The sequence below is a fragment of the Eucalyptus grandis genome, chromosome 3 (genome assembly GCF_016545825.1).
Source record: "Eucalyptus grandis isolate ANBG69807.140 chromosome 3, ASM1654582v1, whole genome shotgun sequence".
NCBI lineage: Eukaryota > Viridiplantae > Streptophyta > Magnoliopsida > Myrtales > Myrtaceae > Eucalyptus > Eucalyptus grandis.
In genome coordinates, this window is record NC_052614.1 from 68054711 (window position 1) to 68197023 (window position 142313).

Sequence of the window (142313 nt, forward strand, 5' to 3'; positions counted from 1 at the left end):
GGGAAAAGAATTTCCTAAATTTCACTCTTTATCGTATTTTATGATTTCCACAATAGTTGTGAGGGCCAGCAAGGCCTTGCCTCACCAACCAAAATGAAGAAAGAACAAAAATGAAATAAATATTTTTAAAAAAGCACAAAACAACAAAAAATTATTAAACTATTATTAAGAAACATTAATATTGCTTTGCACATATGTATCGCGTAAGACAACTAGCATCCACATCAGTAATTTTATATTTTTTTCTATTTAATGTTATATACTATTATATATAAAATATGTATGTGTCAAATATAAATATAGTTCTTTTTTGTTTTAAGATAATGTCTCAAACATATTCAATTTTAATAAATATTATATATTTTATAAAAAGTGTAATAGAATTTATTTAGGATTAGAGGTAAACCTATTCAAAACTAGTTCAATTACAAAATCTACCCTAGAACTAGCCTGGCAAGGTCCAAATTCTAAGTTCTTAGGTTAAGACTTGTTGAAGTAGGAATTGAAGTGGACTAATCCTCTTGTGAACTAACCCGGTTGCCTAACTTTTAGAGAAACCGCAAAAAATTACCCATTATATGAAGTTGATTGTTGTAAACTTGATAGAGGGTCGGCAATCAACCACATTTTTGCTAAAAGCTTGAGAGTAAGATGAACTCTCCTGATTATTTCAATTTAAGGAGCTTGGAGAAAATGGACTAAAACAATTATCTTGGTCGACATTTACATCCAAATAGATTGAATGTGGCTAGGCGATCCTATTGTTTAATGGTCACAAAAAAATTGTGCACATTAGACGAATTTTAGATATTGTGAGGCCATCAAATCATATGAGTCATCTCGTCTAATTTCATCCACATTCTAACAAAATAAAAAATAAAAATAAAAATAAAAAAATTCTAGACTCTACTAGTAAATTACCACGAATCGAATATGGTACATGCTGCTCTGATGGGTCACTTTCATTTCCAAAAGGGCCTCTAGCCCCTTCGGCCATTTTTCTTCATCAAGCCATCGATGGCATCATAAATAAAACATTGCCCAACACGCACATGCCCATATTCTTGGACGTCTACATGAGGACAAAATCCAAGACAAACAGACAACCTAAATAACATTGTTTTCTTCCACTAGACCGTCACCTTTTCTTCCGCCAACCTAAGTTTGGACCCGTCTGCAGTCTCAAATTCCAATTTTGCCACGACCTTATTGGCATAAACACAGCTTTAGCACAACACGGCCGGATTGACGTTTTCCATGTTCTTCTCGTGAAAGTATATACTTTTGCCAAAGCTTTCCCTTTTTTTTCTGCCATATTATTGCATCAACACAAAATTAGCACGAAAATAGTTTTTCTACACAATCGAGTATAAACAATTTCATATTTGGCGTACATATCCCTAATTTCGGGGTTTATCTCTTCCATTTAGGAATTAGGAAAGTTTTCTTTTAAAAAACTCGTTCCACATCTTACTATCTATTTAATGGTATGTAGCACGATTTCTTCATTGGGTGAGTTGGAGAAACGAACAATTAAAACGCTTTTTTCTTCTTTTGCTTGACGATTTCGAGACGGAAATAAATCGAGTAATTTCTTGATCATTTGATTTCGGCTTGAATTTTTTGATTTGAGTAACTCCAAAGTCCGATCCTAGCAAGCACAAACTTAATGACACTATTATCTAGATGGAGCTGCTCATAAGCATAATGAAATGAACGAATCTTTCGTAAGGATTCAATTACCAAGAGTTCTTTAGATACTTGGAAAATGATCAATCAAAATGTCACAATGTTTGTTACGTAGCAAATACTTCGAGACTTGACCATTTATATATCAATATGTTTGACAAGTAAGCTTAGGTCGCTTATTGTCATATTCTATTTCAAATGTACAGCATTTACTTAATTACACCTAACGTACCTTAGATTCTGTGTGGAGGTGTAACAGTCAAATTTCATGCGTCATGATGCATGAGAGAGAGACACAGCAAATCATAGGATGAAGCCATCGCCATCACCAATGCCGTACACGTGTCCGTGTTACCTTATCTTATGTCCAGTAGATTTCGGTAATCAAAGCATCTTTACAAGATGCCCTCTGCTGGAGCTGAGACTTGACGGAAGGATTCTGCGAATGACAGCATCGACAAGTGTGCGGTGTCGAGAGTTGTCTGGGGAGTGGCCATGATTGATTATCTTCCGAAGACACGAATCTCCGCGTGATCTCTCTCGGGTCACATGCCTGCTGCGCCTGTCGCATTATTAGATTAACGCTGCCAAAAGGCAATGAAGAAATGATGCCATCTACCCTTTCGAATAAATCACGTGTTAGCAGCCTCACCATTCGCTTTGTCTTTAGCTCTCATTCTCTAGCATCTTTTCCATAGTGACCCGGACCCAGAGACCAAACGATACTAAAATAAGTCAGTGTCATTGATATGCGTGGATGATCTTCATCTGCAATGATTTGTAGGCACTTGAGGGGATTTGATCGGTGATATTTGATTCTCGAACTAAAAATTGTCGACACTCTAATCAAATGCATCTTTGTTCTTGTACTCTACATATGTGATTTCATACGTCAACATGTAATGTGATGCTTATCTCTAGCTACTTTTGTTGACTGGATCATTGTAAAGGCATCGATGATTAATTTTGGTCAAATTTAATCCCAACACTTTCCTGGATAAAATGACCTCACACTTTTAAAGGAATTTCATACAAATTGAATCACAAATTCTAAAGCTCATAAAGCACAAATTCTCCATCATATCTCACATTTACGCTTCCAAACATCGTGGAGCCCCATCACTATTATTTGAGGTATCCTTTCCTACGGCCCCCACAAGGAAGAATTATGATCTTTAGCAAATACTAGACTCACCAAAAGAATGGGTTGGGTTGGATTATGTTAGTTCAAAAATGATTCGACCTAAATTGATCTAATTAAGTTGTTTGACCCATTTTATATTCGATGCAATTTAGTAACCTATACCCATCTCCATTCCTATCTAATGTAATTTGACCCAACTTGACCCAAAATTCATTTTTAGCAACATTTCTATTTAAATTATTACATTTGAAGAATAAGGTGCTTCGTGGACTGATTTGTCAAGTTAGTGAGGGAGCTTGGAGGTCAGGATATGGAAGGGGCATGAAGGTGGTGGTGAAAGGTTGGGTTTCCTGAGAAGTGCAATTTGTCACAATAGAGTGAAGTTGTGAGACCTAATGATGGTGGAAGCAAGGCATGAATCATGAAATCGAAGAGGGAGAGAGGAGACTGATGAAGAATGATCAAAGTAGGTTAAGCCTCAACTGTATTTTGGGCTTTTGACTTTAAAACCTATGATGACCTATACTTTAAGTTTGAGATGACCCATTTAAATAAACGTGGGCTAAATTATGGGTTTGTGACCCATTTTGACAACTTTGGTGGATATCATTGGTCATGCTACAAATACACAGCATGATACCGTGATGTAATATAACGTACCATGTGCTAAGAGCTCACCCACTTAGCAATATTTATGTATGCATCTCACTTTTGATTAGCTTATACCACGTGTCATTGTCATATGATATATTCATCACATAAAATACTATGTTCATGTTAAAAAGGTGTTCGATCTAAAGTATAATTGGCAAATAGCAATCAGGAAAACAAATGAAAGTTCGTTCATTGGTTCCAACTCCATAATGAAGTGATTAAACTATCACCAAGAAAAGAAAAAGAAGAAGAAAAAAAGACCGTTCTCTGAAAATGGATTGCATGTGAGTATGTGCAAAGGGCATGCCTGCTCTTCAAATCAAAATACGATGTAGAAAATGCTACGTCGAGCTAAATGATAAGGAATTAAAGTGCTTGAAAATTGAAGTTGCAAAGATTGAAATTAAAGGAAAGAATCGTAACTAGAGCAATGGACATTGAAATTAAAGTTCGAACACTGAAAATAAAATTACCTTAAAATAGTTTGAAAGTCACAAACGTGCCGATGCTCAAACAAGAACAATGAAATGAGCACTAAATTTTTATATGACAATGCACATGATCAACAAACTCGACTCTAAAATACTGAAATTGAAACATGTTGCTTCAGCAGGAAAATGCTACATAGGAAAGTTGGTAGAACTTTGGCATAACTCAAGCGTCTCTTCTCCCTCCATGTTTTTCATATTTATGCTCCTCAGGTTTTCTCTAACGGTAACCGGAATTTTCATGCATTTCCACGGTTTCCTCCATTACACCATTTTGGTAACTCAACTCCCATGGCCATCGTGTATTTCCCAACAATCGTTTCATCTACAGGAGCCCATTTGACTTCATAACCGTGCCGCCGCTCTTAGTTCAAACAGAACAAAGTTCATCTCTCCCTTCTTGAGCGAGATAGCTATTAATATGCTTCCCGTCAAAGCGAAGTGAAGGAAGCTTTAGATCGAAATTATACCGGATGATTTCCAGTTTAAAGTCGAACTCCACGTGACTCAACCTTTTATACGTCGCTCTACTTCCTGAAATAAACTCAGACCTGTTTGCATGATGTGGATATGATTGGATTCGTCTCTTTGGACAGTGAATACGCAACGTGTCTTTATTTTGTACTTTGTCCCTTGGGCTGACGATTTGCTATTATGAGTTGGAAGGGTTATCATGTCTAGTACTACCATGTCTGGCCCAAACAAATGTTTCGCGGGCGCAAACCTGGTGACGTATGCACGTATGACTCACCTACGCTTCTAATTTTTGTCAGTTAGCTCAATCTAATTACAGCATGAAGGATAAGAAACTAACAGCTGCTGGATGTGTTGGTCCTGCTGAAGGGGTGAAGTAATTGAAGTAAGGGCATCCGGAGATATTGACAGTTGGACCGGCTATTGAACTGGGAAAGGAGGAGGAAGATCTCTGAAAAGAAGAGTCCAAGAAAGAAGGCAAGAAAGAGGATAGATAACAAAAGAAGATGGAATATCAGATTGCAGAGCTAGTTAAGGTCTACAATGCGTGTAATCCTAGAAACTACATTTGGCCATGTGATAAGGAAGAGAACCCAGATGCATGGCGTTCTATGTTGATTGTCTGCTCGAAGATCTTGTTGAATCCAACTCAAGCTAGCCGATTCTCAAGCTTGCGAGCACAACTTGACGGGTTTAGGAGCTAATCGAGTTTCTGTGATATAAGTTAATAACTAGTTAAAAATAGACATTGATATCATCAATGCTGCATAATAAAAGTTTGTTATTCAGGGTTTTTCGAGCTCAAACTCATCCAGTTCAAATCAATCGTTATTGAGTCGAGTTGAGTTTTGGTCATCAAATATGTGATTCCAGTCGAGCTCGAGCTCAAGCTAGGACAATACGACTCGACTCGGTAATACCCCTAGTAACATTGTGAATTTTTGGCTCTCTCAATGTTGAAATCATTAAAGTAATCTTCACACGGTCAGTTAACATAGTACTAATCAATTTGCGTGTTGGCCTGATGCTATTTACTTCAAACGAAACAAATCGATCACGAGCCGAAGTTACAGGTTTGGTTTGGATCATGACTTGATTTGGGTTCAGATTTTTTCGAAATCTATAACAGTTCGATTTGGGCTTAAAACACCTTGAAAGCAATTCAAACAGAACCAAAACATCCCACAAATAGCTAAGAGCCTCAAAGGGTTTTAGGCGTGTTGGGGAATGGAAATGTAGATGTGGAAGTACAGGTTCTGGCATTGGACAGTGCTCGTAACAAGGCTAGTCCTCGTCCTTAACCCTGATAAGTCTTAAGCCGGTGTTTCGATGATTAGTGCATAGACGTGCTGGTAGACAAAAATGACAGAAGAAATGTATTCAGATTAACGTTACTTCAAGCTCCTATGCATTGCCCAAATCGTTTGCGTCCGTGGATCATTCTGGAGAACTTAAATGCACCTTCAAACCTAGCCCAGGCCATGGTGGGAGTTTTAAGGAAGGGTTATGTCATTGGGAGAAGGAAGGGAAGAGAGGTGTGCAACGTCCTCGCCCTGCCTCTTTCGGACAGTTCTTGGATCGTTGTCAGTTAATGGACCCAGAGAGTAAGGGATGCTGCTTCACGTGGTCGAATAATATGGATGAGATGGCAAAGGTTCGAGAGAGAATTGATCAGGCAGCAGCGAAAAAGAACCGGAACGCTTCCTTCCCAAACGCTGAAATCTGGGCTCTTTCTACAGAGGGCCATCTTAATTTGCTCTAATTGAACCACCCAGGAGGAAAGAGGAGTTTAAGTTTGACGAGTTTTGGCAGGAACATTACGAGCGTCCAGGTTTTAAAAGTAAAGCAATGCAATGAGACTACCGATTCTGCCTATAAAATTAATAGTCTCCTTAGCACTAACATCCGGGAGTAGAAAGAAGTTCCATAATGCCAGGATGGAAATTGAAAGATTAAAATAACAGCTTACTCGGTTGGTAAAAATCAGAGTAGACCAGCTTCATGGGGAGTGACAAATCTATTCAAGCAAGAATCGACCAGCTTCGGAGGCAAGAGGAGCAGTATTGTCATCTGAGTCTAGGGTTTGATAGATGAAATCGCATGATCGTGATACCAAACCCAACCTCAACCATCTAAAAGACGTCAGCTAAATAAGATTTCTCTATGACAAGACACTGAAAGGACTTGGCGTGCTGCGACTGAAAGACTGAAAGGAATGATGACCAAGTTCATGAGTGATTTGCACTTGACATGGCAGGTATAAAATTCTTGACGCGATTATAGATCAATGCCCTAAGGTGGTATCATTTGAGATGGGCACCTGAACTCACTAGACCTCGATTGATGGAAGATATCCGGTTGGCTGTTTGTGGGATGGGAGCGACTAAAGTACTGGACTGGACGAAATGAGTGGATTGTTTAACCAAAGAAACCGGGAGACTGTTAAAGCAGAACTATTCCATTAACACAAGTTATTTTCATATGTTGATAGGAGATCGAACCAAGCCTAGATTACATTAGTTCTCAAAGTGCCTTTGCAGAATGTACAGCTCAATGGCCTCTGCTATTTTGCTTGTAAAGTGATAGCCAAAGTATTAGCTCACCGAATAAAATCATTAATGCCTCTTTTAATTTCTCCAAATTTTAAGGCGCCTTTGTTCCAGGGCATAAACTTTAAGATAATTTTATGTCATGGATGAAGTGTTTTGTGAGGTTGTCCCACATCTGTTGTGAAATGAGTTGAGGATCAGTTTATAAGTGTGAGGGAAAATCTTACCCTTTAAGCTAACTTTTTAGGATGAGAGATGGTCAAGTTCATCTAACAGTTTTGCATCATTTACGAAGGAGGCGAAGAAAGAGGAATTTTGATGTTTTGCTCAGGCGTATTCTGGGTGGAGACACTTTTCATGGCTCGTTTGATGTTTCTTTTGGTGGTAAGTTAATTGGAGAACTAGTCCTGTATTTCGTACCTACGCAGGTTTACGACAATGTTATTCATTATCTCTTTATCTGTTTGTTGTAGTGGCATATTCCCTATCAATCTTAATGAGTACTGCAGTTCAAGAAGGAAGGCTTAAAAGGGATAAATTTGACAGCGTATTGCCCCGTTTTTTGCCATTTATTATTTGTTGATGACTCCATCTTCTTCCTTGAAAGGTACGTTAGAGAATGTCAGGAGCTATTGAACATTTTGAATCGATATTTTTTTGCATCTGCCAAGCAATTAATCTAAACAAATCTGGGGTTCTCTTAAGGAAATGTTGTCCAGAGAGTCATCAGACAAATGTTGCAGAAACTCTCAAGGTCCCGCTTTTACAAGATGTAGGAAGATATTTAGTAGTGTCATCTAGGCGGGGAAGATTCAGAAAAGAAGTTTGCTAATGGTTTATTTCCAGAAGCAACTTGAAGCTCAAAAGCTTGAACGAAAAGTTATTCTCGCAAGCAGGAAAGCCTTTTAGAAGCAAATGCTCATAAAAAGTAGCAATGCAAACCATTCCTAGTTATGGTATGTTAATTTCCATACTACCAATATCTATATGTGGAATGATTGAAAAGAATATTGCTAAGTATTGTTGGTCCTCCGCAGAAGGCAAAACCGGAGTCCCTTGGAGAAGCTGGAAAAGTTATAAGGAGGAAAAAATATGTTATCTTGCTTTAATCAATCCCTTCCAGCGAAACAAGCGTGGAGGATGATTAAGAAACCATAAGCATTGTGGAGCAGAGCGATAAGTGCTCTGTATTTTCCCTCAACATAAATGTGACATCCCGATTTTTCTCAATTTTATTTTCAGTCAATTGAGTCGGGCAATTCATTTGTGCGTGTAGTTCGTCTTTTAGAGTTGGCCACTCTCGAGAGAACTAGTCTATTGAGTGAAGTAATTAAGGAATTTTACCGCGTTAGACTTGGGGACTGATCACCCTCGGGTCGGATGTAAGAAAATTTCCCCAAAAGCTACTTAGTGGATTAGACGTGCCGAAATCGCACCAGATTGAATTCAACCGTAAAAATTGGGATTGAATTTAGAAGTTGGAAGCTTGGTTATGTCACAAATCATTTCAGGATCATTGACTCATCTTCAGAAGATTTTTCATGTAATCAGAATTTTTCAGCGATTAAATCAGAGAATGGCTAATTTGGCTTGAGAAATTAGTAGGCCCACCTTTGATCGCGCTTTTGGAACTTAAGTTGGTTTATGGACAAGTGAAGATGTGAATTAAAGTGTGGTGGCATTGAATTTATTTTATGACTTCATTTGATTCAATTGGATGAGAATTTATGAGAATTGAAGAAATTGGATGTCAAAAATGGACTCCGACGGAAAATGGAATTGAACCCATTGGAATAAGGTTGTGGGAGATAGTGGAGTGTGATGTTATCTTAGGTCATGGTGGACCATGTGTGTGGGGCCAAGGAGAGAGAGAAAAAGAGAGAGAGAGTGTGAGGGAAATGGGTCTTCTTCTTCCTCCCTTCCTCTCCCGTCGAGGCTCTCTCCCCCATCTTCTTCTTGGTCTTCTTCGAGCACCAGCAGCAAGGGAGAACGTCGAGCAGGCCGCCCGGAGCCACCCGTCACCACCCCACGCCGCCATTTGCACTGCCGAGTTGCTCGCCATCCGCCCGCGCCACCGTCGCCCTCTCTCCCTCCTGCTGCGTCGAAGTCCTCTTTCCTCCATTGTTGGTTGCTGCTTGACACCCAGCAGATCTGAGAAGACGTCAGAGTAGCCAGCAGCCCAGCCAGACCGTTGTCGCACACCCCTCGCGCGTCGTTCGCTGCCTCGCACGCCGCTGCTGTCGCGCGAACCCGCCTCCCTCACCGTTGTCCTTGCTCGTCTTCGCCTCCGGGAGGCCGTCCGGCCAGTTTAGGCCACGGCTCAACCACCTCCGGCCACCGTGCGCCCTCGCCTTAGCCCGCTGGAGCTTCGCCTTGCCTCCGCCGCCCTTGGCCGCCTCAACCGACGTTGGAACCGCCCCTTCCGACAGTGAACAGAGAAGACAGAAAAATGGGTATGGCAGCCCGGTTTTGGCCCGTTTTGGCTGCTTTCCCGAGCCCGGATGCTCGACCCGCCTTGAGGAAAGTCGATCCTCGCGTCGTCCCCATCGTTTTGGTCCGCTCGGCTCGCTAATCCGGTGAATTTACCTCACTAAACCTTGATTAGAGGGTTAATGACGCTTTAGGGGTGCTTAGTTTATGTTAAGTATTATTAGGTGATTAGTTTAATTTATTTAAGTGTAGATTATATTAAGGGTTTGATTAACTTAAATTGTGTTTAATTTAAGGTTAAGTGAGTGGTTATATTAATATAAGCTTTGATGTGACATAAAAGAATTTACTTTTGATTTATTTAAATATTCCGAAATTATTAAATAATTTAATAATATATTATTATTCGAAATTATTAAAATATCATTATTTAATTATTTTCGGAATAAATTTAATTATTTATTAAATTCCGAAAATTTTGTCAAGATCCTAAATTCTCAGAATTTCGTCTTAGAGTCCTTTCTTTGTGTGTTTAGAATGATGAGTAAATATTGCAAATTGAATGTTGATTGTGAAAAATAGGAATTTTATTCAAAATTTCCCACGTGTCGGGTTTGACACCGAAATCGAATTTGGAAGGGTTAATATTGAAATTGGAGTATGTGAGTGACATGTAAAGTGTACAGGGGTCGATTTCGAATTGTCGTGTGTCTTGGTTGAAAGGCTTGATCGCAGTAGTGGCGAGACCGACTGGACCTTTATTCTTCTAGAAATGCCGTCGATAGAATGACGTGGCTTGGTCGTAGTAGTGGCGAGACTGACTGGACCTTTATTCTTCTAGAAATGCCGTTGATAGAATGACGTGGCTTGGTCGTAGTAATGACGAGACTGACTGGACCTTTATTCTTCTAGAAATCTTTGTCGATAGAATGACGTGGCTTAGTCGCAGTAGTGGCGAGACCGATTGGACCTTTATTCTTCTAGAAATGCCGTTGACAAAATGACGTGGCTTGGTCACAGTAGTGGCGGGACAGACTGGACCTTTATTCTTCTAGAAATGCCATAATGTTAGTAGATAGCCAACCTGCGAGTAGGCTGTGCCCTTGTGTGGTAGTGGATAATGATGACATGGAACGCTTGCTGTGATTGTGAAATTAGGTGAAATTGATTGTGTTCCGATGGCTTACATTATTATCATTACTGGTGCTTGAGTGATATGAATTGTACTAACCTGCAGGAAGGCAAGAAGGCAAGGTAAATCTTCTGTGCTGTGTGGCTAGACCACTTTGGGGCATATTTTCTTTCTAATAGGTGTTTAGGGGGTTGAACTTGCTGAGACATTGTCTCATCCCGATTTGGGGATTAAAATTTCAAGTCCTTGGTTGACGGAGCAGCTAGATAGCTTTGGTTGGTCTTGAGGAGGAGTTGCAGAGGTGAAGTCAGGAGGATTGGAGAACGTGTCCGACTTGTAGGTCATAGGATAATTCCTTTTTAATAGCCGGTCTTTTGTAAACTGTTGGCCGTAGACCTGTTTGTAATTATGTTGAATTATGAAAGTGTTATGTGGTGATTTTGCTTCCTGCTTTTTTATCCCGTATTTTATTGTCAGAGGTTTTATAATATACTTTCGCACGTGCATTAAATATTTGAGTGGGTCGGCGACTTAACCTGGGACATCTCATTTGAATGACCATGGTGGGATGTTGACGTGCTCGAGGTTCGAGGCGTGACAATAAATCTGGGAAGCACATAAAGGAAATGGATCTTCATGGGTTTGACACATCTTCTTGGGCATGGAGAGATGATGTTAAGGGTATGCATGACAAAATTTTTATTTCTTTATTTCTTTATTTTTTTTGTTCCGGAACAAGTTTAAAACAAAAATTTGTTTGATAATATAATTTCATTTTTCTATTTTTGGAACAAACTTCTATTCTAAAAATAGATTTGGAGTAGAAATCAAAAGTTAAAATTTTTAATAAAATTTTTAATTTTTCTATTCTCAGAACAAAAATGATAAATAAAAACTCTTTTTGTTGTTCACTCTCTTCACTGTCGGTTGCCCACTCATTGAATGCCGGCCGCACTTGCTCTTGAATGTTGGCCACATGCTTTTGGACATCGGCCGCTCGCCACTCGCTGCCACTTGTCGTCGCCGCCCTTAGAAATAGAAATTTTTATTATATTATCAAATGGATTTCTATTTCAAAAATATAAATTTTAAGTTGTTATCAAGTGCATTTTTGGAAAAAAACTCGAGCAAGAAATAGAAATCAAGAAATCAATTTTTGATCGAAATTGATTTTGTTTAGAGAAATTTTGTCATGTACATCCTAATTCTGAGCATTTTCGTGAGTTTAAAGAATTGCCCAACGGATTTTGGCAATTCCATTAAGTTCAAATGCAGTCGAAGATAAGCTAAATATGGCTCTTTAATAGGAAAATACAGTGTAAAAAGTCGCATGAGTCAGCTACAGATGCATAGAGTAGTTTCAATGCAGACACTTATTATGCTACTCATTATGCCGCCCATACTCCCAAGAAACTATCTAAGACAACCAAAGACTAAATTTTTCCTATGAGCCTAGCGAAAAGGGAAATTATAATTGATCTTACATGCTATCTCTACGGGCAGACTATCGAAACTACAAAGCACCAAATATGTAATCAACTTCAGATCCCTCTTCAACCTGATAAACTCTTTGCGAACAAAGCCCTAGATGCTGAGAACATGAGAGATCACTAATCGAAACTCTGTAGTTCAACAGAGTGCGTCCTACTGCCTAATGGGAGAAGCAATCGAATTCAAAACCACCCTTCGACAGGGGTGGTCGCCTCTGGAGTTTGGCGTGGTTGAGGTGAACTTTGATGCAACTCATCAGGAGGAAGATAATAGGGAATCCATCGCAGTTATCCGTCAGGCATTGGAAGGGTGTTCTCTTGGATGGAATGGAACCAAACATCCACTGTTCATCTCCTTTTCCAGGTAGAGACCCATGCTTACTCTGAAGCGTTGAAATTTCTTCGTGGGCCTAGAGAAGAAAGAATTTTGATGGTGTCTGAATGTACGACGTCTCTCCGACAAGAACAGAACTCTTCCAAACATTAAAATAAAAAAAATTGGTGTTACTGTTACTGTCTCTTGTTTCCTATTTATCGTACATTCGTAGATGGTGTGAGATAAAGAGAATTATGATGCGTCGAATCCACCACGAGTATCATGACTGAAGAACGACGATTTCCTTGTCATGATCCATGAGGTGCTCACGTCTAGCACTACATGGTGGAGGCGATTGTTATGGCGCCAACATCGCAGGCTTCGGCGAGGGACAGGGACTGATGCCCCTGGCTAGTGCCTAGTTGGCAGCGATGGCACCATTGAGGCTGTGACGATAGCTTCCCCCAACGGGCTTGGCATATTCCTCTTGCTATTTTTTTTAATTACTTTTATCCTAATTCTCAACTCACTCTTAGACTCTTATTATTTTTTTTTTGTGAAATATGAAAGTTGAAATCCAAAACTAATAGTTTTCACCCCAAATTCTCCTTCCCCTTGAAGACATGTGCAAAACTTAACATTTAAATGAGGGCAAAAGTAAGTAAGTGTAGAATAGGAATAAAGTAGGATGAAAAAAAAAAAAAAAAAGTAAGTGCTTCCAACTTTTGTTGCAAAAGTATCCTTAGAAACAAAATTAAAATACCGAGTATATGAAGTTCAATATTTTTCTAGAAATAAGTTTATATCAAGAATAGAAGTACTGATGGTGACACTGGGGCAGGCCCCGGTGGTAATGTTCCCGACTGTTTCGCTTGGCATATTCCTTTCTCTCTTCCAGGTCCCCCTTCTTTAATTTTGAAAATTCATTGAGTAGTTCGTTCTATATTTTTTTTTTCAATATTTTATTTTCGCGTGAGATGCCACGTGATGTCAGCGTGGAGAATTGAGCGGCCCCGGGTCGACTTCAGCAATTGAACTAGACGTGGGTCCAAAGGGTTTTATTTTAAAAAAAGGAAACGATTTGAAGATCGACTGGAATTTCTCGAAATAATCTTTTGTTGGGAGTCGCCAAACGAGAGGCGATTAGGGCAAAAATTAGAGCGCTTGCCATCCTTCTCGATCTGATCCTGCAATGAAGAAGGGGAAGGAATCAGCAGATGCAGCAGCGATGGGTGGAGACGTCGCCTGGGGAAGTAGCGGCTCCTACGATGTGTTCCTGAGTTGGGGTCCCGATCCCTACTGCTTTGAGTTCGTCGACGGCGTGTACCGTGGCTTGGTTGAGGCTGGAATCCGCACCTTCCTAGAGGACAAAAGTAAAAGTGTTCAATCCGGTGATAGTATTAGCGAGGAGTGTCTGAGAATGGTCGACGAGACCAAAATCTACATTATCTTCCTCAATGCATACTACACTTCATGGTGTCTCCCGGAGCTTGTGGCAATAGTTGAGAGCAAGTGGAAATCGGGTGGTGGGAAAACGATCCTCCCCGTTTTCTTCCAGATCGAACCTCACGATTTTGAGCTCGAATCCTCTCTGTACAGCGTTCGCCTATTGGAGAGAATCGGGCCCGAAAAGCTAAAACTGTGGGCAGATGCTCTTAAAGAGGTTGTTTCATTACATGGATGGAAGGTGGGATCTTACAGGTAAAAGGCCCAGATTTTATTACAGGAGGGATTACAACTCATAAATCATTTTCTAGAATAGCAAAGTTAAACTGCAATAGAATAAACTGATTACTTTGTTTGTGATGCTGCGCTGCGCTTTAGGTAGAAATTAACTTCAAATAGTTGATTCGCAGTTCAATAGGAGTGGTTATTGCTTTATCAGATAGTATCTGCCCAAATGTTAAATTCGCTCCCTTTCTTTTCTAACTGAAACAAGTTCACATCTGTGGCAGCTTCGATCAGGTCACTGGAGAAATCGTTGAAAAAGTCATTCTCGAGCTGAAGGTAAACGGTGTGCATGTGAACATACTCATCCAATCATCGGTAGTTGATAATGTGAAATTGGATGAATATATTTCCTTGGAGGAGTGTTCACCTTAAGAATAAGATGTAAGACTATTCACACTAGTCCTATATATAGGAGTATGCATGGCATGGCAAACAACCTTACCTTAGAGGTCCAGTTATGGAAGTAATCAGTCGTGATTTTTGATGATTTTTGTATCTCTAGAGTGATTGGGATAATATTGCAAATGGAGTATAATCATCCGAAGGTTGATTACATTCCATTTAATGCTATATCCCAACTTGTTGAACGGTCGAAGTGTTGTATCGACATAGGTGGGATCATTTACTTGGATATGACTGGTGGCTTTTCTGTGTTGTTTCTGAAGTGCGGCAAGAAATAAAAGGAAAATTAAATCCAATTGTTACACCTTTTCATTTTCCACAGCAGCTTTCTTGTTTACAATTTATTTGCTCATGTAGGAAAAGGGAATTGACAAACAAGTGGAGGACATGATGGACTTACTTGATTTAGAAGTCAGTGATGTACGAATAGTCGGAATATGGGGGAAGGATGGGGTCGGCAAGACGACTCTTGCCAATGTCATTTATGAAAAAATTTCCTCTCAGTTCAACAGTTGTAGTTTCCTTGCAGATATTGGGGCAACAGCGAAACAACGTGGAGGTGTTCGGCTTTTGCAAAGCAAGTTGATGTTTGATATCCTAAACCGAGGATATGAGGTTGATCAAGTTGTGAAAGGAGTCGATTTTTTTAAAGGAATATTACGGAAAATGAAGGTCCTAATTGTTCTTGATGATGTGGAGGTACGGTCGCATCTCCACGAAATTGTTGGAGAGAAGCTTGATTGGTTTGGTTATGGATCTAGGATAATTGTCACCACTAGTATCAAATCTGTTCTTCCAGAGTTCATATCTCGAGGGTTGGCTCATGTTTATTGTATCAACTTGATGAATAATGATGAAGCTCTTGAGCTTTTCAGAAAGCATGCACTGCGAGAACTTCCTTTAATTCCAGATTTTGATGAAATTGCAAGAGGTATAATCAACTCTGTGAATGGGATCCCATTACTTATCAAAGTAATTGGTTCATACTTGTCCAGAAAAGTAGTAGAAGAATGGGCTGCGCTTGAGGAGCTAATTTTGCAACCTGGCCTGGATATTACAAAGCTTTTTATGCTTAGTTATGAAGAATTGAGCAAAGAGCAACGAGAGATATTTCTTGATATTGCATGCCTCCCTGCTGATGTAAATGGTCGAATTGCTTCTTTTATGTGGCATAATCGCCCCTCTGATGGAGTTGATGCACTTCATGTCATGTCCCTGGTAAAAATTGGAAAGAATAATGAACTAGGGATGCACAGGTTGTTAAGGGAGTTTGGCCAACAAATCATACGAATAGAGGATGATCTAGATCAAGGAACGCGAGGCAGGTTATGCAATTTGGAATTGGCCTCGAATACAGAGAAGATGGAGGTACAGTATCTTGTGTAATTCCATGGCGGAATGCATGTCTTACCCTGTTCTCAACCCTTGGAGTGTTGACAAATTGTCCTATCTCTTTAACGTTGACTTATGTGGCTCTTTCTCATTTTTTCTCTACTTAATACTTTTTCATTATAGGGGACAGACCACTTCAACTTTGACGCAAGACATTTTAAGAGCATGCCAAATATAAGGTTTCTTATCTTGGATCGTGCAAAAGTTGCTGGTGATTTTGCCAATGTTTTTCCAAATTTAAAGTGGCTCCAATGGCGAGGATGCACCAGAGATTTTGAAGCTACTAATTTTCATGTCGAGAAATTAGTCATTCTTGATCTTTCATGGAGCAAAGTCACTGAAGACTGGGGAGGTTGGAGAAAAATCAAGGTAGATTAAGCTTTGTTTATTTCATTAAACTGTTCCCCTGATGAATAAGTTTTCGCCAGAAAGCTTTTTATGAAGACTGATTTAAGACATGAAATTTTCCGGCATATGGCATGTACAGAACTGAATGTTACTCTTGAAATACTTGAGGAAATAATTGGTTGCCTGCCGACAGCAATTAGAAGTGTGTGGACGATAGTGGTGGTGGAATCTTAGGTTGAGTGAATTAAGGGGAATGATTTTCTGGTTGTCGTAAGGGCAAGTCATTCTTCAGAATCTAAATAGGCATCTTCTTTGACTATGAAAACATTTTCCATCAGGAATCTTCCTAAACTATGCCAGGATTGTAAGATTGGAAAACATATTTTCAAAATTTGTTTTCTTCAAAACAAACAGAGCCTTAGACTTTATTTCGTCTAAAAATTTGTTCAGTGTATGAATTAATGTTTCTGTGCTTTTCTTGCAGATGCCACAGTTGAAAGTCTTGAATCTTACTGGTTGTGCTGACCTATTGATGAGCCCCGACTTGTCCTCTTTCCCTGACTTGGAGATATTGATTCTTGAACGGTGTTCTCGATTAATGAAGTTAGATCCTTCTGTCCGTCATTTAAAATGCTTAACTACCTTAAATTTGAGGTTCTGTGATGAACTCAATATGTTGCCAATTGAACTGGGTCACATGAAAGCTCTTAAGGAGCTCCATATTGATGGGACTTCGGTACAAAAAATTCCCATGTCAATGGGTTACATGAAGAAACTTGAGATTTTTAGTGCCTCCAACTGTTTCCAATTAAGTCACCTGCCTGATTCAGTCTGTGGCTTGACAGCTCTTTCGAAACTCTCACTGGAAAATGCGAAAATTTCTCAAATCCCTGCCTCAGTTGAGAAGCTGGTGAAACTCCAGATCCTGTCTCTAAAGGATTGTCGTTGGATAGGAAAATTTCCGGATTCAATTTGCACTTTGGGAAACTCATTAGAGGAGTTGGATATAACAGGGACAGTCATATCTGAATTGCCCAATTCAATTACTAGCTTGCGGCGTTTAAAAGTGTTAAAAATGGATTCTTGCTTCATTAGAGAATTGCCGAGAGAAATTGGACATCTGTTCAACCTTGAAGAGTTACATGCTTCCCATTGTAGGAGTTTGAAGGGAGCCATTCCATCTGCTATTAAGGGTCTATATCATCTGAGGATACTGAGATTGGGACATTCCAGTATTTCTGGCTTTTCTTCGGAAATTGGAAGTCTTTCTTCTCTTCAGACTCTTGATTTACTTCGGTGCAATGAGATTCGAGAACTGCCAGAGCTTATTTCCAGTTTAACTTGTCTACGTGTGAGTTCTGAAAGGCTGGAGGCCTTGCCAGATCTAGAGGATTTATTGAAGTTGGAGGAGATATATCTGGGTGATAAAGATCCTAAGGAGCTCATACGTTCCTCAACACAGACGGAGCCAAAATTTAGATTGACAGATCTCTTAGTAGTGCTCATAGGACTTCCAAAACTGAAGATATTAGAGTTGTCTCATTCTCGAATCGGTGAACTGCAACTTCGGCATGGTTCCTCTCATGTAAACATCTTAAGAAGCTGGTTCTATCTGGTGTGAATCTTAATAAGGTGCCAGAACTTCCCTCATCATTGTGCATTTTATCTATTCGATGTTGTTTGTCTTTGAGACAATTGCCAGCAGTTCATCATTTGAGCAAACTATCAGAACTAAGTCTCATCCAATCCGCGGTAGAAGAGATTAAGGGGCTTCAAGGACTAATTGCTCTGGAAATCTTGAATATAACGCGCTGCGAAATACGTAATCTCAATGGGCTTAGCCAATTAACGGAGTTACGAAGTTTTATTTTGTCAGACTGTGATTCGCTCCGTGGATTGCCTGATATATCAAACTTGAAGATGCTGAATGTCCTAGTAGTCCAAAGATGCAGGATGATCCATGCTATTGAAGGCCTTATGGAGTTAACCTCCTTGGAGGAGCTGCGTGTTAGTGAATGCAAGGCAGAACGCACACGGCAAGTAAAGAATGCATTAAAGCTCGTGATGAGAAATGTTCAATAAAAAGTTGATGTCCTGCACTCCTGGAGTGGCATTCAGTTATTGACATGGCTGTCTGGACACAATCAAAACCATAGGGTGACACATCACTGAAGTCCCTTGCGAAATTGAGTTGGCAAACTGGTGACAAAATTGCTGGAGCTGCAGTTTGAAATTTGGCATCAAAAGTTTTTCGGGTCCTTCATCTATCAGAAGTGGAAGCAAGTGCCATATACAAGCCCCTTGCACGACCTCACGGGTCATCAGATCCTTCATGTTCCTCTCTCCCTCACCAATCCATTTCTGTCCAGTCTCTCTCATTTAACTGGCGACTTAGTCGTTTCCTATAAATTTGGAATGATCTATCTGCAAAGATATCTGGAAAATATGAAGGCACTGTAAGGAATTTTCTCGTCTCAAAGGCATCTCCAATTCTTAGACGTTATCCATAAGCACAATTTAGGGGCACAGTTGGTAGCTCTCACATGCAAACGAACCCCCCATATTGCTGGTTGTCTGGCATGTCATGCAGGAGATGTGGGTACAAATGTTGCATTTAGTGCAAGACATGCTCGGGTGAGGTAATAATACAAAACGATTTTCTCCTGAGATTTATCAACACAAACAGGTGTCTATAGTACCTGGATTTACAATTTATTTGACTATAAGAAGTGCACCTCTTTTGTTCAAGCTCAGTGGTTTGTTAAGAAATGCACCTATTTTCCAATGATCTTTTACTCATCACCCGTGGTGAAAGACTTATGAGGTTTCTATGTTTCATACAGACTCTTCTTAATGGAATGATGTTAATTCTTGGGTTAAGATTAATCTGAGAGGCAACATGATATAGATTTAGTCTTTAAACTAGCCCAGAATGCATGAGCTTATTGCAGTTGGAGAACTCGATTTTAGCAGTCCCATTGTCCTCGGACTCATTAGTATTTAGAACATTTCAATTGTTCTCTTGCTGATGTAATGTGACACACCCCGGATGACATGGATGCCCCTCTGCTCAAATGAAAGCATCCTCACAATAACTGCAAGAGTGACATCTATATCCAAATAGGTTGTAATTGGCAGAGGTCAAGCTGGTTAGAAAGGATCTAGTAATGATTGTAAGTGGTTATTGATTTTGGCATCTTACTTCATCTTGGTTTAAGACCACAAATAGGTTGTTTTAGGTAACTTCTGTTCAGCTTGAGCTTTTGGCATTGGTATGGGACATCAGTGCACAATTCTGTTGATCCTAGGTCAGCTTCTCACCTTTGACCTAATATGGCTTATCCCAATCCAATCGTTTCTGAGTGCCGCTGTTTTTAGTAGAATCATTTGTAATTCGACTTACTGAGTAAATGCGAATGGAGAGAGAATGGAGAGCAGGGAATTCTAGTATCCTAGGTTTTCTATGAAAGGAAGAGATTGCCAGGTTAAGTTTGGCTTGCGGCTACAGGGAACTTAGAACAGATGAAATCTGAATGAAAGTTGGTGACTGGAAGATCTCGTTGGTTTGTGCTGGAGGGAAAAGAACAAGAATGTCATCAGCAGCAGCTTCTCGTCTGTTATTAGGGAAGAAGCTTCAGCATTGTGTAGCACCCTAGGAGCACGTGGTGGAACTGCTGTTTTAGGTTAATGGTTTATGTAATACCGTATGGAGATGGAACTTTTGGGTAGGTTTTCACTGGCCAGTGGGCGGGTCACGTTGCGGTTATCTTTGGTCCTTGAAGTTCCTCCCAAGGTTTCAAATTATAGCAGAAATACACAAGTCTTGGATATCTTTGGCAAATGTCGTATCAGTTTGTTTACCATTGCAAAATCCATACCAATGCGGAGAGTTTATTATCATCATCAAGGGCTTGTTTGGTTATCGGGAGTAAAACCAGCTGAGTGAAATTAGGATCGTGGTTCTCTTTATCGCCTATGTTTGGTGAATTAGAATGAGACTGAATGGAAATGAAGCTTGAGAAAGAAAATTGTTGCATTGTTGCATTTTGATTATTATGGAGGAAGGTCGTGGAGGAAGGTGGGAATGAGTGAGAACAAGCGCAAGTCAGGAAAAAACGACTAGTAGATGATGGATCATTAGCCAAGTCATTGGTTCGGTAACTTATAAATGAACAAATGCGGCTTGGTAAGCACTGTAGCTCATTTGCTTATATCTTTAGAAATTTGAAACAATAAAATTCAAATCATATGAAGCTATATTCCAATTTCAATTTGTCACCCAATGCCAATTCAAATTAATATAAATTCTCATCCCATGTAATGCATTTCGATTTCCTTATAAATCTTATTTTGATTGTCTCCTTCCTTTTTCAAAAGAATCCAAAGTCATGTAAACCGTGGCCGGCACTATTTCCACAGCCTGAATGTCTAAACGTGCGGCATTTGATGGTGATCATACGAAAATACCCTTAAAACCCACCCCTTTTTGGGGTTGAGCACGATGTGGATGACCACACCGTAACGAGCAAAACTTAAATGTGCATCTTCCAGAACCACATTGCTCTGTTTATCTGCCGGCTCTCTTTCCATTGATCTGAAGAATGCTCCGCCTTCCATGCTCAGTCCAAGAATGTCGGCTTTGAACACATGTACGGACAAAGTCTCCTTCCAATCGACCAAACCTTGCGTGAACGACAACACCCCGGAATCTAAGGGAATCTGCTTGAAGACGAGGAAGTTTACTAGAACACATGTACGGTCAAAGTCTGGGTGAGGACTGTTGATTTTGGCTGGTGTATGCTTAGGTCTGCATCTTCGGTGCAAATTTTTCTTTGGACAGCAATAAAGGATTAACTAGAACATTTTTTGTTTGTCTTGATTTGTTCTTCAAATCGGCTGGATCTCATCTCCTTTTGAGGACACCATTAATGGAGAAAATTATCAAAAACTTCCCACGCCTATTGTAATTGTACTAATTCAATGCTAAATATATATTTTTTAATCTAAAGGTGTGATGGAGTATAAGTTCGAGCCTATTCACCACACTACATCGATATGTTTTTTCAACGCAAAAAGCCAACCTTCATCCCTAATTTCATTCTCTAGATCGAAGGACGCAGGTGTTGCTACATTAGCACACTTCAATACCTTTACCTAAAGAAATCATCAATCATCAAGAGAGAACCCAAGTTTAAACCCGTTAACATATTTAGTTGGATCTAACTTCACTCAAAAGTTCAAGCTAATAAGTTATGAGCTAATTAGAATATTTTAACTCCTCTATTCCACGTTAATTCCCTGATGTAAAACTTTTTTTTTACACATTTCACTATAGAGGAATTGAGGATTCTTGAAAGCACCTATTTTTTGCAATTCTTTTGTTGGGAAGGGAAATCCTTCAATGGCGACATTACAAACAATGTAATGTGTTGTGGCCCCACTATCAAGAACTGTTATTCTTGTGGTTGTAATTTGTTGTCGCAGAAGTCAAATAAGGGCAAGTTCTTTTGTTCAATGTAAAAGTTGTGGTCACAATGCGGAAATAGTCGTATAAATTTTAATTTTCTTTATAAAAAAATTGAAGAGGGTTACATATTTAACTTAAATTGTTGGGATAACCTCCATGAGCTATTTTGAAGATGCAAAATAATCTAATATTTACTAAGAAGGGCTTCAATGTTTGATAGATGCACATCATGTCAAGTGCCATGCTATTATTATCAAGGATGAATATGATATTGGGAGCCAAGGCGTATAAAAGTTAGATGTGCATCAGTAGAAGGTGAACAAGTCCGGTAGAACGAGGAATTCATGGGAACTTGACTGGAGCATGCAAAGATTAACAACTGACGAGAACTAAAATCGCCAATATACTTGAAATGACTAAAGGATAGTTGGTAAACAGTCGCATTTCAGCGTAAAGCACGAAAACCTTGGAAGAACCGTCGGCAGAGGCAGCTTCTACCGTCAATTCGAGTAGAAGACGTGTCAAGTGCTTCTACTACCTGAATAAGAAAACCTAGACCTCTTTTGAATTAATTTGAAATTTAAATTAGAGGCAAATGACTAGTTTCAGAGGCTGGAGGCTCATCGTAGAAAGCCTGGAGTTGAATCAGGGCGGTTTACTTTTTTTGTGCAAACAGCTAAAGGATCAAATGATGTACAGAGGTAGAAAAATCCATTTAGAGAAACCTCACATTTGTCAAAGAGAAGCATATTGTGGAGGCAAACTGCATGCCGGCCATTGTGTTTCCACATCCAACTACTCTTGGATGAACTTGAGGATTGTCCAATGGCAACTTTGAAGATCGGAAGTCTTTAAAAAAGGATTCAAAGCTTGCCGAAGGACTTGGAGGAATTTCTGAAAGTCAATCTTGCTCTGACGCGAATGATAGCTATTTTGACCAAAAATTGATTTTTAGAACAGAAATAGTTTTTTCAAATTCTATTTATGGATGAGTTTCTGAGTAAAAATACGTGTTTGATAACAACACAATTTTTATTTCTGAAAACAAAAAAATTCGTATGATAATAACATAAAATTTCTCCCTTTCCAATGGCAACAGATGACGGCGGTGGCAGCTACTAAAGTGGCAATTGGTGTTGGGCGGTAGCGGGTGGTAGCCACGATGGACGGCAGGTGGGCTAATAGCGTAAAGAGAAATTGTCACAAATGGTCCTTGAACTTTCATCTAATGTTCAATTTGATCCATGAGCTTTTTAATTTGCTCAATTTGGTCCATGAACTTTCATCTAATGTTCCATCTAGTCCCTAACTATTTGAAAATTGACCAATTTCCCTTCTTTTTTTATACCAAACTGTTTTTTTTATAAATAAAAAATATCAAACTAGGTTTTTTTGGTCGAAAAATACCACATTTATGCAAAGTAATAAATGTCAATATTTCTTTTCTTTCTCCATATTAAAAAAAATGGAAAAAAAGGGATAATAATAATAAACAAAGGTGAATCTTGCATTTTGATTTCTTTTTTGTATATGCAAATTACTTAAATAATGTACAAAAGCCCATCAATCGATTTTTCCCTTTTTGGTGAAGTCCATAAAAATCGATTGATGGGCTTTTGTACATTATTTAAGTAATTTGCATATACAAAAAGAAATCAAATACAAGATTCACCTTTATTTATTATTACTGCCCATTTTCGATTTGTTTTAATATGGAGAAAGGAAAGAAATATTGACCTTTATTACTTTGAATAAATGTGGTATTTTTCGACAAAAAAACCTTAGTTTGGCATTTTTTTATTTATAAAAAAACAGTTTGGTATTAAAAAAAAGGGAAATTTATCAATTTTCAAATAGTTAGGGACTAGATTGAACATTAGATGAAAGTTTAAAGATCAAATTGAGCAAATCGAAAGCTCAGGAATGAAATTGAACATTAGATGAAAGTTCATGGACCATTTGTGACATTTTCTCCAACGTAAATAAGTGATGAAAAAAAATTATTTTTCATTTTTGTTCCAAAAATAGAGAAGTGAAAAATTTTCACTTTTCATTTTTATTCCAAACCTATTTCTGGACTAAAAATTTATTCCAAAATAGAAAAATGAAATTATATTGCAAAACGGATTTTTGTTTTAGAAACAAGTCTGAAAATAGAAAAATAAAAAAATAGTTTTGGAACAGAAATATAATGGTTATCACGCGTGTCTTTATTATTTTGAATTCCTCTCGTGCTCAAAAAATGTATTTGTTTGTGTTTGTGATTTTCTCTAAAAGTGCTTTCTTGCTTATCGTAATGAGTGATCAAAAAGTGTTATAGTATGATAAAGGCACCTGCAATTTCATAAATTTATCTACTAGCTTTTGAGCTAAAGCAACACCTACTTCTATCTATAATATTCTGAAGATTACTGGCGGACACCGAAAGCCTTTTTTTTTTTTTTTTTTTTTTTTTGTCGATAACTTCATATAAGCTGATTTGTTTTGTAGAAGTACCTGCCATGCATAAATTGTTTATGCTTCTGCCAAAGTTTATTTGCTAAAAAAAATTGAATTTATTTAGGACAATCGATTCACCCTTTCAAAGTTGTCGTATGGGTCTTATACAAATCACGTATGTAGAAGGAAAAGAAAAAGCAAATGGAGAGAACGGGTGCAACCTTAAAGTTTGGGGCTGCATAACTGCAAGATCCGTGGAATTGTGCAATTTTCGCATCTTATTAGCAAGTGTCTTGAAAGACTAATTAAATATATTTAATGAAGATATATTCAATTTTTAAGATAATGATTGCGCATGTCCCAAAGATAATCAATGAATTGAGATTTCTTTTGCATTAATTATTGAAGAAATCAACAGGTGCCTTAATACTTTTTCACAAAAGCAATAATTGACAAGTGTTTTTGAATGATTGGGCGAGAGGGGTCAAATATTGGGTACGTGAGACGTTCCAGCCTGGCAAACAAGAAGGCGTTTGGAGGACGACACGTGTCCTCGTGTCAGGCGCCATTTTGAAAAAATTTCGGACGGGAGACTGAGCAGATCGTCTCTCTCCCCGTTCTCGTCTCTCTCCTCTCTGTCTCTCTCCCCTCCGCCTCCGCCTCCGCTGGTTGCTTCCATTGCCCCCACGCCGACGCCGACGCCGACGCCGACGCCGCCGACGCTCCTCCGCCTCCCTCTCGCGACGTCCGCTCTGCTCTCTCTCTCCCCCTCCACGAAGTCGTGCCTCTCTTCCAGCGAAACGCGACGCCGACGGCCCTCCACCTCTGCCTCCGCCTCCGCCGGTTGCCTCCGTCGCCCTCGACTCCGACGCCGCCTCCTCCCCTGAACCCGACTCTGACGCCGACGCCCCTCCACCGGTTGCCTCCGTCGGCGTCGGCGTCGGAGTCCGTCGCCCCGACTCGTCCGCCTCCGCCTACGCGCCCGACGCCAACGCGTCGAACCACGACGGCGAAAATGGAGGAGAGAGAAACGACGAGCTCGACGGCGCCGGCGACGGCGACGAAGCAGAAGACGGAGACGAAGAAGCAGAAGCACGCGCGCGCTCGGGGTTCTGGACATGGCTCGTCGCGTCGGTCGCGTTCCGGCTCGCCCTCGTCTACCTCCCCAGGAACCTCCGCCTGTCCACCCGCCCCGAGGTCGCCACCCCTCTCACCAGCATTCGCCGCCGTAACGCCGCCTCTCTTCGCTCCGTCGATCGATTCCTGATCCCCGATCCCCCGCCCCTCCTCCCTTGAAATGTTGGAGGTTCATTTTCTGATACGATTTCTGGTTTTTCTTGTTTGTGCCGCCTGCAGTTGGCAAAGGCTACTGGTTGAAGCAGTAGGCGATGTGTCTCCCTACGCAGGTTCGGCTCCCTTCGATCTCTGTAGGAAGGAAGCTGCTTGTTTGCTTACTGGTGTGTCGCTGTTCCATGCTTTGATCCCTTCCACAGGTTCCATGTATCACGAAATCTCGTTAACCTAAAGGAATTACTGTACTCACATGTATTTCTTTTTGTAAAGGATGCTGATTATCTTCCTAAAGGAAATTCTTCATTGAATTTTGTTAACCTTTGGCAGCCTAGATGGCTTGACTAGATCTCGCATATGCATATTTGGTTTTCCTTCTTCGTGTTTGTCGGGACATGATTAAGATTGATATCATATATTGATTATTACATTCCTCGATTCTGTCAATAGTTCTCTTATTGATCTTTAATCCTATGATAATGACCTAGATAACTGTATGTACTTTGCAACTTTTGAAATTTTCAGGTGAAAGGACCTTCTGGTGAACAGATTCAAGATTTTCACAACAAGATCAGTGAGAAATTTGAGTTTGTGGCTCACCATAAGGGTGTTCATCGGTTCTGCTTTACTAAAAAGTCTCCTTATCATGAAACCATCGACTTTGATGTACACGTTGGCCATTTTACATTCTATGATCAGCATGCAAAGGACGTAGGACTCTGCTTTTTTTTTTTTTCTGTTTTCTTGTCTCTTGAACTGACAAACTTTACAGAATATACTGCGTGTGTCTCTTTTTTATCTGCTGTGAATGTATCTGCAGAGCATTTCAACCCCTTGTTGGAACAGATAGGGAAGCTGGAGGAGGCTCTCTACAACATTCAGTTTGAGCAGCATTGGCTGGAGGCTGAGACTGAACGTCAAGCAATTGGTAAGATATTTTATGTCAAGTCCTCTTGCTAATTATCGCAGTGGATTCCAACCCTGTTTCATCTCTGATGGAAATAACTTTCCTATTTAATGCTGAGTGGACCACTATAGCTTGCTTTGACTCCTGTTATCTCCTAAATCTCAAAGGTTCTCACAACCTCTGCTCTTAAAAGACCTTCAGAAGTAGATGTCTCACAAGACAAGTTAAAAGCTATTTCTAGAGCCTTTGACAAGCTCCTTTTATCCATCTGATTGACGTAACTAATCGGTTATATTGTTTATGATCCTGAAAATAGTAAAATCTTCCTAACTTGGCAGCAGCTGAAAAGGAGGACTTAGAAAACAAAGCAGGCAACAAAAAAGAAGATGCGTGCTTGGTGTACTGGGTTTCAAATGGTCATGGGTTTTGTTTACTTGTGTTATCTGCTAGATGTTTTGAAGTGTGTCTGATCGCCACATGAAATGGAACGGGGATGACCTTGCTAATTAAATATTGTGTTCACTAACAGACGATACATAGATATTGGATATTGGGTTCAATGAATACTCATTCTATGATGATTTGTGATCGCAGTGAACGACGCAATGAGCAGAAGGGCAGTCCATAAGGCTTTCTTCGAGTCAGCCGCACTTATTGGGTCGAGTGTTCTCCAAGTTTACCTGCTCCGCCGCCTTTTTGAGAGGAAGCTTGGTTTCTCTCGAGTTTAACATTGATACTGTCAGATGACGCTAAAGTAATTAGAGATTTTTGTTACTAACGCCAGTCTTCGGTTCTTTCTTTAAATATCCATAGAGACATGTATAGACAAGGAAACTGTTTGCTTTGTGAAAAGGTGATATGATAGATGACCTTGAGGTGAAAAAACAGAATGCGTCAGGCCATGAAGAAAAATTGGGCATTCTACTAGGTTCCATCATTAAGTTCATGGCAATTACAACTTCTTCCTAACTAGAGTGAAGCTCAAATCAAATTGAAGCAAAGAGAAGGAAAAGATGTGAGGGCGAGAGCTCTGTTTTATTTTGTTGTTTGGTAAGTAGGACAGCCATAGCTCCACAGTTTTGGAATTGCATTTACTGGGATTGGAACCTTGGTCTCATTCTTGAGGTCTTTGGCGGTGATTGTGTAACAGAAGTAGCTTCCACACCATTTGTGGGGGGGATATTAGAGCCATGTCATTCACATCAGTCGCGGGAAAAAGGAAGAGAGGAAAAAGCGGAACGTCGATTGATCCCTACCAATTTGTGGAATTTTATGGACTACATCAATGATGTATGAATGTGTGGAGTTAATCGACTACATCAATGATGTATGGAAAAAGAGGCCATAGATAAAGCTGGTTCATGACCGCAATTGTCGTTTCACATGCATGAAATTTTGCAAACTCATGTTCTTTGAGGAACGCACGACATCAGACATTTTTGTTACTTCCATTGTCGATATAAGACTAACCTTTCCTAAAACAAAGAAGAAGGGCAAGATTGTGCCTTTCTCCTTATGAGATCAGGATTACCAATATTCGAAATTGCCATTTGAACAATCCCTACGCAGAAGATTCGTGGAGATGACCTTTCCCATGTCTAAGGGAGTTGACACCTTAATTCCTATAAAAGAGAAATGACAAACGCATATGGCTATGACTCACGCTGTTCCCCCAACCAGAAACATCCGTTAGCGTGATTGATGACAGAGGAAAGGGTCACAAGCTCGTATCTATAATGTCTTCAACAACGATGGATAACAATAAATTAAACCAGATTGAAAGTAGGCGTGAAATGTATCTATAATGTCTTCAACAACGATGGATAACAATAAATTAAACCAGATTGAAAGTAGGCGTAGACATTTTACAGACAGATCCAATTTTCAAAATGGCGCCTGACACGAGGACACGTGTCGTCCTCCGAGCGCCTTCTTGTTTGCCAGGCTGATCCGGAAATCGAGCAAAACATGACTACTGGACAAAATTTTCTTTATAATGCTTTTTCTCGTCGGCCGGTATATTCATCGCATGAAAGTCCTTCCCGTCAACGCGGCTAATAACCTGGAATCGCTTCGGCAGAGCAGGCCAGACCTTGCCGGTGAGTGAGCGAGAGAGGGAGGTGATGGCCCCCAACTCGTTCGTGCCTTGTTGCCTGCGTGTTACAGGCAGTAATAGAAGGCCGGTCAGTTCCGCTTCCCCGTGTTTGGGCGTTTCTTTTTTTACTTTGTTTTCTTGGGTTATGTCTGTGCGAGGACCGTCGATTTAGCTGGTATGTGCTTAGATCTGCATCATCATTGCACATTCTTTCTTTGGACTGCAATCGAGGATTGATTTAGCTGGTACATGCTTAGATCTGCATCATCTGTGCGTGGACTGTCGATCGAATGGAGTCAACTCTTTTTCTTTCCTTTTGCTTTCGTTTTTCTTCATTCTTTCCAAAGCAACTTTATTGTCTCGGATCAGAACATCCTTGTAAGCAAAAGGCCCTATGCCTCCACTTTTTGCTTTTGATACTCTGCGGAAATTATCCGACACGAAGTGGCAACTTGTGATAAAGTTCGCCTTTTTTCATTTTACAGGGGTTTTCTTCACGGCCTCTTCGGTCCGCGATTGAGGCAGAGGCGGTGGTGGCATCGTCGTCACGGCCGCTATCATCCATCTCTACCTTATCAAGAACCAATTACGAAGTGTTCTTGAGTTTTAGAGGTCCTGATACTCGCCAGGGATTTGCAGATTACCTCTTCCGTGACCTGATTCATGCAAGGATCATGGTCTTTAAAGACGATGAAGAACTTGATCCTGGAGAAAATGTCCCTGATGCATTGGTTCAATCCATTAAGCAATCCAAGATATCAATACCTATTCTCTCCCAGGATTATGCAAATAGTAAGAGTTGTCTCATGGAATTGGCCCAAATGGTCGAATGCCAAGAAGCAGGCACTCAAATGGTTGTCCCCATTTTCTATAATGTTAGCCCCGCTGATTTAAAATACCAACTAAACTGTGTTGGGGAGGCCTTCCGTAAGCACGAGGAGCGTGGAGTTGACCGCATGGTCATTGATAATTGGAAGCAGGCTCTCAAAAAGATTGCTGACATGGAGGGGTACGATTTGCTGAATACAAACATACGGTACTCGTCTTTTACTGTCCTTTTAATGCAATTAGGTTTAGCTTTATGAGAATTGTTCCAAGCACAATGTTGTTGAAATCATTAATATGATGGGACTATATCTGATACTGAGGTAAATGTACTTTCTGTGCCCTTCTTGTTGCCCACTGCATCGTCCGTGTTGGTCAATATTTGGTACGGTTTAACTGGATTATTTTCTTTGTAATTTTCATAGACTGTTAGTTATTCTGTAATCTCATCATGACACCTTATTTTCATCATCATATTTGGCAGTTATGGTGCACTCATAGACAAAGTTGTTACGGATATTCTAGAGTTGTTGAAAAAGAATGATTTAGTAGTGAAGAACGGTTTAGTGGGCATGGAACTCCACGTACAGGAGGTTATGAAAAAGCTTGGTGTCATCTATGTCAATGAGCAAGTAATCGGAGTACATGACAAAGATGTACGTGTGCTTGGGATAGTGGGCATGCCAGGGATTGGCAAGACTACCCTTGCAAAGGTTGTGTACAACAAAATCCATCATCTCTTTCAATGTTGTAGTTCTCTTTCCAATGTTCGAGAAAATGGCACGTCCGATAATCTCATCATGGGCCTGCAAAAACAGTTAATCTCACACCTCCGAAGGAAGGAGTATACAAATCTAAGAACTCTTGACCAAATGACTAATTTCATAAAAAGTGCATTTAGCGAAATGAAAGTTCTCATTCTCCTTGATGATGTGCATCATTTTGACCAAATCAGGCATTTAGTTGGGGATCTAAATTGGTTTGGCCCTGGAAGCAGGATTCTCATGACAGTTGGGAATATTGATGTTCTTGATGGTTATGGAGATGGAGTGGGTGATAAGTACGAAGTCGGACAAATGAGGACTGATCAAGCTTTTGAACTTTTCTGCATGCGTGCTTTTAGTGGGTATACTTGCGAAGAGGAGGATGAGTATGATCGTCTGGCCAGACGCATTGTTGAAACTATTGGAGGGATTCCTTTGGCAATTGAAGTAACAGCTTCATACTTGCGTAGCAAAAGGGGGAATATAGAAATATGGAAAGCTGTATTGCGGAGATTAACGACAAGGCCAGCAGATGAAGTCCATGAATTGATCAAAGGAAACTATGACTCTTTAAAGGGAGACACGAGAAAGATATTTCTCGATATCGCATGTTTTTTCATCGGAATGGATGCGAGAATTCCCTCATACATGTGGGATGCATGTGACTACTATTCTCCAATTGGAATCGAGTTACTTCGTAACATGAGTTTCATCAAAATAGGAGAAAATAATGAATTATGGATGCATAATGAGCTAACAAAATTTGGCAGGGAAATTGTTAGGAGGGAAAATGAAAATGAGCCTCGAGAGCGTAGTAGGTTATGGAATCACAGTGATGCACTTTCCACGCTTAAGGGAGCACAGGTATAACTTTTCAAGCATAAGATCTTTTAGTTTAAACACAGTTAACAGTCTTTGAAGATACAGCCTTTCCTTAATTTTTCTTTCCCAAAATGAAGTGTGAATGGCTAGATTTCATTTCCCTTTCTATTTATTCAGTTCCCTCAATTTGCAGAGTACTAGAAAGGTGGAAGCCCTTGGTCTCATATTTGATGAGGGACAAAGTGAATGTTTTACACGTGAAGAATTTAGCCATCTACAGAGCTTGAGGTTTTTGAGATTGGACAAGGCTACTGTTGGAGGGATTTCTGAGAATGTTCTTCCAAATTCACAGTGGCTTGGCTATATACGACACTGGTTGAGATTGGACCGGGCTACTGTTCGAGGGAGTTCTCAGAATGTTCTTCCAAATTTAAGGTGGCTTGATTGGCAAGGTTGCAGTGACATCTCTGAACTGCTGATTTTCTGTTTGGAGAAACTGGTCATTCTTGATCTGTCTCGCAGTTTGGTCACTGGAGATCCAAAAGTATGGGAACAAATCCTGAAGGTAAAGTGCATATTTGTCTATGTTTCCTGGGATTATTAGAATAGCTAGCACCAACTGAGCCTTTTCTGTCCACTTTTCTTGCAGATGGCAAAGGAACTGAAAGTTTTGAACCTAAGTGGCTGTTGTAACCTGAATATTTTTTTACGCTTCCCTGCTTCTGTGGATTTACAGAGTTTGGACTTACAGAGATTAGTTCTGGAACATTGTTCCGTACTATCCCAAATTGGTCCATTTATAGGTAATCTAAAGAACTTAGTCTCCTTAAATCTTAAGTTCTGCAAATTCATCAGCGACTTGCCGCAAGAACTGTGTCATATGATAGATTTGGAAGAACTTCTGATTGATGGAACTGCCATTAGGGAGATTGATTTCAAACCAGCCTCCATGAAGAAACTTGAGATTCTGAGCGCTTGCCAATGTGAAAGATTGACTCTTATATCAGACTCTATTGGTCACTTGGAATCTCTTGTGCATCTTCGACTGGAAGGTGCCGCTATTGAATGGCTACCAGATTCTATTGAGTCCTTAAAGAAACTTCGGAGCCTGCTTCTGGGAAATTGTCAGAATTTACTTGAGCTTCCTCTTTCCATTGGGAATCTCAAGTCACTTGAAGTCATGGATCTATCGAGCACCAGGGTTGTTAGTTTACCTACGTCCGTCAAGCATCTGAAAAATTTGAAAGTGCTGAAGATGGAGAAGACTCACTTACAAGAATTCCCCAATGAAATAACAGATCTAGAAAAGCTGGAAGAGATAGATCTTTCAGAATGCCGGACTCTGAAGGGGTTGATTTACTGTGATATGAGAGGCTTATCCTCTTTGAAAATCTTGAGATTATCATCTACCGGGATTTCTGGCCTACCCTTGACCCTTGGATTGCTCTCTGATCTCCGACAACTAGATTTAAGGGGATGTGACGAACTTCGGTATTTGCAAGAACTTCCATCTAGTTTAAGTATTCTTCGCTGGGGATCCAAAATCATGTGGACTGTGCCAGACCTTTCTTTCTTAAGAAACTTGAAAGAGCTGTACTTGGGTGATAACTTTAGTCCTACTGATCCAATGCAAAATTCTTCCCCTGAGCCACCACAGATTGGATGGTTAGCAAGACTAGCGAGTCTAGAAATCTTGAAGTTGTGCCACTCAAAGATTACCAAGCTACCTGAACATTTTAGTAAACTTAAACTTAGAAAACTTGTTTTGCACCACGCATGCTTGTATGACCTTGGGGAGCTACCCTCTAGCTTATCGGTATTGTGCCTTCATAGCTGCATGATTCAATGTTCACTATTTTCGATGGTGACAGATCTGTCTGAATTAAAACTCAAACGCTGTCACCTGGCAGAGACTGTCAATCTTAAAGATTTGAGGCGATTGGAATTTCTGAAAATATCCAACTGCTATGTGGAAAAACTTGATGGGCTGGAAAAATTGCCTCGTTTTAAAAGGCTCACTTTATTCAACAGCCCTTCATTGATTGGATTACCAGATCGAACAAATTGTAAGTTCGAAATTGATGTGTACAATTTCCCAGTAGAACAATAGTCAGCAGTTATGGTGCTCGCACCTGTGGTCAGAACACGGTGGAAATTGCTTCAAGAATGATTCCAACTTCAATAAAAGTTTGGAGGCCTTTCTGAAAGATAAATGATGCACCAGTTGGTCTCTTTCTGTTTCGGCTAAGACACTGCCTACGGTCGAGCTTCTGTGCAGCGTCCTCTCCACCTCGTGTGGGCTTGGAACTTCTCTGATTGGTAGGCCCGTCCTTGGGGGCTTGGACAGGCAAGTTGGTGCTTTGAAATCTTTTGCCAGCTTTCGATTCTAATTTCTCATTTCTTTCATTTATTTTCTATTCTTTTAGTGAAAAAAAATGCATAAACGGTAACTGGAGCACAGAATCCAATATAATACTAACAACAGAAAAGTTGATGTTGGATAATTTAATTTGCCAGTGCTTTGTGTGTGGAATCATGAAACATTCTTGGCATTTTTAATTTATCTATTGTTCGCTCATTTTTGTCATTCAGAACAAGTTGGGGACAGATCTACTAGCAATATACTGGGTGGGCTGGGATGGATGCTCAATATCAGAATGATGATTGGGCAAAGACTACTTGGTGGAGGAAGAGAGATGGCTGGCTCTTTTGTTTGGATGGGAAATTTGTAGCCTTGAAGTCCGGTGGATGCACGTTGAGAAGATAAGCTGATGGGACTCGAGTGCAGATGTGTGGAGTCGCATGCTGCTCCTTTTTTTTCGGGCTGAGGCTTGGAAGATCAACAGGGGAGTCGCAGCTGTAGTGTTGCAGAGTTTAACTCTCAATCTGGGTCAATGTTGGTATAAGAACAAAGCATGTCTCGTACCCGTCAGTGTTCCAACGAGCGTCAAATGGGTAATCATTGTCTCATATCGGTTCTAATCAATACATTGATCCCGAGTCCGTATTAAGCAACTTCCATCAGGCAGTGCATTTTTCCATCAAACATTGTTGTGCTTTATTATCTGCTGTGCTTGAGCTCTCTCGTATAAAGGTTCGTTATGCGACAGTCATTGATTTTAGCACTTTGACAAGCCAAAATAATTCGTTTGTGTTTTTCATAAAGGATTCCCCACCGTGAAAGCTTATTACGCTACTTATGGCCATGTGATAAGGAGAAGAACCCACATGCTTCTGTTCTATGATGATCGTTTTCATTCTCTTTCGTTTTTCTAATTTTCTTGTAAATTGCTATTGAGAATGGTGATTTGTGCGTGATTTTCCTGAGGAAGTCTCCAAGATGTAACTGAAAGTAGAATACTTCATAGGGTCAACTTGTCATCGTAAACTTACTGCTCTAATGAGGACAGTACATGTAGACTATATATAGAGAAGTGAAAAAACATGTAATCTTCCTGTCGGAGAGGAAATGCAGAGTGCTTTCAGGTATCCTTTAGAATATGTTGTTTGATACGGATTTCAAGTACGGATATTTATGGTGTCACGAGAATTATTGAAGCATCTTGAATATTACCATATGTTCGTCGTTAAGACTGGCCACGCAGGCGCCTTATATATTTTTCTTGTTCCCTTCAAGCAAACAGCCTTGGGCCGCCAAGAACACTGTCTGTCATGACAGCCTTTGGCTGTGCAAACTCCTCCAAATTTTCTGAGCGACTATAGTTTGGCTTTTGGCTCTGCTTAGAGTGACGAATTTGTGCGTAAAAGCTCCACATGGTCTAAATAAACTAAGCAAGTAAACCTTAATAGCAGTAGTAGATTCATTTAATTGTGAACGATTCATCGAGAAGAACTCTGACACTCGCATATAGCTGTGTCGATGAACGTACTGACTGTACCAATCTATATAGTTTATGCTGGAGTAACCTCGCTTTATCATGGACTGTTCCATCACAGTAGTATATGAAGATGAATCGCTTGCTCCTCTGTGCTGAATATGACTTGAAAAGGATGGAGACCCTGTAAGGCGAGTCTCTTGAATGAAATTGGAGTTTTGATAGATATAATGGAACGTGCGGTTCAACGATCAAGGGCCGAAGAACCTTATTAAACGAAGCAATAAGCAAAATTCATGAAGTTAACCTCGAAACCAAAGTCCCATCCCATCCCTCTGCTGTTGACCTCTGCCATATAAATAGAAGGTATGATCGTGCAAGAAGATGAGGAAGATCAAGAAACGATCAATCAAAGTCCAGGACTTGTAAATTACAAGGACTAAAAAAGAAAATGAGGGAACGCTCAACCGTGCCAAAACCCTCACTGACTTTTTGTCTTGTCTTTCGTTCGGATCTTTCGCGATGCCTCTCAAATTTAACCTTCGCGTGAGGATCCTTTCGTTTAAAAAGGAAACTGCTTTCGAAAAATTATTTTTATAATTTTTCCATATTTAATAGATGCCAAACTAATCGATTTCTAAAAACGTTATATAAAGTTTGAAAACGGCAAGTTTAGATCGAGAGAAAAACAATTTCGTCTTTTGGCAAGATGGAAACCATTTTCTCTGAATCACGGTAATTATTAAATAAATGAAAATTAATGGTTTTCCTTAAAAATCTTTATCATGAAATTTTCAGTTGTTGCGAATATGGATGTACTGTACTTGAAAAAAAAAAAAAAATATGGTTGTTCCGTTCGTGTCAATTTTTTTTTTTTTTTTTTTTTAACCTTTAGCGGTGAGATTTATTCCACAAGCAAATTTATACATTATTATTTATTATTTTTGAGATTACGTTGCCTTATAAAAAGATTATAGTCCTTCACAACGACCTCCACGATTTGGCTCAGTCGCATCGCAGCCGTCCACCTCCCCTGCGAAACCGTCGCCCTCCGGCGCTCGCTTCCGGAACGGCCGCAATCGCCGCCGCCGACGACGACAGGTCCGTTCTCTCTCTACACCGAATTCAGCATGTCGCAGTTCACGAGCTCCGATCAACTGAAAACCCGGGAGAAATCTCGTAGAGCCAGCGACGCGCGCGGGGTTGAGAAATGGAGCGGCGAGCTTGCTTTCGTTTCGGTTCCAGCTTCATCTTTGTTGGGGTTTTCGGGCGGTGTATCGACGGGGACTGTCAAGATTGCACTGCGGAAGAAGGTATGGCGAAGTGCCAATGTGTAGTGGAGAGGAGATGCTTTCGGGGCAAGAAGGGATCGCGCCGTGACGACGTTCGTTTCGTGGTATTTTCGAACTGATGAGCAAGAGAGCGAGTATCGAGGTTGGGAAGAATGGATTTCGATGTGTAGGACGCTTTCGTTCGGATGTGGCGCGGCAAGAATTGGTAGTTCGGTTTCGACGTGCGAGCGAGCGAGTGAACGAAGAGAAGGTTGCGGAAGCATTTCTCCGAGAGTGGGGGTGTTTAATCGGACAGCTTTCGTGTCGTGAATGCTGAATTTTCGTCGAGAGCTGTGTAGGGGGAGAGTCGGTTCGTTTGCTGTTGCCACAATCTTCATCAAATTGGACATCAGTTTTTTGGGCCTTTCCTTATGATATGTTGATTTTCTTTTGTGTTGTTTCACAGCATGTCGTCTCTTAACTGCTTTGCTGAGGCAGCTCGTCATCTGACTTTAGCTTCAATAACGGTGGCTTTCGTGTTTATATTCATCTTGGAAGTTCAGAATTACTTTTAGTTTGCAATGGTTCTACTTGTTTATTTACCTAGTTTGAATAGTATGGCTGATGTCCTCTGTTTTGATGAGGTGTAATTTGCAAAGCAATGTCGTTTATCTAAGAATTTGATATAGTGTTTTCAGTCTATGGACATGCTCGAAGTTCTCTATCTTGCTTTCTCTTGCCCTGTTTTTTTCAGTAATTCCCATGACTTGATGTTGGCATTTCTGTTGGTTTCTAGATTGGACTGCTTCTTGTTTTAGGTAGATTAATTGGATGGAGAATTTTTACAGTTGTTGACATTGTTTGCCCGTCGCTCGCAAATTTGACAGAACAATTTGACGTGGGGTGTCAAATGTCTCATGATCCTTTTCTCTTTTTCTTTGGTGGAAAACACCTATATATGGTAGAAGTCAAGTTTGTCTTTGCCATTCTAGTAATTTCAAGTAGCATGTACTCTCCGAGAGATTTTTCTTTATGTAACATGCGAAGAGATATTACTCTTATTGAAAAATAGAAGAACTTTTGTTCTATATTTTTATCTTCAATTTGAAATTTCCACACTGGGAAGGGTTTGATATCTGAAGAGCGTCCATCGTGGTATTGCCTCAGTCTTCTCACTTATGGCAGGTGAATGATCCTCCAGTCAGAAACTCACAAGAAGCTTTCATGATGGAGATGTGCGCAGCAAGAATGGTAAGATTTGGACTTTAATCTGAAGTGAGGTTTGGCTATTTAATTATTGTAACCTACAAAGGATAGTTAATTCTGCTCATTAACCCAAAAAGCAGTGCATGTTTGGCATATATGTTTACCATAGGTCAGTTTGGTAATCCCCTGCTAAATCCATGAGAGACTCAAAATTGCAGGGCTATGCGACTTCTAGAAAATGGATGTAGAATTTCTTTTTCATGATAATGGGAATTTCATAATCTCAGAAATTGCGTTTGCCACACATGTATTAGCATTTAGGAATAGCAATAACCATAATGCGAAATGACCCTCACAATCTGGATTTTCTGTATAGTTTAAATGAATTTGAGTGAACACAAAGGTTTACTTCAAAATTAGCTACTCGAATCTGCAAATGCAGGTGGCTAAGCATTATTAACTTTTCAAGGAATATGATGAAGCGACGAGAGCATCTTTCTATAGTTTAAATGAACTTGAGGGAAAATGAGTGGCATTCGAGATTAGTTACTTGAATAGGTGATGCGTGTGGTTAAGGACTAAAAACTTTTCTAGGAATATTATAAAGCGGTGGGAGCATCTACTTGTAATGCTTCAGAAAGATTAACCCTGGATTCATCTGCTCCTTGACTTTCCGAAGCTTATCAAAGAAGCAGCTTCTCTGTGCTCATGTATTTGTCTCCTCTGCCAGTTGATTCATGTACCCGAAAAAGGTTCAAGCGGCTGAGTCACTGCTGAAATCGGTACCGGAGCTGAAACAGACTGCCATATTTCGGGATTCGCATCTCTGAATGACTATGTTGAACAGAGAATCGTCGAGTTAAACCAGCAAGCTGAAAAATCGGATCGTACGTTGTCTAGAATTGCAGAGGAGGCAGCTGCCAGTCTCAAAGAGCTCAAATCTCATTACTACTCTTCGTCACAGAGGACAACTCATCTCACAGAATCTTAGTGGAAGATGGCTGTGATTTTGTGTATTGATTTTGGGGGATTATCGTGACTTGTTACTTATCTTGAAGCTAACAAAAACTATGTACGCTAATGGAGATTCTAGGGTATTCTTTAATTTCAGCAGGGTGATTGGGAGGCTTGCACTCGCGGTTCGAGAGCTATGTGATGGAATGACATTTGATATTCTAAATAGGGAGTATTGAGGAGATATTTGACTTTGGAATTCATCCAAAATACTTGTCGATGACTACTGAGTGCAAATCTCTCTTAGCAAAGAGATTAGCTACGTGGACTTCCAAGCCCTTACGTTTCTCTCCTGTACTTCTATTTCTACGAATTTGCAGCCGAAGGTTGAATGAGATGGAAAGCTTTTACATGATTGATCCCATGTGATCCCCCGGTCCAAGCGTAGATGACCTGCATTGGATCGAACAAGAGCCCAGGGCTTACTCTCTTCTCAAAAGCTGGTCCATGAAACCACTTGCTCTCTACAATAGCAAAGAGGCCTTTAGTTTTTAATTACATGCTCCGGTTTTTTTTTTTGGTCGAAATTATATGCTCGTGCAGGAATTTTTGGCTTTAAAAAAAAAAATTTAAAGTAGTCATTTTCTGGGAAAATAGTAATATTTTCCGAAGCTTGGCTGAAGTTTGAAAATGGACTGTTGATTATTTTTCCGTCGATTGGAAATGAAAACTTAACTTTCTTTTCTAAAGAAACATGCACTATTCACATTACATGTGTACATGGATAAAAAATTTCATTGTTTTGGCCGTCTATAAATAGAATTTGTAAAAAATTTAAAAAGTATCATTCATTAACTAGACTTATAAAATAATTGAATATGTTGACTTTGAGTTAACAAAGCTAAGGCTCATCTCATTTTATTAGACCTGGGCCCGGCTGTCGAGGTCCCAAAGACTTGGACATGACTGCCAAAATCTTGAGCAGAGGTGTTAAGGTCTTGAATCAAGTCTCGAGGGACTAAGGCCCTGTCACTATGATCCTAGACTCGAGTGTTGAGGACCCTGCCTTGGTCAAAGACTGGGCCTTGACCTTAGGGGACTCGAGCCTGCTACTGAGGTTCCAATTTTCTTGGGCCTAGTCGTTTGAAACTCGAGCATGGGCGCTGGAGATCGGGGCCCAATCTTGATAGACTGATCTCGAGCATTGTAGACTTGATTGCAGGAGCCGAGTATTCAGGCATGGTAGCCGGTGACTCGGGCATGGACATTGGAGTTTTAAGTCCGGCCTTAAATGACTTGGGACCAACCTCTTTATTTCCTGGTTTGGCTTATCTGGCCCTGATGGACATTAGTCATAAGTTATTGTTGCTTTGTTGAATATATTTAACGTATTTGGTGTAAAATCAAACAAAGCTTTTATTACTTGTTATATAATTTGCCACATTGTGTTAGTAAATGAAAATTTGATCGAGTAAAATTATGAATGCTTGCAGTGCCTTGATTTTCAACAAATGTTGCTATTTTGGTTCATCCGTGTCTTTGTTTTAGTTGTGCACTGGTGTGGAATAATCTTATATTTTTATTAGTACCGTGATGAGACGGTAATGACAACGTCATTCAAAATGACCGTAATTTCGACTCAAATTAATATTCTATCACGGGCTTGAAAATCAATAATTAACGACATTAGTTGCCTGTTCTTAGCATTGAATTTAATTTTATACGAAAAAGAAAAGCTCGCGCAGCTTTTTTTAACAACAGAAGAACCAATTTGCTATCCAATCCGAAAAAGAAAAAGAAAGATCTGCTTAAAGTCCAGCTTGAAATGAAACTTCGTCTCGAAACCCAAAAAGGCCCAAACCCGCGTGTCGTTTTGGAGCGAAACGGCGCGTCCTCGTCCTCCATTGCCCCTTGCCCTAGCCTACGCCACTTCCGGAACGACACCCTCAAACGGCAAAACAAAACCCTCCTTCGCAAATATCATCCTTAGTTATGGTATATGTGAGTTTCCCAAATACCAATATCTGTCTGTGGAATGATTGAAAAGAGTATTGCTAAGTACCGTTGGTCCTCCGCAGAAGGCAAAACTGGGGTCCAAAGGAGAAGCTAGAAAAGTTATAAGGAGGAAAAAATATGATATCTTGCTTTAATCAATCCCTTTTAGCGAAACAGGCGTGGAGGATGATAAAGAAACCAGAAGCATCGTGGAGCAGAGTGATGAGTGCACTGTATTTTCCCTCAACAGAAATCTGGGAAGCATAGAAAGGAAATGGGTCTTCATGGGTTTGGCACAGTATCTTCTGAGCATTTTCATAAGTTTAAAGGATTTGCCCAACGGATTTCGGCAATTCCATTAAGTTCAAATGCAATGGAAGATAAGCCAAATTTGGCTCTCGAATAGAAAAATACAACGTAAAAGGTGGCAATACGCCAGCTACAAATGCACAGAGTAGTTTCAATGCAGACACTTATTATGCCGCCCATACTCCCAAGGAACTGTGTGTTCTATGGCTACCGAAGGCTGAGTTTTTCCTATGAGCCTAGCAAAAAGAGAAATTATATCTGATCCTACAGGCTACCTCTGCGAGCAGACTACCGAAAGTACAAAGCGCCAAATATGTAGTCAACTTCAAATCTCTCTTCAATCTGATAAACTCCTTGCGAACAAAGCCCCAAATTCTGAGAAAGTGAGAGATCGCTAATCGAAATTCTATAATTCAACACAGTGCATCCTACGGCCTCATGGGAGAAGCAATCGAATTTAAAACCACCCTTCTACAAAGGTGGTTGCCTCCTAAGTTTGGCATGGTTGAGGTGAGCTTTGATGCAACTATAATAGATTGAGGTCTCCGATCTGTGGTTGATTAGGAAATGACTTTGGTGCCCTTGCCAACGGGAATATTCCACGGAATATACATGGATATTTTAAGGAAAATTATTGTAGGAAAATTACTCCAATAATCCTGAAATTTTGACTTAATATGTAATATGATTAATTAACTTTTTAAAAATTTATTCAAGATAATTCTTGAATTTTAATATATTTTAAATTTATTTTTCAATTAAAAATTATCCATGATCTTGAATTAATTAAATGACTAAAAATTTTAGAAACTATATTGAATAGATAAAAAATTTAAGCATTGCATTACACGCGAAGTCCACGTATCATTTAATATTTATGTCATTATTCTATGAGAATAGGACGGCAAGGGGCAATTTGGTCAGATGGAATATGAGATTTTGCTCGTGTGGATGCAGGCACAGGGGGGGTTGCGGCGGGGGTCCACCGAAGAAGGGATAATGCGGATAAAAGTGGGTGGAGCGAGTGGGCTGAGCTTGACGCACGTAGTGGCAACCTGTCACGGGCCGGTCGTGCGACCCTCTCTAAATTATCAGTCCTAGGATTTAACTGGACTCCGAGAATCACTAAAATCCTTTGATTTTTCGATGATGAATATCCATCTCGGGCCATTGAATTTTCCCTTCTTTTTTTTTGGGAGGAGTAGTTTTGGAAAGAGACATAAGTAAGGCGATAAGGTGTTTTGGCTTTACTAATATAGAAAATCTCGTTCATAGATAGAGGACAAATAGAGTTATGATTATGCTAAATTATATTATCAAAAGAAAACTATAAGAAATTTCCAAATGCGTGCAAAGCATTGGATTTCAATTAAATGAAATGATGAATTCGATTTTGTTTTTATAATCTAGGGGCAGGAATTGAACCCACAATTTTCGGCAAGAGAGCGATGCCCCTGGCCAACGCTTGGGTAGCAGCGATGGCACTGTTGAGACTGCGACTACAACTTCCCCAACTCGCTTGGCATTTTCCTCTTGCTATTGTTTTTTTTTTTCAATCACTTTTACCCTAATACTCAACTCACTCCAGACTCTAAAAAAAAAAGGAGAGAGAAAAAAATCAAAAGAGATCAGGAGATAAATCAACATGATTTTCCATATCCTAAAAATCAAAGAAGATTGAGAAACAAATCGAAGTGATTTTTTCAGATTTACAAAATCACAAAAGATTAGTATATAAATTTATGTCGTACATCAAATTGGAATTACATTTGCTCCTATAAATAGGAGTCTTCCTTAATAGAGAAGAAAGTACAAAAGCAAGAATATAGAGTAGTAGCGGAAGACTTGAGAGATCATATCAAAGGTGAAGTTGTTATTCATTTTACTGCTTTTTATCTTTAAATTATCTTGGCATTCTTCACAAATATTATTTTTTTTCAATAAAAGTTGAAATCCAAAACTAATCTTCTTCAAACTCATCCCCTTCCTCTCGAATACATGTGCAAAACTTGACATTGGAGCGAGTGCTTAAAATTTTGTAGCAAAATGATCTCCAAACGCAAAATTAAAATATCGAGTATATGAAGTCCAATATATTTCTAGAAATATGTTTGTATCGAGAACAGAAGTGCTGATGGTGGCACTGGTGCACGCCCCGGTGGTTATGTTCCACGCCGTTTCGCTTGGCACATTCCTTTCTCATTTCCAGATTCCCTTTCTTTAATTTTGAAAATTCATTGAGTAGTTTGTTCTATATTTTTGTAATATTTTATTTTCACGTGATGTCAGCGTGGAGAATTGAGCGACCTGAGGGCGATCGAGCTGGACGTGGGTCCAAAGGGTTTGATTTGAAAAAGGAAACGATCTAAAGATTGACTGTAATTTCTGGAAAGAAAATCTTTGTTGGGAGTGTCACCAAACGAGAGGCGATTAGGGCAAAACCGAGCGCTTGCTGTTCCTATCCTTCTCGATCCGATCCTGCAATGAAGAAGCGAAAGGGAGTGGCAGATGCAGCACCAATGGGCGGATACGTCGCCTCTGGAAGCAGCGACTCCTACGATGTGTTGCTGAGTTTCATGGGAGACGACACTGTCCTTACGATGGCCGAGCACCTGTACCGTGACTTGGTTGAGGCTGGAATCCGCGTCTTCAGAGACTACAATGAACTTGGAGGCGGTGATGAAATTGACGGGGAGCTTCTGAGAGCGATCGACGGGGCCAAAATCTACATCCCCATCTTCTCCAGAAACTACGCTTCCAGCGTGTGGTGTCTCAAGGAGCTTGCGGCTATGGTGGAGAGGATGGTGAAATCGGGTGGTGGGAAAACGATCCTCCCCATATTCTACGACGTTGAGTCTCGTGATGTTAGGCTTGAAACCCCTCTGTACCGCGATGACCTAGTGAAGCACGAGGAGAGAATCGGGTCTGAAGAAGTAGAAGCGTGGGAAAATGCTCTTAAAGAGGTTGGTTCATTCTCTGGATGGGAGACGGGAGATGGCAGGTAACAGGCCCAGATTTTTATACAAGGAGGGATTGCAACTCATAAATCATTTTCTGGAATAGCAAAGCTAAACTCCAATAGAACAAGCTTGTTACTTTGTTTGTGATGCTGCTCTGCGCTTTAAGTAGAAATTTAACTTGATTCGCTGTTCAATAGGCGTGGTTCTTGCTTTATCTGATAGTATCCACCCAAATTTAAACTCGCTCCCTTTCTTTTCTAATTCACTTCTGTGGCAGCTACTTCCACCTCATCCAAGAAACCATTGAAGAAGTCAAGATCAAGCTGAAGGTACGGTGTGCATGTGAACGTACTAAAACAAGCAACCTTACTTTAGAGGTCCAGTTATGGAAGTACTCATTTGATTTTTGACAATTTTTGTATCTCTCTAGAGAGATTAGGATAATATTGCAAATGGAGTATAATCATCCGAAGGTCCATCACATTCCATTTAATGCTATATCGTGGGATCATTTAGTAGGACATGACTGGAGGGTTTTCTGTGTTGTTTCTGAAGTGTGGCAAGGAATAAAAGGAAAATTAAATCCAGTTGTTACACCTTTTCATTTCCCACAACAGCTTTCTTGTTTACAATTTTATTTCCTAGGTACGCGCAAGAAATAGGCCAATTCGGCAGCTTTTTGCTCAATTTCACGCGGAGTCAAATTCTCATCAGTACGCGTCAAGGGAACGGCCCCCTGTCCTTTGATTTCCATATAAAGGACACGACGAGCAGAAATACCCTCTTTAACTTCGATTCGGATGGACTGAATATCTTTCATACAATGTAGGAGCAGCTTTCTTGTTTACAATTTTATTTGCTCATGTAGGAAAAGGGAATTGACAAACAAGTGGAGGACATGATGGACTTACTTGATTTAGAAGTCAGTGATGTACGGATAGTCGGAATATGGGGGGAGGATGGGGTTGGCAAGACGACTCTTGCCAATGCCATTTATGAAAAGATTTCCTCTCAGTTCCACAGATGTAGTTTCCTTGCAGATATTGGGGCAACAGCGAAACAACGTGGAGGTGTTCAGCTTTTGCAAAGCAAGTTGATATCTGATATCCTAAACCGAGAATACGAGGTTGATCAAGTTGCGAAAGGAGTTGATTTCTTTAAAGGAATATTACGGAAGTTGAAAGTCCTAATTGTTCTTGATGATGTTGAGGTACGGTCGCATCTCCACGAAATTGTTGGAGAGAAGCTTGATTGGTTCGGTTATGGATCTAGGATAATTGTCACCACCACTAGTATCGAATCTGTTCTTCCAAAATTTATATCTCGAGGGTTGGTTCGTGTTTATGGTATCAAGTTGATGGGTAATGATGAAGCTCTTGAGCTTTTCAGAAAGCATGCACTGCGAGAACTTCTTTCAGTTCCAGATTTTGATGAAATTGCAAGAGGTATAATCAACTCTGTGAATGAGATTCCATTACTTATCAAAGTAATCGGTTCACACTTATCCAGAAAAGTAGTAGAAGAATGGACTGCATTTAAGGAGCTAATTTTGCAACCTGGCCTGGATATTAAAAAGCTTTTTATGATTAGTTATGAAGAATTGAGCAAGGAGCAAAGAGAGATATTTCTTGATATTGCGTGCCTCCCTGCTGATGTGGATGGTCGAATTGCTTCATTTATGTGGCATAATCTCAATTTTCTCCCCTCTGATGGAGTTGATGCCCTCCATGCTATGTCCCTGGTAAAAATTGGAAAAGAGAACGAACTGGGGATGCCCAGGCTGTTAAGGGAGTTTGGCCAATACATCATACAAAACGAGGATAAACTAGATCCAGGAATGCGAGGCAGGTTATGCAATTTGGAATTGGCCCGGAATAAGGATGAGGTACAGTATATTGTGTAATTCTATAGCGGAATGTGTTCTCGAGCCTTGGAGTGTTGAAAAATTGTCCTTTCTCTTTAACATCAACTTATTTAGCTCTTTCTCATTTTTTCTTCACTCAATACTTTTTTTTTTTCATTATAGGGGACAGACCACCTCAAATTTGACGCGGGAGATTTTAAGAGCATGCCAAACATAAGATTTCTTATCTTGGATTTTGCGAAAGTTGTTGGTGATTTTGCTAATGTTTTTCCAAATTTGAAGTGGCTCCAATGGCAAGGATGCACCAGAGATTTTGAAGCTACTAATTTTCATGTTGAGAAATTAGTCATTCTTGATCTTTCACGGAGCAGAGTCACTGAAGACTGGGGAGGTTGGCAAAAAATCAAGGTAGATTAAGCTTTGTTTATTTCATTAAATTGTTCCCCTGATGAATAAGTTTTCACCAGAATGCTTTGTATGAAGACTGATTGCAGACATGACATTTTCCAGCATATGGCATGTACAGAACTGAATGTTAATCTTGAAATACTTAAGGAAATAATTGGTTGCCTGCCAACAACAATTAGAGGGTGTGTGGATGATGGTGGTGGTGGAATTTTAGGTTGAGTGAGTTAAGGGGAATGATTTTCTGGTTGTCGAAAGGGCAAGTCAATCTTCAGAATCTAAATAAGCATCTTCTTAGCCGTGAAAACATTTTCAAGCAGGAATCTTCCTAATATATGCCAGGATTGTAAGATCGGAAAACATTATTTTCAAAATTTGTTTTCTTCATGACAAAACAGAGCCTTATACTTTATTTCGTCTAAAAATTTGTTCAGTGTACGAATTAATGTCTCTGAGCTATTTTTGCAGATGCCACAGTTGAAAGCCTTGAATCTTACTGGTTGTGCTGGCCTATTGATGAGCCCCGACTTGTCCTCTTTCCCGGACTTGGAGATATTGATTCTCGAACGGTGTTCTCGATTAATGAAGTTAGATCCTTCCATCTGTCATTTAAAATGCTTAACTACCTTAAATTTGAGGTTCTGCGATGAACTCAATATGTTGCCATTTGAACTGGGTAACATGAAAACTCTTAAGGAGGTTCTTATTGATGGGACTTTGGTACAAAAAATTCCTGTGTCAATGGGTTACATGAAGAAACTTGAGATTTTTAGTGCATCCAACTGTTTCCAATTAAGACACCTGCCTGGCTCAGTCTGCGGCTTAACAGCTCTTTCGGTACTCTCACTGGAAAATGCAAAAATTACTCGAGTCCCTGCCTCTGTTGAAAACCTGGTGAAACTCCAGATCCTGTCTCTAAAGGATTGTCGGTGGATAGGAAATCTTCCGCATTCAATTTGCAATTTGAGAAACTCATTAAAGGAGTTGGATATAACGGGGACAGGCATATCTGAATTGTCCAATTCAATTACTTGCTTGAGGCGTTTAAAAGTGTTAAAAATGGATTCTTGCTTCATTAGAGAATTGCCTGGAGAAATTGGAGATTTGGTCGACCTTGAAGAGTTACATGCTTCTCATTGTAGGAGTTTGAAGGGAGCCATTCCATCTGCTATTGGGTGTCTATCTCGTCTGAGGATACTGAGATTGGGGCATTCCAGTATTTCTGACTTTTCTTCGAAAATTGGAAGTCTTTCTTGTCTTCAGACTCTCGATTTACTTCAGTGCAACGAGATTCGAGAACTGCCAGAGCTTATTTCCAGTTTAACTTGTCTACATGCGAGTTCTGAAAGGATGGAGGCCTTGCCAGATCTTAGGTATTTAGTGAAGTTGGAGGAGATATGTCTGGGTGATAAAGATCCTAAGGAACTCAGACGTTCCTCAACACGGATGGAGCCAACATTTAGATCGAGAGATCTCTTAGCAGTGCCCATAGTACTTCCAAAACTGAAGATATTAGAGTTGTCCCATTCTCGAATCGGTGAACTGCAACTTCGGCATGGTTCCCTCTCATGTAAACATCTTAAGAAGCTGGTTCTATCTGGTGCGAATCTTAAAAAGGTGCCAGAACTTCCCTCGTCATTGTCCGTTTTATCCATTCGACATTGTTTGTCTTTAAGACAATTGCCAGCAGTGCACCATTTGAGCAAACTATCAGAACTAAATCTCATCCAATCCGCGGTAGAAGAGATTAAGGGGCTTCAGGGACTAATTGCTCTGGAAATCTTGAATATAACACATTGCGAAATACGTAATCTCAATGGGCTTAGCCAATTAATGGAGTTACGAAGTTTTATTTTGTCAGACTGTGATTTGCTCCATGGATTGCCCGATATATCAAACTTGAAGATGCTGAATGTCCTAGTAGTCCAAAGATGCAGGATGATCCATGCTATTGAAGGCCTTATGGAGTTAACCTCCTTGGAGGAGCTGCGTGTTAGTGAATGCGAGGCAGAAAGCACACAGCAAGTACAGGATGCATTAAAGCTCGTGATGGAAGGTTCAATAAACAGTTGATGTCCTGTGCTCCTGGAGTGGACATTCGGTTATTTACATGGCTCTTCGGACACAATCGAAACCATAGGGTGACATCATTGGAGTCCCTTGTGACATTGAGTAGGCAAACTGACGGCAAAATTACTAGAGCTGCAATCTGAAAGTTTTTTGAGTCCTTTGTCTATCAGAAGTGGAAGCTAGTGCCATAAACAATTGCCCTTGCACAACCTCACTGGTCATTGGAGGGCGGCTTTCGTGTCGTGAATGCTGAATTTTCGTTGAGAGCTGTGTAGGGGGAGAGTCGGTTCGTTTGCTGTTGCCACTATCTTCATTGAATTGGATAACCAGTTTTTTGGGCCTTTCCTTATGATATGTTGATTTTCTTTTGTGTTGTTTCACAGCATGTTGTCCGTTAATTGCTTTGCCAAGGCGGCTAGCCATCTGGCTTTAGCTTCAATATATGTGGCTTTCGTGATTATATTCATCTCAGAAGTTCAGAAGTACTTTTAGTTTGCAATGTTTATACTTGTTTATTAACCTAGTCTGAATAGTTTGGCTAATGTCCTCTGTTTTGATGATGTGTAATTTGGAAAGCAATGTCGTTTATCTAAGAATTTGATGTAGTTTTTTCAGTCTATGGACATGCTCGAAGTTCTCTATCTTGCTTTCTCTTGCCCTTTGTTTTTTCAGTAATACCCCATGACTTGATGTTGGCAGTTCTGTTGGTTTCCAGATTGGACTGCTTCTTGTTTTAGGTAGAGTAATTGGACGGACAATTTTTACAGTTGTTGACATCGTTTGCCTGTCGCTCGCAAAATTGACAGAACAATTTGACCTGGGGTGTCAAATGTCTCATGATCCTTTTCTCTTTTTCTTTGGTGGAAAACACCTATATGGTAGAAGTCAAGTTTGTCTTTGCCATTCTAGTGATTCAAGTAGCATGTACTCCGAGGGATTTTTCTTTATGTAACATGCGAAGAGATATTACTCTTATTGAAAAATAAAAGAACATTTGTTCTATATTTTTATCTTCAATTTGAAATTTCCAAACTGGGAAGGGTTTGATATCTGAAGAGCGTCCATCGTGGTATTGACTCAGTCTTCTCACTTATGGCAGGTGAATGATCCTCCAGTCAGAAACTCACAAGAAGCTTTCATGATGGAGATGCGCGCAGCAAGAATGGTAAGATTTGGACTTTAATCTGAAGTGAGGTTTGGCTATTTAATTATTGTAACCTACAAAGGATAGTTAATTCTGCTCATTAACCCAAAAAGCAGTGCATGTTTGGCATATATGTTTACCATAGGTCAGTTTGGTAATCCCTGCTAAATCCATGAGAGACTCAAAATTGCAGGGCTATGCGACTTCTAGAAAATGGATGTAGAATTTCTTTTTCATGATAATGGGAATTTCATAATCTCAGAAATTGCGTTTGTCACACATGTATTAGCATTTAGGAATAGCCATAACCATAATGCGAAATGACCCTCACAATCTGGATTTTCTGTATAGTTTAAATGAATTTGAGTGAACACAAAGGTTTACTTCAAAATTAGCTACTCGAATCTGCAAAATGCAGGTGGCTAAGCATTATTAACTTTTCAAGGAATATGATGAAGCGACGAGAGCATCTTTCTATAGTTTAAATGAACTTGAGGGAAAATGAGTGGCATTCGAGATTAGTTACTCGAATAGGTGATGCGTGTGGTTAAGGACTAAAAACTTTTCTAGGAATATAATAAAGTGGTGGGAGCATCTACTTGTAATGCTTCAGAAAGATTAACCCTGGATTCATCTGCTTCTTTACTTTCCGAAGCTTATCAAAGAAGCAGCTTCTCTGTGCTCATGTATTTGTCTCCTCTGCCATTTGATTCATGTACCCGAAAAAGGTTCAAGCGGCTGAGTCACTGCTGAAATCGGTATCGGAGCTGAAACAGACTGCCATATTTCGGGATTCGCATCTCTGAATGACTATGTTGAACAGAGAATCGTCGAGTTAAACCAGCAAGCTGAAAAATCAGATTGTACGTTGTCTAGAATTGCGGAGGAGGCAGCTGCCAGTCTCAAAGAGCTCAAATCTCATTAGTACTCTGTGTCGCAGAGGACGACTCATCTCACAGAATCTTAGTGGAAGATGGCTGTGATTTTGTGTATTGATTTTGGGGGATTATCGTGACTTGTTACTTATCTTGAAGCTAACAAAAGCTATGTACGCTAACGGAGATTCTAGGGTATTCTTTAATTTCAGCAGGGTGATTGGGAGGCTTGCACTCGCGGTTCGAGAGCTATGTGATGGAATGAATTTGATATTCTAAATAGGGAGTATTGAGGAGATATTTGACTTTGGAATTCATCCAAAATACTTGTCAATGACTACTGAGTGCAAATCTCTCTTAGCAAAGAGATTAGCTACTTGGACTTCCAAGTCCTTACGTTTCTCTCCTGTACTTCTATTTCTACGAATTTGCAGCCGATGGCTGAATGAGATGGAAAGCTTTTGCATGATTGATCCCATGCGATCCCCCGGTCCAAGCGTAGATGACCTGCATTGGATCGAACAAGAGCCCAGGGCTTACTCTCTTCTTAAAAGCTGGTCCATGAAGCCACTTGCTCTCTACAATAGCAAGGAGGCCTTGAGCTTTTAATTATATGCTCCTTTTTTTTTTTTGTCGAAATTATATGCTCGTGCAGGAATTTTGGCTTTTGAAAAATATTTTTAAAGAAGTCATTTTCTAGGAAAATAGTAATATTTTCCAAAGCTTGGCTGAATTTGAAAATGGACTGTGGATTATTTTCCGTGCTTGGAAATGAAAATTTAACTTTTTTTTTCCGGAAGAAACATGCACTATTCACATTACGTGTGTACATGGATAAAAAATTTCATTGTTTTGGGCGGTCTATAAATAGAATTTGTGAAAAATTTAAATGGTATCATTCATTAACTAGACTTTTAAAATAATTGAATATGTTGACTTTGAGTTAACAAAACTAAGGCTCATCTCATTTTATTAGACATAGGCCTAGCCGTCGAGGTCCCGAAGACTTGGACATGATTGCCGAAATCTTGATCATGAAGCATTAAGGTCTTGGGTCAAATCTCGAGGACTAAGGCCCGTCGCTACGATCCCGAATCCGGTGTTGAGGGCCCCGCATTGGTCGAAGACTGGGCCTTGACCTTAGGGGGACTCGAGCCTCCTACCGAGGTTCCAATTTTCTTGGGCCTAGCCATTCGGAACTCGAGCATAGGCGCCGGAGATTGGGGCCCAATCTCGATAGACTGATCTCAAGCATTGTTGACTTGATTGCAAGAGCCAAGTATTCAGGCACGGTAGTCGGTGACTCGGGCATGGACACTGGAGTTTTAAGTTCGGCCTTAAACGATTTGGGACCAACCTCTTTATATCCTGGTTTGGCTTATCTAGCCCTGATGGACATTAGTCATAAGTTATTGTTGCTTTGTTGAATATATTTAACGTATTTGGTGTAAAATCAAACAGAGCTTTTATTACTTGTTATATAATTTGCCACATTGTGTTAATAAATGAAAATTTGATTGAGTAAAATTATGAATGCTTGCGGTGCCTTGATCTTCAACAAATGTTACTGTTTTGGTTCATCCGTGTCTTTGTTTTAGTTGCACACTGGTGTGGAATAATCTTATATTTTTATGAGTACCGTGATGAGACAGTAATGACGACGTCCTTCAAAATGACCATAATTTCGACTCAAATTAATATTCTACCACGGGCGTGAAAATCAATAATTGACGACACTAGTTGTCTATTCTTATTATTTAATTTAATTTTATATGAAAAAGAAAAGCTCGCGCAGCTTTTTTCAACAACAGAAGAACCAATTTGCTATCCAATCCGAAAAAGAAAAAGAAAGATCTGCTTAAAGTCCAGCTTAAAATGAAACCTCGTCTCAAAACCCAAAAAGGCCCAAACCCGCATGTCGTTTTGGAGCGAAACGGCGCGTCCTCGTCCTCCATTGCCCTAGCCTACACCACTTCCGGAACGACACCCTCAAACGGCAAAACAAAACCCTCCTTCGCAAATACCATCCTTAGTTATGGTATATGTTAGTTTCCCAAATACCAATATCTGTGTGTGGAATGATTGAAAAGAATATTGCTAAGTACCGTTGGTCCTCCGCAGAAGGCAAAACTGGAGTCCACTGGAGAAGGTGGAAAAGTTATAAGGAGGAAAAAATATGTCATCTTGCAATCAATCCCTTTTAGACTGTCAATGAGAAAGTACTTTTATGTACGAATACACGACGTGATAGTGTGATGTGATATAACATATGAGTAACCTTTACCCATGTGCCAAGAGTTCACCCACTTGGTGATTTGTATGTATGCATCTCGCTCTGGAAAAACATACGAAAGTTTGTTCCCCGGTTCCAACTCCAAAACACAGTGATGAAACTACAACAAGAAAAGGTTCTTCAAAAATGGATTGGGTGTGAATGTATGTGTAAAGGGCGTGCCAGCTCTTCGAATCAAAATATGATGCAGAAAATGCTACGTGGATGAGGAAATCAAAGTGCTTGAAAATTGAAGTTGTAAAGATTGAAATTCAAGGAAAGAATTGTAACTAGAGTGATGAAAATTGAAATTAAAATACAAACATTGAAAATGAAATTACCTTGAAATAACTTGAATGTCATGAAAGCGTTGACGCTCAAACGAGAACATCAAAATGAGCACTACTATATTGTTATATTATAATGCACATGATCGACAATCTCAACCCTAAAGTACTACTAAAATTGAAATACGTTGGTTTAGTAGGAAAATGCTACATAGCAAAGTTGGCAGAGTTTTGGCATAACTCAAGCGTCTCTTCTCCCTCCATGTTTTTCATATATATGCTCCTTAGGTTTTCTTTGACGATAACTGAAATTCTCGTGCATTTCCACGGTTTTCTCCATTCCACCCTTTTGGTAACTCAATTCTCATGGCCATCGTGTATTTTGTAACAATAGTCTCTTCTAGAGGAGCCCATTTGACTTCATTACCGTGCCCGCTCTTAGTTCAAACTGATAAAGGTCATCTCTCTCTCCTTGAGCAAGATAGCTATTAATACACTTCACGTCAAAGCGAAGCGAAGCAAGCTTTATAGACCGGATGATCTCTGGTTCGAAGTCGAACTCGTCGGGTTCACCTCGACGTGACTCAACTTTTTATGCAGTCACTCTACTTCCTGAAATAAACTCAGACCTGTTTGCATGATGTGGATCTGACTGGACTCGTCTGTTTGGACAGTGAATACGCAACATGTCTTAATTTTGGACTTTGTCTCTCGGGCTGAAGATTTGCTATTATGAGTTGGAAGCATCATCATGTCTAGTACTACCATGTCTGGCCCAAACAAATGTTTCGCAGGCGCAAACCTAGTGACATATGCACGGAAGGCTCCCCTACGCTTCTAATTGGTCAGTTAGCTCAATCTAATTACAGCATGAAGGATAAGAAACTAACAGCTATTGGATGTGTTGGTCCTGTTGAAGGGGTGAAGTACTTGAAGTAAGGGCATCTGGAGATATTGATGGTTGGACCGGCTATCGAACCGGAAAGGAGGAGGAAGACCTCTGAAAAGAAGAGTCCAAGAAAGAAGGCAAGAAAGAGGATATATGACAAAAAGAAGATGGAATATCAGACTGCAGAGCTAGTTAAGGTCTACAATGCGTGTTATCCAAGAAACTACATTTGGCCATGTGATAAGGAATAGAACCCAGATGCATGGCGTTCTCTGTTGATCGTCTGCTCGAAGATCTTGTTGAATCAAACTCAAGCAAGCTTGCCGATGCTCAGCTTGTGAGCACAACTTGATGGGTTCAAGAACTAATCGAGTTTTTGTTATAAGAGTTGATTACTAGTTAAAAATAGACATGGACATCGTCAAAATTGCATAATAAACAAATGTTACTCAAGCTTTTTGAGCTAAGCTCGTTCATTTCATGTCGATTGTAATCAAATTGAGTTGAGTTTCGATCATCAAATATGTTAGTCCAGTCAAGCTCAAGCTTGAACAATTCGACTTGACTTGGTTATACCCTGGAAAAGTTATGATTGTGAGCAGGAGGGAAGTGCTCATAAAAGTAGTGATGCAAGCCTACCAAGTTATGCTATTTATGATTGTGAGCAGGAGGGAAGTGCTCATAAAAAGTGTTTTTAAAATGTGTTCAAGAAACAATAAACAACCTTTTTTATTTCTTGTTACTTGTTCTAGATGTGTTTACGGGAAAAAAAAAATTTGGAACAAAAACGCAAACAAACGCGTTTCTTTTTTTGATCACGGGAACAAAAAAACAGAAATTTTTGTTTCTGGGAATAGAAATAATTTTTAACAAATGCAGCCTAAGTGAGTGCTTCCAACTTTTGTTGCAAAAGTATCTACGTAAAAACAAAATTAAAATACCGAGTATATGAAGTTCAATATTTTTCTAGAAATATGTTTATATCAAGACTAGAGTGCGTTTGGTAACGTTTTGTTTAAAAATTGTTCCGGGAAACAGAAATAGAAAAAAATGTTTCTTTCCGGAACAATTTTTAACAAAAACGCATTTGGTAAACTTGTTAGGGGAATAAAAATGAATAGAAACACGGTTGGTAAATTTATATTCATTTTTTGTTTCTTTTAATTTTTTAATATTTTTATTTTATTTTTCCTTTTCTTTTTTTCTTTTTTTCTTCTTTTGGCCGTCCGGCCTCTGACTCGGCCCGACGAGGACCGGGACCTGCCTCGCCCGGTAGGCCCCGACGAGGCCAAGCGTTGCGTGGTTGGGCGAGGCTCGCCGCCTTGGCTAGGCGAGCTCGGCCTCGCCTTGGCCTGGCGAGCTTGGCCTCGCCCAGATTCGGAGGTTGAGCGCCGCCGCCCAAGGCTCGGCCTCGCCGGATCTTGGCGAGCTCGAGCTCGCCCACCAGCGCGAGGCTCGGCCTCGCCGAGGGCCGCAACGCTCCGGCGAGGCCGGCCCTCGATGGCGTCGCGACCCTCGACGTCTGGGCCGCGACCATGGTCGAGGCCGCAACCGGCCAAAGAAAAAGAAAGAAAAAAGAAGAAGAAAAGAAAAAGAAAAATAGAAAAGTGTTTAAATTTTGTTTGTAAATAAGAAATAACTTTTTTTTTATTTCGGTTCCGGATGTGTTTAGGAATAAAAAAATAGTTTTGGAACAAAAACGCACACAAACGTGTTTGTTGTTTTTTTGTTCAGAAAAAAAATAGAAAAAGTATTCAAAAAAAAAAAGAAATCCAAACAAACAGGCCCTAGAAGTACTAATGGTGACACTGGGGCAGGCCCCGGTGGTAATGTTCCTGGCTGTTTCGCTTGGCATATTCCTTTCTCTTTTCCAGGTCCCCCTTCTTTAATTTTGAAAATTCATTGAGTAGTTCGTTCTATATTTTTTCTCAACATTTTATTTTCGCGTGAGATGCCACGTGACGTCAGCGTGGAGAATTGAGCGGCCCCGGGTCGACTTCAGCAATTGAACTAGACGTGGGTCCAAAGGGTTTGATTTTAAAAAAAGGAAACGATTTGAAGATCGACTGGAATTTCTCGAAATAATCTTTTGTTGGGAGTCGCCAAACGAGAGGCGATTAGGGCAAAAATTAGAGCGCTTGCCATCCTTCTCGATCTGATCCTGCAATGAAGAAGGGGAAGGAATCAACAGATCCAGCAGCGATGGGCGGAGACGTCGTCGCCTCGGGAAGCAGCGGCTCCTACGATGTGTTTCTGAGTTCCATGGGAAACGACACTACCCATACGATCGCCGACTTCCTGTTCCGTAGCTTGGGTGAGGCTGGAATCGGCGTCTTCAGAGACTACAATGAACTTGAAGACGGTGATGAAATTGACGGGAATCTTCTGAGAGCGATCGACGGGGCCAAAATCTACATCCCCATCTTCTCTTTTAGAAGCTACGCTTGCAGCGTGAGGTGTCTCAAGAAGCTTGCGGCAATGGTGGAGAGGAAGGCGAAATCGGGTGGTGGGAAAACGATCCTTCCCATATTCTACGACGTGGAGCCTTGTGATGTTAGGCTTGAAACCCCTCTGTACTACGATTACCTAGAGATGCACGTGAGGAGATTCGGGTACGAGGAAATAGAAGCGTGGGAAAATGCTCTTTTTAAGATCGGTTCATTGCCTGGATGGGAGACGGGAGATGGCAGGTAAAAGGCCTAGATTTTATTACAGGAGGGATTGCAACTCATAAATCATTTTCTGGATTAGCAGAGCTAGACTCTAATAGAACAAACTTATTACTTTGTTTTTGATGCTGCGCTGTGCTTTAAGTAGAAATTAACTTCAAATAGTTGATTCGCAGTTCAATAGGAGCGGTTATTGCTTTATCAGATAGTATCCGCCCAAATGTTAAACTCGCTCCCTTTCTTTTTTTACTGAAACAAGTTCACTTCTGTGGCAGTGACTATCACATCATCGAAGAAATCGTTGAAGAAGTCAAGGTCAAGCAGAAGGTATACGGTGTGCATGTGAACATACTCATCGAATTATCGGTAGTTGATCATGTGAAATTGGTTGAATATATTTCCTTGGTAGAGTGTTCACCTTAGTAATAAGATGTAAGACTATTCACACTAGTCCTATGTAGAGGAGTATGCATGGCGTGGCATCGCAAACAACCTTACCTTAGAGGTCCAGTTATGGAAGTAATCAGTTGTGATTTTTGATGATTTTTGTATCTCTAGAGAGATTGGAATAATATTGCAAATGGAGTATAATCGTCCGAAGGTCTATCACATTCCATTTAATGCTATATCCCAACTTGTTGAACGGTCGAAGTGTTGTATCAACATAGGTGGGATCATTTACTAGGATATGACTGGTGGGATTTCTGTATTGTTTCTGAAGTGCAGCAAGAAATAAAAGGAAAATTAAACCCAATTGTTACACCTTTTCATTTCCCACAGCAGCTTTCTTGTTTACAATTTATTTGCTCATGTAGGCAAACAAGGGAATTGACAAACATGTGGAGGGAATTGACAAACACGTTGAGGACATGATGGACTTACTTGATTTAGAAGTCAGTGATGTACGAATAGTTGGAATCAGGGGGAAGGATGGGGTCGGCAAGACGACTCTTGCCAAGGTCATTTATGAGAAAATTTCCTCTCAGTTCGACAGACGTAGTTTCCTCGCAGATATTGGGGCAACAGCAAAACAACTTGGAGGTGTTCGGCTTTTGCAAAGCAAGTTGATGTCTGATATCCTAAACCGAGAATATGAGGTTGATCAAGTTGCGAAAGGAGTCGATTTTTTTAAAGGAATATTACGGAATATGAAAGTTCTAATTGTTCTTGATGATGTGGTGGTACTATCGGAACTCCACAAAATTGTTGGAGAGAAGGTTGATTGGTTTGGTTCTGGAAGTAGGATAATTGTCACCACTAGGATTGAATCTGTTTTTCCAAAATTCATATCTCGAGGGTTGGCTCATGTTTATGGTGTGAATGTGATGAATAGTGATCAAGCTCTTGAGCTTTTCAGAAAGCATGCACTGGGAAGAAATCTTCCAATTCCAGATTTTGATGAAATTGCAATGGGTATAATCAACTCTGTGAATGGGATCCCATTACATATCGAAGTAATTGGTTCACTCCTGTTCAGAAAAAAGTTAGAAGAATGGACTGCACTTAAGGAGCTAATTTTGCAACCTGGCCTATATATTGAAAAGATTTTGATGGCTAGTTATGAAGAATTGAGCAAAGAGCAAAAAGAGATATTTCTTGATATTGCATGCCTTCCTGCTGATGTGGATTGTCGAATTGCTTCATTTATGTGGCATAATCCAAAATTTCCCCCTTCTGATGGAGTTGATGCACTCCGTGTCTTGTCCCTGGTAAAAATAGGAAAGAATAATGAACTAAGGATGCACAGGTTGTTAAGGGAGTTTGGCCAAGAAATCATACGAAAAGAGGATGATCTAGATCCAGGAACGCGAGGCAGGTTATGCAATTTGGAATTGGCCCAGAGACCAAAGAGGATGGAGGTACAGTGTCTTGTGTAATTCTTTGGCGGAATGCGTGCCTTACCCTGTTCTTGATCTTTGGAGTGTTGAGAAATTGTCCTTTCTCTCTAACATTGACTCATGTGGCTCTGTCTTATTTTTTCTCCACTTAATACTTTTTTCATTATAGGGGAAAGACGACCTCAACTTTGACGCAGGAGATTTTAAGAGCATGCCAAACTTAAGGTTTCTTATCTTGGATTATGCAAAAGTTGCTGGTGATTTTGCCAATGTTTTTCCAAATTTAAAGTGGCTCCAATGGCAAGGATGCACCAGAGATTTTGAAGCTACTAATTTTCATGTTGAGAAATTAGTCATTCTTGATCTTTCGTGGAGCAAAGTTACTGAAGACTGGGGAGGTTGGAGAGAAATCAAGGTAGATTAAGCTTTGTTTATTTCATTAAACTGTTCCGTATATGAATTAGTTTTCAACAGAAAGCTTTCTATGACGACTGATTTAAGACATGACATTTTCTGGCATATGGCATGTACAGAACCGAAAGTTACTCTTGAAATACTTAGGAAATAATTGGTTGCCTGCCAACAACAATTAGAGGGTGTGTGGACGATGGTGGTGGTGAAATCTTAGGTTGAGTGAGTTAAGGGGAATATTTTTCTAGTTGTCGAAAGGGCAAGTCATTCTTCAGAATCTAAAAAAGCATCTCTTTAACAATGAAAACATTTTCCATCAGGGATCTTCCTAAAATATGCCAGGATTGTGAGATTGGAAAACAAATTAAACATATTTTCAAAATTTGTTTTCTTCAAAACAATCAGAGCCTTAGACTTTATTTCGTCTAAAAATTTATTCAGTGTACAATTTAATGCTTCTGTGCTATTTTTGCAGATGCCACAGTTGAAAGTCTTGAATCTCACTAGTTGTGCCGACCTATTGATGAGCCCCAACTTGTCCTCTTGCCCAGACTTGGAGATATTGATTCTCGAATGGTGTCCTCGATTAATGAAGTTAGATCCTTCCATCTGTCATTTAAAATGCTTAAGTACCTTAAATTTGAGGTTCTGCGATGAACTCAATATGTTGCCAATTGAACTGGGTCACATGAAAGCTCTTAAGGAGCTCCTTATTGATGGGACTTCGGTACAAGAAATTCCCGTGTCAATGGGTTACATGAAGAAACTTGAGATTTTTAGTGCCTCCAACTGTCTCCAATTAATTCACCTGCCTGATTCAGTCCGTGGCTTGACAGCTCTTTCAGTACTCTCACTGGAAAATGCAAAAATTACTCGAATCCCTGCCTCAGTTGAAAAGATGGTGAAACTCCAGATCCTGTCTCTAAAGGACTGTCGTTGGATAGGAAAACTTCCGGATTCAATTTGCAATTTGGGAAACTCATTAGAGGAGTTGGATATAACAGGGACATGCATATCTGAATTGCCCAATTCAATTACTTGCTTGGGGCATTTAAAAGTGTTACAAATGGATTCTTGCTTCATTAGAGAATTGCCTAGAGAAATTGGAAATTTGGTCAACCTTGAAGAGTTACACGCTTCCCATTGTAGGAGTTTGAAGGGAGGCATTCCAGCTGCTATTAACAGTCTAGATCGTCTGAGGATACTGAGATTGGGGCATTCCAGTATTTCTGGCTTTTCTTCAGAAATTAGAAGTCTTTCTTGTCTTCAGACTCTCGATTTACTTCAGTGCAACAAGATTCGACAACTGCGAGAGCTTATTTCCAGTTTAACTTGTCTACGTGTGAGTTCTGAAAGGATGGAGGCCTTGCCAGATCTTAAGGATTTAGTGAAGTTGGAGGAGATATGTCTGGGTGATAAAGATTCTAAGGAGCTCATACGTCCCTCAACGTGGAAGAAGCCAAAATATAGATCGAGAGATCTCTTAGTAGTGTCCATAGTACTTCCAAAACTGAAGATGTTGGAGTTGTCTCATTCTCGAATTGGTGAACTGCAACTTGGGCATGGTTCCCTCTCATGTACACATCTTAAGAAGCTGGTTCTATCTGGTGTGAATCTGGAAAATGTGCCGGAACTTCCCCTGTCATTGTCCGTTTTATCTATTCGACGTTGTTTGTCTTTGAGACAATTGGCAGCAGTTCACCATCTGAGCAAACTATCAGAACTAAATCTCATCCAATCCGCAGTAGAAGAGATTAAGGGGCTTCAAGGACTAATTGCTCTGGAAATCTTGAATATAATGCACTGTGAAATACGTAATCTCAATGGGCTTAGCCAATTAACGGAGTTACGAAGTTTGATTTTGTCAGACTGTGATTCACTCAGTGGATTGCCCGATATATCAAACTTGAAGATGTTGAATGTCCTAGTAGTCCAAAGATGCAGGATGATCTATGTTGTTGAAGGCCTCATGGAGTTGACCTCCTTGGAGGAGCTGCGTGTTAGTGAATGCAAGGCAGAAAGCACACAGCAAGTACGGGAGGCATTGAAGTTCATGATGAGAAACGTTCAGTAAAAAGTTGATGTCCTACACTCCTGGGGTGGCATTTTTTTACATGGCTCTTTGGACACAATCAAAACCATAGGGTGGACATCATTGAAGTCCTTTGAGAAATTGAGTTGGCAAACTGGCGGCAAAATTGCTGGAGCTGCAATTTGAAATTTGGCATCAAAAGTTTTTTGAGTCCCTTCGTCTATCAGAAGTGGAAGCAAGTGCCATAAACAAGCACCCTTGCACGACCTCACAGGTCATCAGATCCTTCATATTCCTCTCTCCCTCACCAACCCATCTCTGTCCAGTCTCTCTCATTTAACTAATGACTTAGTCAATTCCTGTAAATTTGGAATAATCTAATTACAGAGATATCTGGAAAATCTGGAGGCACTGTAAGGAATTTTCTCATCTCAAAGGCAGCTCCAATTCTTAGATGGTATCCACAAGCACAATTTAGGGGTACAGTTGGTAGCTCTCACATGCGAACGAACCCCCCATACAGCTGGTTGTCTGGCATGTCAAGCAGGAGATGTGGATAAAATATTGCATTTAGTGCAAGACATGCTTGAGGTAATAATACCAAACGATTTTCTCCTGAGATTTATCATCACAAACAGGTGTCTATAGTACCTGAATTTACAATTTAGTTGACTGTAAGAAGTGCACCTCTTTTGCTTAAGCTCAGTGGTTTGTTAAGAAATGCACCTATTTTCCAATGATCTTTTACTCATCACCCGTGATTAAAAACTTATGAGCTTTGTATGTTTCATAGATTCTTCTTAATGGAATGATGTTGTTTCTTGGGTTAAAATTAATCTAAGAGGCAACACAATACAGAATTTAGCATTTAAACTAGCCCAGAATGCATGACTTTATTACAGTTGGAGAATGATATTAGCAGTTCCATTGTCCTCGGACTCACATTAGTATTTAGAGCATGTCAATTGTTCTCTTGCTGATGTGATGCGACACACCCCAGATGACGTGGATGCCCCTCTGGTCAAACGAAAGTATCGTCACAATAACTGCCTAGAGTGACATCTATATCAAAACACAGATGGCAGAGAGGTTGAGCTGGTTAGAAAGGATCTAGTAATGATCATACGTGGTTATTGATTTTGGCATCTTACTTCATCTTGGTTTAAGATCACAAATAGGTTGTTTTAGGTAACTTCTGTTCAGCTTGAGCTTTTGCATTGGTATGGGACATCGGTGCACGATTCTGTGGATCAGGTCAGCTTCTCACCTTTGACCTAATATGGCTTATCCCAATCCAATCGTTTCTGAGTGCCCGCTGTTTTTAGCAGAATCTTTTGTAATTCGACTTAGTGAGTAAATGCGAATGGAGAGAGTGAATGGAGAGCAGGGAATTCTAGTATCCAGGTTCAGAGTGGGAAGCGTGCATTGAGCCTGTGAGGGAAAGTTGTTCTACGAAAGGAAGAGCTTGCCAGGTTACGTTTGGCTTGCGGCTACAGAGAATTTAGAACAGATGAAAATCTGAATGAAAGTTGGTGACTGGAACATCTCGTTGGTTTGTGCTGGGGGGAAAAGAATAAAAACGCCATCAGCAGCAGCTTCTCGCCTTATATTAGGAAGAGGCTTTAGCCTTGTGTAGCAGCCTAGGAGCACGCGGTGTAACTGCCGTTTTAGGTCAATGGTTGATGTGATACCGTACGGAGATGGAACTTTCGGGTAGGTTTTCACTGGCCTGTGGGCGCGGGGGAGAGAGAGAGAGAGAGAGAGAGAGAGAGAGAGGAGTCAAATTATAGCATAGATACACAAATCTTGGATATCTTTGGCAAATGTGGTATCGGTTTGTTTACTATTTCAAACTCCATACTGATGCGGAGAGTTTCACATCATTAAGGGCTTGTTTGGTCATAGGGAGTAAAACCAGCTGAGTGAAATTAGGATCATGGTTCTCCTTATTGCCTATGTTTGGTGAATTAGAATGAGACTGAATGGAAATGAAACTTGAGAAAGAAAATTGTTGCATTGTTGCATTTTGATTATTATGGAGGAAGGTCGTCCAGGATGGTGGGAATAAGCGAGAACAAGAGCAAGTCAGAAAAAACCCACAAGCAGATGATGGATCGTTGGCTAAGTCATTGGTTCGGTAACTTACAAATGAACAAATGTGGCTTGGTAAGCACTCATAGCTCATTTGCTTGTATCATTAGAAATTTGAAACAATAAAATTCAAATCATATGAAGCTATACTCCAATTTCAATCTGTCACCCAATGCCAATTCAAATTAATATCAATACTCAACCCTCGTAAAGCATTTCAATTTCCTTATAAATCTTATTTTGATCGTCTCCTTCCTTTTTCCAAAAGAATCCAAAGTCAAATAAACCGTGGCCGGCAATATTTCCACAGCTTGAATATCTTAAGAAATAGTATTTGATGGTGATCATACGTAAATGGGTTAATACCTGAAAAATTTCAAACCGGTACATATGTGATAAATTAATCCTAAATTATTTTTTTTTTTTTTGTGATCCAAGGAACACCCGTGCGTCACTTTGCGGCGGAGTAAATCTTGGAAGACTAGTAGAGTCACCACTACTCTTGCTGCCCCTCTTGCTGCCCCGAGTAAGTCACTTGACGACGCCGCGAGTCGAACATAGGACCTCTTGTGAAAGGAACCTACGCCCAACCAACGATGCCGCCACCACGGGTGGTTATCCCAAACTATCTTTTTACCATGAAAAATTCCAAAACTGGTACACTTGTGATAAATTTACCCGACTAACCATAAAAAACCCTAAATTTATATATTTATGACAAATTTACCCCAAACTAATTTATTCGATCATAAAAAATTCAAAACCGGTAAATTTTTGACAAATATACTCTCCGCCAAATTTGATTAATATCACAAAAAATCACAAAAATTATAAACTGTGACAAATAGAGTGTAAAATCTCAAATTTGGTAAAACGTGTTATTTAACTTAATAATTTTAACAAAAGTAAAATTTAACGAATACTAACATAGGGTAAATTTGTCACAAGTGTACTGGTTTGTAGTAAATTTGCCACAAGTACACAAATTTGAGATTTTTGTGATAAAAAAATAATTTGAGGTAAATTTATCTCGGGTGTATCGGTTGGGGATTTTTCAGAGTATTAATCCTATGTAAATACCCTTAAAAAGCACCCCTTTTTTGGTTGAGCACGATTTGGATGACCACACCGTAACGAGCAAACCTTAAATGTACATTTTCCAGAGCCACATTGCTCTGTTTCTCTGCCGGCTATCTTTCCAATGATATGAAGAATCCTCATCTTCTCCGCCTTCTATGCTCAATCCAAGAAAGTCGGGTTTGAACACATGTACGGTCAAAGTCTCCTTCCAATCGACCAAACCTTGCGTGAACGACAACACCTCGGAATCTAAGGGAGTCTGCTTGAAGACGAGGAAGTTAACTAGAAATATAAATCCTAAACGGTTAATACCATCAAATATTTCAAATAAGGTACCAACTTCTGCTTACGACTATGTCGCGGGCCATGCCCAAGGTCATCATCTTTGAGTCTTTTTTTCTTGGGGGGTTATGTCTGCGTGAGGACTGTTGATTTTAGCTGGTATGTGCTTTAGCTCTGCACCTTCGGTGCAAATTTTTCTTTGGACGGCGATAAAGGATTAACTGGAACATTTTTTGTTTATCTTGATTTGTTCTTCAAATCGGCTGGATCCGTCTCCTTCTGAGGATATCATCAAGGGGAAAAATTATCAAAAAGGTTTTAAACTCATTATAATTATGCTAATTCAGTTATAAATTATTTTGGGCCAATGCAGTCCTAAACTTTTAGCATTTGTGCCATTTCAGTCCATCTGGTAAATTTTAACCGGCAGACGTTGACATGGACGATATATTAATAATTTTTTGAGTTAATACTCGAAAACTCCAAACCAAAAGATACCCGCGACAAATTTACCACAAACTATTTTTTTTATCATGAAAATCCCAAATTGATACACCTGTGACAAATTTACCCCGATTGACCATAAAAAATCATAAACTGATACATTTATGACAAATTTACTCCAAACTAATTTATTCGACTGCACAAAAACCCCAAACTGATAAATTTGTGACAAATATACCCTCCGCTAAATTGGATTAATACCACTAAAAAATCACAAAAATTGTAAAATGTGACAAACGGAGCGTAAGATTCTAAATTGATACATCAGTCAATTGTGGAGCGTAAGATCCTAAATTGGTATATCAGTCAATTGTCACGTGTTATTTAACTTAATAACTTGATAGTAAAATTTAATGAAAACTAACAGAGGATAAAATTATCATAAGTGTACTAGTTTGGGGTAAATTTGTCAAAGGTATACCAGTTTGGGGTTTTTGGTGGTCAAAAAAATAGTTCGAGGTACAAATGTACCAGTTTGGAGTTTTTCAGAGTATTAATCCTAATTTTTTTTATTACGATTTTTTCCCTCTTTCTAACTTCTTTCTTTGGCTAGTCAATAGAGGTGAGGGCCAATGAGACTCGCCCCCACCAGCCATTGGCAAGGGTGGCCTCGCCATTGCTGAGCGAGGCTCGTGCTCACCATGGTTGGCCGTGTTGGAGAAATCCTCGTGAAGTGTTTTGAAGTTGACAAAACGTTTCCATCGGGCCTAGTCCGAAGGTCGCAGACTCGTTAGTTAAAGTCTGAAGACTTAGGACATGGACTCAAGACTCAAAGTCTATCCTCATTGATCTCTAATCCGTTGAAGAAAGGTTATCCGAACCTGGATGTTTTGTTGGATTTATCCTTATCATCCGGAGAAGATCTCGTGGCTGGAGAAGACGTACGTAATCCTTTGATCAAGATTGATTCAATGACTGAAGATTCGATGATTGTCTAAATATTATTGGAAGGTTCTACTTATGGAAACCGAGATCCTGATTGTATGGGCGAACATGATTGATGGGCTATCAACTCGTTCCTTTAATAGCTCGAAGAATCTTCCTAATTGATTCCGTCCAACGGGTAGATTGGAGGAACTCCTTTGGTAAGTGCCAACGGGTATGATGGCATAAAGGAGTATATAAGGAAGATGTTCTTAGTTGTTCGAGGAGTGCGCGATAGAAGAATTCCAAAGTCTGAAGCTCCTATTTGTTTAGATAAATCCTTTGAGTGAATACTTGTATACAAAAGAGAGTCTATATTTGTGAGAGACCTTGAGGAGGTGTGGAAAAACATCTACACTATGGAATCAAGGCAAAGCCGTGCTGTAACTCTCTTTTGATCATAGTGAAATCCAGTAGGTGGGGTCGTCGGTGCGGAAGAGTGGACGTAGGCTTGGAATAAGCCGAACCACTATAAATCTTGTGTTCAATTTTCTCTTCCTCACTCTCTCTACCTCAATCGTATTTCATTTTGTTAATTAAGAGAGAATTTACTTTCTATCATTTGTTAAGAATCGCCGTATATCGATAAATTGTTTAGGCACCTATTCACCCCCTCTAGGTACTCATACTAGCAATATCAGGCCGAGGCCTTGCTAGAGGCCCAACCTCACCTAGCCATGGCGAGGGTCAACCTTGCTAGCGGTCGGCAGGGGTGGACCTCACCATGTTTGAATGAGGTTGAGTCTTGCCATGGCTGGGTGAAGCCGACCTTCACCAAGATTTGGTGGGGCCTTGCCCAACGACGGCTGTTGGCCAAAAGAAGAAAGAAGGATAAAAGAAAAGAATAAATAAATAATTATCTATGTTAGTGTTCATTAGATGGCTAGCACTGGTTGACATCCACATCAGTGTCAGCCGGCAAAAATTGTCTAGATGGATTGAATTGGTATAAATACAAAAATTTTAGGATTGAATTGGCAAAAAAAAAAAAAAAAATTGCGATTGAATTGATACAATTATAATAGGTTTAAGATTTTTTTGATATTTTTCCCTCGTTAATGAGCTTAGATCGAACAAGGTCCAAATCTTTTTCTTTTGTTTTTATTTTTTAATTTGAGCAACTTTGTTGTCTCGTGCTAGGACATTCTAGTCAAACCAGTCGGCCTTTTGCCTCCACTTCTTGTTTTCGCTATCCACACCTACTTTCTCCACTACCTCCTCAAACATTATATGGGGCATCCTAACTGTTCAGCTCTTGCTTCGGAGGTAAATCCTCCTTTCAAAACCCCGAAGGAGGTGATTGTGTAAATATATTAGGGATGAGCATGGTCCCAATGGGCAATTTTCACCTTAGACTCTTGAACTGCCTATTAAAGTTTGATTTCGAAAAATTGGAATTGGGAATTGCTCGTTGGTTCCAATTCTCAGACTATTGGTCTGGTACAATTCCTCTCACCAAGTTTCACGCATTCATTGCAACGTTTTACAACAAGACAAAGTAAATTAAAAAAACAAAGAACTTTCATATTCTTAATTGTAAGATTAGTAAAAAGATTGTGTTTATATTAAAAGTTGAGAGTTGAGGCAATGAGTCGTCGGGCATTGAACTTGAGAGTCGATGGGCGTTGAATAGAGAGACAACCCAGTGAGGTGAGGATAAGATGAGATAGGCACTCGGCCAATGGGTGTCTATTAGGGTTTTCATTTTCATAATTTTTTTGTTGGAAAATTTTCTTAAAAATTAAATATAAATATTATATTACCGTTGGGTTTTGGTGGATAGTTCCACACTTGGAATCGGGAACCGGGCGATTCCGATACCAGTTCCTTTGCATACCTTTAAAATTTATCGGTGTGCTTGTTTTGCTGAAAAAAATGATTTAAAAAATATTTTTCTAAAAATGATTACTCGATTACTTATAAAAATAAATGAATTGAGAATATTTTCCTTAGACACAAAAATGTTTAGATGTAAATTATTATTGATAATGAAAATATTTTTATTAATTAATTATCTCATATAATACAAGTTCCTATTTTCGAAAAAATATTTTTTAAATAATTCATTTTCCACCGAACAAATGGAGAGGATGAAATTAATTTTTTGCAAGTGACTAATCTGTAGCATTTTGAAGTAAAGTGGCCAAATTACCCTCAACTTAACTCCTACTCAAAGGCAGGTATGTCATTCTTTTCTGCTTTTGTTTTCCAAAAGTGGTAGGTCCGCTTCGCTCTTCAACATTCACGCTCGTGCATATCCACAAACCCTAACCCTAAGCCAACCTTTACGACTATGTCAGGGGACGCGTGTTACTTTTCCAATAATAGACTAGATTTACTTTTTTTTTTTTTTTTTTTTTTTTTTTTTTGTTATCTAAAGGCTAATGAAATTTAAGTTCGACCCTGTCCACCACATTACATAAATATTTTTTTCAACGCAATAAGCCAACCTTCATCCCTGATTTCATTCTCTAAATTGAAGGAAGAAGGTGTTGCTACATTAGCACGCTTCGATATGCTTACCTAAGAAAATCATCAATCGTCAAGAGAGATCCCGAGTTTAAATCTGTCAATATATTTAATTAAATCTACATTTACTCAAAAGTTCAAATTAATAAGTTACGGGTTAACTAAGATAATTTAATTTCTCTATTCCACACTAATTCTCTGATGTGAATTTTTTTTTTAACACATTTCACAGCTAAGGAATTCAGGTTTCGTTTTCAATGGATTCTTGAAAGCACCTATTTTTTGCGATTCTTTTGTTGGGAAGGGAAATCCTCCAATGGCGACATTACAAACGATGTAATTTGTTGTAGCCCCACTATCAAGAACTGTTATTCTCGTGGCTGTAATTTGTTGTAGAAGAAGTGGAATAAGGAGTTTTCTTGTTTAATGTAAAAGTTGTGGACACGGTGCGGAAATAGTCGTATAAATTTTAATTTTCTTTAAAAAAAATTGAAGAGGGTTACATATTTAACTTAAATTGTTGGGATAACCTCCATAAGCTATTTTAAAGATGCAAAATAGTCTAACATTTACTAAGAAGAGCTTCATTATTAGATGCACATCATGTCAAGTGCTATGCTATTATCAAGGACGAATATGATATTGGGAGCCACGGTGTCTAAAAGTTGGATGAGCATAAGTAGAAGGCGAACAAGTCTGGTAGAGCTAGGAGTTCATGGGAACTTGACTGGACCATGCAAAGATTAACAACTGATGAGAAGGAAGATGGCCAATATGCTTGAAATGACTAAAGGATAGGGGTAAACAGTCATATTTCAGCGTAGAGCGTGAAAACCTTGGAAGAACTGTCGGCAGAGGCAGCTCCTACTATCAATTCGAGTAGAAGACGTGTCAAGTGCTTCTATTACCTGAATAAGAAACCCTAGACCTCTTTTGAATTAATTTGAAATTCAAATTAGAGGCAAATGACTAGTTTCGGAGTCTAGAGGCTCATCGTAGAAAGCCTGGAGTTGAATCGCGGCAGTTTACGTTTTTTTATGCAAACGGCCAGAGGATCAAATGATGAACACAGGTGGAAAAATCCATTTAGGGAAACCTCACTTTTGTCAAAGGGAAGCATATTATGTGGGCAAACTGCATGCCGGCAATTGACCATCCACTCTTGGATGAACTTGGGGAGTGTCCCAACGGCAACTTTGAAGATCGGAAGTCTTTAAAAAAGGATTCAAAGCTTGCTGGAGGACTTGGAGGAATTTCTGAAAGTCATCTTGCTCTCTCATTGTCTTGAATTCCTCTCGTGCTCACAAAATGTATTTGTTTGTATTTGTGATTTTCTCTAAAAGCGCTTTCTTGCTTATTGTAAATAAAGGCACTTGCGATTTCATAAATTTATCTATTAGCTCTTGAGCTAAAGCAACACCTGCTTCTATATGTAAAATTCTGGAGATTATTGGTGGACACCAACTTGGTTTAAGGCTATTAATTCGGGAAAGTGGACATAGGTGCGTTTGGGAACCACTTTTGAGGAAAGTCTTTAGGAAAATGCAAAAGACCTTTGACTTAAAGGTGTTTTTCAAAATGCAACCGTGTTTGGTAAATTATACTTTGAAAGCCCTTTGTGAAGTGTTTTGAACAAAATGGTGTTTGGGGAATTACATTTGCAAAGGAGTTTTGTTGTAAAAAAAATTATCAAAAGAAAAATTAAAAATAAATTGACCGGCAAAGGGCTGACCCACCGGCGACCTCCGGCGACCTCCGGCGACCCGGATCCGGGCAGCGAGGTCGCGCGACGCCGTCGCGACCTCCGGCGACCCGGATCGGGGGGGCGAGGTCGCGCGACGCCATCGCGACCTCCGGCGACCCGGATCCGGGTCGCGGGAGGCAGTTTGGTCGACCTCGCGCGTCGCCGGAGGTCGCACGACCGGATCTCGGTCGCACAGAGGTCGTGTGACCTCCGGCGACCGGATCCGGTTGCGCGCAGAGGTCACGCGGAGGTCGCGCGACCGGACTGTTCGCCGAAGGTCGCGCGACCTTGCGGCGACCAGTCCGCGACCGGATCTGGTCGCCGCGAGGTCGCTCGACCTCCGGCAACCGGGATCTGGTTGCACGGAGGTTGCGCGGCGAGGTCGCGCGGAGGTCGCGCAGCGAGGTCGCGCGGAGGTCGCGCGACCTCGCCGCGAGGTCCCGCGACCTCCCGGCGACCAGCATTTGGGTCTCCGCGAGGACCCGCGACCTCCGGCCGACTCCGCGACCTCCGGCGGACCCTCGGCGGAGGTCGTCCGACCCTAAGGCTCGCGGCGTCCCAGAAGATGAACAGTGCTCATGCAAGGGCACGCACCTAGGAAAAACAAAAAATTCGTGAGGATAATTTTGGAAAAAATAAATGAACAAAGTGACTCCCAAAGATGCCGAGAATGCCGAAGCCCTGGCAGCCTGAGGCTTGCCAAGCCCCGAGGCTGCCTTGGGCCAAACTTCAGCCTTCCCAAGACTTGCTTTCCCATTAAGGGACTTGAAAGCTAGTTCCCAAACACTCATTTTTTGGCCCAAAGGGCTTTGATGCCCAAAGCCCCTTCCAAAGTTACTCCCAAACGCACCCATAGACTAATATAAGCTTTTTTTTTTTTTTTTTTTTTTTTTGGTTGATGACTTGATCATTGTAAATTTGCTCGCATCCTTCTAAATCTCAACGCTTTATTTGTTTGATAGAAGTACCCGCCATGCATAGATATTTTCTGCTTCTGCCAAAGTTTATTTGAAAAAAAAAATGAATTGATTAAGGACAACCCATTCACCCCTCTAAGTTGTTGTGTGAGCCTTATTAAAAAAGGAAAATAAAAAAAGCAAATGGAGAGAACATGGCAGAACCTTAAAATTTGGGGTAGATGTGTAGTTGCATAATCAAGAGATGTGTAGAATTGCGCAATTTTCAGATCTCATCAACATCTAGAAGGACTAATTAAATATCTTTAATGAAGATATATTCAATTAATTTTTAAGGTAATGATTTGCGCATGTCCCAAAGACAATCAATGAATTGAAATTTCTCTTGCATCAATTATTGAAGAAATCAAAAGGTGCCTTGATACTTTTTCACAGGACCAAGAATTGACGAGTGTCTTTGTATGGTTGGACGAGAGGGGGTGACACAGGACGGACGCCACTTTCCAGTCGAGCAAAAGATGACCTTATGACTGTCTTTTTTAATGTTTTTATCTCTGTCGTCCGGTGTATTCCTCGCAAAAAAGTCCTTCCCGTCAACGCGGCTGCTAACCTGGAATCGCTTATGCAGAGCAGGCCAGAGCTCGTCGGCGAGTGAGCGAGAGAGGGAGGTAATGGCCCCTTATTCGTTTGTGCCTCGTTGCGGCTGCCTGCGTTTTTCACGCAGTAGGAGAAGGCCGGTCAGTTCCGCTTCCCGTGTTTGTGCGTTGCTTTTTTTTTTTTGGGTTATGTCTGTGCGAGGACTGTCGATTTAGCTGGCATATGCTTTGATCTGCATCATCAGTGCACATTCTTTCTTTGGACTGCAATCAAGGATTGATTTAGCTGGTATATGCTTAGATCCGCATCATCTGTGCGAGGACTATCGATCGAATGGAGTCAACTGTTTTCCTTTCCTTTTGCTTTCGTTTTTCTTTATTCTTTCCAAAGCAACTTTATAGTCTCGGATCAGAACATCCTAGTAGTCAAGAAGACCCTATGCCTTCACTTTTTACTTTTGCTACTCTGCGGAAATTATCCAACACGAAGTGGCAACTTGTAATAGGAGGCGGAGGCAGCGGTGGCGGCGACTGAGGCGGCGGCGGCGGAGGCGACGACGACGGAGGCGGCGGAGGCGGCAGCGAGGGCGGCGGTGGCGGCAGTGACTGAGGTGGCAGTGACGGCGACGGCAACGGAGGCAGAGGCAGTGATGGCGGTGGTGGAGGTGGGGACAGCAGTGGTGGAGGTGGGGATGGCAGCGGCAGTGACTGAGGTGGCGCAGGCACAGGCGGCAGCGGTGGAGGCGGCAGCGGTGGTTGCGGCAACGGAGCTGCCTCCATCGTCATCGCAGGCGCCATCATCCATCTCTACCCCACCAAGAATCAATTACAAAGTGTTCTTGAGTTTTAGAGGTCCTGATACTCGCAAGGGATTTGCAGATTGCCTCTACACCAGACTGTCTAATGCAGGGATCATTGTCTTTAGAGACGATAATGAGCTTGATCCTGGAGAAGATATCCCTGTTGCATTGGTTCAATCCATAAAGCAATCCGAGATATCAATACCTATTATCTCCCAGAATTATGCATCGAGTAAGAGTTGTCTCATGGAGCTGGCCCAAATGGTGGACTGCAAAGAAGAAGACGCTCAACTGATCATGCCCATTTTCTATGATGTTAGCCCCACTGATTTAAAAAACCAACGTGGACGAGTTGGGGAGTCCTTCCGTCATCACGAGGACCGTAAAATTGACCGCAAGGTCATTGATAAATGGAAGCAGGCTCTCGGAAAGATTGCTGAGATTAAGGGGTATGATCTGCAGAATTCAAGCAAAGGGTAATAAACTTTTTCCTGTCCTTTTAATGTAATTGGCTTTAGCTTTATGAGAATTTGGCGAAGCACAATGTTGTTGAAATCATTAATTGGATGGCCCTAGATTTGATAATGCGGTAAGTGTGCTTTCCGTGCCCCTCTTGTTGCCCACCGCATTGTCCTTATCAGTCAATTTTTGGTACGGTTTGACTGGATTATTTCCTTTCTAATTTTCATAGACTGTTGTTAATAATTTTGTAATCTCATCATGATCCCTTATTCTCATCTTGACATTTGGCAGTTATGGTGAACTCACAGAGGAAATTGTCTCATATGTTCTAGAGGTGTTGAAAATGAATGATTTAATAGTGAGGGACGGTTTGGTGGACATGGAACCCCACGTACGGGAGGTTATGAAAAAGCTTGGTGTCATCTATGTCAATGAGCAGGCAACCGGAGTATATGACAAAGATGTACGTGTACTTGGAATATGCGGCATGCCAGGGATTGGCAAGACTACCCTTGCAAAGGTTGTGTACAACAAAATCCATCATCTCTTTCAACGTTGTAGTTTTCTTTCCAATATTCGAGAAAATGGTGCATCCGATAGACTCAAGGGCCTACAAGAACAATTAATCTCAGACCTCCAAAGGAAGAAACGTCAAAGTCTAGGAACCCTTGACCGAATGACTAATGTCATAAAAAGTTCATTTAGCGGAATGAAAGTTCTCATTCTCCTTGATGATGTGCATAATTTTGACCAAATCGAACATTTAGTCAAGGATCTAAGTTGGTTTGGCCCTGGAAGCAGGATTCTCATGACAGTTGGAAATAGTGATGTTCTTGATGGTTACAAAGATGGAATGGCTGATAAGTATGAGGTTGGAGAAATGGAGACTCATCAAGCTCTTAAACTTTTTCACATGCATGCTTTTGGCGGGTATACTCGTGAAGAAAAGGATAAGTATGATTCTCTGTCCAGAGACATTGTTGACACTATCAAAGGCATTCCTTTGGCTATTGAATTAGCAGCTTCATACTTGCATAAGCATAAGGGGGACAGCCAAAAATGGCTACGTAAATTGGAAAACTTAAAAAGGAAGCCAGAATATCGTGTCCAAAAATTATTTGAGTTAAGCTATGGCTCTTTGGATGAAGACACGCAAAATATATTCCTTGATATAGCATGTTTTTTCATTGGAACGGATGAGAGAATTCCCCCATACATGTGGCACGCATATGACTACGATCTAAGCGGAATCATGATTCTCCGTGACATGAGTTTGGTCAAAATAGGAGAAAATAATGAAATATGGATGCATGATCAACTAAGAGAGTTTGGCAGGGAAATTGTTAGGAAAGAAGATTCCTATGAGCCTCACAATCGCAGTAGGTTATGGAATCACAAAGAAGCACTTTCCACGCTTAAGGGAGAGCAGCTATACTTTTCAAGCGTAAGGTTTTTTTAGTTTAAGCACATTCAACAATCTTTGAAGATACTGCCTTTCCTTAATTTTTCTTTCCCAAAATGAAGTGTGAATGGCTTTCCTTTCTATTTATTCCGTTCCCTTGATTTGCAGAGTACTATAAAGGTGGAAGCCCTTGGTCTCACATTTGATAAGGGACAAGGGGAATGTATTGGATCTGAAGGATTTAGCCGTCTAGTGCACTTGAGGTTCTTGAGTTTGGACCAGGCTACTGTTGGAGGGAGTTCTCACAATGTTCTTTCAAATTTAAGGTGGCTTGATTGGCAAGGGTGCAGCCAGATCTCTGAATTACTTATTTTCCATTTGGAGAAACTGGTCATTCTTGATCTATCTCACAGTGAGTTCACTGGAAATTCACAAGTATGGGGACAAATCCTGAAGGTAAAGTGCATTTTTGTCTGTGTCCTGGGATTGTTAGAATAGCTAACATCAACTGAACCTTGTCTGTTCTCTTTTCTTGCAGAAGGCAAAGATATTGCAAGTTTTGAACCTAAGTAGCTGTCAAAGTCTGAATGCATTTCCAGACTTCCGTGCTTTGATGAATTTAGAGAGATTAGTCCTGGAACGTTGTTCCATGTTACCTGGATTTGGTCAATTGGTAGGTAATCTAGAAAAATTAGTCTCCTTAAATCTTAGGTTCTGCAAATCCGTCACAGCCTTGCCGCAAGAACTGTGTGATTTGAAAGCTTTGGAAGAACTTCTGATTGATGGAACTGCCATTAAAGAGATTGATTTCAAACAAGCCTCCATGAAGGAACTTAAGGTTCTGAGCGCTTGCCAATGTAAAAGTTTGGTTCATATATCAGACTCTATTGGCCAATTGGAATCTCTTTTGCATCTTCGACTGGATGGTGCCGCTATTTTTAGCCTACCAGTCTCTATTGGATCCTTAAAGGAACTTCGGAGCCTGCTTCTAGGAAATTGTCAGAATTTATCTCAGCTTCCTTATTCCATTAAGAATCTAAAGTCGCTAGAAGTCATGGATCTATCAAGCACCAAGATTGCTAGATTACCTAGGCATGTCGAGTTTTTGGAAAATATGAAAGTGCTGAAGATGAAGAGAACTCACTTAAGAGAATTCCCCAAAGATATAAAAAATCTTAAAAAGCTGGAAGAGATAGATCTTTCGCAATGCAGTAATCTGAAGGGGCAGATTCACTGTGATATCAGAGGATTTTCCTCTCTGAAAATTTTGAGATTATCATCTACGAAGATTTCTGGCCTACCCTGGAGTGATGGCAGGTTTTGTGACCAAAAACCCGTTTCATTGGTCTCTCATCTCCAGCAACTAGATTTAAGTGAATGTGACCGACTTCGGGCTTTGCAAAGACTTCCGTTTAGTTTAAGCATTCTTCGCTGGGGATCCAAAAAATTGAGGACAGTGCCAGACCTTTCTTACTTGAGAAACCTGAAAGAGCTGTACTTGGGTGATAACTTGGGTTATCCTACTGATCCAATGCAGAAGTCTTCCTCTGAGCCACCACAAATTGGATGGTTAATAAGACTAGAGAATCTAGAAATCTTGGAGTTGTGCCTCTTAAAAATAACCACGCTACCAGAAAATTTCAGTGAACTTCAACTTAGAAAACTTGTTTTGCACTACTTCGACTTGCTTGACCTCCGACAGCTACCTTCTAGCTTATCAGTATTGTGCCTTCAGCACTGTAAGATTGAAGATTCACAATTTTCTATGATTAGCGGTCTGTCTGAATTAGAACTCAAACACTGTCGCTTGGCAGAGATTGCGGAGACTATAAGTCTTGGAGATTTGAGTCGATTGGAACTTCTGAAAATATCAGACTGCAATGTACGGACACTTGATGGGCTGGAAAATTTGACTCGTTTCAGAAAGCTTACTTTAGACAACTGCTGTTCATTGACCGGATTACCAGATCAAACAAATCATACATTTGAAATCGATAAGTACAATTTCCCAGAAGAATAATAGTCGGCAGTTATGTTGCTTGCACCTATGGTCAGAACATTGTGGAAATTGCTTCAAAAACGATTCCAACTTCAATAAAAGGTTGGAGGCTTTTCTGAAAGATAGATGATGCACCAGTCGGTCTTCTTCTCTTTCGCCTAAGGCACTGCCTGCAGTCAAATTTCTGTGCAATGTCCTCTCCACATCGTGTGGGCCTGGAACTTCTCTCTTGGTAGGCCCGTCCTTGGGGGCTTGTACAGGCCAGTTTGTGCTTTGAAATCTCTTGCCAGCTTTCGATTCTAATTTCTCATTTCTTTCATTTATTTTCTCTTCTTTTAGTGAAAAAAGAAATGCATAAACGGTAACTGGAGCACAGAATTCAAATAAAATTACCAACAGAAAAGTTGATATTAGATAATTCAATTCGCCAGTGCCTTGTGCGTGGAATTATGTAACATTCTTGGCATTTTTAACTTCTTCATTGTTTGCTCGTTTTTGTCATTCAGAAGAAGTTGGGGACAGATTTACTAGCAATATACTGTGTGGGCTGGGATGAATACTCAATATCAGAATGATGATTGGGCAAAGACTCTACTTGGTGGAGGAGGAGAGATGGCTGGCTCTTTTGTTTGAATGGGAGATTTGTAGCCTTGAAGTCCGGTGGATGCACGTTGTGAAGATAATGCGATGGCACTCGAGTGCGGATGCGTGGAGTCAGCATGCTGCTCCTTCCTTTTCGGGCTGTGGCTTAAAAGATTGACAGGGGAGTCGCAGCTGCAGTGTTGCAGAGTTTTAACTCTCAATCCGGGTGATGTCCCGGTAACTTAAAAAGTAGTAAGAACAATGCATTTCGCCTACCCGTGTCTGTGTTGCAACGAGTGTCAAATGGGTAATCATTGTCTCATATCTGTTCCAATCAGTAAACCAATCCCGAGTCCATAGCATGTAACTTCAATCAGGCACTGCATTTTTCCATCAAACATTGTTGTGCTTGCATTATCCATTATGCTCGAGCTCTCTTATTCGAAGGCTTATTATGGGACAGTCATATGATGTTAGCACTTCCGGAAAGCCAAAATAATTCATTTTGTGTTTTTCAAGCTTGTTATACTACATTTGGCCATGTGACAAGGAGAAGAACTTACATGCTTCTGTTCTGTGACGATCATTTTCTCTCTTTCTTCTTTGCTACTGAGAATGGTGATCCGTGGGTGATTTTCCTGAGGAAGCCTCCTCCAAGATGTGACTGGAACTGGAATGCATCGTAGGGTCATCTTGTCATCTTAAACTTCTGTTCTACTGAGGAAAGTACGTGTACACCATAACTAGATATAGAGAGAGTGAAAAGACATGGAAACTCTTCTTTTTGGAGAGAGGACATGCAGAGTGCTTTCAGGTTATCCTTTAGAATATGTCGTCCGATATGGATGTAAAGTACGGATATCTACTGTTTCACGAGAAATATTGAAGCATCTTGAATATCACTGTATGTCTGTCATTAAGAGATTTTGGCCACACAGACGCTTTATATTATTTTGAAGGGAACCGAAAACTGAAATTTTCGGTTCGATTCGGTTTTTGACACCCCTACTTATATATTTTCGCTTCCCTTCAAGCAAACAGCCTTTGGCCACGCAAGCTCCTTGAAATTTTCTGAGCAACTATAGTTTGGCTTTTGGCTCTACTCAGAGTGACGAATTTGTGCATAAAAGCTCCACACGGTCGAAATAAACTATGCAAGTAAACCTTACTAGCGGTAGTAGATTCATTTAATTGTGAACAATTTGTGGAAAAGATCTCCGACACTCACATTTAGCTGCGTTGATGAACATACTGATTGTACCAATCTATATAGCTTATGCTGGAGTAACCTCGCTTTTATCATGGACTGTTCCATTACAGTAGTACATGAAGATGAATCACTCGCTCTTCTGTGCTGAAGATGACTTAAAAGGATGGAACCCTGTAGAGCAAGTCTCTTGAATGAAGTCAGGATTTCATTTTCCTACTGATAATACGTGTTCGGAGTTTTGATAAACATAATGGACCGCACACGGTTGCTGATTCCACGATAAAGGGTCGAAGAACCTCTTTAAACAAAGCAATTAGCAAAATTCACGAAGTTAACCTCGAAACCGAAGTCCCATCCTTTGGTGTCGATCTCTGCCATATAAATAGAAGGTATATGATCATGCAACAAGATGAGGAAGATCAAGAAACCATCAATCAAAAGTTCAGGACCTGTAAATTACAGGAACTAAATAGGAAGATGAAGGAATGCTCAATTGCGCCAAAGCCTTATTGACTTTTCGTTCGGTCTGTCCTTAGGGTCTTTGGTAATACTTCTCAACTTTAATCTCCACTTTTGTGTCAGGATCAGGATCCCTTCGTTTGAAAGAGAAATTGGTTTCGAAAAATTATTTGTTAACTTCTCAATATTTAATAAACAGAAAATTAATCAATTTACATACAACATTGTACAAGATTTGAAAACGACAAACTTAGATAGGGAGAAAAACAACTTCAACCTTTTGACAAGTCACTTTCCCTAAATCACAATAATCACAAAATAAATGAAATTGAACTGTTTTGCTTGAAAGTCTTTATCAGGAAATTTTCAATGGTTGTAAATATGGTTGTACTGTACTCGAAAAAAAAAATGTGGTTGTTCCGTTCGTGTCAATTTTTTTTTTACCTTCAGCGGGGAGATTTATTCCACAAGCAAATTTATATGTTAATTTTTTTTAGATTACTTTGCCCAATAAAAATATTTTATAGTCCTTTAGAACGACCTCCGCAATTTGGCTCATTCGCATCGCAGCCGTCCAACCTCCCCTGCGGAACTGTCGCCCTCTGTTGCTCGCCTTCGGAGCCACCACAATCGCCGCCGCCGCCGACGAGGACAGGTCCGTTCTCTCTCTCTCTCTACACCGAGCTCAGCCTGTCGCAATTCAGGGTCTCCGATCACCTGAAAACTCCGGGAGAAATCTCCTAGAGCCGGCGACGCGCGCGCAGTTGATAAATGGAGCGGCGAGCTTGCTTTCGTTTCGGTTCCAGCTTCATTTTTGTTAGGATTTTTAGGCGGTGTATCGATGGGAGCTGTCGAGATCGCACTGTGGAAGAAGGTATGGCGCAGTGCCAATGTGTAGTGGAGATGCTGCGGGGCAAGAAGGTATCGGGCCGTGACGACGTTCGTGTCGTGGTATTTTCGAACTGATGAGCAAGAGAGCGAGTATTGAGATCGGGAAGAATGGATTTTGATGCGTTGGATGCTTTCGTTCGGAGGCGGCGCGGCAAGAATTGGTAGTTCGGTTTTGATGTGCGAGCGACCGAGCGAGCGAACGAAGAGTAGGTTGCGGAAGCATTTCTCCGAGAGTGTGGGGGTGTTTTCTCGGAGGGCTTTCGCGTCGTGAATGATGCTGAAATTTCGTCGAGAGCTGTTTAGGGGTAGAGTTGGTTCGTTTGCTGTTGCCGCTATCTTCATCGAATTGGACAATCAGTTTTTTTGGCCTTTCCTCATGATATGTTGATTTTCTTTTGTGTGAAACGCATGTCGTCTGTTAATTGCTTTGCCAAGGCGGCTAGCCATCTGGCTTTAGCTTCAATATCTATGGCTTTCGTGATTATATTCATCTCGGAAGTTCAGAATTACTTTTAGCTTGCAATGGTTCTACTTGTTTGTTAACCTAGTTTGAATAGTATGGCTCATGTCCTCTGTTTTGATGAGGTGTAATTTGGAAAGCATTTTCGTTTATCTAAGAATTTGATATAGTTTTTTCAGTCTATGGACATGCTCGAAGTTCTCTATTTTGCTTTCTCTTGCCCTTTGTTTTTTCAGTAATTCCCATGACTTGATGTTGGCATTTCTGTTGGTTTCTAGATTGGACTGCTTCTTGTTTTAGGTAGATTAATTGGATGGACAATTTTTACAGTTGTTGATTGTTTGCCCGTCGCTCGCAAATTTGACAGAACAATTTGACGTGGGGTGGCAAATGTCTCATGATCCTTTTCTCTTTTTCTTTGGTGGAAAACACCTATGTAATAAAAGTCAAGTTTGTCTTTGCCATTCTAGTGATTCAAGTAGCATGTACACTCCGAGAGATTTTTCTTTACGTAACATGCGAAGAGATATTACTCTTATTGAAAAATAAAAGAACATTTGTTCTATATTTTTATCTTCAATTTAAAATTTTCAAACTGGGAAGGGTTTGATATCTGAAGAGCGTCCATCGTGGTATTGACTGAGTCTTCTCACTTTTGGCAGGTGAATGATCCTCCACTCAGAAACTCACAAGAAGCTTTCATGATGGAGATGCGCGCAGCAAGAATGGTAAGATTTGGACTTTAATCTGAAGTGAGGTTTGGCCATTTAATTATTGTAACGTACAAAGGATAGTTAATTCTGCTCATTAACCCAAAAAGCAGTTCATGTTCGGCATATATGTTTACCATATGTTAGTTTGGTAATCTCCCGCTGAATTCATGAGAGACTCAAAATTGCAGGGCTATGAAACTTCTAGAAAATGGATGTAGAATTTCTTTTTCATGATAATGGGAATTTCATTATCTCAGAGAATGCGTTTGCCACACATGTATTAGCATTTAGCAATAGCAATAACCATAATGCGAAATTACCCTCACAATCTGGATTTTCTGTATAGCTTAAATGAACTTGAGGGAACACAAATTGTCAATCCAAAAAGTTACTCAAATTGCAAAATGCAGGTGGTTAAGTATGATTAACTTTTCAAGGAATATGGTGAAGCGACGAGAGCATCTTTCTATAGTTCAAATGAACTTGGGGGAAAATAAGTGGCATAACCTTGAGATTAGTTACTTGAATAGGTGATGTGTGTGGTTAAGGACTAAAAACTTTTATAGGAATATTATTAAGCGGTGGGAGCATCTACTTGTAATGCTTCAGAAAGATTAACCCTGGATTCATCTGCTTCTTTACTTTCCGAAGCTTATCAAAGAAGCAGCTTCTCTGTGCTCATGTATTTGTCTACTCTGCCATTTGATTCATGTACCCGAAAAAGGTTCAAGCGGCTGAGTCACTGCTGAAATTGGTATCGGAGCTGAAACAGACTGCCATATTTCGGGATTCGCATCTGTGAATGACTATGTTGAACAGAGAATCGTCGAGTTCAACCAGCAAGCTGAAAAATAGGATCGTATGTTGTCTAGAATTGCGGAGGAGGCAGCTGCCAGTCTCAAAGAGCTCAAATCTCATTACTACTCTTCGTCGCAGAGGACAACTCATCCCACAGAATCTTAGTGGAAGATGGCTGTGATTTTGTGTATTGATTTTGGGGGATTATCGTGACTTGTTACTTATCTTGAAGCTAACAAAAGCTATGTACGCTAATGGAGATTCTAGGGTATTCTTTAATTTCAGCAGGGTGATTGGGAGGCTTGCACTTGCGGTTCGAGAGCTATGTGATGGAATGAATTTGATATTCTAAATAGGAGTATTGAGGAGATATTTGACTTTGGAATTCATCCAAAATACTTGTCGATGACTACTGAGTGCAAATCTCTTAGCAAAGAGATTAGCTACTTGGACTTCCAAGTCCTTACGTTTCTCTCCTGTACTTCTATTTCTACGAATTTGCAGCCGAAGGTTGAATGAGATGGAAAGCTTTTACATGATTGATCCCGTGTGATCCCCCGGTCCAAGCGTAGATGACCTGCATTGGATCGAGCAAGAGCCCAGGGCTTACTCTCTTCTCAAAAGCTGGTCCATGAAACCACTTAGCTCTCTACAATAGCAAGGAGGCCTTTAGCTTTTAATTATATGCTCCGTTTTTTTTTTTTTTTTTTTTTTGGGTCGAAATTATATGCTCGTGCAGGAATTTTGGCTTTTTGGAAAATATTTTTAAAGAAATCATTTTCTAGGAAAATAGTAATATTTTCCGAAGCTTGGCTGAAGTTGGAAAATGGATTGTTGATTATTTTTCCGTCGCTTGGAAATGAAAACTTAACTTTTTTTCCTGAAGAAACATGCACCATTCACATTACATGTGTACATGGATAAAAATTCATTGCTTTGGCCGTCTATAAATAGAATTTGTAAAAAATTTAAGTAGTATCATTTATTAATTAGACTTTTAAAATAATTGAATATGTTGACTTTGAGTTAACAAAGCTAAGGCTCATCTCATTCTATTAGACCTGGGCTCGGCCGTCCAGGTCTCGAAGACTTGGACATGACTGCCAAAATCTTGATCATGAGGCGTTAAGGTCTTGGGTCAAGTCTCGAGGGACTAAGGCCCAGTCGCTACGATCCTGAACCCTAGTGTTGAGGACCCCGCCTTGGTCGAAGGCGGGCCTTGACCTTAGGGGACTCGAGCTCGCTACTAAGGTTCCAATTTTCTTGGGCCTAGTCGTTCGGAACTCGAGCATGGGCGCTGGAGATCGGGGCCCAATCTTGATAGACTGATCTCGAGCATTGTTGACTTGATTGCAGGAGCCAAGTATTTAGGCACGGTAGTCGGTGACTCGGGCATGGACACTGGAGTTTTAAGTCCGGCCTTAAACGATTTGGGACCAACCTCTTTATATCCTGATTTGGCTTATCTGGCCATGATGGACCTTAGTCATAAGTTATTGTTGCTTTGTTGAATATATTTAACGTATTTGGTGTAAAATCAAACAGAGCTTTTATTACTTGTTATATAATTTGCCACATTGTGTTAGTAAATGAAAATTTGATTGAGTAAAATTATGAATGCTTGCGGTGCCTTGATCTTCAGCAAATGTTACTGTTTTGGTTCATCCGTGTCTTTGTTTTAGTTGCACACTGGTGTGGAATAATCTTATATTTTTATGAGTACCATGATGAGACAGTAATGATGACGTCCTTCAAAATGACCATAATTTCGACTCAAATTAATATTCTACCATGGGCGTGAAAATCAATAATTGACGACACTAGTTGCCTATTCTTATTATTTAATTTAATTTTATATGAAAAGAAAAGCTCGCGCAGCTTTTTTCAACAACAGAAGAACCAATTTGCTATCCAATCCGAAAAAGAAAAAGAAAGATCTGCTTAAAGTCCAGCTTAAAATGAAACCTCGTCTCAAAACCCAAAAGGCCCAAACCCGCATGTCGTTTTGGAGCGAAACGGCGCGTCCTCGTCCTCCATTGCCCTAGCCTACACCACTTCCGGAACGACACCCTCAAACGGCAAAACAAAACCCTCCTTCGCAAATACCATCCTTAGTTATGGTATATGTTAGTTTCCCAAATACCAATATCTGTCTGTGGAATGATTGAAAAGAATATTGCTCAGTACCGTTGGTCCTCCGCAGAAGGCAAAACTGGAGTCCACTGGAGAAGCTGGAAAAGTTATAAGGAGGAAAAAATATGTCATCTTGCTTCAATCAATCCCTTTTAGACTGTCAACGAGAAAGTTTTTATCTACGAATACACGACGTGATAGTGTGATGTGATATAGCATATGAGTAATCTTTACCCATGTGCCAAGAGTTCACCCACTTGGTGATTTGTATATATGCATCTCGCTCTGGGAAAACATACGAAGTTTGTTCCCCGGTTCCAACTCCAGAACACAGTGATCAAACTTCAACAAGAAAAGGTTCTTCAAAAATGGATTGGGTGTGAATGTATGTGTAAAGGGCGTGCCAGCTCTTCGAATCAAAATATGATGCAGAAAATGCTACGTGGATGAGGAAATCAAAGTGCTTGAAAATTGAAGTTGTAAAGATTGAAATTCAAGGAAAGAATTGTAACTAGAGTGATGAAAATTGAAATTAAAATACAAACATTGAAAATGAAATTACCTTGAAATAACTTGAATGTCATGAAAGCGTTGACGCTCAAACGAGAACATCAAAATGAGCACTACTATATTGTTATATTACAATGCACATGATCGACAATCTCAACCTAAAGTACTACTAAAATTGAAATACGTTGGTTTAGTAGGAAAATGCTACATAGCAAAGTTGGCAGAGTTTTGGCATAACTCAAGCGTCTCTTCTCCTCCATGTTTTTCATATATATGCTCCTTAGGTTTTCTTTGACGATAACTGAAATTCTCGTGCATTTCCACGGTTTACTCCATTCCACCCTTTTGGTAACTCAATTCTCATGGCCATCGTGTATTTTGTGACAATAGTCTCTTCTAGAGGAGCCCATTTGACTTCATTACCGTGCCCGCTCTTAGTTCAAACAGATAAAGGTCATCTCTCTCTCCTTGAGCAAGATAGCTATTAATACACTTCACGTCAAAGCGAAGCGAAGCAAGCTTTATAGACCGGATGATCTCTGGTTCGAAGTCGAACTCGTCGGGTTCACCTCGACGTGACTCAACTTTTTATGCAGTCACTCTACTTCCTGAAATAAACTCAGACCTGTTTGCATGATGAGGATCTGACTGGACTCGTCTGTTTGGACAGTGAATACGCAACATGTCTTAATTTTGGACTTTGTCTCTCGGGCTGAAGATTTGCTATTATGAGTTGGAAGCATCATCATGTCTAGTACTACCATGTCTGGCCCAAACAAATGTTTCGCAGGCGCAAACCTAGTGACATATGCACGGAAGGCTCCCCTACGCTTCTAATTGGTCAGTTAGCTCAATCTAATTACAGCATGAAGGATAAGAAACTAACAGCTATTGGATGTGTTGGTCCTGTTGAAGGGTGAAGTACTTGAAGTAAGGGCATCTGGAGATATTGATGGTTGGACCGGCTATCGAACCGGGAAAGGAGGAGGAAGACCTCTGAAAAGAAGAGTCCAAGAAAGAAGGCAAGAAAGAGGATATATGACAGAGAGAAGATGGAATATCAGACTGCAGAGCTAGTTAAGGTCTACAATGCGTGTTATCCAAGAAACTACATTTGGCCATGTGATAAGGAATAGAACCCAGATGCATGGCGTTCTCTATTGATCGTCTGCTCGAAGATCTTGTTGAATCAAACTCAAGCAAGCTTGCCAATTCTCAGCTTGTGAGCACAACTTGATGGGTTCAGGAACTAATCGAGTTTCTGTTATAAGAGTTGATTACTAGTTAAAAATAGACATTGACATAATCAGAATTGCATAATAAACAAATGTTACTCAAGCTTTTTTTAGCTGAGCTCATTCATTTCATGTCGATTGTAATCAAATTGAGTCGAGTTTCGATCATCAAATATGTCAGTCCAGTCAAGCTCAAGCTCGAACAATATGACTTGACTTGGTTATACCCTAGAAAAGTTATGATCGTGAACAGGAGGGAAGTGCTCATAAAAGTAGTGATGCAAGCCTACCAAGTTATGCTATTTATGTTTCAAGATACCAATATTTGTCTGTGGAATGATATAAAAAAATTCGAATCACCTGTGATCCTTCGCAGAAAACATAATTGGAGTCCATTAGAAGGTTCAGATGCTCGAGCATTTTCCTAGATACACTGCCCACCAGATTTTGGCAATTCCTTAAGTTTGAATGCAATTGAAGATAGCCAAATTTGGCCCTTGAATCGAATAGGATAATTCAGTGTAAAAAGTGGGGAAAATGATATAAATGACAAATGAACTTTGACCTAATGTACAATGTCATTCCTGAACTTTTAATTTATTCAATATAGTTTTTTTTTTTTACTTTAACTCATTATGCAATGTCATCCAAGAACTTTAATTTGTTCAATTCAGTCCCTAATTTTTTTGTAAATGTTCAATATATTTCCTAAACTATATGAATAAATCCAAATTTGTCTTTCTATCAATTCAACTTCATAGAATTTACAAATCTAGCTTGCAATCCGGTACGTTTGAACTATAAAAAAACGTTACACATGAATTATTTATATAAGATAATCAGCTCAATTTCGAATATAGTAAACCTTTTAATTTTTTATATGTTTAATTTGTTCGATTTGATGATGTAGATTATTATATCCTCATTTGAGCTAAAATCTTATATGGATAATGTTGATACCTGAATTTTGCCAACGAATTCATTGTACGTCTTTCAAAGAAAATCATTTAGAAATTAAGTTTGCTTGAAGCGGCGGAAGTTGAATCATGTGAAAAAAAAAGTCAGTTTATATGACCATGCATTCCTTACTCTCGCCGTCTCCCTTGTGCAAGTATATACTATAAGCATGATAGTTCATTAATAATTAGGGTTCCTTTTGTGTAGGTCATCTATACATCTCGTGAAGTTTAGTGATCAAATTATTCAATTCGACCCTTAATTGAAAACGTCAGTGTTACATCATTCTGCGTCCTTTTTTTCTTTTTTCCCCATTGTGTTTCTTTTGCATTTTTGAGCCTGGGACATTGAAGTACTGCGGCCTCGGGCCCTACAGCTGAAGTTTTGGCCAATAACAATCTCGGAGAGCCTTGAACGCCCCAATCCACATTTGGACTCAATCTTCTCCCAGGCAATTTTGACTCATCTTTTCCTAATCTTCTGAAGGTGCAAACGGACTCGGAAAATTGCATAATAGGTGTCGCAACGAGCATCTTCGAGCGAATTTTCCAATGATATATGGCTTATGCTCTAACTCCAAGCCCATGGGCGAACACCGGTGATGTATGGGATTTGAAAGTGGACTTCTTGATATTTTTTTGGTCTCAAAGGTTTACACAAGTTACATCAACATGTTGACTAACTCCCATAAAAATTGTAGCCTAATAAGACGAACGACGAGCGGTACTCACTTTTTATGCGCAACAGACCCAAATTGCGCATTCCCACTTACAGTCCTCTAACCATCCACTTAATCTTGCATTTTCTTCACATCATTACACCCTTAGAACCGCTCGCTATGTAGTCCAGGTTGGACAAGAAAATAATAAGTAATGAACTGGAATTGGAGTCCAAAGACCAGTTGCTTCTACTGGAGGCTGCTTTGCCCTACTTTGCCGCAATTGCAGTTGCAATCAAGCTGAAATGTGGGAAGGAGGCGGTGGCAGAGTGCTGCAGCTTGGGTTGGTGACCATCCAAGGTTGATTGAAATGACAAGTTCAAACGAAAACTCATTGGACAAAGAGGAAAACCTGCTGGACAAAAAAGAGCAGTAATTGGACTGAATTTAGAGGGTCGTGGGCGTGAGTATTGGGTTTTTGGAGGCCATTCTCTTCTAAAAAAAACCTTGGGAGCTTGAAGGTGATAGTTAGAGAGCAGAGTGAGGGAAAACTGTGGCCTAGTGTAGAGAGTGAAGCAAGGACAAACCACACCAAAATAGTAACTTTAACCCAGAATATTCGGGACCAGCCCATTGAGAGAAAACAAAATTTTATAACCTTCCAGCTGAAACTAGCCAAAACATTACTGTAGAGTGAAAGTTGTCGGGGCTAACAATACAACCTAATGGGTGAATATATTGTTTAAGAATTATGAAAAGGATTTGCGGAATATAACAAATTTAAGGGGAAAGGCCACAAGAAAAACTTTAAACTTTACCCAGACTGACACATTTACCCTAAATTACCAAAAATCCTAGACTTTACTCATTGCGACACATTCACCCCCAAACCTTTTTCTGTGACACCAAAAACCCCCAAATTTTTATCTCTACGGCATATTTATCTCACACTTTTTTTTGTGATACAAACCCCCTTTTTTTTTTTTGTGATGCAAAAAACCCCCCAACTTTTTTTCTATAACACCAACTTTTTAGAGTAAATATGTCACACAAATATGAATTTAGGATTTTTTGGTGTCATTGAATTTTTTTGGAATTTTTGGTATCACAAAAATAGTTTTTAGATAACTGTGTCACATTGTACAAATTTAGGGCTTTTTGTGTCACAAAAAAAAAAGTTTGGGGGTAAATGTGTCACGGTGGGTAACATTTAGAGTTTTTGGTGGCTTTTAGCTCAAATTTAAATATAAACATCAGCATAAATATATTGTAGAAATTGGGTGCTTGTGCTGCTTTTTAACATACTATGATGATTATAAACACGTAACGTCAAAAGTGAAGAGATAGAAGAAATTGCATGCAAATATATAGTGGTTCGGCTTTATCCTCAATCCTACATCCACTCTTAACACTGGCAATTACAACAAAGTTGGAATCCATTAGTAAACTTCAAGATAACTCACAATCAGCAAGTATTGCTTTTCCAATAAATCACACTATCAAGGCTTAGGTACTGCTATCACTCTTGTACCCTTGCTCGTCACTAATTACAAACATTAGCATGACACAAACATTGACATTAGGAATATGCAACAAATATTAATATAGATAAAGCAAAGAAGAAGACTCAAAACACATGACCTATTTTGTACGTTCCCACCCAACCTAATTACTTCTCTTGGACAATATATAGTCATCCATCCTCATACAATCGTTGCACATCGAAATCCTCAAGTGGCCATTGGTTCATAATTGCCAGGAATAGGACATTGCGACAAATCATTAGAACAACTCTTTGACATCAACATCTCTTTGATAGTGGTAGTTTCCTAAACAGTGCCTATGTACTTTTGTCAGACTTGCTCATTAATGCCATATCTACTTCTAATCAGTTTTGGTGATCTTTTTTCGGATTCCAAGCATTTGTAATGGTTATTTTGTTCTTCTCTAAAGTTTCAATTTGTTGATCAAGTGACTGGCACTTTTCAACACTAAATATCGACAAGATCCTTTACCCCTAATCAGGACATGGAGATTTTTATTAGTTTGCTGATGTTGTCCACTGACAAATCATGTGAAATGACTTACAATCAATCATTTAATGATTCTTTTGAGTATTTCAATTGCCAAAGATGTAACTTTGATGAAAGATTGACCATAGTACCTCCAAGTCATCTTGAATATCTCATCATCTTTGACCTGTTGTCCTCCATGTCGAGATCTTCATTTTTGTACTTAGTCTTCACTGAATTCACATAGGTCATTGATGTCATCACATTCTTTCGTCCCATCTATATAAGGTAGCTGCTCTTTGCCAATAATCTACTACACTCGATAATGATGTTGATCTTTTTTGTCCTTCCAAGTATGCTGGCAATTTTAACTATACCAAGCCATTCATTTTCATGTTCCTTCCAAGTTTCACTAAACATCTTTATTCTAGGCTTGTTCACCATTACCGGGTTCATTCAACAGTTCACCCAATTTTTGTACCTCCAAGCCATCATGAACATCTCTATTCTTCTTGGCTTGTTTACCCTCAATTAAGGTCCTTCCAAATGTTCTCCTTGTTTAAAGATCCTTCTAGCTTGTAGACATTTCGATGCTCAATATATTGATGAAGCAATCTTGACAATGGGAAAGCACTTCTTATATAAGATCTCTTGGTGTTGTTTATGACATCATTTGCATTGTAGCTTGTGCATATATCACCTGGTAATATTCAACCAACACACAAATAATTAGCCTTTGATTGTCTTTGTCATTGTCAAACAACATAGGAGATCTCCCAACAATCACCACATTGGTGATTTTCCCAACAAAAGTACACTTAAAGATCTTGCTAACTAGTCGCACGTCCCAAATGGACATTGGGAAGTCCTCCTAAAGCCCCAAGCCCCAGCCCCCCCAAAAAAAATACCCCATTTCTTGGGTTAGGCAGAAGTCTAATTTTTTTTTCTAGGTTGGGGTTGCTTAGGGGCTAGAAAAAGAGAGAGATTTAAAGAAAAAACCAGAAGATGTTGAACCAAACCATTTATTTTACATTAAATTAGGTATGTATATGCAAACCAAGACTTGATAGTTAAACTGAGGTACATATAATTGAAGTAGGTGACAAAGAAATAGACAAAAGAGGTGTAGGCATAAGCTATTAGATGCTAACAAAGCAGCTTTGAGGTAAACTTTCTTCCTTCCAGTCATATAAAGTAATGAATCTATCTTGATGCACTTAGATAAAGAAATGAACCTATCTAGTTTATGTGAAGTTTGACATCAACAAACTTGTTTCATCCTTGTTCAATTTCACTGAGGATGCCATATGAGTATCTACCTTTTTATTGCTTCCATCCCAAATTTCTTCACATATTCCTTTACATATTTTTCTTGAAATATGAATGTCCAAGGAAGAAGTTCAGTTCCCCATCAAACTCATTTCAAATTCGCTCTTCATAATGCTTGCAAATTCCTTGTACATATCATGGTTAGTTTAATGAAAAATGATATCATAAACATAAATTTAAATAAGCATATGATATAATTACCATTCCTCTTGGTGAATAAAATAGTATCATCTTTCCTTTTTCAAACTCATTTTTCTCTAAAAAGGCGCTAAGCATTTTATACCAAACTCTTGGTGCTTGCTTTAGTTCGTAAATTCTTTTCTTTAGTTGATACACATGATTTCCTTTCTATGAATCTTCAAATCCTGAAGGTTGCTCTACAAAGACTTTTCTTCAATATGTCCATTTCGAAATGCACTTTTCACGTCCATTTGATTTAACTTGAAATCATGATAGCAAACATAAACAAGCAATAAATGAATACCTTCTAACCTTGCTACCGTGCATAGGTCTCATCATAGTCAATCTATTCTTCTTGAGAATATCCCTTTTAAACAAGTTTGGCTTTGTTTCCATAACATTGCCTTTGTCATCCATCTTGCTTCTAAATACCCAATTCATATTCATCATTATCCAATTCTCATCCTTGATGGCCTCATCAATTTCTTTTGGCTCAACTTATGATATTAATGCTAGTGAGTTCACAAGTTCTTTAAAAGATGATCTCATTCTTACACCTTCGTCGGCATCACTGATGATTTGTTCTTTTGGATGATTAGTTTTGAACTTTCTGTCTTTAGGATTCAACCTTGACTTCTGCTTGAAGTTCAAATTGCTGATTTTGAGTAATGTCAATAATTTGCAGTGGTGCTGGTCCATTATTTCCATTTTGAAATCCCATCAAATTATTGTTGAACTTGGCATTGATAGAGTTTTTTGCTTTCTATGAAATCTTATTAAAAACTCGGTGCACTTTGCTAGTCATGTAGTAGCCAAGAAATATACCTTGATTTGATCTTGAATCAAATTTACCAATATTGCTGTTTTTTTTTTTTGGTCGAACCAATATTGCCGTTTACATTCTTCAATATGTAACATTTGCAACCAAAGATGAGAATAAGATTTGCTGGGTTTTCTCCCTTTGAACAACTTATAGGGTGTAACATGGTGTTTACATTCTTCAATATGAAAGATTTGCAACCAAAGATGAGAATACAATATGTTTGATTTTCTCCCTTTGAACAATTCATAGGGTGTTTTCTCCAACAAGGGTCACAGAAATACTCTATTGATCATGTAGTAGGATGTTGCAACTACTTCGGTCAGAATTAAGCTGGAGTGCTACTTTAAATGATCATTGTTTTGGTCTATCCTGTCTATTTTTTTTCTTTCTTTCCACTACACCATGTTGTTGCACCATGTTGCTGGAGAGTGTATGGAGTTGAAAATTGTGTTCAATCCCATTTTCTTCACTGCAATCAGCAAAGCTCTTGCTTTCAAATTCACTGCCATCATCAGTCCTAATACTTGCAATGCTATATTCCTTTCTTGTTCTACGTTGTTTGTGCAATTTTCACAAAATATTTGAATGCTTCGTCTTTGTGAGATAGGAACATTACCAAGGTGAATCTTGAGTAATCATCCACAGTAATTTGACAGTATCTACTTCCTTCAAGATTTGTACTTCTTATAGGTCCAAAGAGATTCATGTAAAGTAGCTACAGTACTCGCTTAGTAGAAATAGTGTTTATGGATTTGAATGTACTTCTCACTCGCTTACCTAATGACCATGCATTGCATGTCTCATTCTTCTCATACGTCGTCTTTGGAAGACCACATAGAATGTCATTTCCAGCTAGTTTGAAAATTTACTTCAAACTGATGTGACCTAGCTTCCAATGTAGAAGCTCTTGCTTTTCTTTGATAGAAAGTAAGCAATGTGCAAAAGTATCACGCTTGATATCAAGTAAATAGTTATTGCCATATCTCTTACCAGTAAATGCCTGTGAAGGGTTTTTGCCTTTACCAATGCATTGGTCATTCTCAAAGCTGATTTTATATCCTTTTTCACAAAGTTAACTAATGCTTATCAAGTTGTGCCTAAGTCCATCGACTAATGCTACATCTTTAATAATCCATTCTCCAAGTTTGATATTACTTGTGCCAACTATCTTTCGTTTGTCTTTTCCTCAAAAGGAAGTAGTTCCACTATCGATTTTAGTTAAGGATAGGAATTTGTTAGCATTGCCTATCATGTGACGTGAACATCTACTATCTAGATACTATTTGCTGGTGGACTTCTTTACTTACAACAGATAAGAAATTCATTTCTTTGGTACTCACGTCATTTTAAGTTGTGTGTTGTTAGTAGAAGGGAATTTTCAGTTGATCCCTTTTGGCTTTCTTCACTCTTTTGGACATTTATATTTGGAATGGCCATCTTCATTGCAAATGGAACAGTCGTAAAACTTTCCGCCAGAAGGTCTAACGAAATTTCGAGTAAAATGAATCTTATAGGCAAGAAGATGTGGTTCTTTTTAAGCCTTTCTTTTGTTTTTGGAGAAGGATTCTTTTCTTCTTCATCTTCTTCACAACCCAAACCAAATTTGTTGTAGTAAGGAATTCGAATGGAAAGAATGTGCTCAAGTGTTTTTGACTGAAGAGAAAACTTTTTAGTGATTTTCGTAATCTCTTATTTCAGAGAGTAGTTCTCATCTTAAGAGAGTTGATGTTCCTTCATAAGAGCAATCGATTTGTCTCTTAATTTTTCAAGAGCTACTATTTGAGAAAGGTTTTCAGAAGAAAGTATTGAAACTTCTTTCTTCAAATTAGAAGTCCTTTCCACAGCTTTTCTGTGATTTTAAAAATTTCTTTCAAGAAATTTTGCCTTTCTTCGTAAGTAAGTTCAGGAGAATCTATCTCAATTTCTTTGTCAATGTGTCAGCCATGAGACAAATGTTGGCTTGATCACCATCTTCATTGCTGCTTACACAATCCGTATCACTCTAAGTTTTAACTTTGAGTACACACCTGGCTTTCTTTTCCTTTTCTTCTAGGGAGGATAATCGGGTTTTATATGTCCAGACTTCCGGCATTCATAGCAAACCACTTCTTTTTCTTTGACGTCATCCTTTATCTTGAAAGGTTTCTTATTGTCTGAGTATCCTGTTTGTCTATTTGCTTCCTTTTCTCATCATTTGCTGGAATTTTCTAGTGAAGAGTGCCATGTCTTCATTATCATCATCATTGGTTATGGAGTTATCACTTGCATCAGTGTCGTCCGCATTTAATGCAAATTAATTTCTTATCTTTATCTATCAGAATCTGTATTGAGATGCTTGGCCTCGAACATAAGTCTCCACTTGACTCCACTCCTTGGGCAGTGATCTTAGGAGCTTGTTCACCTTTTTAAGTATCGTTGAGCGTTCTTCCTTGGTTGGCAAGACCATTCGTGATTTCAATAAACCTAATAAATATTTGGTTGACAGTCTTGTCGATTTCATCTTGAATATCTCGTAGTTCCCGAGAAGAATATTCATCTTTGTTTCTTGAACACGATTAGTTCCTTACTAGTAGCCGATCCCATATTTCTTTCGCTATAAAGAAAGAGAACAGTAAAGCAAAGGCTTTGCTTTAGCAAGAACTAGTCTTCTTTGAATTTCCTTTAGCTGGTCAGCGGTGGACAATGGCGGGTTGGTTTTCACCTTCCTATTGTTGAGATTAAGTAGGTAGAGTAGTTGGCCTAACTGGATCAACAATTCCATTCTCAGTGACTTCCCACATCTATGGGTCAGTGCTTCAATGTAATTTTGCATGCACTGCTTCCATTAATCATGGTTGGTTCTATCAAAGTATGGAGGCTTGCTAGGTGCAAGAGAATCGGGAAGCAAAGAAGCTACCAAGGTTAGCTATCTAAACAGATCTTTGTGCTCAAAAGTAAAACGCTTCAATGACCAAGCAATTGAGCTTTGATACCAATTGTTGGGGCTAATAATATAATCTAGAAAGGGGGTTAAATAGGTTGCGTGACGATATAATTGCAAGAAAACCAAACAATCACTACTCAAGATAGTGATAGACATAAGACAACGTGTGTGATGCTAGTAAGTAAATAGAGTCACAAAATGATATATAGTGGTTCAGCTTCATATTTAAGAGTATGCATACTTTCCAACTAATAGCCTTAATAATGGTTGAATTCCACTAGTAATTAGCGGTGCCAATTACAACAAGCTAGTAGTGTTTTTTTCACTCGATTCGTACTAGCAATAGTCAATATATATCTCTCTACACAACTTTGTTGCTCTTTATATACTAAAGTGTTCAATCTATCAGTTGGAGACCTTCCAGGATGCTAAGCTTGCCGTTTGAGAGTTGATGAAGACCTTTGATAGTATTGAAACTGCTCTTGCAGTCGCTTCCTCTGATTGTCGCAAGTTTCCTAAAATGGAGTTTGCTATGCTAACCTTAAGTAGAAAAATTGTTAGCTACTTTTCCGATTTCTTTCCCAATTTTTCAAAACGGAGTCCAATCCTACAATGACTATAGTCTATACAATCAACGGTTATCTTCTGGTGCATATCTCACCATGATCAGAGCTATTGCATCACCACCACAATCCAATGCACACCATCACCGGTACAAATAATGAGTGACCTTGCTAACGATTTCCAATGACAATACCACCAATTGACAAGTGATATAGGATCAATGATCTTGCCACCTTTAGCAACACCAAAGACTTTCAAGAACACTCGTTCGAATAGTCCTTCCAAACTACCATGAGATAACACTTATATCCGTACTTGTTCACTTAAATGTCATAATCTAGTGTCTCGTCCTTGCTAATTCAAGAAGAACGTTGATAATATACACAAACGCTATCATTTGCATTATTATTATAAATATAAGTATCAAAGATAGTTTTGAAATCATCAAAATTCCATAATGATATTTTCTCGACAGCAATAATGATATTTTCTCGCCGCTTCAAAGACCTCCATTTTCGTGAGGACCGTCGCTCAACCCCCACTTCGATTACCTCTATTTTCGCGAAGCTCACCGCTCGACCGCTCGCCGAGCCCACGCGGATTGGAAACTTGTCCGTCTAACGTTACAGCAGGCTTTCGTTCTTCAGCACTGTCTATTTGCGGATGCAATTTTGTGGGTACAAATTTTATGGTTCGTGATGACTGGTCAGAGCGATAGACCGAGGTTTTACGGTATATTTTGACTTGAAAAAGTGGGAGGATTTAAGGTGAAGATCCAGAGGAGAAGCTTTTTAATCTCTCCTTTATAATAAGCCAACTCATCAGAGATAACCCCCCCAGAGGAGAAGCTTTTTTTAAGTTTCTGCCGAGACTTGTCGCTCCGGTTCCCAGAGGTGTTGTCTTTCAATGGAGAAAGTGCCGAAAAGCCGGCTGGTCTGGTGTCCCAGGTGCAGGCAGCTGTTGCCGGAGCCCGCCGGTCACCCTGTTTATCGGTGCGGTGGCTGCGGAGCTATTCTTCAGAGTAAAAGTCAATCTGTTCTTCGGGGTAAAAGTCAATCGGATTCTCTATTCGTCGACGCCTCCGATGTGTACCTGAGTTTCATGGGAGCCGACACTAGCTATGTATTCGTCGACTTCCTGTACCGGAGCTTGGTCGATGCCGGAATCCGGGTCTTCCCACCTGGTGAAGGGTTTGGCCAGCAGATTCCGAGAGCGATCGATAGGGCCAAGATCTGCATCCCCATCTTCTCCAAGAATTACGCTTCCAGCAAGTTGTGTCTCCGGGAGCTTGCGGCAATGGTGGAGAGCAAGGCGAAATCGGGCGGTGGGAAAACGATCATCCCCATATTCTACGACGTGAAACCTCGTGATGTTAGGCTTTTAACTCTCTGTACCGCGATGCACTATCAATACACAAGGAGAATTTAGGGTCCGACAGAGTAGAAGCGTGGGAATATGCTCTTGCAGAGGTTGCATCATTGCGTGGATGGGTCAGGGGATCTGGAAGGTAGAAGGCCCGGACTTTGTTACAGAGGTTTGAAACATATAAATCGTTTTCTAGAATAGCAATGCTAAACTCCAATAGAACAAACTGATTTCTTCGTTTATGATGTTGCGCTTTCGGTAGAAATAAACTTAGAAATAAACTTCAAGTAGTTGCTCCGCAATTCAATAGGAGTGGTTATTGCTTTGTCATATAGTATCAGCCCAAATGTTAAACTTGCGCCCTTTCTTTTCTAACTGAAACGGCTTACTTCCGTGGCAGCCCGTCTCACATTGTCAGAGAAGTCACAGGATTCGTGGTCAAGCTGAAGGTAAACCGTGTACATGTGAATAAACTCTTATGTAGCTCTCATTTCTGATTGTCAGTAGTTGATCACGGAAACTGCTTGAATATATTTCCTGGATTGAGTGTTCACCTTAAGTATGAGATGTGAGACTATTCACACTAGTCCTATATATAGGAGATTCATGTCATGTGAAACAAATCTGGTGATGGAAGGAATTAATCATGATTTTTTAATGGTTTTTGTATCTCTAGAGAGATTGGGATAATATTGCAATGAAGAAAGGGAAAGACTCAATAGATGCAACAGAAAAGGGCAGAGACATGGCCTTGGGTACCAACTACGCTGATGTGTACTTGAGTTTCAGAGGAGCCGACACTAGCTCTGTATTTGTTGAATTCCTTTGCCATAGCTTGTCTGATGCTGGAATCTGCTTCTTCAAAGACAACGAAGAGCTTCCACGCGGTGAAGAAATTGGTCAGGAGCTGCTGAGAGCAATCAACAGAGCCAGGATCTACATCCCCATCTTCTCCAGGAGCTATGCTTACAGTGCGCGGTGTCTCCGGGAGCTTGCCGCAATGGTGGAGAACAATGAAAAGTCAGATGATGGGAAAACAATCATCCCCATATTCTACGACGTGGAACGTCGGGATGTTTGGCTTATAACCTCTCAGTACGGCAATGCCCTATTGCAACATGAGGAGATATATATGTTCGAGGAAGTAAGAGCATGGAGACATGCTCTCAAAAAGGTTGGTTCATTACGTGGATGGGACACAAGATCTAGCAGGTAAAAGGGCCAGATGTCATTACAGGAGGGTTTGCAACTCATGATTATTTTCTAGAATAGCAATGCTAAACTTCAATAGAACAAACTGATTACTTTGTTTTTGATGTTGAGCTTTAAGTAGAAAGAAATTTTAATTAGTTGATCTGCAGTGCAATAGGAGTGTTTAATGCTTTGTCAGATAGTATCAGCTCAAATGTTAAACTCGCACCCTTTCTCTTCTAACTGAAACGGCTTACTTCTGTTGCAGTACGTCTCACATAGTCAGAGAAGTCACAGGAATTGTGGTCAAGCTGAAGGTAAACCATGTGCATGTGAATAAACTCATATTTGACTCCCATTTCTAATTATCAGTAGTCGATAACAGAAACTGCTTGAATATATTTCCTTAGTGGAGTGTTCACTTTATGGGATGTAAGACTATTCACACAAGTCTTATATATAGGAGTATGCATGGCATGGCAAACAACTTTACCTTAGAAGTCGAGTTATGGAAGTAATCAGTCATGATTGATGATTTTTGATGATTTTTGTATCTCTAGAGAGATAGGGATAACATTGCAAATGGAGTATAATTATCTGAAGGTTGATTACATTCCCATTAATTCTATATCCTAACTTGTTGTATGGTTGAAGTGTTGTATCAACATAGGTGGATCATTTGCTAGGATTTGACTGGTGGGTTTTCTGTGTTGTTTCTGAAGTGCAGCAAGAAATAAAAGGAAAATTAAATTCAATTTTACACTTTTTCATTTCCTGCAGCAGCTTTCTTGTTTACAGTTTATTTTCTTGCGTAGAAGTTCCCAAAGAAAGATGAAGCAAAAGAGGGAATTGACAAACAAGTTGAGGACATGATGGACTTACTTGATTTAGAAGTCAGTGATGTACGAATAGTTGGAATCTGGGGTAAGGGTGGGGTTGGCAAGACGACTCTTGCCAAGGTCATTTATGAGCAAATTTCCTCTCAGTTCGACAGTTGTAGTTTCCTTGCAGATATTGAGACAACAGTGAAACAACTTGGAGGTTTTCAGCTTTTACAAAGCAAGTTGATGTGTGATATCCTAAACAGAGAATACGAGGTTGATCAAGTTGCGAAAGGAGTTGATTTTTTAAAAGGAATATTACGGAATATGAAAGTTCTAATCGTTCTTGATGCTGTGGAGGTACAGTCGCATCTCCACAAAATTGTTGGAGAGAAGCTTGATTGGTTTGGTGATGGATCTAGGATAATTATCACCACTAGTGTCAAATCTGTTCTTCCAGAGTTCATATCTCAAGGGTTAGCTCATGCGTATGGTATCAACGTGATGAATAATGATCAAGCTCTTGAGCTTTTCAGAAAGCATGCACTGCGGAAAAATCTTCCAATTCCAGATTTTGATGAAATTGCAATAGGTATAATCAACTCTGTGAATGGGATCCCATTACTTGTTGAAGTAATTGGTTCACTCTTGTCCAGAAAAGTAGTAGAAGAATGGACTGCACTTAAGGAGCTAATTTTGCAATCTGGCCCGCATATTGAAATGATTTTGATGGCTAGTTATAAAGAATTGACCAAAGAGCAAGGAGAGATACTTCTTGATATTGCATGCCTCCCTGCTGATGTGGATTGTCGAATTGTTTCATTTATGTGGCATGATCTCAATATCGCCCCCTCAGATGGAGTTGATGCGCTCCATGCCATGTCTCTGGTAAAAATTGGAAATGATAATGAATTAGTGATGCACAGGCTGTTAAGGGAGTTTGGCCAACAAATCATACGAAAAGAGGAAGATCTATATCCAGGAACGCGAGGCAGGTTATGCAATTTGGATTTGGCCTGAGAACAAAGAAGGAGGTAGTGTCTTGTGTAATTCTATGGTGGAATGCGTGCCTTACCTGTTCTCGAGCCTTGGAGTGTTGAGAAATTGTTCTTTCTCTTTAATGTTGACTTATTTAGCTCTCTCATTTTTCTCCACTTAATACTTTTTCCATTATAGGGGACAGACCACCTCAACTTTGATGCAAGAGATTTTAAGAGCACGCCAAACATAAGGTTTCTTATCTTGGATTGTGCAAAAGTTGTTGGTGATTTTGCTGATGTTTTTCCAAATTTAAAGTGGCTCCAATGGCGAGGATGCACTAGAGATTTTGCAGCTACTAATTTTCATGTGGAGAAATTAGTCATTCTTGATCTTTCATGGAGCAAAGTCACTGAAGACTGGGGAGGTTGGAGAAAAATCAAGGTAGATTAAGCTTGTTTATTTCATTAAACTGTTCCCCTGATGAATAAGTTTTCACCAGTCATGAAGGCTGATTTAAGACATGACATTTTTTGGCATATGGCATGTACAGAACTGAATGTTACCCTTGAAATACTTAAAGAAATAATCGGTTGCCTGCCAACAACAATAAGAGGGTGTGTGGATGATGGTGGTGGTGGAATCTTAGATTGAGTGAATTAAGGGGAATGATTTTCTGGTTGTCAAGATGGTAAGTCATTCTTCAGAATCTAAATAAGCATCTTCTTTGACTATGAAAACATTTTCCATCCGAAATCTTTCTAAATTATGCTAGGATTATAAGATTGGAAAACATATTTTCAAAATTTGTTTTTTTTTCAAAACAAACAGAACCTTGACTTTATTTCCTTCTAAAGATTTGTTCAGTGTAAGAATTAATGTTTCTGTGCTATTTTTGCAGATGCCACAGTTGAAAGTCTTGAATTTTACTGGTTGTGCTGACCTATTGATAAGCCCTGACCTGTCCTCTTTCCCAGACTTAGAGATATTGATTTTCGAACGATGTTCTCGACTAATGAAGTTAGATCCTTCCATCCGTCATTTAAAACGCTTGACTACCTTAAATTTGAGGTTCTGTGATGAACTCAATATGTTGCCAATTGAACTGGGTCACATGGAAGCTCTTAAGGAGCTCCTTATTGACGGGACTTCCATACAAGAAATTCCTGTCTCAATGGGTTACTTGGAGAAACTTGAGATTTTTAGTGCCTCCAAATGTCTCCAATTAAGTCACCTGCCTGATTCAGTCTGTGGCTTGACATCTCTTTCAGTTCTCTCACTGGAAAATGCAAAAATTACTCAAATTTCTGCCTCATTCGAAAAGCTGGTGAAACTTCGGATCCTGTCTCTAAAGGGTTGTCGTTGGGTAGGGAGACTTCCAGATTCAATTTGCAATTTGGGAAACTCATTAGAGGAGTTGGATATAACAGGGACAGGCATATCTGAATTGCCCAATTCAATTACTTGCTTGGGGCATTTAAAAGTGTTAAAAATGGATTCTTGCTTCATTAGAGAATTGCCTAGAGAAATTGGAAATTTGGTCAACCTTGAAGAGTTACATGCTTCTCATTGTAGGAGTTTGAAGGGAGCCATTCCAACTGCTATTAAGAGTCTAGATCGTCTGAGGATACTGAGATTGGGACATTCCAGTATTTCTGCCATTCCTTTGAAATTGGAAGTCTTTCTTGTCTTCAGACTCTTGATTTACTTCGGTGCAACGAGATTCAAGTGCTGCCAGAGCTTCCCTCCAGATTAACTTGTCTACATGTGAGTTCTAAAAGGATGGAGGCCTTGCCAGATCTTAAGGATTTAGTGGAGTTGGAGAAGATACGTCTGGGTGATAAAGATCCTAAGGAGCTCATATGTCCCTCAACACGGATGGAGCCAAAATCCAGATCAAGTGATCTCTTAGTTGCGCACATAGTACTTCCGAAACTGAAGATGTTAGAGTTGTCTCATTCTCGAGTCAGTGAACTGCAACTTGGGCATGGTTCACTCTCATGTTCACATCTTAAGAAGCTAGTTCTATCTGGCGTGAATCTTGAGAATGTGCTGGACCTTCCCTCATCATTGTCCGTTTTATCTATTCGATGTTGTTCTTCCTTGAGACAATTGCCAGCAGTTCACCATCTGAGCAAACTATCAGAACTACATCTCATCCAATCTGCAGTAGAAGAGATTAAGGGACTTCAAGGACTAATTTCTCTGGAAATCTTGAATATTTCGCACTGTGAAATATGTAATCTCAATGGGCTTGGCCAATTAACAGATTTACGAAGTTTGATTTTGTCAGACTGTAATTCACTTGGTGGATTGCCCGATATATCAAACTTGAAGATGTTGAACGTCCTAGTAGTCCAAAGATGCAGCATGTTAGTGAATGCAAGGGAGAAAGCACAGAGCAAGTTCAGGATGCATTAAAGCTCGCAATGGAATGTTCAATAAACAGTTGATGTCCTGTGCTCCTGGAGTGGACATTTAGTTATTCACATGCCTCTTCGGACACAATCAAAACCGTATGGCTATGGGGGGCAACATCATTGAAATCCACTGTGAAATTGAGTTTGCAAACTGGCACAATTTGAAATTTGGCACCAAAAGTTTTGAGTCCTTCATCTATCAAAAGTGGAACCAAGTGCCATAAATAAGCACCCTTGCACAACTCACTGGTCATCAGATCCTTCATATTCCTCTCTCCCTCACCAATCCATCTTTCTGTCCAGTCTCTCTTATTCAACTGCCAACTTAGTCGTTTCCTGTAAATTTGGAATGATCTAACTCCATAGATATCTGGAAAATCTCAAGGAATTTTCTTGTCCCAAAAGCATATCCAATTCTAGACGATGTGCATAAGCACAATTAAGGGACACATTTGGTAGCTGTCACATGTGAAAGAACCAAACCATACGGCTGGTTGTCTGGCATTGCATGCAGGAGATGTAGATACATATATTGCATTTAGTGCAAGACATGCTTGGGCGAGGTAATGATACCAGACGATTTTCTTCTGAGATTTATCATCATAAACAGTGTCTATAGCACCCAAATCTACAATTCATTTGACTGTAAAATGTGCACCTCTTTTGCTCAAGCTCAGCGGGTAGGTAAGAAATGCACCTATTTTCCAATGATCTTTTACTCATCACCCGTGGAGAAAGACTTATGAGCCTTGTATATTTCATGCAGTCTCTTCTTCATGGAATGATGTTGTTTCTCTTGTTCAGATTAGTCTGAGAGGCAACACTAGACAGATTCTAGTCTTTAAACTGGCCCAGAATGCATCAGTTTATTACAGTTGGAGAACTCCAAATTATTAGTTCCTGGGACTCACATTTGTATTGAGAACATTTCAATTGTTTTCTTGCTGATGTAATGTGTACGACACACCCTGGATGACATGGATGCTCCTCTACTAAAATGAAAGCATCCTCACGATAAACTGCCAAGAGTGACATTTATAGTAAAACACTGATGGCAGAGAGGACGAGCCGGTTAGAAAGAATTTAGTAATGATTGTAAGTGGTTATTGATTTTGGCATCTTACTTAATCTTGGTTTAAGATCACAAATAGATTGTCTTAGGTAAATTTTGTTCAGCATGAGCTTTTTGCATGGGTATGGGACATCGGTGCCCTATCCTGTTGATCCTAGGTCAGCTTCTCACCTTTAACCTAATATGGCTTATTCCAATCCAATCATTTCTGAGTGCCCGCTGTTTTTAGCTGAATCTTTTGTCATTTGATTCCGTGAGTAAATGTGAATGGAGAGCAGGGAATTCTAATGTCCAGGTTCAGAGCGGGAAGCGTGCGTTGAGCCTGTGAGGGAAAGGTGTTCTATGAAAGGAAGAGCTTGCCGGGTTTAAGTTTGGCTTGTGGCTGCGGGGAATTCAAAACGGATGAAATCTGAATGAATTTGTGACTGGAAGATCTCATTGATTTGTACTGGGCGGACAAGAATAAACATGTCATCAGCAGCAGCTTCTCGTCTGTTATCAGGGAAGAACTTTCGGCATTTTGTAGCAGCCCAGGAGCATATACTGGAACTGTTGTTTTAGGTCAATGGTTTATTGAGTCGTAAAATTTTCAAAAAGTACAATCAAATTTTAAAAAATTTGTCCAGTCGATGTAATTGAGCCCTTTCGATAACTCCATCCAATTACCGGCTAATGAAAATGTTAATGTGACTTTTTAAAATAATTTATCTCTCTTATGTGCTGATGATGTGGCTAAAAGGATTTTTTAATATGATTTTTATTTAAATTAAATGAAAAATAAGCTAAAATTTAAGAAGAAGAAGAAGAAAAGAAGAAGACAACGTAGGTGGTAGAGGTCGTTGCCGTTGCCCCACTATTGCTGGGAAGGGCCAACGATGGTGGGAGCTATAGTGGGGAACGGTCAGCAAGGGTGGGCACTAGCTAGGAGCTTGCAAGCCCTTGCCTAATATGGGGAGGCTTGTAGGTCCTTGTCTATGATTGGTGAGAGTTGCCAGTCCTTTGCACATGACAACGCATTCCATTAAGAGTTTTTTTTTTTTTTTCAGAAATAGTTTATTTCTATTTCTCGCTCCTAACAATTTAAGGTAAAATAACCCGTTTAGTAGCGACACAAAATTTCTACCGGAATAGAAAAAGAATATAAATGCGTTTGGTAACGCAATAATTTCTTTTTGTATTTATTCATTTTTTATTCGTATTGACAGATCGTTGCCGCGGCGGGTGATCGGCGGGTCATGCAATGGCGCCGGCGGCGGCGGGCGGCGGCCCAGGGCGGGGGCGGCGGTCGTGCGGTGGTGGCGGCGGGCGAGCGCGGCGAGGGCGGTCGCGCTGCGCGGTGACGACGGCGGTCGTGCGGGGCGACGGGCTGGTGGGCAACGGGCGGCGACGGCCGGCGGTATCGGCGGCATCGATTGGCGACCGGCGGCCGGTGGCGGCGGCGGTAGGCGGTGGCTCCGAGCGGTTGGACAGTGGTCGCAGCAACAAAAGGAAATAAAGAAAAATAAAAAGAAAATCGGCTTATTTCTAGAAATTGTTCCCTGAACAAGAAGCAACTTTTTTGCTTCTCAAAATTGTTCCCGAGAACAAAAATTAAAGAAATTGTTCTCTAACAAATGTTTTACCAAACAGATTTTTGTTCTTTTTTTTGTTCCGGGGAACAAAAGAATAGAAATTGGGAGAAATAATAGCGTTACCATGCGCTACCTTAGATTAATGGTGGGGCAACAGTGATGGTGAGGGCAGCCTTGCCGCCTGCTTTTTTTTTTTTTTTTTTTTTCCTTCTTTTAAGTTTTAGATTTTTTTTTAAAATTTAATTTAGGTTTAATCCGAAAAACCTCAAACTGGTATATTTATGAGAAATTTACCCAAATTAATTTTTTGATCAGTAAAAACTCTAAATTAGTACGCTTATGATAAATTTATCACAAGCTAATTTTTTGACTAACAAAAACCTCAAATTGATATATTTGTGATAAATTTACTCCCAATTAGTTTACGTTAAATTATATTAATGCCACGAAAAATCACAAATTATTACATCTATGACAAACAGAAAATAAATCCCCAAATCATTACACTCATCAATTGCCATATGTCATCTATCTCAACAATTTAACGGTAAAATTTAACAAAAATTAATAGAGGGTAATTTTATTACAAGTGTATCAATTAGGATTTTTTGTGGTAAAAAAAATTAACTTGATGTAAATTTATTACAACTGCATCAATTTGGAGTATTTCTTAGTATTAACCCTTTAATTTAAATAAAATTATTTTAAAAATCAAATTTGGACCAAAATGGTCCTGTTTTAACCACGTCATTACATGTAGAAGAGAGAAAATATTAAAAAAACCACGTCAGTATTTTCCGTTAATTAAATTGGACAAAGTGAAGAATTGAATTGTACCGATATGATACATTTTAGGATTTAATTGTATTTTTGTAATGTAGGACTCAATTATATTTTCATGACAAGTTTTATGATTTCTATTGGACAAATCCCGTTTATGTAATATCGGATAGCGATGGAACTTGGTCGGGTAGGTTTTCACTGGCTAGTGGGCGGAGAGAGAGAGTCGCATAAAGGCTAATTTAATAAGAAATTTGGTTCTTGAAGTTCCTGCCAAGCCTTTGAAATTATCGTAGAAAAACATAAATCTTGGATATCTTTGACAAATATGGTATTAGTTTGTTTGCCATTTCAAAACCCATACTGATGCGGAGAGTTTCATATCATAAGGGCTTGTTTGGTTATCAGGAGTTAAACTTGCCGAGTGAAATCTGGATCATGATTCTCTTTATTGCCAATGTTTGGTAAATTAGAATGAGACTGAAATTGCCAAAAGAGATTTAAGGTTTAATAGACATTTTTAATATTTAAATGCCTACTTTATCATGTAGGGATTCATGTATAATTTGAGCAAATTATTTTGATCACTTGCGATAAAAGCTGTGAAATGCTTTGCCTTTTGAATAGGGATGTATATCATAGCTTGACTTAGATTTCTCCCAAGTCATCTTGGCTGCCTACCACACAAGCTGGGAAATGCTTTACCGTTATGACAGGATGTCCATTACAGAAAATAATTGGCAAGACCACCTTGACTAAATTAATGTTTCTTTAATCCAAAAGCAAGCAATATGAGCATGATGAAAAGAGAGTCGATCAAGTCACTCAATTTCTCTTTTCATCTCGGTCTAATTTTGGATAAGATTTTGCCTCTTTACATTGACAAAACGCTAGACTAATTAATATTATTCTCATAAAACATTCGGCCAATACATAAAAAATTTGGTCAAGCAAGGGCAGCTAGACCATTATCCTTACGCAGATTTGAAAAATGGATTAGAATTTTCCTAAAATCAAGAGCAAATTTATTTAATAATGTTAATCACCAGACCAAAATGCTCCAGTCATTTGAGAAATTTCGTTCAGAATATCATAAATTAACTTAACGTATATAATTAAATTTTCATAATTTAGTAATTCATCTATTAAAAGTCGCTGAATTGGAAGTTTCTTTCCTTCCATTTTTATTTTTGAACTGAGTTGATGTTGATGGAAGTTCTTTTACCTTATAATTCTTATTTTTGTAAATTTACATCTAATTTCCTTCAAGGTCTATATTTGTTGATAAATACCATTCACAAATTGTATTTAATCATCTTAGAGACAGCGGTTGATGTCAATGACTTTCTAATGTGAAGAATCTGCAACTCCCACGTATCTCTATGTTAACACACTATCAACCCCTTCACTCCTCTCAGCTTCCTTTGTATTTGTGCAAATCTTTGACACTAAGCTTCCAAACTTGACATCTTTCATTATATTATTCCTAATCAATTTTTTCTTATCTGTTCCCAAATCCCAGATGGCAGTTTCTGGACCAGTGAGCATTAGATTGGTCCTATGTGGAAATTTGCTTTCATAGCCTATCAAATTCCATTTTCTAATAAAAGCATATAGCAAGATATAGGATGATTAAACAATATTTTATCCACATGACCGTTTCAAAGCATCGCATTAATCGAGTGAATACAGTTACTAAATTTGAAAGATATTTTATAACATGCTTTCATTGACTCTGATTAGCCTTCATTCTCATTTGCGTATCATTGTATCTCCTTTATGTTTCATTACATTAAACTATAATTGCTACTTCACTTATTTCTACTAATGCCATCTCGAGTCCCTTAGGCTTGTAGCCTGAACAAGCTTGAAATGAAAATCACTTAAATACGCTCAGGGACTGGCCCCATCTAACTCATGCTTGAGAAATGCGGGGCCAATTCAGATTTTCGAGCCCTGGATGTCTCCTGAATTATGTTAACTTTTAACATTTTTTATTTCTCGTCTTTAGCGTCCATAGTGCTGGAGAGGTGGAATTTTTTTGTTCTGTTATTTTTTCATTTTGATCTTTGATGTTGAATGGGCTAGCATCCGTAAAAGTTGTCCAACATTCTCTTTCTTGCCAATGTCTGGTAAATTAGAACGAGGCACCATTTGTTGCGGAAAATATGATATTTCTGAAAGTTATTTTTGAAGAATGGTTTCCTGAAAAGTAAATTATATTTTTCGTTGTTCGGTTAAAATTTAAAGATAAACTAGAAAATATTTTCCACCGTTTGGTAAGAAAAATATTTTCCTGCATGCACTTTTATTTAAATAATTTTTTATAATTTTATTTTTTTAAAATCTATTTTTTAATTTTTTAATATATTTCCTTTCCTTTTTCTTTTTTTTCTTTCTTTCTTTCCTTCTATTCTTCTTGTTTGGCCTTGGCCGATCGCCAATCATGGCGGCAGGTGGCAATTAGCCAAGGTTGAAAAGAAGAGAAGGAAAGAAAGAAAAAAAAAAAAAAGAAAAAGAAAACATAAAATGAAATGAAAATATGTTTGGTGAAAGAAAGAAAGGTGGAAGAAGTTATGGAAAATGTTTTTACTTTTGAAAAGCGAAAATATTTTCCCACTTTTGAAGGTGTTTTTTTTCAATAGCAAAAACGTTTTTCTTGATTAGTTGATTTTCTATGAAACAGACGTTGGAAAATTTAGAAAACGTTTTCTTGGAAGTTATTCCATAAAATGAACAAAATCTGAATGTAAACAAAACTTGAGAAAAAAAAATTGTTGCATTATTGCATTTTCATTACTATGGAGGAAGGTCGTGGAGGAAGGTAGGAATAAGTAAGAACAAGAACAAAGTACAAGTTTTAAAAAAAAAAACAAGTGGATAATGGATCATTAGCTAAGTCATTGGTCCCGTAACTTTTAAATGAACAAATATAAATTGGTAAGCACACTTAGCTCATTTGCTTATATTTTTAGAAATTTGAAACGATCAAATTCAAATCAATCCAGAATCAAATAGAACATGGTTGACACCATTTCCACGGCTTGAATGTCTAAATACACAGCATTTAATGGTAATCAGACGAAATACCATAGAAACCACCGCCTTTTTCTTGTTCATCAAGCGGTGGATGGCCACACTCAGCCCTCCGTACCTCCTCCTCCTCTGGCATCTAATAGGGGTGAGTATGGTTTCATGATAAAACTTAAAATTGAAGAATCAGACTAGTAGAAATCTATCAAGTTTCAAGTTCTAAGATATGTATGATAGGTTTTAGCAGATAAGTTTCAGATTCTACATAAGTGAAACTTGGAGAATCTAAAATAAGTTTTTGTGTTTTTCTTTATCTACGTTTTTACGCGGTTCTGCAGTATTTTATGGCGTCCGATGATAATTGTATAATCAAGAACCGCTAGTTTAAGCTTCTATTATGATTAAAACTTTTACCTTGTAGATATTTAATATTTTTCATATGTCTAAATATAAGTTGTAGTTAGTGGATTATAACAACAACCAGTGGTTTCCTACCAAAAAAAAAAAAAAAAAAAAACAACAACAACTGGTGATTATTAAATGTGATGATTCACTATAATCATTTAATTAATAATATAGATAGAATCTGGATATGCAACGAGGTTCCATATTCCAAAAAAATGATAAACATGTTCTAATGGGTAGATTTTACGTGGAGCTTGTACGGAGTCTGGAACTGCTCCTCACTAGAATTTAACGAGCAGAATTTATATGTGCATCTTCCAGAACTACTCTATTGTGTCTCTTCTGACTCTCTTTCCACTAATCTGAAATATCCTTCTTTGCTCAACCTTCGCCTACTCTTTGCTCAATCCAAGAATGTCGGCTTTGAACACATTTATAGTTAGAGTCTCCTCCCAATCGACAAAAGCTTTGTATGAGTGACAACACCACGAAGTCACTTTTGACTCGAGATGGCAAAATGTGTCTAAAACCCATATTTGATGATGCAAGTCATAAATTGATTGTCTTGAGTTTTAAAAATCATGTTTAAATAGATCATAAATGGGTTGTTTAATTATCTAAATGAGTCATAAATAAATTGATGGCTAGCTCATTTCTAACCTATATGAAAAAAAGAGAACAAACTATTTTTAATTCATATCAAGTGGAGTTGGAGACATCAAGCCAATTTTTATAATTTTATAATTTTTGAATTTTTTAATAATTTTTATTTTTATTTTTTATCTTTCCTTTTTCTTTCTATCTTTTTTTTTCCCTTATAAGTCTGGCGAGGGTTGATCGACCATCACCAACCATAGGCAAGGGTTGACAACCCTTGCTGGCCTTAAGAAGAAAAAGAAAGAAAATGATAAAAATTGTCAACTAAATTTATATTGCATGAAAAGTTTTAGCAATATATTTAAAAAAAAATCATCAAAAACAAGTTTTCATGAATTTGATTAAATATGGAAGGATTTTGACAATATGAATAGAGTAGATGGTTAGGGTATGAGTCAAGAAATTTGTATTATAATAAATGAGTCTATTTAGATTGAATCATTTATAACCCCGATCCGACTCTGCCATTTGACATGTATACTTTTGGCTCCCGAGTCTGTCTTTGAGATTGACTTCACCCATTTGACCTCCCCGAGATGGTGTGATGTTGTACCATGTTTGAAATGAATATATATATCTATATATATATATATATATATATATATATATATATATATAATTTATAGAAACTTTGGTCTACCTGAGATAATAAGAAAATTGTGAATCGGTACTATATTAAATAGAAAATATTTTTTAAGCACAAATGAGTTAAAATTAAATTGTAAAACAATAAAGAGAGATGATGGGACACCTAGATCCCTGGACTGTCAAAAGTTGACACAAATGAACACTTAATTGTCAAAAGTTACGAAGTGACACTTAAGTGCAAAAATCGAAGTAAAATGGATTACATTTAAGTGCTTTGGAGAAAATCTACTAAAACACCGATGTGGCAATTTTCTCGCGAGCTACGCGCAAAACAACGTCTTTTTGTATGCCGATGTGGCTAAATAGTGTCAAAACGATGTCGTTTTGGTATAATTCAAAATTTTAATATAATAATTAATTAAATTAAAATTAAAAAAATAATTAATTAATTAATTTAAAAGAGGGGCGGGGGGGAGAGGGAGGAGGGAGGCAATTGACGGCTAAGGGTTGAGTCCTCATCGCCGCCGCCCGCCATCTCACCTCCGTTGCTAGGGAGGTGGGGGAGGGTTGTCAGGCCTGGGGCTGGGAGCCTAGGCCGAGAGCCGGCGGCCCCAGCCGATCGGTGGCGAGGACCTGCGTGCTCTCTCACCCTGGAGCTGCAATGGCCCCCAACAGGGGCGGCCATTAGGTCGGCCGAGTAAGGCTCGGTGACCCTTGCCACCGGTTGGCTAGGGCCATCGACCCCGGCCGGGCTTGGCGCCCCAGCCCGACCATCCTCCACCTTTGGCGATGGTGGGGTGGTGGCGGTGATGAGGGCTCAGCCCTCGGCCCGTGCTCCCTCCTCCTCCTCCTCCTCCTCTTCCTCCATTTTTAAAAAGTAAATATAAGTTGTTATTATAATAATAATAATAATAATAATAATAATAATAATAATAATAATAATAATAATAATAATAATAATAATGATGATAATAATAATAATAATAATAATAATAATAATAATAATTATTATTATTATTATTACTATTATTAATTTAATTTAATTAATTTTATATTATATTAAAATTAAAGCGACGTTGTTTTGGTCGATTTAAGGGCTCTATTTTGGCTAACTATAAAACGACGACGTTTTGGGAGAATTAGAGTTGAGTTAGCTCTTCGGTGGTCACGTAGGCAAGTAATATTAATATTTAATTGTCACGTATGATTTTTAGCTGGTTTTGCCGAGGTGGCATTCAAGTGTCCTACATTTTTATGAAAGTGGCATTTAAGTATCATTTTCGTAACTTTTGGCACCTAGTGTCTTATTGTGTCAATTTTTAGCACTTGAAGCGATTTTTTGCCGAGATAACGGTATCGATTATGTGTATCCGTAAGGACTAGTCCAACCTCAATATTCGAATATCCCGTTTTATTCAAAAAAAAAAGAAAGGGAAATGAGGGGTAAAAAATTAAGGGAAAAAACCACCAAAAACCCTAAACTTTACCAAAAGTGACAAATTTACCCCAAACTTTTCCGTGACATGAAAAACCCCGAAGTTTACTAACCGTGACACATTTACCCCGAACTTTCATTTGTGATACAAAAATCCTGAACTTTCATTTTCTCGACATATTTACCCTAAATCATAGGGATATTTTTGTCTTTTTACTTTTTTTAAATTTTTTTCTTTTTCTTCTATCTTCCCTCCGTCGGCTCCGGCGGAGGGAAGCCGCGTCCGGCGAGGGAGGTCCCGCCGGCGTCGGGCGAGGGCCCTCGCGGCGTCGGGCGAGGTCGCCCTCGTCGGCGTCAGCGAGGGCCTCCCTCGCAGATCCGGCGAGGCCACCCTTGCCCGACGCCGGCGAGGGCCTCCTCGCCGTATTCCGGCGAGGGTCCGGCGAGGGGAGGCCTCGCCGACGCCGACGGGGGTGAGGGCGGCCCTCGCGGGACGCCGGCGAGGGGTGCCCTGCCGGCCGGGCGAGGGCTCGCGCCGAGCGAGGGCACCCCTCGCGGCGTCGGCCCAGCGAGGGCGACCCCGCGCGAGGGCGACCCTCGTCGGGAGGCCCTCGCCCGACGCCGACGAGGGCCGCCCTCGCCCGACGCCGACAAGGGCCGCCCGCCCGTGCCGGGCGAGGTCACCCCTCATCGGCGTCGGCCCAAGCGAGGGCGACCCTCGCCAAGGAGGCCCTCGCGGGGACGCCGGCGAGGTGCCCTCGCCCAACGCCGATGAGGGCTGCGTCGAGCGAGGGCACCCTCGCCGCCGGCCCAGCAGGGGCGACCCTCGCCGGGAGGCCCTTGCCCGACGCCGACGCGAGGGCCGCCCGCTGCGTCGGGCGAGGTCACCCCTCATTGGCGTCGGCCTGTGCGAGGGCGACCCCGCCATGGAGGCCCTCGCCCGACGCCGACGAGGGCCGCCCGCCCGCTGGGCCGGGTGAGGGCACCCCCTCGCGTCCGGCGAGGGTAGCCCTCGCCGAGGGCGAGGCTTCTCACGGGGCGGCGGAGAGAAGAAGAAAAAAATAAAAATAAAAAAGAAATAAAAGAAAAACAGAAAAATAAGACGAAAATGCCCTTAATGGGGTAAATGTGTCACAGTTTTCAAAGTTTGGGGTTTTGTGTCACAAAAAAAAAAAAATTTGAGGTAAATTGCCACTTTGTAAAGTTTGGAGTTTTTTGTGGTCTTTTCCCAAAAATTAATGCATATATGTCTAGCGATGTTAGGACAAATAAAAAATTAACACGTGCCACAAAAAGTTGCGGCCCTTTTTCCCACACCTGTTAATGAAATTTTGATAATAATACTAAAATATTATCTTTTTTGGTTGCCACAAAAAGTTGCGTTGACTTATGCATTCTCAAGTCTTGCATCTTCCACCGGCATTCACTTTTAATCAATCTTTTATCTGATATCCTAAGGTCCAGCTCCGGGAGGAAAGATCTCTTCGTGTAGCATCGATAGCGAGCGAGAGAGGGAGGTGATGGCCCCCAACTCGTTTCTGTCGCCTCCTTTGTGTTGCCTGTATTATAGACGCAAGAGGAGAAATCCGGGTTAGTTCCGCTTTCTTGTTCATTTCTTTTGTGGGTTATGTCTGCGTGAGGATGAGGACTGTTGATTTCAGCTGGTGTATGCTCAGATCTGCATCTTCGGCGCAAATATTTCTTTGGACAACACAAGAACATTTTTTTTAATCTTAATTTGATCTTCAAATCGGCTTAGATCTCATATCCTTTTAAGAACATCATCAATGAGCCTAGATCGGATGGGGTCAACTCATTTTCTTTCCTTTCGTTTCCGTTTTCATTTTTTCTTTCCTTTCTAAAGCAGCTCGATTGTCTCAGATCAGAACATCCTAGTCAAGGCCTTATGCCTCCACTTTTTGCTTCGCTGCTTTGCGGGAATTATATTAATCGGAGTGGCAACTTTGTGATAGAGTTCGCCTTTTTCATTTTACAGAGGCCGCCGCCTCCTCCACTGCCGCCTCCCCCGCCTCCCCCTCAGTTGCCGTCACCGCCGCCTCCCTCCACCACCACCACCCCTGCCTCTGCCTCAGTCGCTGCCACCGCCACCTCTCCTCCACCGCTGCCCCTGCCTCCACCTTGGTCGCCGCCGCTGCCGCCTCCATCATCATTGCAGTCCTCGTCGTCTTTATCATCCATCTCTACCTCATCAAGAACCAATTATGAAGTGTTCTTGAGTTTTAGAGGTCCCGATACTTGCAATGGATTTGCAGATTACTCTACACCAGCCTGATTAATGCGAGGATCAGGGTCTTTAGAGACAATAATGATCTTGATCCTGGAGAAAATATCCTGATGCATTGGTTCAATCCATAAACCAATCCAAGATATCAATACCCATTATCTCCAAGGATTATGCATCCAGTAGGAGTTGTCTCATGGAATTGGCACAAATGGTGGTATGCAAAGAAGCAGAGGCTCAACTGATCGTGCCCATTTTCTATGATATCGACCCCGCTGATTTAAAATACCAACGTGGATGTGTTGAGGAATCCTTCAGTAAGCACGAGCGCCGTAGAATTGACCGCAAGGAAATTTATAAATGGAAGCAGGCTCTCGGAAAGATTACTGAGATGATGGGATATGATCTGCGGAAGACAAACGAGGGGTAATCAACTTTTTACTGTCCTTTTAATGATATTAGCTTTAGCTATATGAGAATTTTGCCAAGCACTATGTTTTTGAAATTTTTAACTGGATGGGGCTAGATTTGATAATGAGGCAAATGTACTTTCCGTGCCCTTCTTGTTGCCCACTGCATCGTCCTTAATTGGTCAATTTAGTACGGTTTAACTGGATTATTTCCTTTTGACCAAAAAAAAAAAAAAAACTGGATAATTTCCTTCGTAATTTTCATGGACTGTTGTTAATTATGTTGTAATCTCATCACGATTCCTTATTTTCATCTTCACATTTGACAGTCATGGTGCAATCATAGAGACAGTTGTTTCATATATTCTAGAGCGGCTGAAGAAGAATGATTTAGATGTGATTGACGGTTTGGTGGGCATGGAACCCCACGTACGGGAGGTTATGAAAAAGCTTGGTGTCATCTATGTCAATGAGCAGGCAACCGGAGTACATGACAAAGATGTACGCATACTTGGAATATGGGGCATGCCAGGGATTGGCAAGACTACCCTTGCAAAGGTTGTGTACAACAAAATTCATCGTCTCTTTGAACGCTGTAGTTTTCTTTCCAATATTCGAGAAAATGGTGCATCCGATGGACTCATCATGGGCCTACAAGAACAGTTAATCTCAGACCTCCGAAGGAAAGAACGTAGAAGGCTAGGAACTCTTGATCAAATGACTAATGTCATAGAAAGTTCATTTAGCAAAATGAAAGTTCTCATTCTTCTTGATGATGTGCATGCTTTTGAACAAATCAAGCATTTAGTTAGGAAACTCAGTTGGTTTGGCCCGGGAAGCAAGATTCTCATGACAGTTGGAAAAATCGATGTTCTTGATGGTTATGGAGATGGAGTGGCTGATAAGTATGAGGTTGGAGAAATGGGGCCTTGTCAAGCTCTTCAACTTTTCCGCAAGCATGCTTTTAGTGGGTGTACTTGTGAAGAGGAGGATGAGTATGATTCTCTATCCAGAGATATTGTTAATACTATTGAGGCTTCCTTTGGCAATAGAAGTAACAGCTTCTTTCTTGCATAAGAATAAGGGGAAAAGACAAACATGGAAAGATACATTGGATAGCTTAAAAAGGAAGCCGGAGAATAAAGTCCAACAAGTGATCCAGTTAAGCTATGACTCCTTGCATGAAGAGACAAAAGAGATATTTCTCGACATAGCATGTTTTTTCATTGGAACAGATGAGAGAATTCCCTTATACATGTGGCGTGCATGTAAATATGATCCAAGAGGAGTCAAATTTCTCCATGACCTAGGTTTGGTCAAAATTAGAGAAAACAATGAAATATGGATGCATAATCAACTAAGGGAATTTGGCCGGGAAACTGTTAGAATGCAAGATCCCCACGAGCCTCGAAACCGAAGTAGGTTATGGAATCACATTGATGCACTTTCCATGCTTAATGGAAAGCAGGTATACTTTTTAAGATCTTAAACACAGTCAACAATCTTTGAAGATACTTCCTTTCCTGATTTTTCTTTCCCAAAATGAAGTGTGAATGGCTATATTTCATTTCCCTTTCTACTTATTTAGTTCCTTCGATTTGCAGAGTCCTAGCAAGGTGGAAGCCCTTGGTCTCACATTTGATGAGGGACAAAGTGAAAGTTTAAGATGTGAAAGATTTAGCCATCTAGGGCGCTTGAGGTTCTTGAGATTGGACCGGGCTATTGTTGGAGGGAGTTCTCATGATGTATCTGGCTACCTAGGGCACTTGAGGTTGTGGAGATTGGACAAGGATTCTGTTGGAGGGAGTTCTCAGAGTGTTCTTTCAAATTTAAGGTGGCTTGATTGGCAAGGGTGCAGTCAGATCTCTGAACTACTTATTTTTCATTTGAGAAACTGGTCATTCTTGATCTATCTCGCAGTTTGGTCATTGGAGATTCACAAGTATGGGGACAAGTCTTGAAGGTAAAGTGCAATTTTGTCTATGTATCTTGGGATTATTAGAATAGCTAGCACCAACTGAACCTTTTCTGTCCTCTTTTCTTGCAGAAGGCAAAGGAATTGAAGGTTTTGAACCTAAGTAGTTGTAGTAACCTGAATGCTTTTCCAGACTTCCATGCTTTGATGTACTTAGAGATATTGGTCCTGGAACATTGTTCCACTATCCCAAATTGATCCATTGATAGGTAATCTGAAGAACTTAGTCTCCTTAAATCTTAAATTCTGCAAATCCGTCAGCAGATTGCCGCAAGAACTATGTGATATGAAAGATTTAGAAGAACTTCTGATAGATGGAACTGCCATTAAGAATATTGATTTCAAGCCAGCCTCCATGGAGAAACTTAAGATTCTGAGCGCTTGCCAGTGCAAAAAATTGGCTCATATATCAGACTCTATTGGTCACTTGGAATCTCTTGTGCATCTTCGATTGGATGGTGCTGATATTGAACAGCTACCAGATTCTATTAAGTCCTTAAAGAAACTTCGGAGCCTGCTTCTAGGAAATTGTGAGAAACTATGTGAGCTTCCTCCTTCCATTGGGAATCTTGAGTCACTGGAAGTCATGGATCTATCAAACACCCAGATTGTTAGTTTACCTAGGTCCATCAAGCATTTGAAAAATTTGAAAGTGCTGAAGATGGAGGAAACTCACTTAGAAAAATTCCCCAAAGAGATAAAAAAATCTAAAAAAGCTGGAAGAGATAGATCTATCAAAATGCTGGAATCTGAAGGGGTGGATTCTCTGTGATATCAGAGGATTATCCTCATTGAAAATCTTGAGGCTATCATCTACCAGTATTTCTAGCCTACCCTGGACCCTTCCTTTTCTCTCTGATCTCCAACAACTCGATTTAAGTAAATGTGACCAACTTTGGGATTTGCAAAGACTTCCATCTAGCTTAAGCATTCTTCGTTGGGGATCCAAGACAATGTGGACTGTGCCAGACCTTTCTTTCTTGAGAAACTTGAAAGAGCTGTACTTGGGTGATAACTTTAATCCTACTGATCCAATGCAGAATTCTTCCCCTGAGCCACCACAAATTGGATGGTTAGCAAGACTAGCGAGTCTAGAAATCTTGGAGTTGTGCCACTCAAAGATTAACAAGCTACCTAAACATTTTAGTAAACTTCAACTTAGAAAACTTGTTTTACACTATGCATGCTTGTGTGACCTTGGGGAGCTACCCTCTAGCTTATCGGTATTGTGCCTTCACAGCTGCATGATTCAATATTCATTATTTTCTACGGTGAGAGGTCTGTCTGAATTAGAACTCAAACGCTGTCACTTGGCAGAGACTATCAGTCTTAAAGGTTTGAGGCGATTGGAACTACTGAAAATATCTGACTGCAATGTGCGAAAACTTGATGGGTTGGAAAATTTGCCTCATTTTAGAAGGCTCACTTTAATGGACTGCCCTTCATTGACCGGATTGCCAGATCGAACAAATCGTACATTCGAAATCGATGGGTACAATTTCCCAGAAAAACAAATAGTCGGCGGTTATGGTGCTCGCACCGATGTTTAGAATATTGGGGAAATGCTTCAAGAATGATTCCGACTTATGAGTGAAGATCTTGCTGCAGTGGATTTTCGGTCTATCTTCGATAAGAAGTTGGAGGCTCTTTGAAAGGTAAATATTGCTACTTTTTGCTTTCTTTGACTTGAACATCTGTACAGCTCCATGATGCGCACCACACGGTCCTTTTCTCTTTTGGTACTGCAGTCAAATTTCCGAGCAGTGTCCTCTCCACCTCGTGGGCTTGGAACTTCTTTCTTGGTAGGCCCGACCTTGGGGGCTTGGACAGGCAAGTTTGTGCTTTGAAATATTTTGCCAGCTTTCGATTTTAATTTCTCAATTCTTTCATTTATTTTCTATTCTTCTAGTGAAGATGCATAAATGGTAACTGGAGCACAGAATCCAGCATAAAATAAAACTAACAACAGAAATTTGATATTAGATAATTCAATTTGCCAGTGCTTTGTGCATGAAATCATGGAACATTCTTGGCATTTTAATTTCTTCATTTTTCGCTCGTTTTTGTCATTCAGAAGACGGTGGGGACAGATTTAGTAGCAATATACTGGGTGGGTTGGGATGGATCCTCAATGTCAGAATGATGATTGGGCAAAGACTCTACTTGGTGGAGGAGAGATGGCTGGCTCTTTTGTTTGGATGGGAGATTTGTAGCCTTGGAAGTCCGGTGGATGCATGTTGAAAAGATAAGCTGATGGGACTCGAGTGCAACACGTGGCGTCGCATGCTGCTCGTTCCTTTTTGGGCTGAGGCTTACAAGATTAACAGGGGAGTCGCAGCTGCAGTGTTGCAGAGTTTTGACTCTCAATCTGGGTCGATGTTGGTAACTTAAAAGTAATAAGAACAAAGCCTTTCCGGTACCCATATCAGTGTTGCAACGAGCGTCAAATGGGTAATCATTGTCTCATATCTGTTTTAATCAATACACTGATCCCGCGTCCGTATTCTGCAACTTCCATCAGGCACTGCATTTTTCCATCAAACATTGTTGTGCATTATTATCTGCTGTGCTTCGAGCTCTCCCTTATGAAGGTTCATATGCGACAGTCATATTATTTTAGCAGTTCGACAAGCCAAAATAATTCGTTTGCGTTTTATAAAAAGGATTCTCCACCGTGAAAGCTTATTATACTACTTATGGCCATGTGATAAGGAGAAGAACTCACATGCTTTTGTTCTATGATGATCATTTTCATTCTCTTTCGTTTTTTTCTAATTTTCTTGTAAATTGCTATTGAGAATGGTGATTTGTGGGTGATTTTCCTGAGGAAGCCTCTAAGATGTAACCGAAACTAGAATACTTCATAGGGTCAACTTGTCATCTTAAACTTATGCTCTAATGAGGACAGTACATCCAGACTATATATAGAAGTGAAAAAAAACATTTTAATCATCTTGTAGGAGAGAGGAAATGCAGAGTGCGTTCAGAATATGTTGTTTGATATGGATTAAGTATGGATATTTACTGTGTCATGAGAAATATAGGAGCATCTTGAATATTACCGTCTGTATGTTGTGAGAGACTTTGGCTATGCAGACGCCTTAAATATTTCCATGTTCCCTTCAAGCAACAGCCTTTGGCTGCCAAGAACATTGTTTGTGATGATAGCCTCTGGCCTCGCAAACAAATTTTGAGCTTGAGGTTCTTGAGATTGGAACAGGCTACTATTGGAGGGAGTTCTCCGAATACTCTATCAAAATTAAGGTGGTTTGATTGGCAAGGATGCAGCCAGATCTAAACTACTTAATTTGCATTTGGAGAACTAGTCATTCTTGATCTATCTCGCAGTTTGGTCACAGGAGATTCTCAACTACGGGGACAAATCCTGAAGGTAAAGTGTACATTAGCCTGGGAGCATTAGAATAGCTAGCGCCACCTGAGCCTTTTCTCTCCTCTTTTCTTGCAGAAGGCAAGGGAATTGAAAGTTTTGAAGCTCAGTAGCTTGAAAGTGCTAGTATTAACACCTAGAGGGGAGGTGAATATGTGTAGAAACAGATTCTGCAAATTGCAGTGAAAATCTTTACTTTTAACTCTGAATAATAACAGACTTTTGAAACTTAGTCTAAAGAGCAGCAGACTTTGAGTGAGATCAGACTTTGGCAGTTAAATAGAATTACGACCTAAATAAAAAGATTCAGGGAAGAGAATAAGAATACAAGGTTTATAGTGGTTCGGCTTAGATCAAGTTTATGTCCACTCTCCCACGCTAACAGCCTTCTTGGCTGGATTCCACTATGCAATCAACAAGAGATTACAACTTTGAGTGCAAATACTTAGTAGTAGATCACACTATCTCACTAAGTCACTCTTTTAGTATTTCTCTCATGATTACAAACGTTTAAACTCACAAGAAATAAGTGTATGATCGAAGGTCGCTCAGACTTTGGAATTATAAATTATACGCTCTGTCTCTTACTTGCTCATCAGTAATTGATTTCCTTAAATACCCCTCCACTTCCAAACTAGCCGTTGGACATTATCTCGAGGATCGTCTTCCAATCTACCTATTGGACAGATCTGTATCTAGAAGATTTAGTAGCCGTTAAGTGACAAATGTAGAATCCCAAATTGATTTCGATCACCCATACAAACAGAATCTTGATTTCCATAAGTAAAGTTTCTTCGTATAGAAAGTTCTTGTCTTCAAAATCTAATTGTCAATTAATTAGATTGAGTCAATCAAATCAATTTTGATGTGGAATCCAAACCAAATCACTAGCCATTATATCTTTAGGGCTTGTATTACGTTTTATCGAATTGTTTCGTTCTGGATGTAAAGTCTAAGAGTAATAGACTTTATAATTAGACTTTACAATTTGAGTCTGAGCATATTTTGTTTTTGAACAGATTTAGCTTTAAGGTTTGAACATAGGCTGAATAAGTTCAGCTTCAACATAGAGTCTGTTTTCTAGTTCAGCTTCAGTATAGAGTCTATCTTCTGGTTCTTCATTCATGTTCAGCCCTGAATTTGTCGAGTGAGCGAGACTTCGACATATAGAATGACTTTGACACTAAAGTATGGCGATCTTCTTTAATTTGACACAGAAGTCTAGAAATCTTCATAATATACTTTGGACATGTGTTACGTTCAGTCTTCTGGTTGTCTTCAGATTTTGACAATATCCTTTACATGTTTTATCATCTACATGGTCTATTACTTAACCATTAAACACGTTAGTAGCTTTTGATTTATTTTGTCATCTTCAAAACATCATAAGGGATTTCCCTAACATAGCTCACTAGCATACATCTCCAGACCTCCATACTTCAATGCATTTAAAGAGATTAGTCCCGGAACGTTGTTCCCTATTATTATAAATTGGTTTTTTTTTTGTAAGTATTATTATTATAAATTGGTTGATCCATAGGTAATCTAAAGAACTAAATCTCCTTAAATCTTAGGCTCTGCAGATTCTCCAAATACTTGCTAGAAGAACTATTATGTGAAAGCTTTGGAAGAACTTTTGATTGATGGAACTTCCGTACATATGATTCATTTCTGACAAGCCTCTATTGAGTGACTTAAGATTTTGAGTGCTTGCCAGTGTGAAAGTTTGAATCATATATCAGATTTTAATGGTCACTTGACTTCTCTTTTCTATCTTGGATTGGATGGTGCTGCTATTGATAGCCTCCCAGATTCTATTGGATCCTTAAAGAAACTTCGGAGCTACTTTTAGGAAATCGTGAGAATTTACTGCGACTTCCTTATTCCATTGGGAATCTTGAGTCGCTGGTAGTCATGGATCTATCAAGCACCAAGATTGCTAGATTACCTAGGCTGGTCAAGCATTTGAGAAATTTTAAAGTGCTGAAGATGGAGTTATAGTGGGATATTTTCAGAAGTTCCAATAGCCTATCAAACAATAGCCAAGGGAGTTGCAGCTGCAGTGTTGCGGAGTTTTGTATCTCAATCTGGGTCGATGTCAGTAACTTAAATGTAGTAAGAACAACGCATTTCCCCTACCCGTGTCAGTGTTGCAACGGGCGTCAAAGGGAGAATCACCATCTCATATCTGTTCTAATCAATACCCCGATCCTGAGTCCGTTTTGTGCAACTTCAATGAGACTGCATTTTTCCATCAAACATTGTTGTGGTTCCTTAGCCGCTGTGCTCGAGCTCTCTTATTTGAAGGCTTATCATGCGACAGTCATATGATGTTAGTGGCAGTGCTTCCACAAGCCAAAATAATTCGTTTCTGTTTTTCAAAATAGATTCTCCACCATAAAAGCTAATTATACTACATTTGGCCGTGTGATAAGGAGAAGTACTTACATGCCTTTGTTTCTGATTATCATTTTCTTTCTCTTTTTCTTCTTTGCCACTGAGAATGGTGATTCGTGGGGGATTTTTCCTGAGGAAACCTCCAAAATGTAGCTGGAACTAGAATGCATCATAGGTCATCTTGTCATCTTGAACTTTTGCTCTAATGAGGACAGTACATGTAGACAATAACTAGAAATAGAGAAAGTGAAAAGACATGGAAACTCTTCTTGTCGGAGGGAGGACACGCAGAGTGCTTTCAGGTTATCCTTTAGAATATGTTAACAACATGGATTTCAAGTATGGATATTTACTGTTTCATGAGAAATATTGGAGCATCTTGAATTACCTTTGTTGTCAGAGACTCTGGTCACGTGGACGCCTTAAAAATTTCCGCATTCCCTTCAAGCAAACGGCCTTCAGACGTCAAGAACACCGTCTGTCATGACAGCCTCTAGCCACGCAAACTCCACGAAATTTTCTGAGCGACTATAGTTTGGCCTCTGCTCAGAGCGACGAATATGTGCATAAAAGCTCCACACGGTCGAAATAAACTACATTAGTAAACCTTACTAGCAGTAGATTCATTTAATTGCGAACTATCCTTTGAGAAGATCTTTGACATTCGCGTTTAGCCGTGTCAATGAATGTATAGACTGTAGTAATCTATATAGCTTATGCCGGAGTAACCTCACTTTATGAGAGGGATAGTTCCATTACAATAGTACATGAAGATGAATCGCTCATCTGTGCTGAAGATGACTTAAAAGCATGAAACTTTGCAGAGCAAGTTGAGTTTCTTGAATGAAGTTGGGATTTCATTTTCCCGTTGATAATACAGGTTCGGAGTTTTGATAAATATAATGGACCACAAAGAAGTTTGTTCGATGATAAAGGGTCCAAGAACCTCGTTAAACAAAACGATTAGCAAAAGTCATGAACCGAAGTCCCATCCCCTGGTGTCGACATCTGCCATATAAATACAAGGTATGATCATGCAAGAAGATGAGGAAGAACAAGAAACCATCAATTAGAAGTTCAAGACCTGTAAATACTAGAACTAAAAGGAGGATGAAGGAATGCTCAATCTCGCTAAACTCTTATCTGACTTTTCATCTAGTCTTTCATTTGGGTCCTTCATGATATCATACGCCTTTAGTCTTCACTTCTGCGTTAGGATACTATTTTTGAAAAAATATTTTTAACTTTTTCAGTATTTAATAAATGGAAACTAATCAATATATAAAAAAGTTTGTATAGGATTTGAAAACGACAAGCTTAGATTAAGGGAAAAATGACTTCGCCTTCTGACAAGATGAAAATCACTTTTTCTCAATTACGATCATTTTTATTTAAATGAAAATTAACCAAATCTTTGAAACTTGACCATTTATTCAACGATATGCTTGACAGGTAAGCTCAGGACACTAATTTTTATGTTCTATTTCAAATGCATAGCAACTATTTAATTACACCTAATGTAACTTTAGATTACGTAGGAATGTGTAACCGTTAAGTTTCATGTGTCATAATGAATAAGAGAGAGAGAGAGCCAATCATAGGATGAAGCCATCGCCATCCCCATTGCCGTACACGTGTCCCTTGTTACCTTCCCCTGGGCCCGAGAATAATGGTACTTATGCCGAGTGGGATTGCGGTAATGAAAGCATCTTTACAAGATGACCCCTGCTGAGAATTGGCGGAAGGATTCTGCAAATGACAGCATCGACAAGTGTGCGGTGTCGAGAGTCGTCTGCATAGCGCCGATGATTGATTATTGTCAGAATTTTGAGTGAAAAACATTGGGGGATAAGTGTATCGTGTATTACTTTTCAATGGTCAATGATGTACAATATGAGTCCTATTTATAATACATAGGATCAAAACTATCTAAGTAAGAAAAATATACAGAACATATGAAAATAATTTCCTAATACATAATATTCTAATTTTCTAACAATAAACTAATCAGCATCAATTAAGATCAACATAAAGATCAATTCCATGCAGCAAGATCAATTAGCTGGCAACAGTATCTTCAACAATTATCTTCGAAAGACACGAATCTTTGGGTGATCTCTCTCGTGTCACATGCCTGTTGCACCAGTCACAATGTTAGATTAGCCCTGCCAAAAAAGCAATGAAAGAAATGATGCCATCTACCCTTTCGAATAAATCATGTGTTAGCAGCCTCACCATCCGCTTTGTCTTTTGCTCTTAATCTCTAGCATCTTTTCCCTAATGACGCGGACCCAAAGACCTGGCAATACTAAAATAAGCCAGAGTCATTGTTATGTGTAGACAATCTTGATCCGAAACAGTTTGCACGTAATTGACAAGATTCGAATGGTCATATTTGGTTCTCGAACTAAAAATTATTAGCACTCTAATTAAATGCGTTAAATCTTTATTCTTGTATTCTATATATGTGATTTTCTATATCAACATGTAACATGATGTTTTTCTTTAGCTCTCTCGTCGACTAGATTGATGTAAAGTAACTTCTACACAAATATTGATTTTTTGTGCCCTTTGAGAAAATTTAAACATCCATAATCAATTGGATAATCACTAATAAAAAAGACATTGATGTTTAATGGCGATCAATTTCGTACAAATAGAAGCACAAATTCTAAAGCTCAAAAGCTCAAATTCTCCATCACATCTCACATTTATGCTTCCAAACATCATGGAGCCCAATTGCTGTCATTCGAGGCACCCTTTCCTACAATCCCCGCAAGGAAGAATTATGATTTTTTGTAGATACTAGACCCGTCAAAAGAATGGGTCGGGTTGAATTGTGCCAGGTCGAAAATGATTCGACCTAAATCGATCAAATTAAGCTATTTGACCCATTTTATATTCAATGCAATTTAGTAATCCATACTTAATCCCTATTTGATCTAAATCCGACCCACCCAGCTCAACTCAAAATTCAACTTTAGCAACATTTCTCTTTAAATTATCAACTTTGAAGAAGGTGCTTTATGGATTGATTTGTCGAGTTAGTGAGGGAGATTGGAGGTCAGGTTATGGAAGGGGCATGAAGGTGGTGGTGAAAGGTTGGGTTTCCTTGAAGTGCAATTTGCGACAATAGAGTGAATCCGCAAGACCTGATGATGATGAAAGTAGAGCGCGAGTCATGAAATCAAACAGGGAGAGAGAAGAGAATGGTGAAGAAAGATTAAAGTAGGCTAAGTCTAGCCTATTTATTAAATGAATTGAAAGTGGGATTATAACAAACCCGTTAAAACCCCTATGTTTTGGGCTTTTGACTTTATAAACCCTACCATCATCTTCTTCTTCTGCTAGTATTGCCATGTCTGGCCCAAATAAAGGTCCTGTACGCGCAAATCTAATGACATGCCCGTAGACTCACCTTGACTCACCTACTCTAATTCCCGGAGGCGCGAATCTAGTGACATATGCACGTAGACTCACCTACTCCTCTTCTTCTTCTTCTTCTTCTTGAAGGAGGGGCATACAGAGATTTCGATGGTTGGACCGTCTAATGAACCGGGACAGAAAGAGGAAGATTTGGAAAAGAGGAATTCAAGAAAGAAGGCAAGAAATAGCATAAGGGGATAGTTATCCAAAAGTATTAAATTTATTGTACAGTGATCTATTCAATCATTATGTTTGTAATTTGGTCTATTCAGTCTTAAACTTTTTGAGAGTTTTTCAATATAATTCATATGGCTAATTTTGGTAGGAAATTGCTAACATGGCGATCCAATCAATGTCGGCTTACCTACATGTCAACATTAATGTAGATGATTTTTTAATTTTTTAAAATTTTTAAAAAGTTTTCCTATTTTTTAAATAATTTTTTTTCATTTTTTTCTCGTTGAGGCCTTGGCAACCCTGCTGAAAAAAGAAAAGAAAAGAAAAGAAAAGAAATAAAAAAATTGGAAAAATTTAAAGCCAAATTGATCATGAACCGAAGTTATAGGTTTGGTTTGGATCGTGACTTGACTTGGGTTCAGAATTTTTCAAAATTTATAATAATTCGATTTAGGATGAAAGCACTTTGAAAGCAAATCAAACAGAACCAAAGCATCCTAAAAATAGCTAAGAGCCTCGAAGGATAATGCGTGTTGTGGAGTGGAAATGTGGATGTGGAAGTGCAAGTCCTGGCATCGGATAGTGCTCGTAACAAGACTAGTCCTCGTCCTAAACCCTGATAAGTCGGAAGCCGGTCTTTCGATAATTAGTGCATATATGTGCTGGTAGACAAAAATGACAGAAGAAATGTATTCAAATTAACGTTACTTCATGCTCCTATGGATTGCCAAAATCGTTTGCGTCTGTGGCATCATTCTGGAGAACTTAAATGCACCTTCAAACCTAGCCCAGGCCATGGTGGGAGTTTTAAAGAAGGGTTGTCATCGGGAGAAGGGAGGAGAGGTGTGCAACGTGCTCGCCCTGCCTCTTTCGGACAGTTCTTGGATAGTTGTCAGTTAATGGACCCAGAGAGTAAGGGATGCTGCTTCACGCGGTCGAATAATAGGGATGGGATGGCAAAGGTTTGAGAGAGAGAAATGATCAGGCAGCAGCGAAAAAGAACCGGAAAGCTTCCTTCCCAAACGCTGAAATATGGGCTCTTCCTACAGAGGGCTATCTTAATTTGCTCTAATTGAACCACCCAGGAGGAAAGAGGAGTTTAAGTTTGAAGAGTTTTGGCAGGAACATTACGAGCGTCCAGGTTTAAAAGTAAAGCAATGCAATGAGACTACTGATTCTCCCTATAAAATTAATAGTCTCCTTAGCACTAACATCCGAGAGTAGAAAGAAGTTCCATAATGCCAGGAAGAAGATTGAAAGATTAAAATAACAGCTTACTCGGTTGGTAAAAATCAGAGTAGACCAACTTCATAAGGAGTGACAAAAATCTATTCAAGTGAGGATCGACCAGCTTCGGAGGCAAGAGGAGCAGTATTGTCATCTGAGTCTAGGGTTTGATAGATGAAATCGCATGATCGTGATACCAAACCCAACCTCAACCATCTAAAAGACGTCAACTAAATAAGATTTCTCTATGACAAGACACTGAAGGGACTTGGCGTGCTGCGACTGAAAGACTGAAAGGAATGATGACCAAGTTAATGAGTGATTCGCACTTGACATGGCAGGTATAAAATTCTTGACGCAATTATAGATCAATGCCCTAAGGTGGTATCATTTGAGATGGGCACCTGAACTCACTAGACCTCGACTGATGGAAGATATCCGGTTGGCTGTTTTTGGGATGGGAGCAGCTAAAGCACCGGGACCAGACGAAATGAGCGGATTGTTTAACCAAAGGTACCGGGAGACTGTTAAAGCAAAAAATATTCTGTTAACACGAGTTATTTTCATATGTTGATAGGAGATCGAACCAAGCCTAGATTACATTAGTTCTCAAAGTGCCTTCGCCGAGTGTACAGCTCAATGGCCTCTGCAATTTTGAATGTAAAGTGATAGCCGGAGTATTAGCTCACCGATTAAAATCATTAATGCCTTATTTGATTTCTCCTATTTTAAAGCACCTTTGCTCCGGGTGTTGGAGAAATATTTCCAGAATATTTTGAAGCTGACAAAATATTTCTATCAGTCTAGTCTGGATATTTGAAGACCGACAGTTTAAAGTCTGAAGACTTTGTCTTCACCAGACTCAAGACTCAAGACTCAAAACTCAAGACTCAAGACTTAAGACTCAAGACTATTCTCACTGACAGTCTTTCTAATCCAGCGACGAAGGAAATCCAAAGCCGAAGTATATGGTTGAGGATTCGATCCTACCCTCTGGAAAAGATTCTTTGGTTGGATAATCATTTCGGATTCTTTCATTGTTATCTAGATCAATTGAAAATCCGACGGTCGACGAAATATTCTTGGAATGTTCTATTCTTGGAAACCAAGATCCTGATTGTATGGGCGAACAGGATTGATGGGCTATCATCAGATTCCTTAAATAGCTCGGATGATCTTCTTAATTGATTCTGTCCAACGGGTAGATTGGAGGAATTCCTTTGGTAAGTGCCAACGGCTATGATGGCATAAAGGAGTATAAAAGGAAGACGTTCTAGTTGTTTTAAGTGTGTGATCGATAGAAAATTCCGTAGTCCGAAGAACCTTGATTGTTAGTCGATACTGATTCGAGCGAAATTGTATACACAAAGAGAGTGTTTATACTTGGTGACACCTTGAGCGAGTGTAGTAGATCATCTACACCTAGAAATCAAGGAAGATCAACACCGTAACATCTCTTTGTTCATAGTGGAATCCAGCCAATTGGCTGTCAGAGTGCGGAAGAGTGGACGTAGGCTTGAATCAAGCCGAACCACTATAAACCGCGTGTTCAATTCTCTCTTTCCCTTACTCAGTCTCACGATTGATTTTTAATTATCCAACTGTCTAAGTATTGTGCAATCTTTAAGAAAATTTTTATATACCTATTCACCCCCCTCTAGGTACTCGTACTAGCTATATCAATTGGTATCAGAGCCCGTGTTCTTACTTTATTTGAAGTGTTTTACTTCAGAGTAAAAGATCCATGGCGAGTATGCTAGCACCAGGGCTGGTGGAAGGGCAAAGCAATACTGCACCACCCTACTTTGATGGAAAGGATTACAACATCCGGAAAAACAAGATGAAAGCTTTTCTACGGTCAAAGGATCCTCCGGAATGGGATGTGGTGGAAAAAGGAATCACTCCTACCGCTGCATCGCATCCGAAAGAGGGAAAGAAACTGGGTTGAAGCCGGCGGAATGTCTCAAGAAGAGATAAACAAGAGACAAGCACTCGATGCTAAAGCAATTTACTCTTTATATTGTGCTTTGTCACCAATCGAATATAACGAGAATATCTTCTTGTGTTACAAAGCAAAAGAAGTCGGGACAGATTACATATCACTTATAGTGAAGGAGAAGAATTAACATTCTCCTTGGTCAATATGAATCCTTCAAAATGAAACCAGGAGAATCTATAACCGACATGTTTAGCCGTTTTTACGATATTGTCAATGGTCTTGAGAATCAAGGACAGAAAATTTCTGATCCTATGAAGGTGAACAAGCTATCGTGGACTCTCCAAGGATTGGAATCATATAAAGACTTCAATAAGAGAGACGCAAAGAATCATGCCATTATCTCGTAGACGAGGCGATTGGAACTCTTCGATCTTACGAAGTGGAACGAATTAATGAAGACGAAGATCCAAGAGGTAAGAAATCCATTGCATTAAAATCTAACGATGATTCTGATGATACAGATTCTGAAGAAGATCTGGACGATGAGGAGCTTGCTCTTATGATTAGAAGGTTCGAAAGCTGAATAGAAAAGGAAGAAGGTTCAACTCGAAGAAACAAAGTTTTCGGAAAACAGCAAACCAAGTTTGTTGATAATGAGGAACCAAACAAAGATGTAGTTTGCTTCGAGTGTAAGAAAAGGGACACATCGACTCCAACTCGTCCTCTTCGAAGAAGAAAAGAGGAAAGTCTGAGAAGTCTCGAAAGCTCTTAAAGCCGAAACCCGGAGCGATACAGAGTGTGAAGAAAGTGATGAGGAATATGCCAACGTGTCCGATGGCGCAACCGACTCGCACTGGATCGACTCTGCATGGTGAATTTGAGGTAAGTGATTATAAAATCCCTGTCAAAGTCTCTAAATACATTGATGAACTATGTTTTAGTCTTAAGACTTCTCTTAAAAAGATTTCCGTACTTAAAAAGGAAAACTCAGTTTTAAAACAAAAGGAAAACATTTTAGAAGAAAAGGTGAAAAGTTTAGACCTGAATATTTCTACTTAAAGAGAATGAAGATAATCTTTCGAAAGAAAATGCTCTCTTAAAACTGACTTATCAAATATTTCAAAGAAATTTTCAATAGGGTCGGAAAAACTTGAAAAAGTTCTTTCAGTCCAAAGACCTTACTTCAATAAGTCTGGTCTAGGTATGACAGCAGAAACGATCCCCTTGATTGATTTTCCGAAAGTAAAAGAAAGAATTAAGAAAAGACCATCGAGAGAGGCTTACAAAAATCATTTCAAGAAAGTTTTTGTAAAGTCTGTAGGTCGAAATGCTTTAAGGTGTTCAAAGTGTAACAAATGGATCATTTTGAAAAAGAGTGTCCTATGGTTTGAAGCTTTGTTAAGAAAGTATGGCCTAATAATGCTCATTCTACTAACGCCAAAGGACCCAAGAAAATTTGGGTACCAAAGAAAGCTTGAGACTCTCTTTTTGAATGCGGGTCTTTGTCAAAAAGAAGGTAAAGTGGTATCTTGACGGATGCTCAAGACACATGACAGAGACTCAAACCGCTTCATAAAGCTTATTCAAGTGAATGGTGGAAAAGTTTCATTTGGAGGAAACAGCAAAGGAAGCATTGTGGGATTTGGAACCGTGAAAATTGGAAATCTCACAATAAGCAATGTCTCTCTAGTGGAAGGACTCAACTACAATCTTCTCAGCATTAGCCAACTGTGTGATACTGGTTACAAGATCTCCTTTCAAGAAGGCATATGTTCCGGAATTAGCAAAGACTCAACTCAGTCTTTCATGGGTCGAAGGCATGGAAATATCTACCTCCTTGATGTAAAACCAAATGAAGAACAATGCCTAATCTCAATTCAAGATGAAGCAGTCCTATGGCACGTAAAGCTTGGCCATGTCAACATGAAGCAATTAGCCAAAATCTCATCAAAGAAGCTTGTTCGAGGTCTACCTAAATTGCCATACCAAAAGTCGACTTATGCACTCCATGCATTCCGGGAAAAGGTAAGAAATTCATTTAAGCCAATAAATCATGTCTCTACTAATCATGTACTACAGTTGCTTCATATGGATCTCTTCGGACCAACAAGAACCCAGAGCATTGGAGGTAAGAAATATTGTCTAGTAATCGTGGATGATTACTCTCGCTTTACCTGGGTATATTTTCTTGCAAGTAAGTCAGAAACCTTTTCGTACTTTGAGAAGTTTGCTAAAAAGGTTCAAAATGAAAAATGATGTGCAATCTCAAGTATAAGAACAGATCATGGAAGTGAATTTGAAAATCAAGATTTTACGAAATTTTGTGATAAATCTGGTTTTAATCATATGTTTTCCTCTCCATATACTCGAGCAAAATGGAGTTGTGGAAAGAAAGAATAGATCTCTTCAAGAAATGGCTAGAACACTTTTAATTGAAAGTAAAATTTCTTCACGATTTTGGGCTGAAGTCAATTTTTCAACCGCATGCTATATTATAAATAGAGTCTTTCTAAGACCTATTCTAGAGAAAACCCCTATGAATTGTTCAAAGGTAAGAAGCCTATTGTTTCATACTTTCATGTGTTTGGTTGCAAATGCTTTATTTTGAAAAATGCAAATGATCGAGTTGGTAAGTTTGAAGAAAGATCAGATGAAGGCATCTCCTTGGATATTCTACATCAAGCAAAGCCTACAGAGTCTATAACAAGAAAAGCCAGTCTGTGGAGGAATCAATGAACGTCAAATTCCAAGACTCAATGCTAGATGAATCCAGCCAGACTCAGTATGAAGAGTCTGAACCCTCTCTAGACCTTCCAAAGTCTACAACTCAAGAAGCGTCTCAGACTCTGGAAGTTCAACATCTAGAAGCTCATGAAGATTCTAATAAAGAAAGAGATCATCAACCAGGCAAATCAACCAGTAATTGGAAGCATAAATCCAATCATCCCAAAGATCTCATTATTGGCGAAATCAATGAAGGAATCCGCACCAGATCAAAAGGGCGTGAAGAATCTAGTGCTGTGGCTCTCATTTCTGAAATTGAACCAAAAAGCATAGAAGAAGCTTTATCTTATGAAAGTTGGATAGAAGCTATGCAAGAAGAACTCAGACAGTTCAACATTAATGATGTCTGGGAATTGACATCTAAACCAAAATGTAAAACTGTTATTGGAGCCAAATGGGTATTCAGGAACAAGATAAATGAAGAAGGAAAAGTCGTACGAAATAAAGCAAGACTCGTGGCCAAAGGATATACGCAAGAAGAAGGAATAGACTATGACGAGACTTACGCACCGCTTGCAAGGTTAGAAGCTATTCGACTATTACTTGCGTTTGCTTGTTATAAAAATTTGTGTTATTCCAAATGGACGTCAAAAGTGCGTTCCTAAATGGATTCATCCATGAGGAAGTTTATGTGGAACAACCACCTGGATTTGAAGACCCAAAGAAGCCGACTCGCCTTCGAATCGAAAAAGGCCTTGTATGGTTTAAAGCAAGCACCTCGAGCTTGGTACGACAAACTAAGTAAGTTTTTATTACGAATGGTTTTGTCAAAGGTAAAGTAGATACTACTTTGTTTATCAAAAAGGAAAACAAAAGCTTTTTACTTGTTCAAATATATGTAGACGATATTATTTTTGGATCACCTAATGAAAGTCTATGCAAGAAGTTTTCTAAGTCTATGCAGGATAAGTTTGAAATGAGTATGATGGGAGAATTAACATTCTTTCTTGGACTCCAAGTGAAACAAATGAAGGAATGAACTTTTATTCATCAAGAAAAATATGCAAATGATCTTGTCAAAAGGTTTGGATTGGAGAAGTGCAAAAAGACCGACATACCAATGTCATGTTCTTAGAAGATAGACAAGGATGAAGAAGGGAAGAAAGTAGATCAAAAGCTGTACAGGAGCATGATCGGTTCACTTCTTTATCTTACTACTTCTAGACCTGATATTTTGTTTAGTGTTTGCATCTGTGCTAGGTTTCAATCAGATCCTAGAGAATCCCATCTCAGTGCTGCAAAACGTGTTATCAAATATGTTGCCTCATCTTCAAACATCGGTCTCTAGTATCCCAAGAAGGGAGACTTTAATCTTCTAGGATACTCGATGCAGATCTGGCCGGGTTGCGAGTCGATAGAAAGAGCACTGAACTTGTCAACTACTTGGAAACGGGACGAGTGTCTTGGTTTTCGAGGAAGCAAAGCATCGTAGCTCTTTCAACGACGAGCGCAGAGTATGTAGCTCTTGGAAGTCGCTGTTCGCAAATTCTATGGATAAACAAATAGCTACAAGACTTTGGCATTGAAGACTCATGCACGTAAATCAGATGTGACAACACCAAAAGGCAATCAATCTCACCAAAATCCAATCCTTCATTCAAGAGCAAAGCATATTGAGATTCGACATCACTTCATTAGAGATCATATTCAAAATGGAGAAATCTCGATTCAATTTGTTGATTCAAAAAATCAACTAGCGGATATATTCACAAAGCCTTTGGAGAAAAATCAATTCGACTTTATCCGTTCAAGACTCAACATTTTGAAGCTTGAAGAAGTTAAAGTCTAGAGACCCACCAACTCTAAGACTCTAATCTCTCAGTCTTTAAATCCTCAGACTCAGACTTTCATGGCTATAGACCGTAAGTTGCTATTTTATCTAAAGGTACGAATTCTCGTTTAGTTATCTAAACTCGAAAAGGTACGATCTTTCGTTCGGTTATTCTATAATTCGTGTGAAATTCGAAAACTTGTCTTTTTAAAAAAGGATTAATTTTGGCAGTTATTGATTTTGAAAAGAAGTGTTCGTACACTTTCCTTGTACCGATTGAACTTCCCTTTTCAAAACTGAGTTATATATATATACAGTTTTTCTTCGCCAAATCTTCAAAACCCTAAAAGGAACTCTCCTCCCGATCCTGTTTCTATTTCCTGTTCATCTTCGAGAAAGTGGTCATTTTTTCTTGGGGAAGCAAGTGAAGGAATCTTCCAATCGACAAAGAAGGATGTCTTCTTCAAGGAAATCATCAAGAATCGCAAGCATGGGACCACAAAGAATGGAGAAGGGACCGACTCACTTCGATCTTACTGAGGAAGAAGACTTATCAAGTCAGCGACAAAGTCCGATTCGCTCCTCCACGTCATTCAACACCTCCGCCCCACAAGGTGCGAGTCAACATCCGGAAGAAGAGATAATCGAGGATGCCGACCAAAGAAGAGTCCAAAGACCCTCCTTTATCTATAAGCTTTATCGTGCGTTGAAAAGCACCGGTACTTCATTAAAATATATAGATGAATTCCTTAAGGACAAAAATTATGGGAATGAGTATCTTTTTCTGCGGAAAATGGAGGAATTGGGAGTTGCTCCGAAAGGAAGGGCGGAGGAGGCACTAACACCTTGCGAACATTCCAAGTGACCCTCGTATGCCGAGACAAAATCGATTGAAGGGAACAATGATGACAGAATGTTCCTTGAATTTCAACCTAAAATGGGTGTGGCAGCAAAGGTGAAAGGAAATCGGATGGATTTGTTCAAATCCAAGGATCAGGAAAATGTGTATTTCAGGCTGTTGAAAAGAGGGGTGATAAACCCTAGAAGTGTCGATTTTGACTTCCTGGACGCCATCAACATGAACTTAAGAGAGAAGTTGAATTTGCTTCAACTTGAGACTTTTTGCTCTGACTCTACGGACGGGTATGCTCAACTGACCGCTTATTTCTATTCAAATCTTAGCTTTTTGGATGCGAATAGAATTTCATTCAAAGGTACGAGACCAAGTCTACGTGGTAGATGTGAATATGTTGGCGGACATAGTTGGAGTTGAATGAGGACGTTATCTACCAATCAAAGTCTCACCTGCTCGTACTACTCTGGAACTTGTCAAAGATAGGGACGTAGAGAAGAAAATTACCTATTCCAGGATGAATGCCATCAACATTGTGCTTCATAAGATTGTGATCAACTCTCGCATCGAAGTCTACGTCAAAGACTTCCGTGTCTCTTTTCAAGCAAAGTTGATGTACGCGATCAACTTAGGACGGAAGTTCTCTCCCGCACACTATTCTCTTCCATATGTACGGAGCAATGTCGAAAGACAAAGGACAATTGCCTTATCCCGGTCCGGTGACCAAGATCTTCGAGACACATGAATATTGAACCGCCACAAACATTTTGTGTTCGACCGTGTGATAAGATGGTGGTAGGTTTGAAGATGTTAACGAAGATGCGTCCGCAAGAACTTTCCAAGGCAATGGAGAAATTCAGAGTGAAATCTCCGCCTACCGCTTTCAAAGAGAAAAGGAAAGGAGGCCATTGGTGCCCCATCGAAAAAGAAGAAAAGAACTCTCATCCTGGAGGATGAAGATGAAGATGAAGAGGATGAAGATCCCACTATCCAAGCACTGACAAGAACCAGACGTTCTGTGCCTCAACGGACAGAACTTCAGAAGAACAGAGAAGAAGAAGAGCAGAGAGAGAAGGAGAAAGAAGCTGAAGAAGAAAGAGAAGGAGAGAAAGAAAAGTCTGCTGAATCTGGAGAGAAGGGAAATCAAGAGCATGATCATCACTCTTCCCCTTTCGATGTCCTAGAGACAGGGGGAGTTGGCGAGCAAGAAAGGTCCTCACCTCATGCTGCTGATAGTGAAGGTCCAAGACAATCTCCAGCAGACCCAGAAGAATTCAGGCTTCTCAATTGCTTGACGAAGGTGATACGTCGACACCAAATCTCGCCGCGACTATACGTGAAGCGCCATCGTCCGCATTTACTCCATCCGAGAAAGCTCATGCCGCACAATGCACGGACAATTCTCGCAGATTTTCGTCGCATCATGGATATTCTTCGAAATGCGTGGCCAGATATATGCTCTAGACTGTGAAATCCAAGCCATGAAGAATGCTGGACAAGCATTTTCAGTCACCCTGGAAGACAAAATGAAAGACATTGCTCTGCAACTTCAAGCCAATGCCAAAGGAGAGGAGGTAGCTCAATTAAGGGAGGACTTGAAGAGGCTAGAAGGTGTAGTCCAGTCTATGGGAGATTTCCAGATCGTGCGCATTCCCAAGCAGACATGACTCCTTTCTCACCCTTTTTAATGATGACAAAAAGGGGGAGAACCAATTTGAACCAATCATCTTTTAAAACTTTGACTTTTGTGGTTATGTTTATTTTTGAGTATGACTTGAGAACTTGAACTTGGGTGTGAATTTAAATTTGACTGAATTGGCTGTGGATTTTGATGCTTGACTGGTTGCATTTATATCAAGTGTTGTTATATGGTATTACTCATGAAAGACTAACCAATTTTACGTGGATGCACGGAGTCTGGTTGCTTTATTAATCTTTTTGAGTTAGCCATATTGCTTGAGAAATGTTTTGCAGGTCAAAGTTGTTCAAATCTACAAGAAAGTTTTGTCACCATCAAAAAGGGGAGATTGTTGGAGGAATCTTTCGAATATTTTGAAGTCGACAAAACATTTCTATCGCCTGTCTGGATATTTGAAGACCGACAGTTTAAAGTCTGAAGACTTTGTATTCACCAGACTCAAGACTCAAGACTCAAAACTCAAGACTCAAGACTTAAGACTCAAGACTTAAGACTCAAGACTATTCTCACCACGTCTTTCTAATCCAATGACGAAGGAAATCCAAAGCCGAAGTATATGGTTGAGGATTCGATCCTACCCTACGGAAAAGATTCTTTGGTTGGATAATCATTTCGATTCTTTCATTGTTATCTAGATCAATTGAAAATCCGACGGTCGACGAAATATTCTTGGAATGTTCTATTCTTGAAACCAAGATCCCGATTGTATGGGCGAACAGGATTGATGGGCTATCATCGATTCCTTAAATAGCTCGGATGATCTTCTTAATTGATTCCGTCCAACGGGTAGATTGGAGGAATTCCTTTGGTAAGTGCCAACGGCTATGATGGCATAAAGGAGTATAAAAGGAAGACGTTCTAGTTGTTTTAAGTGTGTGATCGATAGAAAAATTCCAGTCTCGAAGAACCTTGATTGTTAGTCGATACGGTTCGAGCAAAATTGTATACACAGAGTGTTTATACTTGGTGACACCTTGAGCGAGTGTAGTAGATCATCTACACCTAGAAATCAAGGAAGATCAACACTGTAACATCTCTTTGTTCATAGTGGAATCCAGCCAATTGGCTGTCAGTGTAGAAGAGTGGACGTAGGCTTGAACCAAGCCGAACCACTATAAACCGCGTGTTCTATTCTCTCTTTCCCTTACTCAGTCTCACGATTGATTTTCAATTATTGCAAATCCTTCAACTGTCTAAGTATTGTGCAATCTTTAAGAAAATTTTTATATACCTATTCACCCCCCCTCTAGGTACTCGTACTAGCTATATCACCGGGGCCTAAACTTTAAGATAATTTTATGTTATGGATGAAGTGTTTTGTGAGGTTGTCCCACACTAATTGTGGAAGGAGTTTAGGATCAGTTTATAAGTGTGAGAGAAAATTTTATCATTTGAGCTAACTTTTTGAGATGAGAGAGGCTCAAGTTCACCTAATAATTTTGCATCATTTACAAAGGGGGCAAAGAAAGAGGAATTTTGATGTTTTGCTCAAGTTAGACACTTTTCATGGCTCGTTTGATGAAGCCGTTCGCTCTATATGGTTCAACTAGATTATGCATTGCTAAACTGACGTTTCTTTTGGTGTTAAGTTAATTGGAGAACTAGTCCCGTATTTCGTACCTACGCGAGGTTTACGACAATGTGATCCATTGCCTCCTTATCTGTTTATTCTAGTTCCATATTCCCTATCAATCTTAATCAATACTGCAGTTCAAGAAGGAAGGCTTAAAAGTTATAAATTTGACATCGAATGCCCATTTTTTGCCATTTATTATTTGCTGATGACTCCATCTTCTTCCTTGAGAGGTACATCAGAGAATGGTAGGAGCTATTGAACACTTTGAATCGATATTGTTATGCATCTGCCAAACTATTAATCTAAACGAATATGGGGTTCTCTAGAGGAAAGGTTGTCCAGAGTCATCAGAAAAATGTTGCAGAAACTCTCAAGGTCCCGCTTTTAGAAGATGCAGGAAGATATTTAGTAGTGTCATCTAGGCGGGGAAGATTCAGAAAAGTAGTTTGCTAATGGTTCATTTCCAGAAGACCGGCATCTCATTTAGTTCTCAATTTTCATTGACTTTTTTGATTAAATGACAGTGCAAACGATGTAGCCTTGTCAGGTAAGCATCAATGAGAAGGAAAATGGTTTTACCAGGGTCACTCCCCTGAAAAATTCTGCATATGACACCAACTCCCGGAGTAGAAATTGGAAAAAAAAAGTTTAAATAAAAAAAAAATGAAAGTTTGAAGCACAGAGAAGGAGATGACCATTGTGGGTGCTTAGGACCTGAATGACTCAGGGAATCCCTTCTAGTAGGAGTGTAATATGTCCAGCACCACATTGTTCTGTTTCCCCGCCGGCTCTCTTTCCATTGATGTGAAGAATCCTCACCTGCTCCGCCTTCTATGCTCAATCCAAGAATTGTCGGCTTTGAACACATGTACGGTCAAAGTCTCCTTCCAATCGACCAAACCTTGCGTGAACGACAAGACCTTGGAATCTAAGGGAATCTGCTTGAAGACGAGGAAGTTAACTAGAAAGGTAAATTCTAAAGGGTTAATGCCATCAAATATTTCAAATTGGTACCTTAGCGTACCAACTTCTGCTTATGGCTATGTTGCGGGCCACGCCAAGGTCATCATCTTGATTCTTTTTTTCTTGGGGGGTTATGTCTGCGTGAGGACTGTTGATTTTGGCTGGTATATGCTTAGCTCTGCGTCTTCGGTGCAAATTTTTCTTTGGACAGCAATAAAGGATTGACTGGAACATTCTTTGTTTATCTTGATTTGTTCTTCAAATTGGCCAGATCTCATCTTCTTTCGAGGACATCGTCAGTGGAAAAAATTACCAAAAAAGTCTTAAATATATTACAATTATACCAATTCAATGCTTTTATTTTTATTTTTATTTTTTGTTATCTAAAGGTCTGATGGATTTTAAGTTTGTGCCTGTCGACCACACTACATCGATATTTTTTTCAACATAAGAAGCCAACCTTCATCCCTAATTTCGTTCTCTAGATCAAAGGAAGAAGGTGTTGCTACATTAGTACACTTTGATACCTTTACCTAAGGAAATTGTCAATCGTCAAGAGAGATCTCAAGTCTAAACTCGTTAACATATTTAGTTGGATTTACCCTCGCTCAAAAGTTCAAACTAATAAGTTATAAACTTACTAGGATATTTTAACTTATCTATTTCACATTAATTTTCTGATGTGAAACATTTTTTTAATGCATTTCACGGCAGAGGAATGGAGAATTTATTTTCAAAGGATTCTTGAAAGCACCTATTATTGCAATTCTTTTGCTGGGAAGGGAAATCCTCCAATAGCGACATTACAAACGATGTAATTTGTTGTGGCCCCACCATCAAGAACTGTTACTCTTGTGATTGTAATTCGTCGTAGCAAAAGTCAAATAAGGGCTAGTTCTTTCGCTCAATGTAAAAGTTGTGGTCACAGGAATATTAATTGCGGAAATAGTCGTATCACTTTTAATTTTCTTTATACAAAAACTGAAGAAGGTTACATATTTTACTTAAATTGCTGGGATAACCTCCCTAAGCTATTTCGAGCATGCAAAATAATCTAATATTACTAAGAAGCGCTTCATTGTTTGATAGATGCACATTGTGTCAAAGATGGGGCCCTTGAAATGGGAATGCCATGCTATTATCAAGGACGAACCTGATATCGGGAGCCAAGGTGTCTAAAAGTTAGATGAGCATGAATAGAAGGCGAACAAGTCCGGTAGAACGAGGAGTTCACGGGAACTTGACTGGACCAGGCAAAGATTAACAACTGATGAGAACTAAGATCGCCAATATGCTTGAAATGACTAAAAGCATGGTAGGCAAACAGTCACATTTCAGCGTAAAGCATGAAAACCTTTGAAGAACCGTCGGCGGAGGCAACTCCTAATATCAATTCGTGTAGAAGACGTATCAAGTGCTTCTCGTAAAAAACTGGGGTGAATTTTTGGATAAAAGAAAACATTTTGATAAAAAGAAACTTCACCTGAATAAGAAAACCTAGACCTCTTTTGCATTAACTTGAAATTCAAAATAGAGGCAAATGACTAGTTTCAGATTCTGGAGGCTCATAGTAGAAAGCCTGGAGTTGAATCACGGCTATTTACATTTTTTGTGCGAACAGCCAGAGGATCAAATGATGGACAGAAGTAGAAATATCCATTGAGGGAAAGTGTATTTGTGATTTTCTCTAAAAGCGCTTTCTTGCTTATTGCAATTAGTGATCAGAAACTGTTATAGTGTGATAAAGGCACTTGCAATTTCATAATTTATCTACTAGCTTTTGAGCTAAAGCAACACCTCCTTCTATATGTAAATTTCTGAAGATTATTGGTGGAAACAAACTTGGTTTAAGGCCGTTAATTCGGGAAAGTGGATGCAGACTAATATAAACTTTATTTTTTTGGTTGATGACTTAAACATTGTAAATTTGCTTGCATTCTTTTAAATCTCAACGCTTTATCTGTTTGATAGAAAACCCACCATGCATTAATTGTTTATGCTTCTGCCAAAATTTATTTGCAAAAGGAAATTGAATTATTTAAGACCTATTCACCTCTCTAAATTGTTGTGTGAGTCTTATAAAAAGAGGGGGAAAAAAAGTAAATGGAGAGAACTCGACGCCTTAAAGTTTGGGATAAATGTGTAGCGTGAGATTGCGCAATTTTCTAATCTCGTCTCGAAACACTAATTATATATATTTAATAAAGATATATTCAATTTTTAAAATAACGGTTGGGCATGTACCAAAGATAATCAATGAATTAGAGTTTATTTTGCATCAACTATTTAAGAAATCAGCAAGGACCTTGATACTTTTTCCCAAGACCAAGAATTCACGAGTGCCTTTGTATGGTTGGGCGAGAGGGGCTGACACGGGACGGACGCTGCTTTCCAGTCGAGCAAAAGATGACCTTATGACAGTCTTTTTTTAAATGTTTTTTTTTTCTTTGTCGTCCGGTGTATTCCTCGCATAAAAGTCCTTCCCGTCAACGCGCTAATAACGTGGAATCGCTTCTGCAGAGCAGGCCAGACCTCGTCGGTGAGCGAGCGAGAGAGGGAGGTGATGGCCCCCAACTCGTTTGTGCCTCATTACGGCTGCCTGCGTTTTATAGGTAGGAGAAGGCGGTCAGAAACAACAAAAAGAAAAATTAACTTCTTATTCTCGAGAATAATTTTTAGAGATAGTTTTTTTTTTTTCTTTTCTATTTTTTTTTTGTTCTTCTCCCTTGTTGCAAGTCACCGCCGGCCGCTTACCAACCGTCGGGCCACCCCTGCGCCGCCCGCGCCATCGTTGATGATCGATTGCCCGCAACGCCGGCGACGGTGGCTGCCGCCCATAGCCCACTAGCCACCGCCCACAGCCCACTAGCCAACGACTTCTACCGTTCGCCGGCAGCTTGCCGTTGCCAACCACCACACAACCGTCCCCTACTACCGCATGACCGCCAATCGTCACTGACCATTGTTGCATGATTGCCGCCTGACCCACCACCACCGCGCCCTCCCACGGTTGGTGGGTGTGGGTGGCAATCTTGCGGCAACGATTGGCGGCAATGGTCGGCCGGGTCGTGTGACAATAGTGCGATGGTCGTGCGATGGTCGTGCGGTGGTCATGCGCGTCGGTGTGCGGCATTGTGTGGCGGTGGACAACGGTCGGCGGTCCATGAATAAGAAGAAAAACAATCCAATCGTCGCCCCTTCCTATTTCCGGTGGGGCTGTGGGCGACAACCTTGCGGCAGCAGTCGGCGGCGGCGGTGGCCCGTGGTGCGGCGGTGATGCGATGGTCGTGCGGCGGTCGTGCGGCGATCGTGCGATGGTCGTGCGATGGTTGTGCAAATGCGGTCGTGTGGTGTATGAGTAAGAAGAAAAAATAAATAAATACAAAAATTTATAATTTTTTACCAAACGCTTTTTATTCTTTTTCTATTCCAATAATATAAATTTTGTATAATTATCAAACACCTTATTTTGCTCAGAAATTGTTCCCGGAGTAGAAATAGTTTCCCGTAATAGAAATGTTGTCATGCGCACCCTTAGAGGTCCCAATACTCGCAAGATATTTGCAAATTACCTCTACAATGGCCTAATTAGTGCAGGGATCGCTGTCTTTATAGACGATATTGATCTTGGTATTAGAGAGAATATCACTGATGCATTGGTTCAATCCATAAAGCAGTCCAAGATATCAATACCTATTCTCTCGCAAAATTATGCATCCAGTAAATAATGTCCCATGAAGCTGGCCGAAAGGGTGGAATGCCAAGAAGCAGGCGCTCAAATGATCATGCCCATTTTCTATGATGTTAGCCCCGCTGATTTAAAATACCGACGTGGATGTGTGGGGGAGGCCTTCAGTAAGCATGGGGACCGTGTTGACCGTAAGGACACCAATAAATGGAAGCAGGCTCTAGAAAAGATTGCTGAGATGAAGGGGCATGATCTGGGAAATACCAATCAACTTTTTACTGTCCTTTTAATGTAATTTGCTTTAGCTCTACGAGAATTTGGCGAAGCACAATGTTGTTGAAATCATTAATTGGATGGCACTAGAATTGATACTGAGGTAACTGTACTTTCCGTGCCCTTCTTGTTGCCCACTGCATCGTCCGTGTTGGTCAATATTTGGTACGGTTTAACTGGATTATTTCCTTTGTAATTTTCATAAAATGTTGTTAGTTATTTTTTAATCTCATCACAACTCCTTATTTTCATCATCACGTTTGGCAGTTATGGTGCCCACTAAACAGGCAGTCACATATAAATCATTCTTCTTCAACCGCTTTAAAATATCTGAAACAACTTTCCCTGCAGCCGGTGGGCTGTGGTCGACAATCTTGCGGCGGCGGTCAGCGGCAACGGTTGGCGATGGTGCAGTGGTAGTGCGGCGGTAGTGCGATGGTCGTGTGATAGTCGTGTGATTGTCATGCGGCGGTCGTGCGGTCCATAAGTAAGAAGAAAAAAAAATAAATATAGAAATTTATAATTTTTTACCAAATGCGTTTCTATTCTTTTTTTATTCCAAGAATTTTGTATAATTACCAAACACCTTATTTGCTCAGAAATTGTCCTTGGAGTAGAAATAAAAAAAAAAAAAACTATATCTGAAAAGAAATAGTTCCCTGTAATAGAAATATTGCCATGCGCACCCTTAGAGGTCCCAATACTTGCAAGATATTTGCAAATTACCTATACAATGGCCTGATTAGTGCAGGGATCGCTGTCTTTATAGACGATATAGATCTTGATATTAGAGAAAATATCACCGATGCATTGGTTCAATCCATAAAGCAGTCCAAGATATCAATACCTATTCTCTCGCAGAATTATGCATCCAGTAAATATTGTCTCATGGAGCTGGCCCAAAGGGTAGAATGCCAAGAAGCAGGCACTCAAATGATCATGCCCATTTTCTATGATGTTAGCCCCGCTGATTTAAAATACCGACGTGGATGTGTGGGGGAGGCCTTCAGTAAGCATGAGGACCGTGTTGACCGTAAGGACACCAATAAATGGAAGCAGGCTCTCGAAAAGATTGCTGAGATGAAGGGGCATGATCTGGGAAATACAAACATAGGGTAATCAACTTTTTACTGTCCTTTTCATGTAATTTGCTTTAGCTCTACGAGAATTTGGCGAAGCACAATGTTGTCGAAATCATTAATTGGATGGCACTAGAGTTGATACTGAGGTAGGTGTACTTTCCGTGCCCTTCTTGTTGCCCACTGCATCGTCCGTGTTGGTCAATATTTGGTACGGTTTACTGGATTATTTCCTTTGTAATTTTCATAAACTGTTGTTCGTTATTTTTTAATCTCATCACGACTCCT

The 142313-nt window shown here is 39.6% G+C and overlaps 10 protein-coding genes and 2 long non-coding RNA genes across 29 annotated transcripts in view; all 12 read left to right on the plus strand.

Annotated features, from left to right (window-relative positions):
- The first annotated feature begins 13411 nt into the window (after positions 1-13411).
- Positions 13412-20504, plus strand: LOC104430059 (disease resistance protein RPV1). Its single transcript, XM_018866963.2, has 5 exons — positions 13412-14067; positions 14322-14373; positions 14857-15867; positions 16015-16260; positions 16724-20504. Exons 1-5 carry the CDS (start codon positions 13559-13561, stop codon positions 17858-17860), a joined length of 2955 nt encoding a protein of 984 aa, XP_018722508.2. The 5' UTR covers positions 13412-13558; the 3' UTR covers positions 17861-20504.
- A 4603-nt stretch (positions 20505-25107) lies between these two features.
- Positions 25108-25755, plus strand: LOC120291442. Its single transcript, XR_005549476.1, has 2 exons — positions 25108-25373; positions 25502-25755. It is a non-coding gene; the product is annotated as an uncharacterized LOC120291442 (long non-coding RNA).
- Positions 25756-25951: 196 nt separating this feature from the next.
- Positions 25952-27459, plus strand: LOC120291441 (transmembrane emp24 domain-containing protein p24beta2-like; the record flags this gene model as incomplete). Its single annotated transcript, XM_039308799.1, has 2 exons — positions 25952-26363; positions 26937-27459. Coding segments are annotated over 2 exons (546 nt in total), but the record flags the coding sequence as incomplete, so codon positions are not given.
- Positions 27460-28361: 902 nt separating this feature from the next.
- On the plus strand, positions 28362-33432 carry LOC104430939 (disease resistance protein RPV1-like). 2 transcript variants are annotated; one of them, XM_039308381.1, is made up of 5 exons: positions 28362-28525; positions 28923-29473; positions 29747-30890; positions 31042-31413; positions 31498-33432. In XM_039308381.1, exons 1-5 carry the CDS (start codon positions 28466-28468, stop codon positions 32956-32958), a joined length of 3588 nt encoding a protein of 1195 aa, XP_039164315.1. In that variant the 5' UTR covers positions 28362-28465; the 3' UTR covers positions 32959-33432. The 2 variants fall into 2 exon arrangements, with proteins under 2 accessions (XP_039164315.1, XP_039164316.1); XM_039308382.1 differs by having other exon boundaries at positions 28923-29446.
- A 2332-nt stretch (positions 33433-35764) lies between these two features.
- LOC104429606 (disease resistance protein RPV1) lies at positions 35765-80871 on the plus strand. 15 transcript variants are annotated; one of them, XR_005549818.1, is made up of 8 exons: positions 42637-43420; positions 43657-43708; positions 44248-45264; positions 45406-45651; positions 58579-60726; positions 61136-61233; positions 61324-61389; positions 62181-62441. XR_005549818.1 is itself a non-coding variant. In XM_039310112.1 (5 exons), exons 1-5 carry the CDS (start codon positions 42903-42905, stop codon positions 60175-60177), a joined length of 3432 nt encoding a protein of 1143 aa, XP_039166046.1. In that variant the 5' UTR covers positions 42637-42902; the 3' UTR covers positions 60178-61008. The 15 variants fall into 15 exon arrangements, 1 of the variants encoding a protein (XP_039166046.1); XR_005549817.1 differs by having other exon boundaries at positions 61136-61389; XR_005549813.1 differs by lacking the exons at positions 58579-60726; positions 61136-61233; positions 61324-61389; positions 62181-62441 and adding exons at positions 46117-48596; positions 48818-48883; positions 80445-80871 and having other exon boundaries at positions 42679-43420.
- Positions 71393-76907, plus strand: LOC104438578 (disease resistance protein RUN1). The gene is made up of 5 exons (XM_039309944.1): positions 71393-72018; positions 72296-73448; positions 73575-73862; positions 73945-75665; positions 75912-76907. The coding sequence occupies exons 1-4, from the start codon at positions 71393-71395 to the stop codon at positions 75424-75426; spliced, it is 3549 nt and encodes a 1182-aa protein (XP_039165878.1). The 3' UTR covers positions 75427-75665; positions 75912-76907.
- Positions 80872-95856: 14985 nt separating the features above from the next.
- On the plus strand, positions 95857-100472 carry LOC104438580 (disease resistance protein RUN1). 3 transcript variants are annotated; one of them, XM_039310114.1, is made up of 6 exons: positions 95857-96419; positions 96667-96715; positions 97217-98253; positions 98396-98641; positions 98751-98888; positions 99099-100472. In XM_039310114.1, the coding sequence occupies exons 1-3, from the start codon at positions 95905-95907 to the stop codon at positions 98237-98239; spliced, it is 1587 nt and encodes a 528-aa protein (XP_039166048.1). In that variant the 5' UTR covers positions 95857-95904; the 3' UTR covers positions 98240-98253; positions 98396-98641; positions 98751-98888; positions 99099-100472. The 3 variants fall into 3 exon arrangements, with proteins under 3 accessions (XP_039166048.1, XP_039166047.1, XP_010050058.2); XM_039310113.1 differs by having other exon boundaries at positions 95858-96419; positions 97214-98253; XM_010051756.3 differs by lacking the exon at positions 98751-98888 and having other exon boundaries at positions 95858-96419; positions 97214-98253.
- Positions 98282-99953, plus strand: LOC120292069 (disease resistance protein RPV1-like). The gene is made up of 3 exons (XM_039309945.1): positions 98282-98296; positions 98396-98641; positions 99099-99953. The coding sequence occupies exons 1-3, from the start codon at positions 98282-98284 to the stop codon at positions 99951-99953; spliced, it is 1116 nt and encodes a 371-aa protein (XP_039165879.1).
- Positions 99980-100618, plus strand: LOC120292070 (putative disease resistance protein At4g19050). Its single transcript, XM_039309946.1, has one exon. The coding sequence runs from the start codon at positions 99980-99982 to the stop codon at positions 100616-100618; it is 639 nt and encodes a 212-aa protein (XP_039165880.1).
- Positions 100619-112611: 11993 nt separating this feature from the next.
- Positions 112612-113793, plus strand: LOC120292071 (disease resistance protein RML1B-like). Its single transcript, XM_039309947.1, has 3 exons — positions 112612-112826; positions 113140-113722; positions 113779-113793. The coding sequence occupies exons 1-3, from the start codon at positions 112612-112614 to the stop codon at positions 113791-113793; spliced, it is 813 nt and encodes a 270-aa protein (XP_039165881.1).
- A 58-nt stretch (positions 113794-113851) lies between these two features.
- LOC120292142 lies at positions 113852-114968 on the plus strand. Its single transcript, XR_005549823.1, has 3 exons — positions 113852-114278; positions 114415-114773; positions 114858-114968. It is a non-coding gene; the product is annotated as an uncharacterized LOC120292142 (long non-coding RNA).
- Positions 114969-141624: 26656 nt separating this feature from the next.
- Positions 141625-142313, plus strand: part of LOC120292072 (toll/interleukin-1 receptor-like protein) — a 951-nt gene continuing 262 nt past the window's right edge. The window contains exon 1 of the mRNA XM_039309948.1: positions 141625-142061. Coding sequence (XP_039165882.1) covers positions 141625-142061 — 437 coding nt within the window. The remainder of the gene's footprint in view (positions 142062-142313) is intronic.

Bases quoted from the DNA above. Each gene is read 5' to 3' on its own strand.
- LOC104430059 (XM_018866963.2), top strand. From the start codon at position 13,559: ATGAAGAAGGGGAAGGAATCAGCAGATGCAGCAGCGATGGGTGGAGAC. The intron at 14,374-14,856 runs GTAAACGGTGTG...TTGCTCATGTAG, and splicing joins AAGTCATTCTCGAGCTGAAG to GAAAAGGGAATTGACAAACA. The intron at 16,261-16,723 runs GTAGATTAAGCT...CTTTTCTTGCAG, and splicing joins GAGGTTGGAGAAAAATCAAG to ATGCCACAGTTGAAAGTCTT.
- LOC104438578 (XM_039309944.1), top strand. From the start codon at position 71,393: ATGGCGGTGGTGGAGGTGGGGACAGCAGTGGTGGAGGTGGGGATGGCA. The intron at 72,019-72,295 runs GTAATAAACTTT...GACATTTGGCAG, and splicing joins CTGCAGAATTCAAGCAAAGG to TTATGGTGAACTCACAGAGG. The intron at 73,449-73,574 runs GTAAGGTTTTTT...CTTGATTTGCAG, and splicing joins AGCAGCTATACTTTTCAAGC to AGTACTATAAAGGTGGAAGC.
- LOC120292069 (XM_039309945.1), top strand. The intron at 98,642-99,098 runs GTAGATTAAGCT...CTATTTTTGCAG, and splicing joins GAGGTTGGAGAAAAATCAAG to ATGCCACAGTTGAAAGTCTT.
- LOC120292070 (XM_039309946.1), top strand. From the start codon at position 99,980: ATGGAGGCCTTGCCAGATCTTAAGGATTTAGTGGAGTTGGAGAAGATA.
- LOC104430939 (XM_039308381.1), top strand. From the start codon at position 28,466: ATGGCCCCCAACTCGTTCGTGCCTTGTTGCCTGCGTGTTACAGGCAGT. The intron at 28,526-28,922 runs GTCAGTTCCGCT...TTCATTTTACAG, and splicing joins CAGGCAGTAATAGAAGGCCG to GGGTTTTCTTCACGGCCTCT. The intron at 31,414-31,497 runs GTAAAGTGCATA...CTTTTCTTGCAG, and splicing joins TATGGGAACAAATCCTGAAG to ATGGCAAAGGAACTGAAAGT.
- LOC104438580 (XM_039310113.1), top strand. From the start codon at position 95,905: ATGAAGAAAGGGAAAGACTCAATAGATGCAACAGAAAAGGGCAGAGAC. The intron at 96,420-96,666 runs GTAAAAGGGCCA...CTTCTGTTGCAG, and splicing joins TGGGACACAAGATCTAGCAG to TACGTCTCACATAGTCAGAG. The intron at 96,716-97,213 runs GTAAACCATGTG...TTTCTTGCGTAG, and splicing joins GAATTGTGGTCAAGCTGAAG to AAGTTCCCAAAGAAAGATGA.
- LOC104429606 (XM_039310112.1), top strand. From the start codon at position 42,903: ATGAAGAAGCGAAAGGGAGTGGCAGATGCAGCACCAATGGGCGGATAC. The intron at 43,421-43,656 runs GTAACAGGCCCA...CTTCTGTGGCAG, and splicing joins TGGGAGACGGGAGATGGCAG to CTACTTCCACCTCATCCAAG. The intron at 45,265-45,405 runs GTACAGTATATT...TTTTCATTATAG, and splicing joins TGGCCCGGAATAAGGATGAG to GGGACAGACCACCTCAAATT.
- LOC120292071 (XM_039309947.1), top strand. From the start codon at position 112,612: ATGGTGGTATGCAAAGAAGCAGAGGCTCAACTGATCGTGCCCATTTTC. The intron at 112,827-113,139 runs GTAATCAACTTT...CACATTTGACAG, and splicing joins CTGCGGAAGACAAACGAGGG to TCATGGTGCAATCATAGAGA.